Source organism: Melanerpes formicivorus, unplaced genomic scaffold (assembly GCF_026170545.1).
Source record: "Melanerpes formicivorus ecotype bairdi unplaced genomic scaffold, bMelFor1.0.p_v2 SCAF_13, whole genome shotgun sequence".
Classification (NCBI taxonomy): domain Eukaryota; kingdom Metazoa; phylum Chordata; class Aves; order Piciformes; family Picidae; genus Melanerpes; species Melanerpes formicivorus.
The window spans coordinates 3,010,569-3,149,224 of record NW_027142365.1 but is presented as its reverse complement, the minus strand read 5'-3'; the positions used below and the strand labels follow the sequence as shown (position 1 = coordinate 3,149,224).

The following is a 138,656-nucleotide window of genomic DNA, read 5'->3' as shown; positions in this document are numbered from 1 at the left end:
CCAGGTTGGACGTGATGGGTTGGACGCGATGATCTTGAAGGTCTCTTCCAACCTGGTCTATTCCTATTCCTATTCCTATTCCTATTCTATTCTATTCTATTCCATGTCCAGGGGTGTATTATGGTGTAGCTCTAAGAGCAAGCCCTGGCTCTAGTTGCAGGTGAATGACTTGAGCAAACCAATATGAAATGACCCCCCTGGCCACCAGACAGCTCCTCACAAAGCACCAATTTACAGAGCAGTGGCATAAATGCTCTTTTCCTATGATAACAACGTGCAGGGAGATTTCCTTCCTCTTCTATCACTTTCAAACAAGGGCTATTTGTGTCCTTGCAGCGGAGGGCAGGCTGCATCTGAAGAGCTCTTGCCGAAGCTCACCGAGTCTCTGGCACTGTGTTCAATTTCTGTCGAAGGCTTTGTGTGGTTGGTGCTGATCACACATCCAGTTGGGAGCAGAACACAGTATTTAGATGACCTTGAGCTGCACTCAGCAATCCATCTGGTGTCATTTCCAAACAGAACACTGCCTGGGATTTAAATCATGAGGAGATAAAGCTTTACATGCTCCACCCCTATTTAACATCATGGAAATCATTCTGGGTTTCCTTTAATTATTATCATTACTCCAGGGTTGTCAAACAGAAATTGTCTTTTCCACCTGCTTTTAAAGTGCTTTAACTGTTGTGGTGAGTTAAAACTCTCTTAAAATAGTCTAGGGAAAGGGAAAGGGAAAGGAAGAGAAGAGAAGGAGAAGAGAAGAGAAGAATTAACCAGGTTGGAAAAGACCTTTGAGTCCAACCTAAATAGTGTCCCTCTAATCCCTGTGCAGTAGACAGCATTGCTCATGTGAAACCACAGGAGAGTAGAGCCTGGAAGGGACCTCTGGAGGTCCAACCCCCTACTGAAGCAGTTTCACCCACAGCAGGTTGCCCAGGATCACAATGGCCAGGTGGGTTTGGAATCTCTCCAGAGGAGACTCAGCCTCTCTGGGCAGCCTGGGCCAGGTGTCCATGCTCACAGCAAGGAAGCTTTTCCACATGTTCACGTGGAAGTCTCTGTGTCTGGACCCCCACCTCACTCCAACCTCCTTTCAGGGAGTTGTAGAGAACAATGAGGTGTCCCCTCAGGACTGAACACCCCCAGTTCCCTCAACCACTCCTCACCACCCCTGTTTTCCAGACCCTTCACCAGCACTGTTGCCCTCTGGACACGTTCCAGCCCTTCAGTGTCCTCCTTAAAGTGAGGGGCTCAGAACTGAACCCAGTATTCGAGGTGCAGCCTCACCAGTGCCAAGTGCACAGCCACAGCAGCCAAGGCTCATGCTGCCATGTGCATCTCCAGCATCTCTCCATGTGTTCTGCAGACATCTACCTGTCCCTGCCTGTGCTTCTGCCTCTTGGGCAGCGGCGCGAGGACCGCTGCTCACACCCAGGCAGGGACGCGCTGCCTCTTCCTGCCTCCCCTGCCCGTGCCCTGCTCTGCAGCTCCTCTTACACAAGCAGTCAGTTTTCCCTTTGTTTCTACCAAATTGCAGCCTCTTTTCTGGTTTTTTTTCCTTTTCCCAGGCTATTTCTCTACTGCGTCAAGATTGTTTTGAAGTTCCAGCCCAGCCTCCGAAGTACTTGAAGTCCCTCCCGGCTTGGTATCGTTTGCAGCTGGAAGAAGCAAATTTTCTATTCATGCAAGTAATTATTGTAAAAATATTTTGAGCAGTACCAGGCCTGGGACAGATCCCCAGGGACTCTCAGGCTGTGTATCTCTTCGGTTTCCCGATGGATCATAAATCAGTGCCGCGAGCAATGTTCCCTCCTCCCAGCGCCGCTTTCCTCCGGCTTCGTGTCGTCTGTCCCTGCCGTCTTTCCTCTTCCAGCCCTGCTGGGGATGTGGGGATCTGAGCAGGAGCTGCTGTCTTTAATTTGGAGTTCAGCTTGTCTGGTTTGAGCTTCTGGATGCGATGATGGGGACAGGCTTTTTAGCAGGGCCTGTTATGACAGGACAAAGGGTGAAAACTGCAAACAGGGAGATTTGGACGCTTGAGGGTGGGGAAACGCTGACCCAGGTTGCCCAGAGAGGTGATAGAAGCCTCATCCCTACAACCATTGCAGGTCAGGCTTGACAGGGCTCTGAGCACCCTGCTCTAGTTGAAGATGTCCCTGCTCCCTTGAAGTAGATGACCTTGAAAGTTCCCTACCAACCCAAACCATTCTACAATTCTATCCTGAGTGTTACAAACCCTTGGCTGAAGGTGCCCATTGCTCCCTTTCCACAGTCACCCTCAGAGACCACCTTTCTGGTTCTCCCTGGAACTTTTATCTTTGAAAACATGACATTTGGTGCATGTTCTCTGAGCTTTTCAGAGCAGAAACTGTCTCTCTTGGGGACAAGGTTTCCTCTACCCACCAAATCACAGAACCATAAAATGGTTTGGGTTGGAAGGGGCTTTAAAGATCATCCAGTTCCAACTCCTCTGCCATGGGCACCTTCCACTTGGCCAGGTTGTTCAGAGCTTCATCCAGCCTGGCCTTGAACACCTCCAGGGAGGAGCCATCCACAACTTCCCTGGGCAACCTGTTCCAGCATCTTCACCACCCTCACAGTGAAGAGTTTCTTCCTTTTATGCATTCTAACTCTACCCTCTTGCAGTTTAAAACTGTTACCCTTCATTCTGTCACTACATCCTCTTGTATAAAGCCCCTTCCTTCTTTCCTGGAGACCCCCTTTAAGTGCTGAAAGGCCACCAGAAGGTCTCCCCAGAGCCTTCTCTTCTCCAGGCTGAACAACCCCAACTCTCAGCCTGAAGACTCTCTTGAATATAAATGCATCTCCAGGTATTTCCTGTAATTCTTGATAATTATTTCAATCAAGATATCAATTTAGAACTTCCTGACTAATGAAATGCTGTTTCTTGCCGTGGTGTCCTTTGATATGTAAAGATGCCTTTGAACTGTGGGCCCCGTGCTGGGAAGTCCCATGCAGCTTTCACACCTGGCTCATCAACACCAGCTACACTGCGAACGTGACTTGGGGGTGACACTGCAGCACTTCGGAGCTATCACAGGATTCAGGCCCTAAGCTTGCACAAGGCAAGGAGGTTGAGTTGCTGGAAGGTGTCCAGAGAAGGGCAACAAAGCTGGGGAGGGGTCTGGAGCACAGCCCTGGGAGGAGAGGCTGAGGGAGCTGGGGTTGCTGAGCCTGGAGAAGAGGAGGCTCAGGGGAGACCTTCTTGCTCTCTACAACTACCTGAAGGGAGGTTGTAGCCAGGTGGGGGTTGGTCTCTTCTCCCAGGCAGCCAGCACCAGAACAAGAGGACACAGTCTCAAGCTGTGCCAGGAGAATTTTAGGCTGGAGGTAAGAAGAAAGCTCTTCACAGAAAGAGTAATTGGCCATTGGAATGTGCTGCCCAGGGAGGTGGTGGAGTCATCATCCCTGGAGGTGTTCAAAAAGGATTGGATGTGGCCCTTGGAGCCATGGTTTACTTGTCAGGAGGTATTAGGTATCAGGCAATAGGTTGGACTTGATGATCTCTGAGGTCTTTTCCAACCTGGTTGATTCTATGAGTCTGTCATCTAGTCCAAGCCCAGTGCTAAAGCAGGGTCACCTAGAGCAGGTTGCTCAGGATCACATTCAGGTGGGTTTGGAATCTCTCCAGAGAAGGAAATTCCACAGCCTCTCTGGGCAGCCTGGGCCAGTGCTCTGGCACCCTCAGAGTAGTTTTGCCCCTTATCTTTTATCTATGGGCTGGATATTGACTCAAGCCTACTGCTTCTCAATGAAGTCTAGCGGTGATAAGTAGCAATCTGAGTGCAGCTTGCTGGATTTGGGAGTGTCTGGCCCAGTGAACTTCTCTGTTTTCCTGGAAGTTTATCCAGCCTCATAAACTTTTCCTCCAGCAGAAAATATTGCAGGAGAAGATGAAAGTCCATTGCACTCTGCTCTCCCACCATGAGCAATCCTTGTGTGATGGGCACTGAGAGGTACCACCCTGCCCCTTCCTTCTAACAGAATCATGAAATCAGTCAGAAAGGACCTCTCAGACTGTCAAGTCCAACCCCTGACTTAACACCACCATGGCCACTAAACCAAAGTGCTGTGTCCACACAGTTCAGGAACACCTCCACCACCTCCCTGTGCAGCCTGTTCCAATGCCTGACCACTCTTGCAGCAAAGAAATTGCTCCTAATATCCAACCTAACCCTCCCCTGGTGCAGCTTGAGGCTCTGCTATCTGCTGGTAGACTTACTGCTCGTGAATTTCCTCAGCTCCTCTTCGAATCTCTCAATGTATTTGGCTCTTGGGGCACCCTGCTGAATGAAGGAGGTTTGTCACTTGTTCCAAACCAATCTCCTGCTCCTCTGAGTAATAGTTTTGATTTGCTGTGCCTTGCTCAGAAGCCCCCAACAGCTTTCCCTCCTTCAGGTCAAAGGGTCCTGAGCTTGCCAGTTTGCTGCACAAAGCAGCTGCCCCATCCCACTAATCAGTTTAGTCACTCTCCTTTCTGCTTCTTCAAAGCCATCCTGCTCCTCTTGGAGATCAGGACCACACACACGAATGGAAATGTGGATGCCTCAGGGTTTTCTGCAGCGGCAAAGTGATGCCCTGAGAGCTGGATGTGCTCAGGGCAGACAGAGAAACAGCAATCTCTGCCTTTCTTTGGCTGCCACCTTGAATGTGCCTTGGCCACAGGTTGAGCCAGCGATTCCAGAGAGCTGCTGGTGGCGATCCAAGAGCTCAGCTGCTGGTTCCAACCTCAGCATAGCACAAGCATGGGTTAGACCTTTTTACTCCAGATGCTTTACCTCATGTGTCCAAAGCTGCTTTGAAACTTTCTTATTGGCTTTTTCTTCTCTTTTCTTTATCCTTTTCTTTTTCTTCTCTTTTTCTTTTTCTTCTTTTTCTTTTTCTTTTTCCTTTTTCATTCTTTCTCTTTCTTTTTCCCTCTCCCTCCCCCTTTCCCTTTCCCTTTTCTTTTTCCTTCCCCTTTCCTTTCCCCTTCCCCTTCCCCTTCCCCTTTCCCTTCCCCTTTCCCTTTCCCTTTCCCTTCCCCTTCCCCTTCCCCTTCCCCTTCCCCTTCCCCTTCCCCTTCCCCTTCCCCTTCCCCTTCCCCTTTCCCCTTCCCTTTCCCTTTCCCTTTCTCTCTTCCCTTACTCTCTTCCCTTTCTCTCTTCCCTTTCCCTCTTCCCTTTCCCTCTTCCCTTTCTCTCTTCCCTTACTCTCTTCCCTTACTCTCTTCCCTTTCTCTCTTCCCTTTCTCTCTTCCCTTACTCTCTTCCCTTTCTCTCTTCCCTTTCCCTCTTCCCTTTCTCTCTTCCCTTTCTCTCTTCCCTTTCCCTCTTCCCTTTCTCTCTTCCCTTACCCTCTTCCCTTTGTCTCTTCCCTTTCCCTCTTTCTTCTTTCTTGAGAGCCTTTTAGAGTTTCCTGCCATTGCTGTGGCACTTGCTGACCCTGCAAACATGGACACCCACAAGTGTGAAGCTGTAGCTCTGCTCCTACTCCCCCAGACTGCTGACAAGGATGTTGCAAAACCCCAGACTCCACCTCTGGTGAGCCATAGCATGAACCCTTTTCCATCCTGAAAAGTGACCATTTAAAGCCCTACCTTTTACTTTTTTGGCTTTAAACCAGCTTTTGAGCAAGAAAAGGACCTTTTCTCCAGGGCTGTGGCAACCTAGTTTCTTTAATGGTCTTGCTGAGGTGTTTAAATCTATACACTGATAAAACCCTGGGGTTTTTCACCTGGAACCCAGACTCCACACGTGGGGGGTTTTCAAAGGAAAAAGGTTAAATTACATTGAATTTACTTTTGTCCAGTGCCCTGAACATAACAAGAGTTAAATTGTCCATGCCTGAGGAACAGCAGTAGCCAAGGATGGCTGGAGAAAGACCTGCTGGGAGAATAAAAATGTTTCTTTCCCCAAACTGCTGGACCTGCCAAGTCAAGTTGTTAATAGGGATTGTTACTCCAACACAACTGCAGTGAGGACAGCTTGGCTTGGTTTGCTTGGCTTGGCTTGGCTTGGCTTGGCTTGCTTGATGAATCCAGTGCACAGGCCTCAGTCTCAAAACCTGGAGTTTTGAATAAGTGCTTTTCCCCCCAAAAATGAAGACCTGGCAATGCTCTCTTCCTCTGCTCTAACTCCACGCAGGGACAAGGAGGACCATGTCAAAAAAGCAGGGTAGTGTCAACTGCACCTTCTTCTCCTTCCTTAGAACACATTTAGATGACCTACCTGGGAAGGAAAAGTACTGCAAGGCACCAGGTCTAGTGCTGGGGTTTTGCAGCATCAGTTCTAACCATGTCCTGGGCTCATCCCCAGCAGCAGGTGGAGGGAGGGAATTCTGTCCCTCTGCTCCACTCTGCTGAGACCCCAGCTGCAGTGCTGGGGCCAGCTCTGGGGTCTTCAGTATAAGAAGGACATGAACCTGTTGAGGCCCAGGGAAGCCACAAAAACGATCCAAGAGCTAGAACTCCTTTGCTGTGAGGCCAGGCTGAGAGAGTTGTTGTTCAGCCTGGAGAAGAGAAGGCTCCAGGGAGACCTGCTGGTGGCCTTGCAGCACTTAAAGGGCTGATCAGGAAGCTGGGGATGGACTTTTTAACAGGGCTTGTCTCAGAACAAGGGGTGATGGGTTAAAAGTAAGAGAGGGAGATTTAGACTGGAGACAAGGAAGAAATTCTTCACCTTCAATCTGCTGAGGCACTGGAACAGGTTGCCCAGAGAAGCTGTGGATGTCCCATCCATGGAAATGTTCAAGGCCAGGCTGGATGGGGCTTTGAACAACCTGGTCTAGAGGAAATTGCCCCTGCCCATGGCAGGGAAGTTGGAACTAGATGACCTTTGAGGTTCTTTGCAGTCCAAACTGTTCTGTGATTCTACAATTCATTTACAAAACTGCTAGAGAACAGGACCAGTGATGGTGACTCCACCACCTCCCTGGGCAGCACATTCCAATGGCCAATTACTCTTGCTGAGAAGAACTTTCTCCTCACCTCCAGCCTAAACCTCCCCTGGCACAGCTTGAGACTGTGTCCTCTTGTTCTGGTGCTGGTTGCCTGGCAGATGAGACCAACCCCCACCTGGCTACAACCTCCCTTCAGGTAGTTGTGGAGAGCAATGAGGTCTCCCCTGAGCCTCCTCCTCTCCAGGCTAAGCAACCCCAGCTGCCTCAGCCTCTCCTCACAGGGCTGTGCTGCAAACCTCTCTAGGAAAAGCCTTTCCCAGCGGAGCTGTGTTCCCTCAGAAGCCAAACAGCCTCTGCCCTGGGCCCAGGTGTGTTTTGCAGCTCCGGGAGGCAGTGGCTCCCTGCTGGGCAGGGGGATGCTGGGCCAGCCCCGGCCGGGGCGGGCAGTGGCTGATGGATGCTCTTGGCAGCCGCTGCTGTGCTGAAGAGCAGAGCAATGCCGTCTTCCCCGAGCTGGATCCCAGCCCTTCCCCACGCTGGGAGGACAAACACCGGCCTGGCTGCTCATCCCCCACACAAAGGTCTGCCTGCCCGTGCCCTTCACCCTCTGTCCTCACTCAACCTTTCTGAACCTGAGCCCCACAGGGTGATCTGAAGGTGACACCTGAAACCTGCCAGCCCAGCCCTGCCTGAAGGAGCAGCTTTGGATTTTGGTTTAATGTGATTATTTCCCCCCCCCAGTTTGGAGGCAGAGAGGAGAAATCAAAGAGAGGAGGGGGAGAAAAGATGTTTAAAAACAAGAGAAAACAACCCCAACACCAAAAGCAAAGGACTTGGGGTCAAGACAAAGCAGCAGTATTTCAGTCATTTCTTGAGAGCTTGTCTATGCTCTGTGGGTGTTCTCGTGGCAAACACTAAGCTGGAGACGTTTTCCCTTAGTAGGAAAGCTCCCCTGCCACAGCCTTCCTCGCCTGGCCATAAAAGGACAGAGTCTTCTGCAGGACCCCCGGGTCCTCAAGGAGCTGATGGGCTTCAGGGAAGGGGCCTGGCTTCTTGCATCACAGCTCTGCTTGCTTTGGAGCTTGCAAGCCTCGTGCTAATGTTCCTTTGGCTCGTTCTTTTCGTGTGCCTTTTGTTTTGTCTCTCTCCTCCTCTCAGGAGGTTGGAGGGAGAGAGGCCAGAGAGCCTCCAGGAATGTTCTTGCTTCCCTATTTCATTTTGTTTTCTCTTTCTCCCTCTCTTGGCCTGATTTGATCCCTGCTTTTCCATGCTCCATATGCCTGCTCAGAAAAGCAGCTGCTGAGTGGAGCCAGTTGCCAAGTCCATGATATGTCCCCAAAGGGCTGACCATGTCCCAGCAGCCTCCATCCTGTGTCCCAAGGGTGAGGCCAAGGCATTCTGGAATGCTTTTCCACCTCCTGCTTTACCCAAGCATGTGCATGCCTGACATCCTGGGGGCTCAGTTCTGGCTCAGGAAGGGTGGACACCAAGGAAGTGCATCTCACCATCTCCTGGAGCATTAGCTATGGGACTTCCAAGCCTACAGAAGGTGCAGAGCATGGTTGGTACATAGAAAGCAGTGAATCCAGGCCAGGCAGGCCAGAGCCAGCAGGAGGACATGGCACCACCCTTCCAAGTCCACTTGGCTCTTCACAGACTTGCTGGGGTTGGAGAAGGTCATTAAGATCACCATGAACATAACACTACCAAGTCCATCTCTAAACCATGTTCCTAAGTGCCACATCCACATGTCTTAAATACTTCCAGGCTCTTGGCTGGGTCCTCACAAACTCAAAGCTGTCTGAGCTATCACAGAATATCAGCTTTCTTCTTGTCCCTTGTCCTTGCTGATGCCTCTCTTGGAGAAAAAACAAAGCTATGGAGATGCAAACTGAAATATCAGAGGTGGGTTGCATCAAGGAAATAGGAACCTCTCCTGGTCTCCCTAAATATTTCCCTGTTCCTGCATTATGATGGCTGCTCCTTCCTTTCAAGAGCCTTTGTGCACTCTCTGGGTTGCTATCTCATATGCCAGTGAAAGAAAGGAAGAGGGAAAGCTACAGGAGATGTCCCTTTTGTGGGCACCACAGCGCTGGAAGAAGATGGGGAGGAGACCTAAACCCTCTCCTGTGTCACCAAGGACTCCTTCCATGTGCTCTTCATTTACCAGTTTCTCCAGAGCTCCAGTTCTCTTACAGGAGAACCCATTCCCTAACAGTGACTGAACTGAGCTCCAGGCCCCTGGATCCCTCTGTGGTGGTCCCAGACCAGGCTGGCTGGGATTTGCTGGGAGCTTTGGGAAGTGTTTCAGAAAATGCCACCAGTCCAAAGGTAGGTCATGGCCACTGGAGCTCCAGCTGTTTCAGCCCTTAGCAAGGCTGCTGTGGTCACTTGCATCAAGTAAAGTGTTTCACTCAAATGTGTCCTTGGTTGTGCCTCTTCCAGGACATTTCCCCATTTCCCCTTGTGCTGGTGGTGGAAGAGCTCCTCCCACATCAGAATGGAAGCAAATGTGGCTGGCAAAGGTGTGCATGTGAGAGGTGAGCTCAGCATTCCCCAGAGGGCCCATCACCCCATGGCCAGCCCACCAGAGCAGCTTTGACCACCCCTGCAGGGCTGCGTTCCTCAGAGCTACCAGGACTCCGAGCTCTGCAGCTCCCTGGCCCCCTCTGCCACATCCACAAAGGTGCTGCAGAGAGCTGGACTCTAGAGCAGAGCTAAATTCCAAAGCTCCCATCTCCAGCCTCATCTCCCCCTCAGGCCAGCCCCGGCTGGGTGTCTGCCTTGGGTTTTCCAGGAGCTCAGGCAGCTCTTGGAAACACTTCCAGGGTACAAGACATGCTGGATGGGCCAAACACTTATCTCACAAGCTTTCTGATAGGGCAGAGGTGCTGGTGGCACCAGCCAGCATTTCCCCCTGTAGATCAGAGCAGCATTGAGAGCAAGAAAGGGCACTAAAAATCATTAAATATCTATAAGATGAAGGCAGCAGAGGCAGGACGTGGCTAGGGTGACACTGTGCAAATTGCTGCACACATCTGGAAGAAGTTACTGTGCACAGCAACCAAAGCAGAGTCTAAACAAGTGCAAGACATTAGCACATTTGTGTCTGCAACAGGGAGGGGCTAGGAAAAGAGCTGAGAAGGTGGGATGGAGATGGGGGAGCTCAGGGTCTCCAGGGACACCCCCAGCCCTGCTGCATGACTCTCTGGAGCCATTGTGTTTCTCTGCTGGCAGGGTGGTAGAAGGGAATTCATGTGTCTTTAATGCTCTGGGTGGTGTCTGCAGGGGTGGTGGGCCAGAAATGGGGTTTGGAGGTGGGCATCATCCTGGTGAATCTCAGCTGGGTGCTTCTTGGATCTTCTGCCCTGGTGGAACCCACTAGGGTCAGTCAGGGCCAGTATTAGAGGTGTGGGAGCACCATGGGAACCCTGCATGGTGACTGCCTGGACACCTTGAGGCTGCTCCAGCTTTGCCCATTTGATGTGCAGAATGGAAGTTTCGGGGTGACCCAGCTCCCAGCCAATGCTGTGAGACAGTGAGGTGCTGAACCCCAGCAGCCTGCTCAGCAGCAGGGAGAGCCGAGCAAAGCCCTGGGCAAAATCCTGAGGCCTTGTTACATTTTGGCAGGGGTTGGGAGCTGGCTGTGCCCCAACCTTCACGTCCTGGAGCCTGGGGAGCTCCGGGGGGATCCACCAGATCCCCTTTCTCATGTGCCTTAAGCACTCCTCCGAATCTGCTTCTCCCATAGCAAGGGAGTGCCCTGAAATCCCTCCTTTAGCAAAGCCCCCAGGCCCCTGGTTTGCCATAAACATCAGGTTACCCCACAACTCCCCAAACTGGGATCTTCTGCCCCCCCCCCCAAAGCCTTGCTGCTTTATTTTGGGTGGGTCTGGGGGCAAGCCTCACACAGCCACCAACCAAGCCCTGTCTGAATATAACTTAACCTCCCCTCCCGCCCCCCTAATCAGCATCTGCCTGGGGGGAGCCAGGTTTCCTCCCCACAGCAGAACAGCACCCCAGCCCCCCCCCCCCCCCCCACCTTTTTACCAAACCCAGTATCATCCCCCGACCCCCAAACTGAGATTTCAGACCCCTAAACGTGTCTGAGCTTTGCAGGGTTTTTGCTGGGAGGGGGTGGGAGGGCCTCCCCATGCCTCAGTTTCCCCCCTTTCCCCACCGGGGCGCTCCCCAGTTCCATCCCGGGGTGATGCCGCGCAGCAAGAACTGGTCCAGCCCTGGGGGACGGGGTTCGGGGGAAGGGATGGGGCCGGGGAGAAGGGACGGCGGGGGGGACCCGGGTGGAGTGGGCGGTGCGGCTGTCGGTGGTGGGGGCCTGTCCCTTTAAGGGGGGCAGCCGCGGCCCCATCTGATGAGGCGGCTCCAATCAGCGGCCCTCGGGCTGTTGGCAGCCGAAGCCGCCGCCGCTCCGCATTCCTCCGGCTTCCGAAAAGGGGCGAACATGGCGATGGGGAGGAGGAGGAGGTGAAGAAGAAGAAAAAGAAGAAGAGAGGAAGAAGGGGGGGAAGAAAAATAAGGAAAAAGAAAGAAAAAAAAGGAAGAGGAAGAGGAAGAAAAAGGAAAAGAAAAAAGGGGAAAAGAAGGGAGAGGAAAAAAACGAAAAGCAAGAAAGGAGAAAAATAAAGGAAAGAAAAAGGAAGGAAAAGAGGAAGAAAAAAGGAAGGAAAAGAGGAAGAAAAAGGGAAGGAAAAGAGGAAGAAAAGAGGAAGGAAAAGAGGAAGAAAAGAGGAAGGAAAAGAGGAAGAAAAAAAGAAAGGAAAAAATAAATTGAAAAAATTAATTAAAAAGGAAGAAATAAAAAGGCAAAGGAAGGGGGATGCAAGCAGAGCTGGCAGCTCGGTAATTTCCTCCCCCCTCCCCTCCTTCCCCTTTCCTCCCCTCTTCTAAAAGGCAAAGAGAGGAAAAAAAAAAAAAAGGCCAGCCAACAACAACAACAAAAAAGAAAAGAAAAGAAGCCCCCCCAAAAAAACAGGAGGAAAAACCAGAAAAAGGAGCAAAAAGCTTCACCAAGCCAGCAGCGCAGCAAACCAAAACCACCCAACCCGACAGCTCTTTTTTTGTTGTTGTTGTGTTTTGGGGTTGGTTTGGGTTTTATATTTTTTTTTTCCCCTCCTTCTTCTTCTTCTTTTTTTTTTTTTTTTTCCTTTTCTTTTCTTTTTTTTTTGTTGTTTTTGTTGTTCATGGAGAGCAAAAACCCCAGGCAAGCGGAGGAGGACCGGGACTCCTTTGCGCGGAGACCTTTGCATCAAAATGGTAGAGCTTTGCAATCCCCCTACCTCCCCCCCCCCCCCCCCCCAACCACCACCTCTCCTTTTTTTCCCTTTTCCCTCCTCTTCTTTTTTTTTTTTTCCCCCTGTTTTCCCAACCTTCCCCCATCCCATCCCCCCCCAACCTCCCCTCGGCTTCCCGGGGCTTTGCTGACTTTGCAAAGGGCCTCCCAAACTTGCCCCAGTCCTTGGGATGAAGGTGGTTTGCTTTTGTTGTTTGGGGGTTGGGGTTTTGGTTTTCGGGGGGGGGGAGGGAGGGATGTGGGGGTGGGCGGTTTGCATGGGTGAGCTGCAGGCTGCTGCATCCCGGCGCGGGGGGTACGCGGAAGGGCTGGAGATGGAGGTTGGAAGTGGGGGGGGGGGAAGGAAGCGGCGGAGGGGGTGGGGGGGGTTGGTACGAAGAGCGCAACACCCCTCCCCCCTCCCCCCGTGCAATAGGTCATTGCAAGCTGATTTAGCGGAGGGGGGGGGTGTCTGCATGGACCCCCTCCCCCCCCCCTCCTTGTTGTGCAGGGGGGAAAAGGTTTGCTGTTTGGTTTAAATTGTAAAGAAAATGGCCCCAAAAATCCTTCCCTCCCCCCGCCCCTCCTCCATGCACAGAGCCTTTTTTGGCAGGGAGGGGGCTGGGCGCCTTGAGGGGTGCCGGGGGCGCAGGGGGTGGGGGGTGGCTGAGGGATGCAGGGCCTGACACCCCCCCAAGAGGGATGAGCAACCCTTAAAATTTTGGGGGGGGCCGCTGGCGCAGTCCCCCCCCCCCCCCTCCCCCAGCTCCAGCTCAGTGCTGCAGCTCTGGGGTGACTGGGAAGATTTTGAGGGGTGTAGGTTGGCGTGGGGGGAAACTTTTGGAGCTGCCTGGTCGCCCAGGCCGGAGGCTTTGCTGGCGCAGGAGCTGCCTCCTGCTTCCCGTTTTGTTCCCCGGATGACTCCTTCATTTTGCTAATTCCTTGTGTGTGTGTGGTGTGTGTGTGTGTGTGTGTGTCCCACCCCAATCCCCGCCGTGCCCCTCTCCTGGGCTCCCTTTTTCCCCACTGGGGTCGGGGGGGGGGGGGGGGGGGATGCTGGCACCACCCCTGGGAGCAAGGACGTGAGCGTGGCAGGGGGAGGGGTGCAGCATCCCACCCCACTTTGGCTTTGCCAAGGGATTTTCCATCTGTGCTTCTTAAAAGAAGGAGGTTAATAATAATGATTAATAACAATAATTAATAATAATTAAACCTGATAAGCAGTGCTGGTAAGGGCTGCAGCAGGAGCCTGGCAGCCTGTGGCAGTGACCTATTTTAGCAGCCTGTGGACTTTTTTTTTGGGGGGTGGGGGGAGGATTAGTTTAGCTGGCAGAGAGTAGGCCTGAGCTGGGAAGATGCAAAGGGAAATCCCTTGGGATGTTCTGGAGCCTTTGGGATGTGCCATGCTCGGGGACCTCGGGGCCATGCCCATCCCTAGAAGTGCAGGGTTGCAGTTGCCCCAGTGATGGCTCCGTGCCCATGAGAGTGAGCCAGGAGGTGTTTGAGTGGCTTTGTGGAAGGGGGAAGAAAGTGCAAGATTCTGGGGGGGAAATAAACAGGGAGTGACCATGGTGCGTGGAGGGATGCCTGGGATGCTGGGCTGGGGCTTGGCACCCCCTCAGCTCTTACACTTGGGGTAATTGGAGTCAGCTTTGGGTTCGTGTTGGCCAGCCTGCAAAACGCTCAAGCCTTGGAACAGGCTGCCCAGGGAGGTGGTGGAGTCACCGTCCCTGGAGGGGGTCAGGAAATGTGTAGACATGGCACTTCAGGACATGGTTTAATGGGCATGGTGGTGTTAGGTCAATGGTTGGACTCGATGATCCTAGAGGTCTTTTCCAATCAAAACAGTTCTATGATTCCACCCTGCTAGCCTTAAATCAGCTGCTGAAACCACCCCTGTGTCCCACCCACAGGGAGATGCTGCCAGGGCACACACCAGGGTGGCTTTGGGGAGCGTTTCGTGCCCCCAGGCGAGGATAGAGATGCCCAGAGCCCACCTGAGCTTGCAGCCCTGCGAGGACAAGGAGGAAAAGTTGGGAATGAAAGCTTTCCTCCACACCCAGCCTCGGCAGCAACCAGAGGAAAATCTGCTTTGCACAGCAAAAATCTTCCTCGGAAGGATAGGAAGGGCTCGACGATTGCTCTGATTTATTTTGTTTTCTGGATGTGGGGTGAAACCTTGCTGGATGCAAACGCTTCAGCTCTGACCGTGGAGTTCCCCTGAGGTCGCTGACCGGGCTAAGCATTGCTCCAGGGCTTCTGCCCGGGCAGCTGGAGGGTCCCCTTGGCCACCCGGCTTGGCTTGACGGCGGAGCTTTGTTCTCCCAGCGAGGAATTAGCGGCGTGTTGGGTTATTAGCAGCCAGACCCCTGGAGTCGGGCGAGATAAACGGCCTTGCATTTCTGTCTGGCGTCTGGAGAGGAGGCACGGCACCCCCTCCACAAAAATAACCCTCTGCTGCCTCGGGAGAGCTTGGCTTTGCAGGAGGGAGGGAGCAGCAGCGGAGCTTCTGCCTGCCAGTCCATCATTATTGAGATGCGGATTTTCCTGCTCTGGGTGGAGGGGTGGGGGGGAACGGGGAGAAACGTGTGATGGGTGAACTGAATGTGTCACAACATCGGAGGGGCTTGGAAGGTTTCAGGGGAATTGCTGATTTCCCCATCTTGCCTCCTCACTCCAGCTGGAGGAGAAAACTAAGGGCATTCCCCTACTGTTGAAGCCTTTTTAGGTGGGGAGGTGGTGATGGCTGTGACAGAGTGCTCTGCTCCAAGGGCAGCACCTGGAGCTTTTCTTTTGGTGCTGCATTTGCACGAGAAAGGGGATCCTCATGTCCCCCGTGGGGTTTGTGTCCTACAGGGGAGGAAGGAGATCAGGGCCAGGCTGTCACTTTGCCCTGACTTGTCTTCATATTTCTTAGCGAATCATAACAGATAATGGTTGGACTCAAGGACCTTAAAGGTCTTTTCCAACCAAAACAATAACTCCACCAAGTCTGGTGTTAGACCATTGCGTTGCTAGAGTGGCATCTGTAGGGCAGGGCTGGCCCTGTTGGCTTTGCCATGTGTGGATACCCAGGGACTTAGAGTCAGAGAATCGTTAGGGTTGGAAGGGACCTCAAGGATCACCTAGTTCCAGCCCCCTCTGCTACTAGATCAGGTTGCTCACAGCCACATCCAGCCTGGCCTTAAAAACCTCCAGGGATGAGGCTTCCACCACCTCCCTGGGCAATCTCTGCCAGGCTCTCACCACCCTCATGGTGAAGAAATTCTTCCTAATGTCTTGTCCCCATGTCCTTCAGGGCTGCTGGCCCCATCCTTGGTGCTTTGGCTGCCTCTCCTGATGGTGAGACCTTGGATGCTTGTGGATATGTGGGGAAAGGCTGGCCATGGCGGTGCAGATAGGACGAGCAGAGACCTTAATTACCATAAATTGTCTTCTTTTAATTATTATTTTTTATGGCTGTATCTTTTGCCTGGAGCCAGGGCTGCCAACACCCTGTCTGAGGTAAAGCTCAGCTCCCCAAGCTGCTGAGTCTGCTGGACAGACGTGATAAAAATAATCCATTTTAATGCATGCTCCTAAAAATGTTGAAGTCTGAAAGGATGGCTGCACTGCAGGAGAGGGACTGGTGCTGCCTGCTGAGGGCTGGGTGTCAGATGGAGCTGGGTGTGGGGACCATCTGGGGAGGCAGTGCCAGCATTCAGAGAGGATGCTCCGGCATGGAAGGCCCTGCCCAAGATACTGGAAGAGGCTTAACCTTGGACCTCTCTGGTTATTTTGTGGTCTGGACTTGGGTTAGGAAGTCCTGTGGGTTTAAGATCTGATGAGGCAAACCATGGAGGTGTCATAATCTCATAGAACCACAGGATCGTGGAATTGCTTCAGCTGGAAGAGATCTTTAAGGTCGTTGGAGTCCAACCCTCGACCTAAGACCACCTTGGCTGTTACAGCATGTCCCAAAGTGCTGTGTCCACTCGGGTTTTGAACACCTCCAAGGGTTATGTCCCCACCATCTCCCTGGGCAGCCTGTTCCAATGCCTGACCACCCTTTCCATAAGGAAATTATTCCTAATATCCTGTCTAAACATCCCTGGCATCTTACTGTTGGCCCATCTGGAAGGTCACAGTGGCTTTCCCAGGGTGGGCACCACGCTGCTGGGCAAAGGGATGCTGCTCTCTGGTACCAGCCTAACTTAGCAGCGTGTGGAAGGAGGCTTCGTGCATCCATCCTGCTTCCTTTCCAGGGGTCCTGGCTTCTTCCCAACCATTGCATGGCAGCACTTGGGTGTGGGGCTGGCTTGGAGATGTGATGGCTTCAGGCTGTGCACAAGCAGCGTGGTGGCTGCCCCACTGCACCCATCCATGCTTCCTGCACTCAGCTTTGTAGAATCATAGAACCAACGAGGTTGGAGGAGACCTTTGAGATCAGGTGGTCCCTGTGGGGTCCTGTGAGCCGTGGGGTGCTCAGTGCACCCCCTGCCCCACTGTACCCATCCTTGGTGGCTCTGGGGACATCCCTAGCATCCCGAGGGGCTGATGCTTGCCTCCTCAGCCTCACGCCGGGCTGGGCAGCGGTCCGGAGCTGGCCCTGGCGCAGCGGCTTGGCCGCCAGCCCGGCTGGGGAGGTCAGCGTTGGGTTTTGTCCTCGTTTCCTCCCTCGATCTTTCCTCCTCTTGTTTTTCTCGGGCAGGGGAGGGAGGGGGACAGCAGCTTTGCGTGTCTCTGTGTGTCCCCCCGGGCTCTTCCATCCCAGCAGTGACTCTGCAGGAGGTCCTGCATCCCCTAGACAGGAGGGCAGCATCCAGTCCTGCTGCCTGCTCCGGTGCCAGGGCAGTGGCGTGGGGACATCTCCATCAGCTGGGTGTCACTGGCTGCGCCAGGCACTGGCGGTGACCCCATGGCTTGTCTGCCCCGGTGGTGTTTGGTGTTTGCCAGGAGGATGCTAGCCGCCAAAATCCAGCCCCTTCCATCTAGGGCTTAACACCAGACCTTCCTGTGGGCTCAGTGAAGATCTTGAGTTACCTGGAGAGCTTTTGTACCACATGTTGGGTCTGACCTGAGCTGCAGAAGAAAGCCCTTTTGTCCCAGGCTAGGGGAGGATGGACAGATGGAGGGGTGCATCCAACCCAGCTGCAGCGCTTCCCCTCTGCAGATGGAGCAGAGGGACTGGGGCTTGTCTTGAGCTGAAAGTCATACAGTGTTGGCCTGAAGCTTCTGTAGATGTGGTACTGAGGGACATGGTTTAGTGGTGACTTGGAAGTGTTGGGTTAATGGTTGGATCTGTTGTCCTTAAAGGTCTCTTCCAAGTGAAATGATTCTATGATCCTGTTTTTGCAGCAGGGAGGCTGTGTTTGTGCAGCCTTCACAGGTGTTGAGATGGACATTGAGGTTACCAAACTGATCTCAGAGCTTGGCAATCTTGCATTGTGCTTGGATCCTTGGTGGCATGGTGTCCCTGATACTGTTGTGGCGGTGTTGCTTATCCCACTTCGTCCTCTGCTCTTCCCAGGCCATGGGTGGCCATGGTGTTTAGGAAGAAAGCTCAAATGGACCTTTCCCTGTTGGTAGAGCTGACTGCTTGACTGCAGGGTGACAGAAACTGGGGAAGGATTTGTCACTGTTCCCTTGGATGGTCCCACAGAGCCCGGTGCTGCTGCTGGCTTCCCAGGCTGCTCCCTGGAAAAACATCTTGGAGTCAAAGCTTGCAGATGCTGGATGCTATTAAAATAAATGAATAATAACCAACAGGGAGAAAAAAGAAAAGTGCTGGAGGAATCTGTCTGTCCCTTAGACAGCTTAACTTGTGGAAGAATTTTTTTTGGGGTGCCCAAGAGGCTCTGGGAGCATCGCTGAGCCCCTTCCTCTCCCTGAAACCTACATATGGCTCTCTTTTGGGTAGCCTCAATCCTTTTAGACAGCATGTAGGGGGAAAAAAATGACCATGTGGGACAGTGACACCACCATCCTAAAGGATGTGGCTGTCCCCAGGCTCCAGGGCTGAGACAGGACCATCCGTGGTGATGGTCCAGCCCCGCCAGCATCCCAAGGGGCAGGATGCTGCGGTGGGCGCTCGGGGCCGTGCCGGCCGGCGCCTCGCCAGGCGGGGCTGCGGCCGAGCTATTGTTTTCCCTTCCTGCTTGTTTTTCCGGACAACCCTTCCCTAATTAAACAAAAACACTCCTCAGAGAGAAGAGCAACACCCCCCCAACCAACCCAACACGGTGCTGTGCTGCAGCAGGGGGTCCCCAGGGAGGGAGGTGACAAGCGAGCAGAGTGGGGAAGGTAGGCGGGAAGTGAAGGAAGGGTCCGCTGGGATGTGGTTTATCCCACTGCTGGGTTTTGATGCATGGCTGTGGTCTAAAAATGGGTGGTTTTGGTGATGGGTGGGATGTGTACAGCCTGGGCAGTGCTGCTGGTTCTGAGGTGGCTTCATCCATTCATTTATGGTTGGACTTGATGATCTCAAAGGTCTTTTCCAGCCGAAATGATTCTGTGATCCTGGCACGTCCTGGTTTGGGGGCTCATGGGAAGATGCAGGCACCAGATCAGTGTTAGGAAAGCCAGCTCTGTATGGACTAGGAAAGCCAGCCCTGTATGGACTCAGAACTGTGGAGAAAAGGCTGGAGGTTTCATCCAAGGGTCTTGGAAGCAGAGGTCAAAGTGTAATGGCTAAGGATTGAAACCCAAATCACTGGTGTCTTTGGGATGTCTGACAATGTCCATATCGTTGGGGGGTGGAAAATCAGTCAAAATAAAGTGGTAAACGTTATCCCTTCCTTCAGCAGAAGTCAAGTTTTGGCATTAAATAGTTTCAGCCAAGCTATTCTGTCCTGAGATATCCAATTCTCAATTCAAATTGAGAATAGGACATGAGGGGGAGGGGGGGGTTGGTGGTTTTGGGTGTTTAGGGTTTTTTTTGAGAAGCAAGTGCTAACATCATACTCAGTGACTTACTCGAGCACTTTGCCTTGCTGCAATTTAATCCTGAAGGTCAGCAGCAAACGTTTTGGTGGTTGGAAGTGATACAGAGAAGCAGATTGCTGATTTTCATGGGAGCCTGGGGGGTTGAAAATTGGAAGGAAATCCCCAAATTTTGTGTTGAATGGAAACTGGTTTGCTTGCAGCTGATCTAACTGCTCTGCCCGGTGTGAAGCGAGGGGCTCTGGCCACCTAAATGGGCTTTTTATGCCCCAAGCCCCTTGTCCTTGTGCTAGGACAGGAAAGGGGTAGAATAGAATAGAATAGAATAGACCAGACCAGGTTGGAAAAGACCTTTGAGATCATCCAGTCCAACCTATCACCCAACACCATCTAATCAAGTGAACCATGGCACCAAGCATCCCATCCAGGCTCTTCTTAAACACCTCCAGTGATGGTGACTCCACCACGTCCCTGGGCAGCACATTCCAATGGCCAATCTCTTTCTGGGAAGAACTTCTTCCTGACATCCAGCCTAAACCTCCCCTGGGTACTTGTGGTCCTTGGTATCTGGCAATGAGAGCAGTAGAAATGGCTAAAAATAAACTGATGGGCTGGTGAATGTCAGAGATGGGCTTCTGGGGGGCTGCAGTTTGGAGGATTTAAACTTATCCAGGGTGACCTGACCTGCTGGTCCCTCAAGGGGGCTTAGTGCTGCAACAGCATTTAGGGATCTGGCTTTTTAATACTTGCTCAGATAAACTGCATCTTCTCTTCTCACAGTGACTTCACTCCAGCAGCAGCCTCCTTGCAAGGGAGCTGACCAGGGGTTGGCATGGCTGCTTAGAGAAACTGAGGCATATGCTGGGTGGAAATGGAGTGGGGCTGTGCTCTGGCTCCAGCTTTTGGTGGGTTTGCTGGACAGAGGCTGCCCTGCTCCATGGAGCAGCAGCATCTCCTTTGGCCACCATTCCTACATCACTTCTATCTCAGAGCCAGCCTGCATCCCTTGGCCCACCCTCACCCCAAGCATCTTCCCCATCCTCTCGCTGGCATTTTTGGGATGGGGCTTTAGCAACATCACTTGAAAAGGCTCTTAAAGTAGAGCTGAAGGGCAGTGTCAGGGTGGGGAGGGCTGTCTGGAGGCGCTGCCATCCCCTCGGGGTGGGGACGTTGTGGCCATGCTGCATCTGAAGAACTTTTATTGCTGCTGCTGCTTTTTCACTGGGGTTGGGTTTGGTGCCAACAGTGCCAGGGCGCTACCCAGAGGGTAGTTTTAGGGCTTGCTCCAGTTGGATGCACCCAGTGAGCATCCCATGTTGCCCAGAGGTGGGATGGAGATGGGATGAGCGGCCTGCTCCTGTGGCAATACATTGGAATGATTTGGGGATTGAACTGACCTAAGTCAGGGTCAAGGGAGTGGTGGTGGAAAAGAGCAAAAGTGTGATTTTGTTGTTGTTTAGTCATTTGTTTTTATTGTAAAAATAAGTATTATTTAAGTAAAACATTTCTTAAGTAAGAGATTACTTGAGTAAAATACTGAGTAAAATATTATTGAAGTATTGTCTGAGTAAAACAGTAATTCAGTAAAAGATTACTTGAGTAAAATACTACTCAAAGGATTGTCTGAGTGAAATATTGCTGAAGTAAAATATTACTTAAGGTATTGCTTGAGTAAAATACTACTTAAAGTATTGTCTGAGTAAAACATCACTTAAGTAAAATATTACTTAAGGTATTGTCTGAGCAAGGTATTGTCTGAGTAAAATACTACTCAAGTATTGTGTAAAACATTACTTAAGTAAAGTATTACTTAAGGTATTGCTTGAGTGAAATATTGCTTAAAGTATTGCCTGAGTAAAATATTACTTAGGTAAAATATTACTTAAGGTATTGTCTGAGTAAAATACTACTCCCAAGTATTGTGTGAGTAAAACATCACTTAAGTAAAATATTACTTAAGGTATTACTTGAGTAAAATATTACTTAGGTAAAATATTACTTAAGGTATTGTCTGAGTAAAATATTACTTTAGGTAAAATATTACTTAAGGTATTGTCTGAGCAAAGTATTGTCTGAGTAAAACACTACTCCAAGTATTGTGTGAGTAAAACATTACTTAAGTAAAATATTACTTAAGGTATAGCTTGAGTAAAATACTGCCTGAGTAAAATATTGCTTAAGGTATTGCCTGAGTAAAATATTACTTAGGTAAAATATTACTTAAGGTATTGTCTGAGCAAGGTATTGTCTGAGTAAAACACTACTCCAAGTATTGTGTGAGTAAAACATTACTTAAGTAAAGTATTACTTAGGTACTGCTTGATTAAAATACTGCTTGAGTAAAATATTGCTTAAAGTATTGTCTGAGTAAAATATTGCTTAAGGTATTGCCTGAGTAAAATATTACTTAGGTAAAATATTACTTAAGGTACTGCTTGAGTAAAATATTGTCTGAGTAAAATATTACTTAAGGTATTGTCTGAGTAAAACACTGCTCCAAGTATTGTGTGAGTAAAACATTACTTAAGTAAAATATTACTTAAGGTGCTGCTTGAGTAAAATACTGCTTGAGTAAAATATTGTCTGAGTAAAATATTACTTAAGGTATTGTCTGAGTAAAACACTACTCCAAGTATTGTGTGAGTAAAACATTACTTAAGTAAAGTATTACTTAAGGTACTGCTTGAGTAAAATACTGCTTTAGTAAAATATTAGTTAAAGTATTGTCTGAGTAAAATATTACTTGGGTAAAATATTACTTAGGTAAAGTACTAAGTAAAATATTAAGTACAATATTGTCTGAGTAAAATATTACTGAAGTAAAATGTTGATAAAATGGTTTAAAAGCATGCCTTCTGAATTATATATCTCTCTCTATATAAAAAGATAATAAATACGTGTTTTTGGCCAGTATTTGCGCTCTCCCTGGGGAAGGGTAATGGATTTAACCTCCCCATTAATCCCTATTAATCCGGTTTCTCCTCGCTGGGGGAGCTGCGGGGGTGAGGTGTGCCAGAAGGGTATTTCTGGGGCAAGTTGGGGTCTTTCTTGGGATCTCACCCCGACGGGCGCCTCTCGCGCTGGCTGCAGCCCCAGCTCTGGGCAGGCTCACAAAAAGCATCTGATAGCAATAAAGAGCAGAAACCTCCTGCTGACAAGCCCGGGCTGAAGTCACCGGCGGGACGCGGCCAAGACACGCATTGTCCTCGCCGCTGCTGGGACTGATTAGAGCTGCCTGGCAAGCCCACTGCTGGGTGAGGGGTCAGCCCCTTTTGCCAAAAAACCCTCGATCTGAAGCAGAAAAAAACCCACCCACCCCAGCTTTTGTTTTCCAGGCTGGGCCGTGCAGAGGCGATGGCCGCCCAGCAGCCCCAGCTGCCCCGGATTGGCATCCATTTCTCCACAGAACCATAGAATTGCTCCAGTTGGAAAAGCCCTCTGAGCCCTCAGGGAGCCCAACTGTTGACCTAACACCACCCTGGCCGTTAAACCGTGTCCCAGAGTGCCATGGCCTCGTGTTTCTTGAGCACCTACAGGGGTGGTGACTCCACCGCCTTCCTGGGCAGCCTCTTCCAGTCCCTGACCACTCTTGCAGGAAAGGAATTTTTCTTCATACTCAAACTAAACCTCCCCTGGCACAGTTTCAGGTCACCTCCTCTTGTTCTGTCACTTGATGCTAGGGAGAAGAGGCCAGCCTCACTCCAACCTCCTTTCAGGAAGTTGTAGAGTGCAATGAGGTCTCCCCTCCCTCAGGCAGTCCTCACCAGTTCTGTTCTCCAGACCCTTCCCCATCTTCGTTGCTCTCCATGGCTGTGGCTGTGCCAAGCGAAGACAGACTGAGGGAGTTGGGGCTGCTCAGTCTGGAGGAGAGAAGGCTCTGAGGAGACCTCATTGTGGCCTCCCAGTATCTGAAGGGGGCTACAAGAAAGCTGGGGAGGGACTTTTGAGGGTGTCAGGGAGTGATAGGACTGGGGGGAATGGAGCAAAACTAGAAAGGGGTAGATTGAGATTGGATGTTAGGAAGAAGTTGTTGCCCATGAGGGTGGTGAGAGCCTGGCAGAGGTTGCCCAGGGAGGTGGTGGAAGCCTCATCCCTGGAGGTGTTTGCAGCCAGGCTGGATGTGGCTGTGAGCAACCTGCTGTAGTGTGAGGTGTCCCTGCCCATGGCAGGGGGTTGGCACTGGCTGAGCCTTGAGGTCCCTTCCAGCCCTGACAATTGTATGATTCTATGAATCACAACACAAAGCTGATTCTCATCACCAGCCTAGATGTTCACTCTCTTGACACTGGGTGTGCTGAGGTGCCAGAAAGGAGTATGTGGGTTGAAGCAGGTCAAACCCATTTTCTTCAAAGCAGGTTTTGCTGATTGCTTGGTTTTTGTGCTTCTTGTTGGGCTGAACCACATCTACACTTTCCATATGTTGGTCCCTTCCAACCCTAACAATTGGATGATTCTATATGAGGAGCAAGGTGAGATGGGTTCCAGGAGGAAAAACAACTACATTCAGAGTGTTTTTTTCCTAGGAAAAGCAAAGCAGGAGAGGCCCTGGCACACAGCAGAGCTCTCAGCAGAGCTGTCTCTTTGGCTTTTGATATTTATTATACCATTTTTCATTTTCTCTGTGCTCAGAGGGGTGGCTGAGCCATCCAAGTTCATCCTGAAGAAATGTCCTTGGCAGACATGAGGCTTACAAAATGGGGAGGGGTGGATGGATATTCCAGTTGGGATGCAGCATTTTTATAGCCTATGTATGTGTGAAGAGTCTTCACATGCTTGTGGCTTTATGTTCTCTGTTATTGAATTAGAGAGACACTGTATAGGAGACACAGATAATCACACAAGAACACTCTTACAGAATCTATTTAATGTTGATGTGTATTTTTATATATTACCATGCTTTATATATTTAAACTCTTTATCCATGCAACTGGGGTGGTTCAACCTGGAGAAGAGAAGGCTCAGGGGAGACCTTCTTACTCTGTGCTTCTCCCTGAGAGGAGGTGGGAGCCAGGTGGGGGGTTGTTCTCTTCTCATGGGGAACAAGTGATAGGACAAGAGGAAACAGCCTCAAGTTGAAGCAGGGAAGATTTAAGTTGGACAAGGCCTGGAGCAGGCTGCCCAGGGCTGTGGTGAAGTCCCTGTCCCTGGAGAGATGTGGTGCTGAGTGATGTGGTTTAGTGGTGACCTACCAGTGCTGGGTTGATGACTGAACCTGATGATCCTGGTGTTTAGGAAGAGCCTGGATGAGGCACTTGGTGCCATGGTTTAGTTGATTAGATGGTATTGGGTGATAGGTTGGACTGGATGATCTCCAAGGTCTTTTCCAACCTGGTTAATCCTACCCCTCTTCCTACCCCTCTTCCTACCCCTCTTCCTACCCCTCTTCCTACCCCTCTTCCTACCCCTCTTCCTACCCCTCTTCCTACCCCTCTTCCTACCCCTCTTCCTACCCCTCTTCCTACCCCTCTTCCTATCCCTCTTCCTATCCCGTCATATCCTAAAGCTTTTCTCCAACCTAAAGGATTTTATGGTGTATCTTTTAATATATTTATCACAGAAGCATTCAGGTTGGAAAATACCCCTGGGGTCATCAAGTCCAACCATTGGCCCTACTCTACAAAGTTCACCCCTAAGCCATACCCCTGAGCACCACATCTAAGCAGCCTTTAAGCACAGCCAGGGCTTCTGACTCAACCACATCCACAAAGATGTACAACATCATAATGTCTTAAAGGGCTTTATATGTAGTTACCTAGTTTTTCTTTTGCTGCTTCTTTGCCCCACTCCTGGCTGCAGGGCCAAGAGGTTGGAAAAAAGCTGGTTTAGGGTTTTTTTCCTCCCCCTCCCTCCCTCTTTTCAGGGGGTGCCAGCTTTTGCTGGGGCTCCCCAGGGCCACTGGGACCACAGGAAACCAATGACCCCATTGACTGTGGAACAGAAATTCAGGGCAAGTGACCTTTTGGCATGGAAGGGGGGAAGGATTTGGGGGGGTTTGTGTTCTATTATGTTATTTTTTGTTTGCTTTTTGAGAGAGCAGAGAGGCAAACACCCTTTTGTCAGTATTGAAACATTGTTTGCTTGTGTGTGCTTTTGCCCTTGGCTCACAGAACAAAACAAAAACCCAACAAGGGACAGACAAACAAAATGTGTCTTGCTGGAATTTGTGTCTTGAAGGAGAGCTGCTGTTTGTCCCAGAAAACAGGGGAGCTGAGTGACTTTTTTTTCCACAGCAGGAGGTGCAGGATGAATCCAGGAGGTTGAACCCTCCACCTACACCACTGCTCTGTTCCACATCCTTGGTCACATCCCAAAATGGTGGGGAAAGGGATTGTCAGTGTGGCTGGATCCATCTGCATCCATGATGGCACAGAAAGCCAAAAGGGCAGCAGAAGGAAAGAGAATATTCCTTTCAGTAGAGGATGTGGGACCTGGGGCATGGGACATCCCTGGCATTTGGGATGCAGCTGGCAAAGCAATTCTGGAGTTTAGGTATCTCCAGGAGAGGTGCTGAACATTCAGGAATGGTCTGCACCCTGCAGAGTACATTTGAGCTAAATGTGCTCAGGAGGAGACTTGATGGGGTGCTTGGTGCCATGGTTTAGTTGTTTAGGTGGGTTGGATTGGTAGATGGGTTGGAAGTGATGATCTTGAAGGTCTCATCCAGTCTGGTCCATTCCATTCCATTCCATTCCATTCCATTCCATTCCATTCCATTCCATTCCATATGAAACCTGCAGCCTGGGGGTATTGGCAGCTGCAGCATTTCCCAGGCTGGGAATGCCACTCCCTGATTTGGATTTTTCCAGGTAGAACCTTTCCCAGGTGATTTAAAATGGGCATGATAAAAAGCAGGTAAATCATGGAATCATTAAGGTTGGAAAAGACCTCTAAGATCATCAAGTCCAACTGTCAACCCAGCACCACCGTGGCCTTTAAACCATGTCCTGGTTGTTTGAAGCTCTCCAGGGATGGGGACTCCACCACCTCCCTGGGCAGCCTGTTCCAATGCCTGACCACTCTTTAGGTAAGGAAATTGCTGCTAATATCACCCTGGGTGCCTCCAGCTAGTGACTTGGCTGTGCATGTGAGTGAGCTGTAACTTTGGACAAGTATTAGAGAACTTTAAGGGTTTGGTAACTGTCTTGTAGAAGTCTGGAGTTTGAAAATCCTCATTTTCTTCTATGTAGGGGCTTAAATCTCAGCTGATGCCTAGAACTGGCTTCCTGCGTGGGGTAGGTATCAGGAGGTCAAAGTATCCCCTCTGCTGTGTGCTGTCTCTATGTAAGCTTGGACAGCTGAGTCAGGCTTTGGACTTCCTTGGTGGCAAGGTGGCCATCCTGCCTCCTACCCAGGCCGAAGAGATGTCAGTGGATGCTTATATGGCTTTGGCCTGGCCTTTCTCCTTCTTGATTGAATCTCCCAGGCTCAAGCTGGTGGTGGACCTTCTGGTTGGTGTCTCCAAGCTAGGCCTGGTGCTTGAGCATCTTGGTTGGTGTCTCCAAACTAGGCTGAGTGGTGGAGTGTCTTGGTGTTATGAGGCACACAGTCTGGTGGTTGAACCTTTTGTCTGGGATCTCCAAGGTGAGGCTGAGAGTGAAGCTGCTTCCTTGGCATCTTTGACTCGGGATGCACGGGCAGGGGTGGGTGGCATGGCTGGGTGGGTCTTCTCCCTGGGGTAAGTGCCCTTTAGAGTGACTTTTCTTTTCCTTCCTCCCTCCCCCCAGCTGATAGTCGAAAAGACGACTGACTACCCTTCGGCTGAGTACTCCCTGGTGGAGGATGTAGCCCTCCACTTCACGTGTTTGATGGACAGACTGAACGAGCAGCGCCTCTTTCAGCCGGACCTGTGCGACGTGGACATCGTGCTGGTGCAGCACAAGAGCATCTTCCCAGCGCACAAGGGGGTGCTGGCAGCCTACAGCCAGTTCTTCCACTCCCTCTTCACCCAGAACAAGCAGCTGCAGCGCGTGGAGCTCTCCCTGGAGGCCCTCACCTCGCAGGGCCTGCAGCAGATCCTCAACTTCATCTACACCTCCAAGCTCCTCGTCAACTCCTGCAATGTGCAGGACGTGCTGAACGCGGCCGCCGTGCTGCAGATGAACAACATCGCCTCCTCCTGCCAGGACCTGCTGGACACCCGCTCGCTCAGCCTGGCCTCCGAGATGGCCCTGCCCGCCGAGAGCTGCGCCGGGCCCCCACCCTACTACTGCGAGATCAAGCAGGAGGTGGACGCCCCTCATCCCAAGATCTATGCTCGGGAGGGCAACGACCCCTACTCGGTGCGGGTGGAGGATGGAGCGGGCGGTGGGGCGCTCCCCCCGGGTCCAGCCAAGCAGTACTACAAGGAGGAGAAAGACGGTGGTCCGGGTGCCGTCTGCAAGATAGAAGGGGAAGAGTCTGAGGAGGACCTGGACAGCCAGGGCTCGTACAACCGGGAGCAGATCATCGTGGAGGTGAACCTCAACAACCAGACCCTCAACGTCTCCAAAGGCATGGAGGGGAAGGCAGCAGCCAGTGAGGCGGCCGTGATGGGAAGGCCTGATGGTGATGGGCATGACACAGAGGAGGAGGGGGAAGAGGAGAACGAGGAAGGAGAGGAGGAGGAGGAAGAGGAGGAGGATGCAGAGGTGGGTGAAGAGGAAGAGGAGGAGCACAGCGAGGAGGAAGACCTGGAGGAGACAACGGAAGAAGAAGATGACGACGACGACGATGAAGACATGCCAGAGGTGAAAAGGGAAAAGGGCGGGCAGCCCCGCAGGGGCACGCGGGCCTCCAAAGCCACCAAGCCCACCATGGCAACCCGCTCCCAGGAGCTAGCCAAGGTGGAAGAGGAGGAGGAGGAGGAAGAGGAAGGCCAGCGAGGGAGGAAGAGGAAAAAAGAGCAGGATGGTTTGGGCCAGAAGGTGAAGCTGGAGGAGAAGCAGCACTACCCGTGCAAGAAGTGCCCGCGGGTGTTCAACAACCGCTGGTACCTGGAGAAGCACATGAACGTCACCCACAGCCGCATGCAGATCTGCGACAAGTGCGGCAAGCGCTTCCTGCTGGAGAGCGAGCTGCTGCTGCACCACCAGACCGACTGCGAGAAGAACATCCAGGTGAGCACTGCCCCTGGCGAGAGGGGAGCGCCCCCCCAGCGAGAGGGCAGCACCCCAGCAAGCGCTGCAGCATCCCAACGAGGGGTGGAGCATCCCACGGGGGACAGACCTCCCACGGCGATGGGGTTGGGACAGACCTCCCACAGGGATGGGGTTGGGACAAACCTCCCACGGGGATGGGGTTGGGACAGACCTCCCACGGGGATGAGGTCATCCCATCAAAGGAGGATGCCACCATGATGGGACATCCCAGTGGGGAAAGGAACTTCCCACTCACCATGGAGGAAATCCCACTTAGCTACACCCTGAGGTGGGCTCATGCTCAAATAATAGTAGTGGTGATGTGGTGGGCACCTGGCAAATGGGAGAGAGCCTTACTTCTCCAATGCCTTGTATGCAGGCTCAGGAGGGTCCCCTGGTGACATAGGGATGGAGAATTTGTGCCCAGGGCTTGTGGCTTCCCCTTGGCTGGCCAGGTGGAAACGTGGAGTGATTTGTGAGGAGCAATTTTTCTTTTGAGTTTATTCAGTTAATCTGGATAAAAGATTGTGAGCCCCTGGTGGAGGCACGCTCCAGCCGTCCCCACCCAGGCTGAAACCAATTTAGCTTAATTCAGAGATTTGCTGACAGCAGTTAAAAGGGTTTTAATCTGCCCTTTGTGCTCCTCAGCTGCTGGATGAGCATATTTCTGTGAGCAGTTGACATGCATGTGTGCTTCAGGCTTGGTGCCCTTCACCTAACGCTGATGAGATCTGGTGTTTGGAGACTTGAGTCCATTAAATCAGTCTCTCCAGCTCCCTGAAGGGAGGTTGTAGCCAGGTGGGGGTTGGCCTCTTCTCCCAGGCAACCAGCGCCAGAACAAGAGGACACAGTCTCAAGCTGCGCCAGGGGAAGTTTAGGCTGGAGGTGAGGAGAAAGTTCTTCCCAGAGAGAGTTGTCAGCCATTGGAATGTGCTGCCCAGGGAGGTGGTGGAGTCACCGTCCCTGGAGGTGTTCAAGAGGGGGTTGGATGTGGCACTTGGTGCCATGGTTTAGTAGTCATGAGGTGTTGGGTGACAGGTTGGGCTTGATGATCTTTGAGGTCTTTTCCAACCTGGTTAATTCTATGATTCTATGAAATCGGTGCAGTTTGGGGGGATGGAATCAGAGAGAGGTTTGGGTTGGAAGGGACTTTAAAGGTCATCTAGTCCATCCCTTCCCCTGCAGTCAGCAGGGACATCTTCACCTGGAGCAGGTTGCTCAGACCCTCATCCAACCTGACCTGGAATGGTTCCAGGGATGGGGCATGTACCACCTCACTGGGCAATCTTTAAGGTACTCAAAGGCTACCAGGAGGTCTCCCCAGGGCTTTCTCTTCTCCCTCAGCCTGGCCTCACAGCAGAGGTTTTCCAGCCCTCTGGCCCTGCACCGACAGGTCCATGTCTCTCCTGTGCTGAGGACTCCAGAGCTGGGCCTAATGCTGCAGGTGGGGTCTCAGCAGAGCAGAGGGGCAAAATCCCCTCCCTCCACCTGCTGCCCACACTGCAGGAGATGAGCCCAGGATGCAGATGGGTAGGCAGGCATCCCATCAGAGCAGCAAATGTGTGTTCCTGCAGATCCCTCCAACCCATCTCCTAATCCCCAGTGAGCTGTTTGCAGGATGCTGATGCTACTAATTAAATACCATCTTCTGGAGAGCTTCAGCCATCATCCTTCCCACCAGAAACCAAATTTAAATGCTCTTGCAGCTCTCCTAGATGGAGATAACAGAACTCAAGTGTGAGTGGAGCCCTTCACCCATGGCACCCCAAATCAAATGGGGAATGAAGCAGACCTCAGCATTAGGAAGTGCAGGGAATATGGAGGCAGGAGCAGCCTCATCTCCAGCAAGCAAAGGAGTCGCTGCCTACACTGACCCTGTGGTGCAGCTTCCTGACAAATTCACAGCCCTCACCTTGCCTTTTGGTGGATGCTTTTTCCCAGGATGGATGAGTGCAGCTCATCAAATCCCTGCTTGGTGGTGGCTGTTTTGGAGCCTGTCACAAAGCCTGTGCAATTAGAACTGGGTTTTCCCAGAGTGTTTCTTGGGCCTCGTCTACTTCCTGATGGAGGACATGGGACTCTGACCTCATTGCTTGTATTTCCCCCCACTTTTCTGGGTCATTTCTGAATGGGGTGAAGCACAACTGCCCATGTGGTGCCCTTGGTCTGCTGAAAACATGGATCCTTGCCCCTCACTTGACCTTTCTGAATTGTACCAGGTTTCACTCACCTTGCTCTGGTGACATCAAATAACTCTACCAACAAACCATGGGCTTATAGCTGCATGGAAAAGGGACTTCCTTGTGTCTACAATGGACAGTCTTTGTTTCTTCTTGTTTAAGCAGATTCTTGGAGGGTCTGCTGCTTTCAGTTGCTGTTTTGTCCCTAAATTTCATCCATAATGCTTTAGATGTTGGGCTTCATCTCCCTCCTGTGATGGTTTCCCATCTTCATGGGTACCATAATGGACAGCTTGCCTCCTGCACCTGCAAAATGACTCATCCTTTGCTTTATCAGGTTGTTTCTCAAACTCTTTTGTGGCCAGCTTCAGCATGCTTTTCATCTTAGCCTGCAAGGATTTATCTTCTCATTCCCCCCCCCCCCCCATCTCATTTGGATGTTCCTTGCACATTTGCAAAGTGATGGTTTTTTGTAGGAACCCAGGACACAAGCCCAACCCTCCAGGGTGCTTGGTTCCAGCCCAGGGGCTTTCCTACACCTGCTGCTTTCACTCTACCTTGAAGATTCCACACCTCTGCAGCCTTTTTCAAGTGGAGAGAATGGACATTGATGTGTCTTTGATACCAGGCTCTGGTCCTGAATCTGTAGAAATCTGTGTTTGGGAGCAGTACAACTCAGAAGTCCACTCATGATGATGTTCAAGCATGGCAAGGTGAAGAAGATGAGTGTTGGGAGTGCCTCTGGGACCCTATTTTTGTCTCTCAAGCACCTAAAACTGTGGAGGGGTAGTGTGACTGTGTGGCCTAATGGTATATTTTCATGGTATCTCTGCCTTTTGTGGTGCAATATTTGGTTGAAGCCCATCAACAAGCATCTGTTCTTCTGGGCAGGAGGAGAGGCTGGAGGAATCCCTCCCTGGGCTTGCTGGTACTGCTCAGCTGTGCTGTTGTGAGATGTCTCCAAGGCATGAATTATTTTCTGACTGCATCTGTGAGGAGAAGGGATGGTTTTGTCCCTGAGGAAGATGAGTCATGGAGAGCTGAAGGGGAAAGAATTGACCCTTGGAAGAAAGAAGGACTGTTGGCTCCTGGCAGGGTCCTTGGCCAAGTAAGGGCCACTGTCCCTGTGCTCCCAACAGTGGTTTCCTGCGTGAACCTTGCTGTCCTGTGCTTCCTCAAGCACCACGCTGATCTCTCATGCTTGCAACAGAGCTCATGGCAAAGTTGGAGGTTTCCTGGGAATTTTCAGAGGAAGACTGAACATGACTTTGCACATCACCTTCTGCTTGTGCTGATGGCTTTGGGGCCACTTTGGTCTGTTTGGACATGTTTGGAAAACTCATTTGGTGGTAAAGCATCCATCATACCTGCTGATGACTGAAGTCATGTTGCCTTGGCTTGGGCTTCTCCTTGTTCCTCTGTTCTCCTCTGCCTTCTAATGCACAGAGGGTTGGGGTTAGTTTTATGTAATGGCTTTGTGGTGTATAAGAGTAAAATGTCCAGCTGGGAAAAGGGCCTTGGTGCCTGAGCTGCTCTTTGTGCCAGTCCTAACACATCTTTTGATGGAGCTGCCCTGTCCTGCCTTGCAAAATCATTGTCCCTTCTTCATCCAATGGATAGAAAATTGACTTCTGGAGGTTTTGGAGTGAGAAGGCCTGTAGCAGACTTGGTGGTCGTTAGGACTTTAGCTGTCTGAGCTGTAGGATTCATGGTGCTGTTCCAGCTGGTAGCCTGGCAAAACAAAAATGCTTGTGGCACCTGGGCAGGTTCCTCTGCTCCCCTACCCATCCTCTCTCTCCTTGCAGTGTGTGACATGTGGGAAGGGGTTCAAGAAGCTCTGGTCCCTCCATGAGCACAACAAGATCGTCCATGGCTATGCTGAGAAGAAGTTCTCCTGTGAGATCTGCGAGAAGAAGTTCTACACCATGGCCCACGTGCGCAAACACATGGTTGGTGAGTGTGGGAGGCACCAGTGCCACGGAGAGATCTCCTTAGGGGTGTTCATCCATCATGTGGGCAAGGAAAGGTGGCTTTTTGTCACTGTCCTCTTGGGAATTTAAGGCTGGGCTTACTCTTGGGTAAGGTTTCTCATGTCAGTGCCTGTGGCCTTGAAATCTGGGCTGCTATTCAATGCTGAAGGTATGTCTGCTGGGGGTAGAGCAACCAGACGTGGTGCTGGGGGAATCTCATGTATTTCATTTAACCAGAAAAGAAAGGACCCCAGAAGTGATCAAGGGAGAGTTTGAAGTGTAACCATCCCTTCCCTTGTACAAGAGGACAAGACCACATCAGTGCTGGGCTTTCAAAAGTAAATTGAACATGTCAACGGCAGTTGGGTCCCTGGGGCTTGAAGGCACCAAGAGTGATCCAAGAAAAGAGAGGTTTCGCAGGCACCTGAAACATTGCTGCTGGGCCTCTGCCTGAGAGGGTGCTGGGTCTGCTGGAGCAGCAGATGGGACCTGGGGAGATGAATTCATGAGGTGTGAGGAGGGTGCCTGACCCTGCCTCTCTCCATCTCAGCTCACACCAAGGACATGCCCTTCACCTGCGAGACCTGCGGGAAGTCCTTCAAGCGCAGCATGTCCCTCAAGGTCCATTCCCTCCAGCACTCTGGGGAAAAGCCTTTCAAATGCGAGGTAAGGTCCTCCCACCCCACATCCTCTCAAGTGAGGACAGAAACACTGACTGGGGGAAACATCTTCCACTTCTTGGGGCTTCCCCAACACTTTGTGTCAGTGTGGTAGTAGGGATAGCCCCACAGGCTTTGTATCCCCTCCTGGTTTGAAGGTCTCACCGACCTTATGATGAAAGTCTGGAGACTTTCAAGACCCACCTGGATGTGTTCCTGTGTGACCTGTGCTGGATTCTATGGTCCTGCTCTAGCAGGGGGGTTGGACTCCGTGATCTTCAGAGGTCCCTTCCAACCCCTAACATCCTGGGATGCTGTGATCCATTACCAGGATCTGTCCCTCCAGTCCGTGGACTTTGCATCCCACCCCAAGCCCAACCTGCCTGTGAGCCTGACTGAGTATGTCCTGAAGAGCCATTTATTTAGGTGGGTTTTTTTGGGGGGGTGGGGGGAAAGAGTGATTTCTGCACTGCTCCAGCTTGCTGGTGATTTTGGGGGAACGTGGGAGGTGTTTTCAGTGCTCATCACTGTCTGGTGCCCCTCTTACCCCCTCAGAACTGCAACGAGCGCTTCCAGTACAAGTACCAGCTGCGCTCCCACATGAGCATTCACATCGGCCACAAGCAGTTCATGTGCCAGTGGTGTGGCAAGGACTTCAACATGAAGCAGTACTTCGATGAGCACATGAAGACACACACAGGTGAGAGCTCCCAGTCCCTGCAGGCAGGGAGCCCTGGGGAAAGAGCAATGAGATAGGGGTAACATCTTTGGGTGGATGGCAGGATGGGATTTTGTGGGGGGACAGTCCAGTCACTAGCTTCTCATCCATCTTCCCCTGTCCAGATGGGTGGGATACCGTCCAGAGGGACCTAGACAGGCTGGAGGAGTGGGCTCAGGTAAACCTCATGAGGTACAATAAGGCAAAGTGCAAGGTCCTGCACCTGGGTTGGGACAATCCCCATTATCAATGCAGACTGGGGGATGATGAGATTGAGAACAGCCCTGCAGAAAAGGACTTGGGGGTACTGGTGGATGAGAAGCTGGACATGAACCAACAATGGGCACTTGCAGCCCAGAAGGCAAATTTGTGTCCTGGGCTGCATCTAAAGAGGCTTGACCAGCAGATCAAGGGAGGTGATTCTGCCACACTGCTGTGCCCCAGTGAAACCTCATCTGGAATGCTGTGTCTAGGGCCCTCAATGCAGAAGGGACATGGACATGCTGGAGCGGATCCAGAGGAGGGCCATGAAGATGATCAGAGGGCTGGAGCACATCTCCTGTGAGGACAGGCTGAGAGGGTTGTTCAGCCTGGAGAAGAGAAGGGTCTGGGGAAACTACATAACATAATTTCAGTATCTGAAAGGGGCCTACAGGAAGGCTGAGGAAGGATTGTTTAGAAGGGCTTGTAGTGATAGGAAGATAGTGATAGGACAATGGTTTAAAACTGGAGCAGGATAGATTTAGGTTGGACATCATGCTGAAGCTCTTCACTATGAGGGTGGTGAAACACTTGGAACAGGTTGCCCAGAGAGGTGGTGGAGGCCCCATCCCTAGGGACATTCAAGATCAAACCTGAGGGGGCCATCTACAACTGCCTGAAGGGAGGTTGTAGCCAGGTGGGGGTGAGTTTCTTTTCCCAGGCACCCAGCAACAGAAGAGGACACAGTCTCAAGCTGTGCAGGGGGAAGTTTAGTCTTGGTCTTAGGAAGTTCTTCACAGAAAGAGAGCTTGCCCATTGGAATGGGCTGCCCAGGGAGGTGGTGAGGTTGGCATCCCTGGAGGTGTTTAACAAGAGGCTGGATGAGGCACTTGGTGCCACGGTCTAGTTGGTTGGTTAGGTGATCTGTTGGACTTGATGATCTTGGAGGTCTTTTCCAACCTGGCTGATTCTGTGATTGATTCTGGGCTGCGAGCAACCCGATCTAGTCATAGCCGTCCCTGCTGGCGGCGGGGGGAGTCGGACGGGACGAGCTTGGCTGGCCCTGACGCGGTCTGTTTGTGTGGCCCCCAGGAGAGAAGCCCTACATCTGCGAGATCTGCGGGAAGAGCTTCACCAGCCGCCCCAACATGAAGCGGCACCGCCGGACCCACACGGGGGAGAAGCCCTACCCCTGCGACGTCTGCGGCCAGCGCTTCCGCTTCTCCAACATGCTCAAGGCCCACAAGGAGAAGTGCTTCCGCGTCAGCAACCCCTTGGCTCTGGACACCGCCGCCTCCCAGCCCGCCGCCAGCCCGGCCCCGCTGCCCCCCGCGCCCGGCGCCTCCCCGCTGCCCCTGCCGCTGCTTCATCCCCTGCCACAGACCCTCCCTCCTCCTCCTCACCTACCGCCGCCCCCTCCCCTGTTCCCAGCGGGGAGGATAAATTCAAACAACAACTAGGGACCCCCAGCCACACGCCCGCACGGACTGCTCTCCCCGCGGGGGAGCCGAGGCTTCGCTTGCTCTTTACCCCACCTCCTCCTCATTTTGGGGTTGTTTTGGGTTTGTTTTACTTTTCCCCCCCCTTTTTCTCACCCATCATTCTCCACAGAGTGGGGGGAGCAGGAGGAAGCCCCTGCTGTGAGGCACATGGGTGTTGTGGAGGGGAGCCACCGTCCCATCTGTAAGGGTGTAGGTCAAAGGCGTCGCTCTCCGTTCCATCTTCCCACGCACTGGCTTCATCTTCATGCTGGGATGGTGGTGGGGCTTGGAGGAGCAGGATGCCACGCCAGCCGTGGTGGAGCTGGCCCGTGTCGTGTGCCCGCCGGTGCTTCAATACTTACCCTCAGCTGAAATCGAGCTCGTGGTGCTTGAATCCCTGTACTGTAAAGCTGGTCTTTCAATTCAGCCTCTGCAGCCAAGAGGTTGAGAGGTGGGCACCACCCTGCTGGCCCCGGTGGCCCCATGGCAAGCAAGCAGATGTCCCTGTTGGAAAGCTGTCAGCCCGCTCTCCTTAGCAGCCCTCGCTGCGTCTTCCTTCCCCACAAGAGGTTTTCCTCCTTGATAGGTGAAAGCACAAACGCCAATGTTCCATCTCGGGGCATCAGCAGCTTGCTGCTGGTTCATTTTTGGGGTATCCTAAGGGAGCTGGGCTCTGTTGTGCCCTTTCCACTGATCCCAGCAGGAGCTGTGCTCCTGGGGATGTTCTGGAGTTGGTGAGGTGTCCCTGGGAGGGTTCAGATGGCCTCAGGACTGGTGGGAGGGTGGCTTGGGGCAGAGGAGCAGGATGCCGCTGTTTCTTGGCGGATTCAGCCCAGAATAGTGCCTTAACAATTCAAACAACCCCCTGGCTGGTGGGTGACCTCCCACTTGGGTCCCACTGCAAGGTTCAGAGCTAAAGCAAGACCACCTTCAGCATGATGACAGTGTCCCATCCTCCCAACTTGCTGCCCACATCGCTCTCCCAAGCTTCACCTCTCCCCGTGGGGTTGGCAGCTGTTGCCTTGCCCTGGCTTGAGGGGGCCAGAAAGGACCAGTGAAGGCTGTGGTTGGTTTGGAGATGTCCTGTGATGTTGATTAGCACTTCTCTGGTCACAGTGTGTGTGTTGAAGAGCTGGTCTTTGGTTTCACTCATTCAGCCTGGCTTCATGCTGGTGGAGGAGAAGAGCAAGGCTTTGCTTTTTACCCCTTTGTTGGATGCTGGGGTCCAAGTTGGGTTTCTGTCTCCTGTACTCTGCCCTGGAGCATCATGCATTGGCCTGATCACAGCTGTGTGGTCTCCCTACCTGAAGAAGTGTCCCCTTTGGTGTCAGGGAGTGTTGCAGAGGCTGCAGAGCATCCAGCATGGGCAGAGATGTGCAGGCCAAGAGGTGGGGTGCGCTGCAGCTGATGCTTTGCTCCCCAGGCTACTGTGGATGTGTGCAGATGTGAGTCAGGTCATGGAGGTAGTGAGCAGGGCTGTTGATAGACAGGAAGGAAGAGAGGATAGTGAATGGACTTCAGGAGCCCTTTCTCATTTGCACCTTGTTGTAGGTGATAGCAGGGTGCTGGGGACAGTGAGCCACATCTGGCTCTGCGAGAAGTCTCAATGCTTTGTCTCCTGGATGGAGTCATCAAAGGACTTGGGCAGGGTTGAGGTTGTCCCTGTAGAGACAGGAGGATTCAGCCACATGCTCAGGGGCTTCACTGACCAGGGATGTTCAGTAACATTGGTCTGAAAGAATAAGGAGGGGGAGAATCTGCTCTTCTGAGCACTCTTTGAGGTGATGAGTTAGGTAACTGGTGGCCTTCCCTACTGAGTAGTGGCCCCTGTGCCTCACATCTCCGGAATTCTGCTCCCATTAACTTGTTGGAGCAACACATTGCTTTTCATCCCCATGCTGGCTGGGATCCTGTGGATCCCCAGCACTGCAGTCAGAGACAATGAGCTCACTGCCATTGGCTTTCTGAAGGGACCATGACCCAGACTAGAAGATGATTGCTTTAGAGAAGCACCACCCTGGAGGTGTTGGAGGGCCTCAGCAGAGTGGTCCATGTAGTCTCCTCCACTGCCTCCCAATTCCAGTCCCCTTGGGCTCCTTTGAGCTTCTTTCCCCTCATGCAGCCTTGAGATGAGAGCCCTGCACCCCGAGGAGGGATCACCTTGCCAGTGTGATAATCTGTGATGGAGCCCATCAGCCTGCCTGGCTGGTAGGCTGCTTCCCCTCAAGTAAACACCCATCCCAACATCTGCTCCCTTGAACCATTCAACTGGGGGTGACATGTCCTTAACCTGTCATAGTTCCTCCTCTCCCTGTCCCACTTGGATGTCACTGTGAGATGAGAGGACCTTGCTGAGGCGAGAAGCCCAGTGGAAAGCCCAGTAACTGATCCCAGCCACGTCTGATGCCCTTTGAGAGCCTGCTCGTAGAGCCACTTGGAGATGTCGCGATGTGACCATGCACACAGCACTTTGGAGAACCAGATCCCTGCTGCTCCCTCCCTTCTCCAAGGCCTTGGGCAGTTCCTAGGAGTCCTACATGGCTTCTGAGCCCTTTTGTCCACACCCTTATTGGCCCCAGTGTGTCTCTTCATGTCTGGTTTTCGTTCATGTCCTAAGAGCTCAAACAAGTCGCTCCCACAGTGTCTTGTCCTCTATCCATCCTGGTTGGCACTTGTTGGGTTAGACGAGACAGGAGTGTGTGTGGGGGGGTCAAGTCCATTGATTTTAAGCTTTTTATGGTTTGGGTTTTGCTTTGTTTTGTTTTTTAAACTCTTGCACCTTAATCTCTCACATCCCTTCTTCAGCAGCCGGCAAGGGTTGGAGAGGGGCTTGATTCCATCACCCAGTTCATGAACATGCCACAGCGCAGCGTTCAGCTGACACCTCTGCACCTAACCCCAGACCTGCCCGCCTTTCAGTTTTACTTTTTGTCCTCCCCCCTTCATCATCTGAACTCTGGGGAGGGAGGGAATCACGTGGGGAGGGTCATTTCTTTGGTTTCTCTATCCCAGGAGCCTGGTAGCACAGACCAGTTAAGCCTCATCGTGTCCCGTGAGGCACAGCTGGCCCTTTGGACCACAGCCATAACCCCAGCACGGTGGGAAGGTGACGACGGACGGATGGACAGCCAGTGGGTGGGAACGGCTGTGACAGTGCAATAGAGACGAGCATCCGCTGCTAGACAACTCCACTGATGGAACTCTTGGTTTGCCTGAAGTCGAGGGAAGGACAGACGGACAGACAGCCTTTGTTCACACGGACGGAGAGGGCTTCCCCACGCGCAGCCCTGCCTGGTGACGCAGAGCCGCGACAGGAGCTGGGTCGAACTTAACAGAGGAAGAAAAGGAGAGTTCAAAAAGAGAGGGGGTGGGGGGAAGACAAAGGAAAATAAAGGAGGAATTAGACCAACCTCAGTAGCATGGAACTCGAAGGAAAGGGATGACACCCCAAGCACTTGCCTCCAAACTGGTTCCTCACGCCTGGTGTTTGGCTCTGTTAGGACTTCCTGGCGTTGAGTATCGGTTGCCCCAAGACGCCAAGAGTGTTATCGGTGGCTCTGCTAAGTGTGAACAAACTAAACGAAGCACTTTATTCTGTATAGATGAGGGAAGGTGGGGAGGGGAGGGGGAAGCTTGGATGCTTTTCAGGAGCATCAAGTAATGATCTAGGAAATGTATTATTATTATTATTATTATTATTGCTTTTTTTTTCTCCCTTTGTTTTTTTAATGACCATGTGTAATCAATATATGTTTATCTTTAACTCCAAGTACAGCAGTTACTCTCTTTGGGATGGTGTGATGAGGGGGAAGCTGAGATGGTTGGCTTAATCCATCAGCATGGGGCTGACTCTGTTGCCTACCACACAGGTACAGGCAAGCCTTGCTTTGTTGATGGCCACAGGAGGTCCCACGAGGTGCATCCGAGCAGCCTTCCAGGGCACAGCTCACAGCTCCAGGACACCAAGGCCCCAGTGTGTGGCCTCATCCTAAGCTGTCTTCTGCCTGGGGGTGCTGGAGCTGCTCTTTGGGCCACCCACAAGCAAGACAAGTCACGGTAGGCTGGTTTAGGTTGTCCTTTAAGGCCAGGCCCCCTTGGCAAGGCTTCGAAACCTGCTTTTGGCCTCTCACCAAGGCACGTCAGGGGTTGCTGAGCTCTGAAAGTGGTGAGAGGTCAGAACTGGGCCTTCCCACTGCCTTCTCCCAGTCTGGAAGTGTTATGACTGTTACCAAAGAGGTTGCAAATGGAAGGACTGAATCAATAAACGATTTGTCTTTTGTAAAAGAAAACCTGAAGCTCCACCACTTTCTTTGTTACCTGAAGTTTGCTTTGTTGGTTTTGATCTGGAGGTTTAGTGGTGTGTTTCTTTCCTGGGTTGTTGGTTTTATTGGGGGGTTGGTGGTTGTTGTTGTTAAAGGCTCTTTACAGGCAATTGATTGAGGAGTCAGTGGCCAGCAGGATAGACTTCCCATGGCATGCTGACTGCTGGTGTTGCCTCACGTGTGTAGACTTTGCATGCAGGTTGGTGGGAGGTGTGTGCATCTGTGTGAGACAGATAGGCTGTTGTGGGGCCAACAGAAAAATAGCTCTTCAAGGCTTCAAGGAAGAGGCTCAATGCTTACAGCCCTGGGGGTTGTCAGGGCAGGGTGAGAGCTGAGCTCCTGGGTCCTGCTGACTCCAGGAGGTTTGTGTGAGCTATGAGCTGGGGCTCTCTGAGCCCCCCTAGAGACAGTGGAGAAACCAAGGAGCCCATCCAAAAGCACCTACTGCCTTTATTGATCTAAAATGGAGCTGTGGGAACCTCACCAGCTATCATCAGCACTGATGCTGGAAAGCTAATGGAAGAGGAGATGATTTCCCCTCACCCTTGGGATGCATCTCCTCCTTTGCTGCTGGCATTGCCTGGAGAAGGACACAGTCTCAAGCTGCACCAGGGGAGGTTTAGGCTGGATGTTGGGAAGAAGTTCTTCCCAGAAAGAGAGATTGGCCATTGGAATGTGCTGCCCAGGGAGGTGGTGGAGTCACCATCCCTGGAGGTGTTCAGGAAGAGACTGGATGCTTGGTGCCATGGTTGAGTTGATTAGATGGTGTTGGGTGATAGGTTGGACTTGACAATCTCCAAGGTCTTTCCCAACCTGGTTAATTCTGTATTCTCTAAGTTAGCAGTGGTGAGACCTGTGCCACTGGAGCTGTGTGTGTCTGAGCTGGGAGTACACCAGGCAGCAGTGAAGAGTGGTGGCTCTCAGTATTCATGCTGGCATTTCTTGTCTGTGATTGTCTCTGGAGTGAAGCAGCCTCTCGGTGAGGTGCTGCTAAGTGTCTCCAGGCCAGCTTTTTGTTGGGTGAAGAGCAGCTCTGTCACCTTCCTTGGGCCAGCACTGGCTTGCATGCACTGAGATTTGGCTCCTGTGGCTCAAGCAATGGCATATTTCAAGCTCTTCTGAGTCACTTTGTACAACAGCTATTTTTCCTTTTCTGGTTTCTTGCCCTGTGCCAGCAGTGGCATCTCCTACAGCTTTATGATGGCTGTGAACCACGTGGCAGTGCTAAGCTCCTCTAAAGTGTATTGACCCAATGGACAGTGGGGTGGTGTGCAGCTGAGAATGGGGACCAGTTTTAATCACCACAGCTCAAGCCATTGTTGAGGGAACCTCACCACACCGACTCATTAAGGCTCAGCAATGTTCCCCATTGACTTCAAAGGGTCCAGATATCTCCCAGGAGAACCAAGGCAAGTTGGAAGGAGTTGGCTGGGGATTGAGCTTCCCTTAGGACCAAGTGGGCTTTCCATCACAGAATCATAGAATCAATAAGGTTGGAAAAGACCTCAGAGATCATCAAGTCCAACCTGTCACCCAACACCTCATGACTACTAAACCATGCCACCAAGTGCCACATCCAATCCCCTCTTGAACACCTCCAGGGATGGTGACTCCACCACCTCCCTGGGCAGCACATCCCAATGGCTGACAGCTCCTGCACCCATCTAGAGAAGCTGAAGCCAAGGTGTGATGCCCAGCCCTAGGCAGGTTATTCTGTGCATGGAGTAGTTTTTGTTCCTCCTTTTCCCTTGTCTGCCCCAAGCTCTCCTGCATTTGGTGGAATCATCATCATCATCATCATTCAGCTTGGCAATCACCCAGAGGAATTTCTGGAGGCTAGAAGGTGATTATGTTTTTTTGCAGCTCATCTTTTCACACATTTGATTGTTTCAAAGGTTGTTCTTGCCTCTTTTTATTTTTTCCTCTCCTGTTTCTTTTTTTTAAGCTGTTATTTTGTGACAGCAAGTCACCTTGGATTTATTTTTCTGGTGAAAAAATGTTTCATTGCTCTTCTGATGTGATTGGCCCCCAAGGAGATTATCCTGCAACTTTTTAAATCCTTATAATGAAACCAGGACAAGACTCCAGTCCCTTTACTCAGGCTGAGTTGTCTTTTCCTTCCAAATGTGCTTTAGTTTCCTCCAGGAGTGCATTTTGAGCCAGAGAGATTGTGGTGTTTTGGATAGTGTAATTTTCATGCCACTTGGAGGATAGCACTGTGCAAGGTTGGTGATTGGTTTCTTTTGTTATTGATTGTCACCTCTGGTCATGGTATAATGAGATCACGTAGGCAGCCAACTTCCTTCGAGTCTTAGGTAAGCTTCTAGTCCTCTCCTAGTGTGTGGAGAATAGCTGGAGGGGTGTGAGTGCTAAAGTTTCAGCTCCCAAATAGGGGAAAGTAAGGAGAATTGGTGCCATGGTTTAGTTGATTGGGTGGGTTGGATTGGTTGATAGGTTGGACACGATGATCTTGAAGGTCTTTTCCACCCTGGTCTGGTCTGGTCTGGTCTGGTCTATTCTATTCTATTCTATTCTATTCTATTCTAATAAAAGGATCACAAAAATGATGCAGGGATTGGAACCCCTCTGCTTGTGAGGACAGGCTGAGAGATTTGGTGCTGTTCAGCCTGGAAAAGAGAAGGCTGCAGGGAGACCTTCTGTTGGCCTTTTAGTACTCAAAGGGGATAAATGTTTTAGCAGGGCCTGTTGTGACAGGACAAGGGGTGATGAGTTCAAACTAAAAAAGGGGAGATTTAGACTAGAGAGAAGAAGTTTTTTATGCTGAGGGTGGGTGAGACACTGGCCCAGGTTGCCCAGGGAGGTGGTAGAAGCCACATTTCTAGACCCATTGCAGGCCAGATTGTTTGGGGCTCTGAGCAGCCTGCTTTAGCTGTAGCTGTCCCTGCTGACTGCAGGGGGCATGGACTAGAAGAATAGAATAGAATAGAATAGAATAGAATAGAATAGAATAGAATAGAATAGAATAGAATAGAATAGAATAGACCAGACCAGGTTGGAAGAGACCTTTGAGATCATCGAGTCCAACCCATCATCCAACACCATCTGATCAACTAAGCCATGGCACCAAGCAGCCCATCCAGTCTCTTCTTAAACAACTCCAGTGATGGTGACTCCACCACTTCCCTGCACAGAACATCCCAATGACCAATCACCCTCTCTATGAAGAATTTCATCCTAACATCCAGCCTAAACCTCCTCCCCTGGTGCAGCTTGAGACTGTGTCCTCTTGTTGTGGTGCTGGTTGTCTGGGAGAAGAGACCACGACTTTTGAGGTCCCTTCCTACCCCTACCCATTCTATGATCCTGTGAAAAGCTGGGGCTCTGCTGGGGCTCTCCACAGGGCTGGTTTGCTGCATGTGTCCCTTGCAGCTTTTGCTTGGTCCTTGGGTTTGTTGCCTGCAGAGGTTTGGTTGCAGCTCTTCCCAACATGCAGACAGAGGGGATTGCATTTGAAAGAGGCTAACAATTTATTTTTACATAAACCACTGGTCAGCTGGTGTGGGCATCAGGAGATTTTTGCTCTCTCAGGTCTTTGTCCTGCTGCCAGCACGGTTGTGTTTCTATCAAAACAGCATTATGGATAACTTAAAAAAGGAGAAGAAAAGTTACACATTTGTCCTCGGTAGGAAGCTCTCTTTGAGCCAAACACGTCTGAGGTCTCCATGTACTTAGCAAACTAGGAGAGACTCTTAGAAAAAAAACCCCATCAGAACGTTAAAAATAGGAGAACTGCCATAAATATAAAACCTTTCCCTGAAAAACAGCACTTGGCCAACCATAAGTGAGGACATTGTGATCTGTGATTGAAGATGAGAAGCCCAACAGGCTGGAGATGAGCACACATGGCCTCCCCCTGCCCATCTCTTCCCCCCCTTTCTTACTCTACTACTTGCATGACTCTTCCTCTCTGCAGACCTTAGCTCCTGACCTCTCCTCAGCTCAGAGTCAAGGTGGAGGCAAAGAACTGAGTCTGTTTTCTTTCCATTGCAACTTCCAAAGTGTTTCTGCTGCCTGTGTTCACATGTTAAGTGTCCCATTCCAACAGCCCTCATCACTCAGGAACTCATCAAAGGCCTCCCAGGTCTCTCCTGTACCACTTGACTTTGACCTTTCCTTTTCCTCTCCAAGGTGGGCTCAGGCACCATGCTCACAGCTGCTTTAGGTGAGAAAATACTTTCTAAACTCCCTTCCCTGCAGAATGTCAGCTTAGTCCCTTGGGACCCCCCTTTGTGCCTCCACTGTTGGCTGGGGAGGTTCAACAGTGGTTGAGCAGCTGGGGAGAAACATGGAGAAAGAAGCAGAACAAGTGTATGACCTTTTTGTCCTCTCTGCTGAGACCAAAACAACTCATGGCTCAATGCTTTCCAGCCTCCCCCAGCTCCTTCCAGGCTCCAGATCCTATCTCTAGTTACCTTGTGGACACCTTCAAGTTCCCATAGGGCTTCAAAACCATTCCTCCCCCTTTCCCATTTGACTGAGGGGAAAGGTACCAATCATAGATGCAATGTCCTACCCAGATGTCACATCTCTGCTCTGCTAAGCATGGCCTCACCTCCCCCATCCCTCCTTGCCCCAGACCTCCATGGAACAAAGCCTAAATCGCTCCTGGCTACATCTTTGTCAGGCGCAGGACGTTGAGGCGCACGGGCAGGAAGGTGGCTCCGGAGGCGTACTGGATCTCCCGGAGCACCCCCTCCCACTTCTGCTGCTCTTCATCATACCTGGGGAGGGACAGACAGACAGTTAACAGTGAGGAAGGCCTCTCCTTTCCTTTGTTTCACTTGTTCTCCATAGTGGTGGGAGCCCTGGTTCATGGTGTGGTGTCCCACGGATATTATTTGGCCACAAGATATCTGCAGGACCTGCGTGGTGACTGTCAGTCTGGTTTGCAGCACTAGGCTGGCACTGGATGTGGGCACAGAGAGGGACCATGGATACCAGCACATGGTCTCACAGGGGAGGGCATATTATCCCTTTGGGAAATGGGTTGACGGCTCCAAGTCTGAATGTCCACAGTGAAGGCCAGCAGGTGCCTGCTGAGGGTGCTCTAGAGCCACAGATGGGAAGGACAGGAGCAGCTAATGCTGCAGTGGAAGCCCTGGGAAGGTGCTTTCTGCTGGCAGGGAAGACTCTGATTTTCCCAGGGAGAGGATGCACTGCACAGAAGTCTCTACATGCCAAAGGGCAGGTCTGGAATCAGCTCCAGGCAACAAAGCTGAAGGAGCAGACTTTCCCTGGAGGGTTGCTACATGAGGCTGGAAGAGATCACCGAATCACCTCATGTGCCCTCCAGCACAGCAGAGGGCAAACTTCTCACCCAGGGACCCTGCACTGAGCCTGCAGCCTTCTGCTGGGCTAACAACATCCCTCTCATGCTGAAGACAGCAGGAAAGACACAAACTGTCTGTTCTCTCCAGCATCCCTCCCACACCACCTTGGACAGCCCCAGGGAAGATTGTCACCTCCAGACGTCGTTCAGCTCCGTTGGTACCAGCTCTCCTGACTCTGTCTCCACCGTGGCAAACCCTCCAAGCAGGTAGAGCACCCCAGCCAAGCTCACCAGGCTGACTGAGCTGCGCTCCTGAGGGAACTCAGTGAAGCTGTCCCACCTGCCACACCAAGAGAGAGGATGTGTTAGAGCATCCCCATGCTGAGGCTGGTCTCAAATCAGGGACTGAACTAACCCACCACAGTTTAACCTGCATAGGTCTACCTGGGCTGGGACCATACAGTGGCTGTTGTTAGCTCTGTCTCATCATCAAGTTTAGGCTGGAAGTGAGGAGAAAGTTCTTCACAGAGAGAGTTGTTAGCCTTTGGAATGTGCTGCCCAGGGAGGTGGTGGAGTCACCGTCCCTGGAGGTGTTAAAGAGGGGATTGGACGTGGCACTTGGTGCCATGGTTTAGTAGTCATGAGGTGTTGGGTGGCAGGTTGGACTTGATGATCTTTGAGGTCTTTTCCAACCATATTGATTCTGTGCTCATAGTTCAGCTTCATTTGGCATCGAGTAGATGAGCTGTGAAGCACACCTGGCACAGACTGCCAGGTCCCAGTGGTGGGGCTGCAGCTGCAAGGCCAGCCCAAAGACAGAGTCCATGGCATTGGTAGAAGCTGCCAAGATAAAGCTACAGCCCTGCAGAGAAGCTAAGGACTGCACCAGCTGGTGAAACCACCTTGAAGGTGAGCCTGTAGATGATCCACAGCCCAGCTGCAGCGGCACTGGTGATGGCCAACTGTCTGAGGAATACAGACTGGGAGGAACTGGGGAACTGGCAGGGGTTGCAAGCAAACTCCAGAATGGTTGGAAGCTGCTTCCAGCCTGCAGCTGCTCTTTGTGTCTCTAACCCCCAGAGGTGTGCCTGGGGACATACTTGTTGGTGGCAATGTCATAGACTTCCACTGTGTTGGTCAAGCCAGAGTCAGTGACCCCAGCGGCGACGTAGATCTTGTCCTTGTGCACTGTGGCTCCGAACAAGGAGCGGGCAGCTTTCATGGGAGCCAGCTCCTTCCACTCAAACTTGGCTGGGTTGTAGACACACATGCTCTTCAGACACTTCCTGGAGGACAACAAGAGAGAAAAGGAACCTCAGTCACCTGCCAAGGGACAGCTTTGCACTAGGGATGGCTGCTGGGAGGACTGCGTGGTGTCTAGGAAGGATTTTGCTCCTCCACATCTTGGAATCAGAGTTGTCAGGGCTGGAAGGGACCTCAAGGCTCAGCCAGTTCCAACCCCCCTGTCATGGGCAGGGACACCTCACACTACAGCAGGTTGCTCACAGCCATATCCAGCCTGGCTGCAAACACCTCCAGGCATGAGGCTTCCACCACCTCCCTGGGCAACCTGTGCCAGGCTCTCACCACCCTCATGGGGAACAACTTCTTCCTAACATCCAAGCTGAAGCTACCCACTTCTATTTTTTTCCATTCCCCCTAGTCTTATCATTCCTTGACATCCTCAAAAGCCCCTCCCCAGCTTTCTTGTAGCCCCTTGCAGATCCTGGAAGGCCACAACTAGATCCCCTCAGAGCCTTCTCTTCTCCAGACTGAACAGCCACAACTCTCAGCCTGTCTCCATAGCAGAGCAGCTCCAGCCCTCTGATCATCTTTGTGGCCCTTCTCTGGTCATGCTCCAGCACCTCCAGATCCTTCTTGTAACAGGGGCTCCAGAACAGGGTCCCAGACATCATTGGTGAGCTTAACATATCCTCTCCTGCTGTGCCCACTTTGGACAGGAGTCCTGAACCTTGACATTGTGCTCACACAGCTGGATGTGGGTCCACATAGCTAAAGGTCTCTCAGGACCTCACACAGCCATCAGTGCTCCTGATCCAACCTGATGGTGCAACAGGACAAGGGGTGGTGGGTTTGAGCTAAAAGAGGGAAGACTAGAGGTAAGGAAGGAATTCTTAGCAAAGGGTGTTGAGCCCCTGGCCCAGGTTGCCCAGAGAGGTGATAGAAGCTCCATCCCCAGAACCATTCCAGGTCAGTTTGGGTGGGACTCTGAGCAACCTGCTTTAGTTGCAGAAGTCCCTGCAGACTGCAGGGGCGTTGGACTAGATGACCTTCAAGGGTCCCTTCCTGCCCAAAGCATCCTATGATTCTATGAAATACCATCAGTCATGTCCCTGTTCCCCAGGACAGCAATGTATGCTTGCTCACACCTTCCAGACTGAATCCTTTTGGAGCAGGAGCTGTCTTTGCTGGATTATGGCATGTTTGCTCTGCAAACAGTCACACTTCTGCCTTGCAAAGCAATTGCTGCCATGCTCCCCAAGAGAGCCTTTTTCTCCTGAGCCTGCCTCCTGCAGGGCAGCAGGTGGGGGTCAGCATTGAGGTTTTTCACTCCTGTTACACATCCCCCATCGGGATTTAGCTCCTAGGACCATGCAGCTCCACAAGTCCAAGGCAGGAGACCCTCAATATGAAGTGGTTTCCTGTTCTTCAGTGCCATTCCCATTCTGGGCAATATTTGCTTACTGTGAGCAAAATGGGATCTTTCATTCCCCCTGCTACAAGGACAATGTCATTTTCCTGATGTCCCTATAGGACTTCAAAGGTCTTAGAGAGGGTTCCAGTCACAGAAGTGAGCTGAGAGGGAAGGATCAACATCTCATGCTCCATCCAACCCTCCTTAACCCATAGCATCGAGGTTGGGGAAGAACAAACTCATGCTCTGCACTCCCACTTGTTTGGTGGCCAGCTCCCTGAATCTCTCTTGCATTTTCACTTACTTGTCATTTCCTTTGCCACCAATGACATAGACAAGGTCCTTGTGTGATACCACTGCGTGGCCATAGACTGCATAGGGAAGGGGATCAGCTTCACCCCACTTGAAGGACCTGGATCAGAAAGACAGGAAGCAAAAGGGGTTTGTATCATCCTGGGTGAGGCACTTTCCAGACCTAGAGGTGAGCACAGAGCCTGACTCCATATCAAACCCAGGAGGCTCTCAACAAGATAAGGCTCAGCCAGTAAATTCTGTGATCCTGGGGAAAAAAAGGGGAAATGAACTATGCAGAATGTTTGTGCCACTCTCCACTGCACCTCTCCCTGCTCCTGGGCTTTGTGGAGACACCCCACCCCCACTGCTCCCAGGATCTCATTTTGCTTACAGCTGAACACAAATGAGACAGAGAGATCTGCATGACAGAAAAAACCCATGAAAATCAGGGAGATCTTGAGGTGTAAGATCCTGAGAACAGATCAGGTTTTGCCCATTGCCTTCCACTTGCTTTGGCTGGCCAACACCAAGCAAGAACCCACAAGGGTGGCTATGGCCACCTTCAGCAGTGCTGTGTTGAAGCTTCTGAGCTGGATCTGGGGTAGCTGAGCAGGGGATGGAGCTTTGGAAACCTGAAACTGGCACCCAAATAGGGCTGCCCAGTTTCTCAAGTGGTGTCAGATCATGTCCATGGAGCTGAGACTCACTACATGTAGGCTGTAGTGGTGGTTTAATGGTAGACTTGGCAGCACTGGGTGAGTGGTTGGACTTGGTGATCTGAAAGGTTTCTTCCAACCAAAACCAGTGCTATGATTGTGTGTAGCCCCCAGACCTTGCCTCAGAATGGAGTGTGTTCTAATTGCCCAGCCACTCTGGGCAAATATTTGATCCCACAGACCAGCAGTTTGCTTTCTCCAGGTTTGTCACAGATAAAATCTCACCCTACCTGGTGCTAGAAATAGAAGTGGTGCTGATGACCTCTCTACCAGCTTCAAATCAGCATGCAAATCACCCCCCTGAGCACTTAGTGGAGACAGCCACATCCTTTCCCAGAGTCTGCAGGGGCAGATAAATCCCCCATTCTGTGGGGACTAAACTGGTTTCAAATCCTTGAGGCACTCATGTCTAAAAATAGACCAAGCAAAGGGCTGGTTAACACCTACTGCTCTGCCCCTCTGGGACAGAGGGCAGCAGGACTGGGATGGTTTTGCCTCCTGTGAGCAGAGCAGGGTGGTGCCTTTTGATAAAGCTTATGACCAAACAGGAGACAGAACTTATGGTCCAAAAATAATCAGACATTAAGCTTGGTGTCATGATTGATGGGCCATTCAGTACTGCATCTGAATGTTTCCAACCCAGCTTTCCCGTTCATAAGCCACTCCTGGTGAGATCATGGTAAAGGCTACTGAACTTCCAACCAGCAGGCAAGAGCAGAAAGAGAAACTCCCCTTGCTCCTCTGCAGAGGTCTCACATGAGCATCACTAAGCTCACTCCCTGATAACATAATATCCCCATCATGACTTCCATCTCCAGGAGGCTCAATTACAATGAATGCAGCAGCTGGTGAGAGACAGATCAGAGCCCCAGGGTCAGACAGCTTGAGACAGCCCCAGTAGTCCCACATCTAGCTGCAGAGTTCGAGCCCCAGCTCCAAAACCTTTCAGACCCTGGAGAGCTGGAATCATTTTGCACAGCAGCTGCTTCCCCTTCTCCTGTGCACCACCTCCCACCCCACCCCAACACTTACAGCCGGTCGTAGCACAGGACCGAGTCCAAGGTCTTCTCACCCTCTTTCAGCTCTTTCCCTCCGACCACGAAAATGGAGTTTTCTGCCTCTCCCAGGCCAAAGAGGCAGCGAGGGGAGGGCAGGGGGGGCATCCCCAGCCAGTCTGAGTCCAGATGGTCGTACTGAAAGGGAACACATGGCCATTAGTGTCTGCTCACCCAGCACAGTTGCTCAGCAAAAGGCAGGGTCCGGAGGCTGAGGGCAAAATCCCTTCCCGCGTGCAGCATGGTCACCTCAACAGGCCCTTTCAGTTTGTGCCCATTCTTTACCATCTGGTGCAGGACTGGACATCTTAGTGCAAATTCAAGTCACATCTATAGGTCACATATGCTTTGTGACTCTTTGCTATGGGCTGAGGCCAAAGAGCTTCAGCTTGCTGGGTTGCCTCCAAAGACTTGGCCTCAGCTGGGTGCCTGTGGCTACTGTCTCTTTGGATGCTGTGGTCCACATATATGGTATTTATAGTGCAAGCCCTGCAGCTCAGTCATCAGGATAGTTCCTGCTTCTTGATGGGTTCAGCATTGTTTTCAAGTCATAAATCTTGGAAGTGACAAATTAAGGACACCCTTTTCCATCTGAAATGTCAATGGAATCCTTTTGTTCCTGACAAAACTGGCAAGGCCTCTGGGATTCATCAGCATGTTTATCTTCTGGTGCCTGCCCTTCAGTCTGAACCACCACTGACCTAACTCTGCTGGCTTCAGCAGGAGGAATGTGAAATCAGGGAGGCCAGAAGCTGAGTCATAGGATTATAGCATCATTATGGTTGGAAAAACCCTCTAAGATCAAGTCCAACACCACCATGCCCACCAAGCCGTTAAGACAGAAGGTGTAAGGTGCTGCTGCACTGACAGCATGATCTGAGCATCCATCATGCAGCTGCCTCTCTACATCTCTGTGAAGGTTCAGCTGACAAAAGCCTCAAAGACTCTTCTCCTCATACAGAAACCTTGAGCTATGTAGTGGCACCAACAGCAATCAGCTCACATCTGCAAACTGAAGGCACCTTCCAGTCCAGCAAGCAGTGTCCCCTTCTTGTGGGGAAGGAACTAAAAGTAACCACATGATGCCCAAGGTGTTTGCTACTGAGTCAATGGCAAACTGGGAGCTGAATGTAGAAATCTGGCTGCTGGTAGCTTGGAATCACAGACTCATTTAGGCTGAGAGGACCTTCAAAGGTCTTTCATCCAGCCCTCATGCTCAAGCAAGTGCAGCTTTGGAGTTAGAGCAGGTTGCTAGGGCTTTGTGCAGCCAGATGTTAAATGTCTCCAAGGATGGATATTTTGTGACCTCACTGGATCCCTACCCCAGTACTCCACCACTTCTGTTGGGAAGTTCTCACAGCTAACTGAAATTTCCCTTGCTGCCATTTCCTTTTGTCCCATTTTGGTGCAAATCCAGGAACAGTTTGGACACCTCATCTGTGACCCCCTCCCATTAGAGAGCTGCAGACACCAATGACATCTCCCCTTCTCCTTCTCTAGACTGATCACACTCAGCTCAGTCTCCTCTTGTACTTCCTGTTCTGCATCCCTGACCCTCTTGGTGACCTCTGCTAGACTCATGCCAGTACTTCAATGTCTGCTTTATGATGTAGACCTCCAGACTGGACACAGCATCAAGATGTGGACTCACAAGTGTATGATCAGAGGGAAAAAAATAATCACTTCCCTTGATCTGCTTGCTGCAGTCATGCTGAAACAGCCCAGGACATTGTGGACCTTCACTGCTGCTCAAGGAATTACTCTGCCTGGCCAGCAGCTTGACTGGTGGAGCACTGATCTCCAGACACAAGTTTTGGCTGAATATAAAGCAACCTTTCTACCTGCTCTGCTCAGGTAAGTGATGGAGCTGGTCACATCTGCTGCTGTCCATTGTGAAGGGCTATATGTCCAAGAGCATGTCCCTTGGAACTCTTACTGCCTTCACCCTCCTTCCTCCTTTCTAGGGCTGCATTTTCTTTCTGCTGACTTCTAGTTTCACAGACTTCACGTGGGCTGCACAGCCTCCAAAGCCTGACCCTGCCCAGGTGAGGACAAGCATGGTCCACATACAAGGGCCATGATGCAGACATACAACCCTACCCATACAACACAATCACAGAATGGTAGACAGAGGTTGGAAGGGACCTCTGAAGATCATCAAGTCCAACCACCCTGCCAGAGCAGGATCACCTAAAGCAGATCACACAGGAACACATCCAGGTGGGCCTCAAAAGTCTCCAGAGACAGAGACTCCACCACTTCTCTGGGCAGCCTGCTCCAGTGCTCTCCCTCCCTCAGAGAAGCTCCTTCTCACATTGAGATGGAACTTCCTATGTTTAAGTTTATGCCTGTTACCTCTTGTCCTGTCACTGGGGACCACTGAGAAGAGTCTGGCCCCATTTCCTGATGGCTCAGGTATGTCTCACCTTGGGATCTACCCTTGCTTCATCCTTTCTGCATGGACAAGTTATTGTTTCTTCCTAGAAGAGATGTGAGCCATGGGAGAAGAACAAAAGGATTTCTGGGAATGGGGAAAGAGCAGAGGATTTACTGAATTCCTCTAAGGGTTGGCTGTCTGCAGAGCAAGTGCTCTTGGGTCACAGCCCAGGCTGGGGCTCAGGTTGCAGGCACACAGCTTGGTCTGCTCACAGCTCTGCTTGCTGCTGAGCTAAAGCAATCACTTTTCTTGTGGAGGATCCCAAAGAACATCACAGCACATTTACCCCCTGCCTAACAGGTGGAAATGGCCAGAGCAGAGAGCATGAGCAGGAGCTAGCATGAGAGGAGCACTAGAAACAGGGCAGGGACATACCCTGTGTCATCCTTGGGGTGCTTGCTCTGTGGCTGTAGCTGCTGCTCTTCCTGGCAGAGTCACCCTTGGGTTTTGCTGGGGGTTTGTAACCACAGGCCATAAAGGATGCAAAGCAGAACCTAGACCTGATGCCACTAACCTTCAAAATGATTCTCTATTCATTATTTGGATCAAGAAGGCTTATTCCTAATGCCTGCTCCTTCAAGCCTCCTTTCTCAGCCACCAGAACCCCCCTTTCAGTGGGATCTGCTTAGAAAAATAATATGGGGAGAAGATTCTGCAGTAAAGCAACTCAGATGTTTCACCTTCACTAACAACTTGGACTTTAGCATCCCACAGCAATGGAATATTATTGGCATCACAGGGGACCTAAAGCCTGGTGATGCTCCAAAGTGGTCAAAAACCCCCAAAGAAAGATGAAGCAAGTACCTGCAGGAAGTAGGAACTCATGGGATCCTCTTTGCTGTCCTCATTGTAGTAAAGTCCTCCAACAATGAAGATCTGATTCTCTTTGGTCACCAGGCTGACGTGGTTCTTTGGGATCTGAGCAGACAGGGAGGCAAAGTAGCACTCGTTGGCAGTGGGGTCGTAGGCCACCGCTCCACTGTCGCTCACCATGAAGATAAGGTCCTGGAGGAACATCCCGAAGCGCATTGTGTCGTTCAGGATCCCGGGGAGGGCGTCCTCCTCGGCCTCTTCTTTCTCGTCTGCCGCTCCATTGACCACATTGGCTTTCTCTTGCTTTTCATCGCTTTTCTTCACTTTCCTCTTCTTCACCACTGTGAATTTGCCTTTCTGGGCGTCCTTCACCATCTGCAGCTTCTTGAGCAGCTCTGGGCTGGCCTTGACCAGCGCGTGCTTCTCCACGTGGTCCCTGAGGTAGTCGCCGGGCATGAGGCGGAAGCGGATGCTCTCGAAGACGACGGGCAGGGCCTTCTGCCGGCTCTCGCGGTCCTTGCTCTCCACCCACTTCATCACCACCTCGAAGACGGTCTCCTCCTTCTCGATGTTGAGGGAGTCGCTGGAGATGACGGCGATGAGCTCATCGGGGGAGAGCTGGTAGAACTCCTGGTCGCGAGAGACCAGCGGGAAGCGGTCGCAGATGAAGTCCCGAGCGGCCACGGCCAGCCGGGCACAGTCCAGCATCAAGCCCAGCCTGAAGATGGCCAAGCAGTTGCTGAGGCAGAGCCTCTTCTGCAGGAAGGAGACGCAGACGGTGAAGATGGAGGGGATCTGGAACATGTTGGCCACGGAGAAGATGTCCTGCACGTTCTGCTCCGTGATCTCCAGCTCGGAGGTGTAGATGTAATGCAGGATCTTGCCCATGACGTCCGGGTCGACGTCTTCCAGGCTGATCTCCCTCTTCTTGCTCTCCTCCATGTCTGAGAGGAACATGGCTCGAAAATAAGGGCTGCAAGCTGCCAGCACCAGCCGGTGGCAGGGAAACTCCTTCCCCTTCACTTTTAAGACACAGTCCAGAAACTTATTGTGGTCCAACATGTCTTTGAGGCCGTCCTGGAGGAGAGTTTGCTGGTAGAGACGCAATTCTTCCACTTGATCAAAAGGCAGCCCCATGGCGACACGTACCCGCTCCTTTTTCACCCCAGCCCTTCTCCTTGCTGTATTTATGAGTCTATACCTGAGCTCCTGGTGAAGAAATGGACTCAAAGCAGGGCTGGTGGGTCTCCCCAGCTTCCAGCCCCTCAGCAGACTGGGAATGTGGAAGGCTTGGCACTATGGCAGCTGTCTGTGTACTTCAGCTCCCAGCGCGGGGCTTTATATAGCCACAGCGTTACAAAGCTTAAGGAATCCATACTGGAGCATGTGTAAGCCGATCACCCCTTAGTATGACACATGGGACAAGGAGGAAGGGAGGGCAGTGGGGGAACAGCTGTACTCCCAGCCTCCATGCTTCAGGAAGGGGCTGTCAGCCCATGAGTCAGTGCAGCAGGGGAGCTTTAGCTGCCGTCCCCATGACGGGAGATGTGTGCGACCCCATCGGCTCAGCTGCTGGGAAACTGCCTTCAGATGACTCAAACACCAGAATCTGCCTGCTGGGTCATGAATGGCAAGGCTGGAACCCTCTCCTGGCACCACTGAACACACTGCTCCCAAGCTGCTGAACCTTTTGCTGTGCTGAAAATAGACTGTGAAGTCAAAGCTGGAAAGATGCAATAAGGGAGTGCCTTCTGTGGGCTTGGTGGCATCCCTAGCTCCAGCCAGATTGCTCCCAGGGCTGCTTTTCTATGTCCTTTGTTCTCCCAAGGAACAAGCAATAGGACAAGAGGAAACACCCTCGAGTTGAACCAGAGGAGGTTTAGGTTGGATATTAGGAACAATTTCTTCCCTAAAATGGTTGTCAAGCCCTGGAATAGGCTGTCCAGGGCAGTGGTGGAGTCACCATCCCTAGACGGATGCGTAGATGTGGTGCTGAGGGATGTGACTTAGTGGTGACTTGGAAGTGTTGGCTTAATGGTTGGATCTGATGTCCTTAAAGGTCTCTTCCAAGTGGTTGGACTGGATGTTCCTTTCTTAGAGGTGTTCAAGGCCAGGTTGGATGAGTCTAGTTAAGAGGTGTCACTGACCATGGCAAGGAGGTTGGAGTAGATAGAATAGGATAGAATTAACTAGGTTGGAAAAGACCTTCAAGATCATCCAGTCCAACCTATCACCCAACACCATCTGATCAACTGAACCATGGCACCAAGTGCCTCATCCAGGCTCTTCCTAAACACCTCCAGGGATGGTGACTCCACCACCTCCCTGGGCAGCACATTCCAATGGCCAATCTCTCTATGAAGAACTTCTTCCTCACATGCAGCCAGCTGTGCATCTTGGAAGATTTATGGAAAATAAAGTTATTTTAAAATCCCCTTCTTTCATCACCACCACCTCCCCTTTCCCACCAGATCTGACCCTTTCTCTCCCCATTTCCCCTCTTTTTCGCTCAAACTCAGAGCACCTGGGCTCTGTTGGAGTCTCCTCCCACCCCAGGTGTGGCCACTTGGCCATCCCCCACCCACTCCCCTATTTAATCCCCCCCAGGAAAGGAAGAAGCCCCAAGCTGAGCCCTTCTGGGCTGGAGGATCCTCCTCTCATCACCGGTGAGTACCCATGGTGCACACTGGGTGTTGGTGGTGGTGACAACAAAGGCCGGGGGGCCTGCTGGCCCCCCGGTTAGCTAGGAACACTACTCCAATATTGATGACTCCTCTAATATCATCCACGGATGCTGGCTGGGCTTCCTTGCTGGGGCTGAGCTCCTCTGGGTGGTATCTTGGCTGGTGAGGGTCTTGCTCCCCCACTTGTTCTGGGATGAGTGCAAAGATGATGGTGATGGAGCAGGAGCTGTTTAGGCAGGGTGGAGAACGGTGTAGAAGGAGCAGGAGCTGCTTTGGGAAGGTGAAGGCTGGGGGTGGGGGGGGATGACTAGATGAAGAGACCTTAGGTTTAGGCTGTATGTGAGGGAGAAGTTCTTCCCAGAAAGAGAGATTTGCCATTAGAATGTGCTGCCCAGGGAGGTGGTGGAGTCTCTTCCAACCTATTCTGCTCTATTCTGCTCTATTCTGCTCTATTCTGCTCTATTCTGCTCTATTCTGCTCTATTCTGCTCTATTCTGCTCTATTCTGCTCTATTCTGCTCTATTCTGCTCTATTCTGCAGCTCCTGGTTGGCTTTGCCTCCATGCAAAAAGAACAGACCCATCAATACTTCAGCAAACACAGCAGCATGGTGGCTGTGGCAGTGACACCTTTCCATCATGATCATTTTGCTTGGTGGGGAAATCTGTGCTTTTCAGATCAAAATAGCAAGTTTTAACAACAACAACAAACAACAGCAAAAATGAAGATCTCCAAGAGTGAATTTTCTCCCTGGATACCAGCAGACCACACCAGGATGCTGAAGGGACTGCAGCACTGCCCTGTGAGGAGAAGCTGAGAGCCCTGGGGCTTTTTGGTCTGGAGAGGAGAGGACTGGGAGGGGATTGAATAAATGTTTATCAATATGTGAGGGCTGGGGGGCAGGAGGGAGGGGACAGGCTCTGCTCACTTGCTCCCTGGGATAGCACAAGGGGCAATGGATATAAACTCCAGCACAGGAGGTTCCACCTCAACATGAGGAGGAACTTCTTCCCTGTGAAGCTCACAGAGCCCTGGAGCAGGCTGCCCAGAGGGGTTGTGGAGTCTCCTTCTCTGGAGACTTTCAAGACCCATCTGGATGTGTCCCTGCGTGACCTGTGCTGAATTCTGTGGTCCTGCTCTGGCAGGGGGGGTTGGACTTGATGACTTCAATGGTCCCTTCCAACCCTTAACATCCTGTGATCTTTTCCACATCTTGGTGACAGAGAGAGGGTCTGAGGCAGAGAAGTAAAGAGAGCACAACAGTGAGCTTCATATCACCAATGAAGGGATTTAAACAGAACAGACATCTGCTTGTTAGATGAGAGCCTCCTGCTAAGGTCTGCTGAGATTCAGCCCTCCACTGTTGAAGTCTGGAGGCACAGCAAAACAACCTGCCTGGCCTTCAGCTGATGCCCCAGAAAAGCTGAGGTCTCCAGCAGGTCTTGTGTCCTGCTTACACCCCCAGGAACATCTTGGAAGACCCCCTGGGTCCTCAGATGGCTGCTTGAGGTCCAGATCTTTCCCTGGAGCTCTCAAAGAAGCAAATTAGTTCTGACAGCCATGGGTGAGCAGAGGAGCTATAATTATTTATACCTGCTCATACATGGGTCTGGTTTATCTCTGTTACTGAGGACCCTCGGGGCTGGCTCACACTCACTGGTGGCACAGGCTTAATTAAGGATTTAATTAGGTCTACACAAAGATAGTAGCCACTATTCTTGGTGCCTTTCAAGCCACAGAGCCCCTCACCCTGGCATGGGTGTGTTTATCACGGTGCTTTCTGCCATGATGGTCATCTCCATAAGTGGGGAGAAGGAATTCCACTGCTATGAGTCTTTTTGTACTGCTGAGCCTCCATTAACACCTGCAAGGTACAAATACAGCAGGCAAGCCATCACTGGCTGGCTTGGGAGCTGAGAGCTCTTCTGCTGTGCTGCTCACCACTGGGATCAGAAGACAAGAGCTGATCTCTGAGTGGGTTGAACTTCAGAAACATTTCTCTGCTCCCAAACATCTGGGGCTGGACAGCCCTGTGCTCCTCTCTCCCCTCCCTCTGCATGAGCTCTGTACTTCCCCAGGTTTAATCTTGTGTTGCTGTGCTGGGATTTTTCCCCTCCTGCTTTTAATCTCCCTTGAGCTCTGGCTTGTTTTCCTTCTCACTGTGCTGCTCAGCATGTGCTGCCAGCTGAGGCTTGCTTCCATCACAAGGTGCCCCTGCCCATTCCTTCCCAGAAGAGCTCCCAACAGAGCAGAGGGTCTAAGGCTCCTCCCAGGTTTGTGATCCACTCACCAGAAGAGCACAGTGCTGGTCCCAGACCTCCTATGGGCTCTGAGTTGGCTTTGGCAGCTTTGCAAAGTGGTTGGACCAGCTGCAAGGTTTGGGGAAGCAATTGGTGTGTCCAGAGCACTGTCTCCTCGGTGCCCTGTGTCTCTGGGAGCTGGTTTACTGCACCCCAGGCAGACACTCACCTGTGATGAGAGGACTCTGGTGGTGTCCATCTGTCCCCTTTCATTCCACAAACAGCACAAATGTTTCAGTTGATCAGATGGTGTTGGGTGATAGGTTGGACTTGATCTCAAAGGTCTTTTCCAACCTGGTTACTTCTATTCTACAAATCAAGAATTCAGCCTAGGCACTTCTGACTCTTCCCAGTGCCTCCTAGCACCCAGCAGTGCTGGGGCACTATCCTCACAATGGCTTGTGGCAGCAGCCCCACATGAAAAGCCAGCAGTGCTTCATGCAGCTCAAATCCACAAGCCTCAGAACCTCTCACCCACTGAGCATTTGGTGGTCAGTTTGTTCTCCTCCTTACACTTTGGGTTGCACATTTCCAGTCTGGACCTCCAGCCCAGTGTTTCCTTCCCCCCTGTGTGCTTGCTCTTCCCTCACTTCTGCTTTTCTGTTGCCCACACTGGCTGGTCCTTGTCACTTTATGACCTCTTTATGCACAACATGATTTTTTGGGTGACTTGGTCTGAGCCTTGCTGCCCTGGAGAGCTAAAGCCACATCTGATTGCTATGAGAGACTTTGCTCTGAGGAGAGCAGTGGAAGATGAAGCTTGGATAGCTCATCAATTCCAAGCCCTCTGCAACCATCCTCTCCTGCAGAGGCTTTGGTCACATCCAACTTGTCCCATCTGTCTTCCACTTGCTGAGTCCAATATGTCACCACTGTGGAGGAGCTGGTCTCCAAGCAAGCACCAGCCAAGCCCAGAGGGATCTAGCATCTGCAAGCAGATGAGATGGCACAGGTAGATGTGAGCAGTGTCACAGTCACCATTTGGTTATCTCTGTGCACACATGGATGGATGAATTGAGTTCCCTCACCCCTGAGAGTGCTGACTGCTGTGCAGCAGACACCACAGCTCTGGATGGAGGTGAGCTCTTCTGAGAGAGCCTTCACCTACCTGCCCCCAGGTCTAACATTTCCAACAGCCAATGGACTAAGCCAGTTACTAAGTGTCTCTAAGTGGTCAACAGTCCCCCCCAGAACATGGAGGTAGGTGAGGACACATGGAAAGCATCCTGTGAGGATGTAGCAGCATCACTTCCTCTCACACAACATCTCAGAAGAAGGAAAGAGAAGGCAGGACTTGGAGGCACATCGGTGTCCAGCACAGGGCTTTGAGTTGGGATTTGTAGCTGCAAGAAGGAAAGGCTTTTCTTGGCCTCCTGAGTGAGTTTTACCAGCAGCCAGGCAATAACCAGATCAGAGGAGGTCCTCTTCTCCAGCAGAGAGCTGAGCAGTTGATAAACCCCACTATGCAGAGGCACAAGCTGAGGCTGAAGATCTCCTGCATAAGGAGACCTGCTTGAGACCTCAGCAGCTGGGTGCTCCTGGCCCACCAGACCCCCAGGGCTGTTCACAGCAGTGAGAGCTGAGGGGATAACTTCAGGCAAAGGGGTGCAAAGCCCAAGCTCTCCCATCGAGTGTCTCCCTAACAAATCACTCTCTCAGTTGGTGTCTAAGATTAGCTCCTTCTGGCAGCTCCAGCAGATGCAGCTGCTGGGTAAATTTAGATCCTTAGTGGATGAGTTATTTTTCTCTCCCAGAGTATCCAAGTCAGGAGGGCAGTGCAGAGTCACTGGGCTTTGCCATGTGAGTCACCCACTTGGACATCAGGATGTGGGTGACTCTGTTTGTCCCCCAGGGCAACCAGGGACCCGAGCTGAGCCACCTGCAGAGGAAGAACCTTCGGTCTCAGCAGCCCAGGCTGGCTTCAGCTGTGTGAGGGCATCAGAACATGGAGGAGAAGAGCTGAAGTGTCCAAGGGCAGGAAGCAGATCCTGTCATGGCTACTTTGGTGGTAGAGAGTAAATCTGAAACAAGGGAGATGCTACCAAAGATCCAGCAGCAGATCAGTGTCAGGAAGGGACATTGCTGCTAGCTAAAAGGGTCCTGGGGATGTGACTAGGGATGCCCACCGAGTCACAGTGCCTGCCCTTGCTTCCAACAGGTCTGGTGGAGCTTCCAGAGACAAAGCCAATGTGGCTTCCAACTGAAAAACTACATGGGTGACAGCTTGGTGGCAGCAGGCCCCAGAGGTTTCACCAGTGTGAAGGGGGAGTCAAAATAAAGGTGAATATAAATCCAGGTGCAGGCAAACCTCCACTCTGGTGATGCTCCCAAGGTGGATTTCTGCTCAACTCAGCAATCCCTTGGGCTACTGTTGGACCTACAAACAGGTCCTGGTGCTGCTCAGCTCTGGTGGCAGGGCAGTGCCCAGGGTGTCCCCTGCATTACAGCAGCATACCAGTGATGGGCAGCAGGCACCACGGATGTCCAACGTTTATTTGCTACAGAAAGAAACAAGATTTACCAGGGGCTTCACAACTTGCTTTGGCAGAGCTGAAAGCTGGCTAGGAACCGATCCTGTCTCATCCACCTGGAAGCCAGAACGCACCAGCACCGAGCACCTCCACCCACAGGGCAGAGTGGTCCAGATTCTGCCCTCACCAACCACCACCATCACCCAGACATAAGGCCACTGAAAGTTACTCTAAAGTGCAAGAGAGCCAGAGCTGTGTGTTCAGTTCAGCCCCCACCTTTCCCCAAGGCACCACACCTACACTTGTTCAGTCCACTCTCAAAGCAGCATCCCAAAGTCTGCTTCTCCAAGGAGGCCATCCCAGGCTTCTCCTCCACCACCAAGTCCCCAATCACTTCTGCTTCTCCAAGGAGGCTATCCCAGGCTTCTCCTCCACCACCAAGTCCCCAATCACTTCTGCTTCTCCAAGGAGGCTATCCCAGGCTTCTCCTCCACCACCAAGTCCCCAATCACTTCTGCTTCTCCAAGGAGGCCATCCCAGGCTTCTCCTCCACCACCAAGTCCCCAATCACTTCTGCTTCTCCAAGGAGGCCATCCCAGGCTTCTCCTCCACCACTCAGTCCCCAATCACTTCTGCTTCTCCAAGGAGACAATCCCAGGCTTCTCCTCCACCACCCAGTCCCCAATCACTTCTGCTTCTCCAAGGAGGCAATCCCAGGCTTCTCCTCCACCACCAAGTCCCCAGTCACTTCTGCTTCTCCAAGGAGGCCATCCCAGGCTTCTCCTCCACCACCAAGTCCCCAGTCACTTCTGCTTCTCCAAGGAGGCAATCCCAGGCTTCTCCTCCACCACTCAGTCCCCAATCACTTCTGCTTCTCCAAGGAGACAATCCCAGGCTTCTCCTCCACCACCCAGTCCCCAATCACTTCTGCTTCTCCAAGGAGGCAATCCCAGGCTTCTCCTCCACCACCAAGTCCCCAGTCACTGCCCTGCACTCAGGACTGTCCTCCTTTGGTTGTACATCCGTGTGTGTGCTCATTCAGCCATGCAGTCACAGGCTTAGGCTGTATGCACCAGAGTCAGTTGAGTCAGGAGATGGTTTGGTTGCAGATCAGCAGGAGCTGGCTACAGCATCTTCTGTTCTTCACCCATGGGCAGGAATGTGAGCTTAAACCTTTGTCCATGGCATGTGTGGGGAAAAAACAAGCAAGTGGGCTTTGGTTTGAGTCCCAGGACATGAATCACAGCAGGATGGTCGTGGTGGCCTCACTGGTCTCAGACCCAGCAGTGGTGGAGGCCCCTTTGAGAGTGAAGTGGGGTCTGTGGACACAGCAGTTGTGAGCCATGTGCTGTGTTTCCTCAGCACACTTGCTCCCCAGGCAGGCTGGCCAGGATGCAGGCTGGCTGGGCAGCAGGAGTGGCTCCTGCACTCTCATTAACTGAGCCTCAGGCTGAGACTAAATCTCTTTGCTCGTTCAAGACATTTAGCACCGGAGGGACCTGCTCTGCAGAGGTGGCAACAGCTACCCCTGCACTGCTGACAGGGGGGGACACAAGGACCCTGCAATGTGCTGTTCCTGGTCCTCCTTCCCTTTGCTCTAAAGATTGTCCTGTTTATTTACTAGCCTCTTGGCAGGTCTAGATCCTGCAGAGCCCTTTGGCAGTCCTCACTGCACAGCCAGAGAGGCTGAACACCTGGCAGCACATGCTGACCATTTCTTGTGGTGAAGGAAAGATGGGGTGCTTGGGCTGGAAGTGACCTAGAGAGGGTCTTCTCAGAGCAGGCTCAGCACCAGTTAATTCCTTTCTCCATCCAGCTGTGAGGCTGGGAGAGTCTCCCCTGGGAGACACAGGTCCTGCAGGAGAGGCAAGTGCTGGTGGGCCAAGTGTTACAGGAAGCAAGGAGAAAACTCTCCAGGCCTGCATGGTGTCCAAGGATCAGAAAAATGATGGGGATGGTTCTCTCTGGCATTAAAGAAGCGTCCTGGAAGCCTGCCTCAGCAGTCTGTCATGCATGGGGAGCCTGTGAAAAGCCCACTGTGTCTCAGAGAAAAATCTGTCCTGCAGCAAGAGAGTGACCTTTGCTTTCCAGGTGACTTCTGCATGGGTGAGCTACAGCAGTCTGATTGTCAGGAGTGCTTGGAGAGCCCTGGAGCAGTGGCTGGCCTGGCAGCAGTGGCTGGAGGGGAGAGGAGGCTATGGGACAAGCCTGCTGATGCCTTCCTCTACTCCACCTTTGCCTTGTCAATCTTCTCCTCCTCGATGGCCAGGACACGCTCACGCTCCTTGATCAGCTGCACTCCACAGTATGTGATGAACCAGATGGACAAGGTGCTGACAGGGAAACCTAGAAGATGAAGGCAGACATGGTCATCTAGGCATAGCTGCTCACCTAGCAGGGATGGAGGGCTGGAGCACCTCTCCTGTGAGGACAGACTGAGGGAGTTGGGGCTGTTCTGTCTGGAGGAGAGAAGGCTCCCAGGAGACCTAATTGTGACCTTCCAGGATCTGAAGGGGGCTCCAAGAAAGCTGGGGAGGGACTCTTGAGGGTGTCAGGGAGGGATAGGACTGGGGGGGATGGAGCAAAACTAGAAATGAGTAGATTCAGCTTGGATGTTAGGAAGAAGTTCTTCCCCATGAGGGTGGTGAGAGCCTGGCACAGGTTGCCCAGGGAGGTGGTGGAAGCCTCATCCCTGGAGGTGTTTACAGCCAGGCTGGATGTGGCTGTGAGCAACCTGCTGTAGTGTGAGGTGTCCCTGTCCATGGCAGGGGGTTGGGACTGGCTGAGCCTTGAGGTCCTTTCCAACCCTGACAATTCTCTGATTCTGTTCTCCAGCACTGCTGCTTTTCAGGTGGGTTTGGGCAGTACCTGATGGCCAAGGACATTTTCCACTGTGGATCCAGCCCTACAGCTTTGCTGAGAGGAGAGAGAAGTTTCCAGGATGCCTGGGTGCACCAAGACTTCACAGTTGACTTGCTGCCCATTCTGTCTCTGCTATGAGATCTCCTGACTTGCTGTGGGGAGACTTACAGTGGCTTTCCAGTACTTAAAGGGGGCCTACAGGAGAGATGGGGAGGGACTCTTGACTGAGAAGTGTAGGATGAGAGGTAATAGTTACAGACTGGAAGAGAGGAGATTTAGATTGGCTATAAAACAAATCTTCACCATGAGGGTGGTGAGACACTGGAACAGGCTGCACAGAGAGGATGTGGATGCCCCATCCCTGGAAGTGTTCAAGGCCAGGCTGGATGAGGCTTTGAGCCTGGGAGGTGTCCCTGCTCATGGCAGGGGGGTTGAAACTAGATGATCTTTAAGGGCCCTTCCAACTCAAACCATTCTATGATTCAACCTGCCCATGTCCATCATTGTTCATCACTGTGACCTTCTGGAAGCTTAGTGCACTGCTGATGCTGATGCTGAGCCCCAGCACTGCCCCATATCTACTGGGGACAGAGTGTGCAACCAGGGAAGCACAGATCTGTGTCAGTGACTAAGAGCTGGGAGCAAATCCTCCCCTTAGGAAGGGTCTGATGACGTTTGCAGCCACGAGCCTGGTATCCACAGCAGAGTGGAGACACAGGCTTTGTACCAGCTAAAACAGGACCTCTGAAATGAATAATGGAACCAGCAAAAGCCAGCTAGCTCAGCAGGCAGGCACTTCTGGCACACTGAGCCCAGAGCCTCACATTACCCGTGTCCCACGCCAGCCCTGTCCCAGGGAGGGCTGGAGAGCGTGGGCTCCTGACAGCTATTTATACCCTGGGCTGATCAAGAAGGCTTCAAATTAGTCCCACCACCCACCAATTAGAAACACACAGAGCAGGCTGCAGCACAAAGATTTGTAGCTGTGTCACTCTGAAGTTGATGCAAGAGTAGCTGTTGGAATGGAATGGAATGGAATGGAATGGAATGGAATGGAATGGAATGGAATGGAATGGAATGGAATGGAATGAACTAGGTTGGAAAAAACCTTTGAGAGCATCAAGTCCAACTTATCACCCAACACCATCTGATCAACTAAACCATGGCACCAAGCACCCCATCCAGTCTCTTCCTAAACACCTCCAGGGAGGGTGACTCCACCACCTCCCTGGGCAGCACATTCCAGTGGCCAATCTCTCTTGCTGGGAAGAACTTCTTCCTAACATCCAATCTAACCCCCCCTGGCACAGCTTGAGTCTGTGTCCTCTTGTTCTGGTGCTGGCTGCCTGGGAGAAGACACCAACCCCCACCTGGCTACAACCTCCCTTCAGGGAGTTGTAGAGGGCAATGAGGTCTCCCCTGAGCCTCCTCTTCTCCAGGCTAAGCAACCCCAGCTCCCTCAGCCTCTCCTCCCAGGGCTGTGCTCCAGACCCCTCCCCAGCTTTGTTGCCCTTCTCTGGACACCTTCCAGCATCTCAACATCTTTCCTAAACTGAGGAGCCCAGAACTGGATACAGGACCCAAGGTGTGGCCTGAGCAGTGCTGAGCACAGGGCAGAATGACTTCCCTGCTCAATGAAAAGGAAAGGAGGTGGGACAAGGAAATCCCTTTCTCCAGCAAGGGAGCACTTCACAGCGCACCTCGGTGGGGTGAATGTGACCTTTGTGTTGCTGTGAGGAGTCTAGGTGATGGCATGAGGCTGTGCTGGAAGCTGTACAGGCACACCTGGAAGGGGTACCCCAGAGAGCTCCCAGGAGAAGGCTGGGAGCTATGAAACCACTGCCTGCACCTCTTGCACAAGAATTAAGCACAGCCAGGAGCAACCACACGACAAGCCAATGGCCAGAGCACTGTGGACCCCAGGAAGTCCCAGACATAGCACAAGAAAATCGTTTTGGTTGGAAGAGACCTTTAGGATCATCAAGTCTAGCCACTGTCCCAGCTCTGCCAGGTCACTACTAACCCCAGGCCCTCAGCACCACATCCCCCATGGCCTTTAAAGCCCTCCAGGCATGAGGACTGCACCACTGCCCTGGGCAGCCTGGTCCAGGGCTTGACAACTCTTCTGGGGAAGAAAGGGTCCTCAGTTCCCCCTACCAGCATCCAGTCCACTGAGCCAAGGTTCCCTCCTCCCTTACCTGTCAGGAGGAGTCTCTTGGTCACCAGCAGAGCAAACTCCAGGCTGTTGAGGGCTGGGATGTTGTAGAGGACGATGGCCCAGAAATTCACCGCCCCAAAAGCTGCCCTAATCCGCCGGGACATGCCCTCTGGGAGCTTAGCCTGGGGAGGAGAGAGGAGCAGAGAGTAAGGGAAGGGCATCCACTGCTTGAACTCCCATCAAACTCCAGCTGGGTCCCTAGAGGGGTAGATGGAAATCAGAACAGCTTCAGTTTCTCTGGGATGAAGAAACATAAGACCAAGGTAAAACTTCTGCTCTGCTCCTTGATTTGGATGCACAGGAGGCTCTGGACTGCTGCTTTGAGGTCCCCTGTGTATGGAGCAGATGTCACACATGGTTTTGTGTTAACAATGTCTGAGTCCTCCTCTCTTCATCTGCTGCTTTGGGTCAGCCTTTGCTGCAGGCAGATGAACGCTGCACTGCACCAGGGTTAGTGTCAGCCTGGTGTGCAAACCACTCCCAGCTCCGGGTAGGAATTGTTCCTTAGGAATGATAAAGGACCTGAGAAGTTGTGACAGCAGCAGAGTGAAATTGTCACTGGCATGTAACCCTCAGGAGCAGCTGGTGAGAGTGCAGCTGGGAAGCAGCTCAGAGCAATCTTCAAGGAGCACAAGGAAGCCCCAGGCCACTTAGTGCTGAGAGTGGTGGTGCCACAGGGAAAGGCTTTCACTGCCTGTGAGGCTGTAATCTGCTTGGGAGTTCAACCAGGAGAGCAAACAGGAGGATTGCTCTCCAAAGTCTTTATTCAGAAGTGGGCTTTACTGAACAGGTTTAGCACCTCCCAGTGTTAGGCTGGGCAAAAGAAACCAGGGACAGAATTGTCTCTAGGACAGAGCTTCCACAGTTTTTCTCCCAACATGTCCTTGGCCCCAGAGAGCAGCTGGAAAAGAATTCATCCCAGTCTCTGAACTTTTACTGTTAGCAGAAACCAGCTCAAACCCACTCAGAATGTCAGGATATTTTGCAGAACAAGAACAAATGATTCCCCTGCCCATGGCAGGGGGGTTGGAACTAGAAGCTGCTTGAGGTCCCTCTCAACCCAAACCATTCTATGAATTCCATATGGAAATGTACAAACATTTCCCCATGGACAGACCTCACATTTCCTGCCCATCTGTGCCACTTCAGTGCCTCCTTGAAGCAGCAATCCTGGTCCTCCTGGACCTCTGTTTTGCCTTTCAAAGCTCCACATCCAGCCACGAGGCATCTCAGGGGCAGGTGGGAACTTGCTCAGGGTGGGTGACATCGTGGATAAGACAAAGAGATACAGAGACCAGAACTGTGCTTCCCTTGCACAGCTGAGTAGCTGATCACAAGAATGCTAAAAATTCACAGGAGAGAGCCTCAGGTCTCCACAGAGAAGGCCTGGGCACAGAGCTGGATGTCACCACCAGTGACACTGCTCTTCAGCCTCAGCTGAAGGCAGATCTGATTTGTAGAAACAAGTTTAAGCTCCCCACAGCTACAAACCTTTCCCAACACCAGCATTTAGTCCCAGACCCACTGACCTTCCCCCAGCCATTTGCAGCCCAGTTCCTCACCTCCAGTTTGGCAAAGAACCTCTGCTGGAAGAACTTCTGCACCCAGAGCTCGAAGTTGAGGCCAAAGCAGTTGATGGCAGACCAGATGTAAACGATCTCACAGGGCCCCAGCCACAGGGTGGTGATGGCAAAGGTGGCAACGCTGGCGCCCAGCTCCTTTATGATGTTGTCATGGTTCTCTCCAATGTGATCATACACATACCTAGCAGGCAAGCAAAGTGGCTGGTGCTCCTTCTCATCAAGAGCAGCCCTCTGGAGTCCCTTATCCCATGCTCACCCACCCCAAGCTCCTCATAGGTCCATCTAGAGCACCCAGCGAGAAGGGAAGGATGTTTGGTCTGGCAGGTTCTAGCAATAACCTGATCTTTGCTGCAGTCCAGCTGCTCCACACCTTGTGTTCCTCTATAGCTCTTTAGAATCATGGAATCAATAAGGTTGGAACAGACCTCAAAGATCATCAAGTCCAACCTGTCACCCAACACCTCATGACTACTAAACCATGGCACCAAGTGCCACATCCAATCCCCTCTTGAACACCTCCAGAGATGGTGACTCCACCACCTCCCTGGGCAGCACATTCCAAAGGCTAACAACTCTCTCTGGGAAGAACTTTCTCCTCACCTCCAGCCTAAACTTGATGATGAGACAGAGCTAACAACAGTCACTGCATGGTCCCAGCCCAGGGAGGGTGATGCCTCCTTTCCACCTCTTGCAAGTAAAGGGCTGGGGAAATGTGGGGGTCTGTAGAACTCCAGGCTGCCTCAGGTTTGCTGGTGGGCAGAATTTTGTCACAGAGCAGCCAGCACCTTCAGTAGAGGTTTGCTGGTGTGTACTCATGGATGAAGAGAGCTGAAGGGTTGAGGGAGATGTAGGTGGAGCTCAGGCTGCTTTTGTTACCCAGGATTTGGGCTATCTGGGCTCAGTTCCCCTTCCCTCCTCATGGAATCTGAGCCTGACTCTTCCTCCCTTGAGGGAACACTAAACTCACCACATTTAAAGGGACTTCTGGGACAGGACTCTCTCATTCCCAACTCCTGAGGGAGTCTGTTCCACTTTGTGGCAACTAATTCAATGGTCTTGTGGATAAACAGACCAAATATGACTTCATGCCACAGTGGGATTCAGCCAGGAGAGAGGATGAACAGCATTTAGTGTCTGCCTGCTATGTGATGAAAGAGAAGCCCCTGGACCAGACTGGAGGTGTCTGGTTGGACACTTACTTGCACAGCCAGTCGTTAATCCCTCTGTCAAAGTGCCTGGAACACAGATGACATCATGCACATGAAAACCTGGGGAGCCATGACACCCCTCCCCAAAGCTGTCCCCTGCTGAGCTACCCCTTGAGCCTTGTTCACAGCAGTTCCCCACGCTGCTGCCTTGAACAGGTCCCACAATCCATGTGGTTGGAACCTCTCTCCTTATCTAGTGCCTCCTGCACAAGAATATTTCCCTGGGCTGTAGCCAGGGCTGGATATAGACTGTGCTCCAACTGCTCCTAGGCCAGCTGCTCAGCAGGACAGCCCAGGTGTCCTCCCCACCACACACACCTGCTGCAGCTCAGAGCTGCTGGTTCCCTTCGTGGCTGGGCATGGGGTACTCACGTTTCTGCAAAGACATAGAGCATGGTGATGCATTTTGGGGGCTGGGGTGGCTCCAAGTGGTCCAGTCTGGCAATGGTGTTGATGACACCAAACATGACAGCAGCTTTCACCCAGTCATACACCAAATTGGAGTAGGCCAAGCCAGCTGAAGCAAAAGAAGAGTCAAATGGGTGAAGAGGAACGTGGAGGAGCTGAGAGGCATCATCACAGTGCATCAGAGGTTGGAAGGGACCTCAAGAGACCTTTGAGTCCAACCCCCCTGCCAAAGCAGGATCACTCAGGGTCCCATGGAAGCATGCAGTCTGCTGTAGTGAACAGCATCAAGAGGACAGCCTAATGCTGGCTTGCACCAGCAGAGCTTCTAAAACTGAAGTAGTTATTTTAAAAGCTTGAACCAAAGGGCAATATCTTCCTGGAGTTCATTGGTCTTGGTAGTCCAAGAAAGTCAGATCCCAGTTCTTCCAGCATGAGGTCATTCCTTCCCTCCTTCTGAAGCATGTTAACCTATGATGAACTCCTCACAGCTCTCAGCCCTGACCTCTGAGGTTTCATTGACACTTCCAGCAAAATGCCCCCTGGCACAGCTCTCTGCAGCTATGGAGGTAGTGGTGATGCTACAGCAGAGCCAGGGCCAGAAGCTCCCTCTTGGAGAGATGTCTGACACTGGAGGACAACCTCTGCAGGAACAAACACTAAAGAGTTCAAATTCCTGTGCAAACAGAAGCTAAAATGCCCTCAGCTTTGGTGGGATTAATCTCACAGCCTAAGGGCCACACAGTGCTTTGATGTGAGCAGCTCATGAGCTCCACCACAAGCCAGGAAGGTCTGATCAGCAGAGCCTGCAGAGGACATCAGCTCCCTCTGGAGTACTATTTATGCTTGGTCAGGCCAGCCAAGTGTCTTAGGACACCCTAAAGCAGTGCTAGTGCCATTGTAGCTCAGACAGCAGCCCACTTTCAATGGAGAGCAGGTCACTCTGAACCTTGTCCAGTTAAGTGTGGAATGTGTCTAATTCTGGAGACTCTGTAACCCCTCTGCACCTCTAATCCAGTGTCTGACCAGCCCAGGAGAAAGGTTCCATACCTGCCATCAGCCTTGGCCTTCCTGCACCTTGTCTGCTGTGTCCTGCTTCCTCCCTGCCAGCCTTCAAGAAGGGTTCACCCTCCATTAGGCAGTTGAAGACCTCAGCTACAGCTTCCCTGAGCCCCTCTCAGCCCACACCCTGGAGCCATTTCAGGGGCACACAGACACCCATAACGGGAGGCCACCCGTGAAGGCATCTGAGATACCAGATCTGCTTCTTGCAATGGCTTGGAGCTGATTTCTTGGAGGTGCTGAGCTCCCTTCCAGTCCAGACAAAGCCAGAAGGAACAGGTTGGTGCTCAGCCTCTTAAACCCTGAGCTCAACCATTTGCACTGGGACCCTGTGAGAGCATCACACCTCCACCACCTGCTCTCTGGGCTGGCCTGATGCAGCTTTGTGCACTGTCAAGGGGAAGAAGAGGCTTCACTCAAACATGTCCAAAGGGGCTGGGTGGAGGTCTGAGCCCCACACCACTGCCTCAGAGCTGAGCAGAGGTGAACCTGCCTGGGCACAGCCACTCACCCAGGGACCAGTCTGAGAGGCGGTTCGTGAACTTCACGTCGGAGGGGAGGGTGAGGATGTAGAAGAAGTGGAAGAAGATGTCCACAGCAATGATGGCCCCCACGTGGAGGAGGGCATGGACCCGGATGCTCCTCATCTCATCATCCCTGCGCCTGAGCTCCGTGGTGCTCACCTGGCAGGGCAGCAAAGGGGGAAAGGGCTGAGCGGAGAGGCAGCACGGGCAGCACGCTCCTCCTTCTGGAGAAACAGTCAGGGCCCAAGAGCAGACTCCTCTGGAAATCACACCATCGACTACCTGGCCCAAACCTCCCTGAAGAAAGACTCAGGAGGCTGTCTCAGGTGAGCACATCCACAAGGAGCAACCCACAGCAAAATTCCAGCTCCTCCTGGACGTCAGAGAATCAATGAGGCTGGAAAAGACCTCAGAGATCATCCAGTCCAACCTCTCACCCAACACCTCTTGACAACTGAACCATGGCACCAAGTGCCACATCCAAGCCTTTTTTGAACACCCCCAGGGATGGTGACTCCACCACCTCCCTGGGCAGCACATCCCAATGGCCAATTACTCTTTCTGGGAACAACTTTCTCCTCACCTTGAGCCTAAACCTCCCCTGGTGCAGCTTGAGCCTGTGTCCTCTTGTTCTGGTGCTGGTTGCCTGGGAGAAGAGACCAACCTCCACCTGGCTACAACCTCCCTTCAGGTAGCTGTAGAGGGCAATAAGGGTTCCCCTGAGCCTCCTCTTCTCCAGGCTAAACAACCCCAGCTCCCTTGACCCTGCTCCAGCAGGGGGGTTGGGTTAGGTCCCTTCCAGCTCCTACCATTTTATGATTCCATGGTTCTGAGTCAGCTGGGACCTGATCCACAGGGATTTCACCTCTGCTGTGCCTTGTACAAACATGGGCTGGGCTTTGCCTGCAGGAGCTGTCATGTTCCTGGCTGCTGCAACATAAAAGCCATCAGAGCAAGCTGTCAGGATTACCCTGGGCAGAGCGATGTCCTCGCATCGCCGCCAGAATCGCTGCTGTGTTCCAAATCCTCTTAGGTTTATTACTTTCCCTTTATGCCCTGTGAGAGGTGGGAGCTCTCCCAGCATAATCCACAGGCTGCTGCACCAGCCCCATCATCAAATCCAGAGGATTCCTGAGAATTAAAGCCTCTGCCAGATTTGTTTTATGCCTGTCATATGCCAAGTGCTTTAAGGACACAAAGAGGTCGCCGGATGCTGCGCTGGAGGAGAAGTTGTGGGAGACCAGGCTCTGGTGTGGAGAGGAGTGGGAGGACACAGAGCTCACCTTCCATGGACTCACAGAACTGTTTGGGTTGGAAAAGAGCTTTCAGGCCATCTAGTCCAACCATAAACCCAACACCTTCAAGGCCACCACTAAACCATACCCCTCAGCACCACATCTCTGTGACTTTTCAATCCTTCCAGGGCTGGGGACTGCCCTGGCCAGCCTCTTCCAGGGCTTCACAACCCTTTCAGGGAATCAGTTTTTTCTGTCCCACCTAAGCCTCCCCTGGCACAACTTGAGGCCTTTGCCTCTTGTTCTCATGTCTATATGAGGTGGCAGTGCTCTGCCCACCCCTGAAGGCTCCCTCCCATCCCACTCCATTGGGTTCATGTTCTGTGTCCCTCACACTTCCTGCCTTATAGAAGTGAATTTATTCTGCTGACCCTAGTAAGGAAGATGCTTTTCCACTCAAATGAGGCTGCCCAAGCCCTGGTACAGATGAGTTCAGTAAGGAAGATGCTTCTCCACTCCAATGAGGCTGCCCAAGGCCTGGTACAGATGAGTTCAGTAAGGAAGATGCTTTTCTACTCAAATGAGGCTGCCCAAGCCCTGGTACAGATGAGTTCCCACCACACAAGGTGGTGCAATGGCTCCACCAGGACATAGCACCAGTAGGAACCAAAGAGACAGATCCATTCCCTAACTGGGCCATATCCTCCACCCTGGGGAAGGGTCTCCACCTGCCTGCCTCCATAACTGCTGCTGAGCAATTAGGGACTCACTTCTGCAGTTAGCTGCAGCTCCAGCAGTGCAGGGGGGCATCAGCCAGGAGGTGGCAGTGGTGCCCAGGCCAAGACAGGACCCCTGGCTGGGGCATGGGAAAAGGGCTGGGGATATGTTCCCTGTGCCCTTGTGGTGAGTGATTTAATTAGCAACGAGGAGAATCCCTCATCAAGTGGAACCTCATCCTGGTCTGGGGCTGTGCAAAGGAGCAGGGAATAAAACCCCCTCCAGACCAACTCTCGTAGGAGTGGTGGGAGTTCAGGTCTTGGAGACACAAGGAGCCTAATGCCTGGGTTTGCAGATACTCTGCTGCAGTGTTAGGAGAAGCCAGGGCTGCCTAGTTTGTAGGAAAGGCTGATGGGCACTGGGGAAGGAAGAAGGACATGGGGTGAGGAGGGCACCCCAGGGCACTGTACCCCTCTGATGGGGCTTGGGCAGTGTGGCTGTTGTAGCCATGCTTGCCTGGCTGGACAGATGAAGCAGCTATTCCAGCAGTATGGGGAGCAGATCCCACCAGCTCACCTTGCTTACTGGGACCAGCCCAAACCCTTTCTTAGGCAACCAGTACCAGCCCATTGTTGGAGAGAAGGTGCAGGGCTGGGTGGGCCTTTGGTCTCCTCCTCAGCAGGGAGGCTCTGGCTGCTCTCCTCTGCCCTGAGCTGGTTTGTCTTCCAAATACACAAATGTTGTGCCAAAATGCTCCTGCAGAAGGACTGGATGTCACCTGGAGTCCCCAGAGTCAATGTTCTGCTGTAACAGGAAGCAGAGGGGTGGTGGCAACTCTTCCCAGCACAGCAGCTGACCAAACCAGAGGTCCCTCCCACGGGAAGCTAGCAGTTGGGCTTGGTGACCAAGGCTGATCATTGATGTAAAAGGATGTTGAGATGGGAAGAGTGAGGAGGGAAAGGGTGCTGCCACTTTGCTTGGTCTTTGGCTATGAAACAGCCCCAGGGCTTGGCTGGTCCCACCTCAGGATTCTGATGATGTTTCCCAGCACTGTTTGGAGTCTGCCCCTCAAAAGCAAAGACTTGGGGCACCAGGGTACTTCATGGAGAGCAGAGGAAGCCCCTGGTTGCTGAAACACAGTCTTCCACCCTTAGTCCTGGGGAAATAACTTCATCTTTAGACACACAGACCACCCTGGAAATTGGAGCTCCTTGGCTGAACCAGCTGGATGGAAACATGAGGCTGTCCTTGCTGGCACGACCACCAGCATGCAGAGGTCCCATGGGTGGGTACCCACATGCCTAGCACTCCCCACTGCCTCCCAGCATGGAGCTGCTGAGGCAATAGGACATGGAATCTGAGACACTGAGCAGGGCAGGTGCCCAGGGAGCAAGGACATGAGCTGAACCCTCCTCCCCTCCTGATCTCAGCATGATGCTTTCACCACAGCAACAGCTTCCCTTCCAGGGCAGTCAGTGGAAATGGCCAAAAATCCTAAGGGAAAGGTTAACCCCAGCAGTGGAAGCCCCCCTGCACAAACACCACAGCCCCACTGCACAGCCCAGAGCCTGGCCAGGCTCTAGGTGGCCACGAGAAGCTCTGCAGCCTCCCCTGTGGCACAAGGGGTTTGTAGGCACTGAACCCGAGCAAACAAACCCGGGGAGAGGTCCTGCTCCAGCCTGGCCTCAGGAGTACTCACCTGGGCATGGAACTGGTCAAATGTCATGACAGGCCCGAAGAAGAAGAATGGGAGGTAGAAGTTGTACTTGAGGAGGTCAAAGATGGAGTAGATGCCCTCTTCCCTCTCAGAGCTCTCGAGTGCAAAGCTCATGCAGCGCATGATAGTGAAGCAGCTTCCCCCGTAGAAGAGGACATCTTGAAGATCAAAAGCTCCTGTTACAAACCCACTCTGGATGAGAAACAAAGAGTTACCACCAGGAACAGGCTGCCACCTCTCTGCTCCCTTGCTCTGTGAAGGACATAAGCCCTGGGGCAGCAGGCAAATTCTGCTCTGGCACCAACTGTCCCTGGAGCTACTGCTGCTGGAAAGACAAAACTGGGGCTTGCTTTCCCAGCTGGCCTCTGCATCCCAGAGGAGCTTGGAAGTGGTAGAGAGGGGTGGGCATTGCTGAGCCCAGCCCAGCTCTGTGTCACAGGTGGGGAAACTGAGCAGGTCTTGTCTGGCTGGCAAACCATTGCCTGGACCACCAAGAAGGCTTCATGTCCTGAGCTCTCACCCTACAAGAAGCCACCAAAGCATGACACAGGTCCTGTGGGACTATTCCCAAGCTCAGCAGCATAACAGTCCCCTCCCTTCCAACCCCTGTGGGAGCTCTGATGTAGCCAGAAGTGCCCAGGGATTGTGGGTGCCCCCGAAGCTCCTTGGAAGGGACCTACCTGCCATGAGCTGAATGGCTCCATCTTGAAGGAGGCGAGACAGCAGAGTCCAGCCACGTAGCAGAGCCACTTCTGCTTGGCCAGAGCAACAGAGTAGAGGACAAGGCAGTGGGAGAGGATGATCATCAGGTAGACAAGCCCCATGCTGCCCAGCACAGCCGAGATCCCATACAGCATGTACATCACAGCCCGGTGCTGCCAGGAGAGAGCAGACCTGACCCATGGGCACCTGGGAGAAAGCCTCAACCCTGCTCCCCTAACTTAGGACATCTTTAAATCCCCCCCATGCAGAGTTATCAGGCCACCCTGGTGCTTTCAAATCCATCCCACCACGTGGCTGGCTCACCTGTGGCAGGGTCATGGAGCAGAGCTTGCCAAAGAGGACGTGTCCCGAGAGGGCGAAGATGATGACGTTTCTGAACGAGGTGAACCACATCACCCACTCAAAATCAGCCACATCCTGCAGGAGAAGCACCAGCACCTCAGTGCCCTCAGCCCTCACACCTGTGCCCCAACACCTGTCTGGAGATTTCCCTTGAACTTAAGGAAAACTTCCACTGGTGAGACCCCACCTGGAGCACTGTGTCCAGCTCTGGGGCTCCTGGTACAGGAAGGGTCTGGAGGTGTTGGAAGGTGTCCAGAGAAGGGCCACAAGGATGAGCAGAGGGCTGGAGCTGCTCTGCTATGAGGACAGACTGAGGGAGTTGGGGTTGTTCAGTCTAGAGAAGGCTCAGAGAAGCCTTCCAGTACCTGAAGGGGGCTCCAAGAAAGCTGGGGAGGGACTTTTGAGGGTGTCAGGGAGTGATAGGACTGGGGAGGATGGAGCAAAACTAGAAATGGGGAGATTCAGATTGGATGTAGGAAGTTGTTCCCCATGAGGGTGGTGAGAGACTGTCACAGGTTGCCCAGGGAGGTGGTGGAAGCCTCATCCCTGGAGGTGTTTGCAGCCAGGCTGGAGGTGGCTGTGAGCAACCTGCTGCAGTGTGAGGTGTCCCTGGCCATGGCAGGGGGGTTGGCACTGGCTGAGCCTTGAGGTCCCTTCCAACCCTGACAATTCTGTGATTCTTTACTTTGAAGGTGATGAGCACTGGACCAGGCTGCCCAGAGAGGTTGTGAAATCTCCTTCTCTGCAGACTTTCAAGACCTGCCTGTGCATTGTGCTCTTGGGCAACCTGCTGTGAGTGGCCCTGCTTTAGCAGGAGGGTCAGATCAGGTGATCTCCAGACATCAGACATCCCCACCATTCTGTGGTTTCATGGAGAGAAAAAACACACATCTCAAAGCCTTTTCTTCCCATTTTACACCCAAGGGCTCCTGAGCACTTCAGCTTGGTCACACCCCCCCAGGAGAGGCCTGCAGAGGTTGCTGCTCTCGGCGCACACGAAGCAGAGCAGCAGTGGTGCTGCAGGGCTGACATTTCCCTGAGTAGCTCTTTAGGGAGACAAACACAGGTCACATGGACTTTGCAAAAGTGTGTCAGCAGCAGAAAAAAGCCCCAAACAGCTCTGCTTCTCCAGGGGTCAGCAGCAACCATGTCACCAGTGGCTGGAACAGACCAAGTCCTTCCTCTGCTTACCATCTTCCTGCCGAAGTAGTGCCAGCCGGGCTTGATGCCGTCCCGGAAAGCCTTCCTGTTCATGCTGTCTGCAAAGGAACCAGAGTTAGGGGAGAGAATCAGAGGATGCTTTGGGTTGGAAGGGACCTTAGAGATCATACAGTCCCAGCCCCTCTGCCTTCCTCCAGCCCAGGTTGCTCAAGGCTTTGTCCAACCTGGCCGTGAACACCTTTGGGGAGAGGGCAACCACAGCCTCCCTGGGCAACCTGTGCCAGAGTCTCCCTACCCTCACTGGAAAGAATTTCTTCCTGATCTCCAGTCTAAATCTCCCTTCTTCCAGCTTAAAGCCACTGCCCCTCACCTTATCACCTCAAATCCTCCCCAGCTTTCTTCTTTGCCCCTGTCCAGAAGCAGCAGTGGGCAGTGGGGAGTTGGCAAGGCAGGATGTCCCCCTCACCACAATGCTGAGCCAGCAGGGCTCAAACAGCCCTTCCCAAAGTGACAAATTCCCAGGAACAAAACCACAGGAGTCAGGAACATCAGCTGCTTCTGCCAGAATTTCCAGCAAAGCCTTCTTGCTGTGCACACCCCAGGGACCTTTGTCTGATCCCATGGAATTTTCAGGTTTTGGGGCCACTAGACAAAAGCTTTGGCTACCAGCCCTGTGCAGGCAGGGTGGTTGCCTGTTCCAGGCTGGAGAGCTGTGACATCCCAGAGCCTTTTGCCCTCAGCTGTGCAAATGGGGACGAGGAGACAACCAGGCAAAAAGGCAGAAAATCCTCTCTGAACATTGCAAAGGGTTCCCAAGCAGCCTGCTGCTGGTGTTGGCAGTTAGAAAAGCAGCCACCTGACATCCACTCTCCCCTCCCAGGGAGATGAGGTGGGGAGCATTACCTCTGGATGCTTCGAAGATCCCACTGCCGCTGTAGACCACAGCACACGTCACCACGAGGGCATAGAACCCCAGCTCGTAGCTGGGGAGTGCTGCTTTAACCCCCATGGCAGCAGCTCACCTTCCCAACCAGTGTGGGGGATCCAGACCTGGGAGAAGGAAGAAGGAGGGAGAGCAAAACCAGCGATGAGAGCTCGCCTGCCCTCCTGCTTTGTGAGCTTCCTTGAAGGCTGGGAGGCGGAGAGCAGAAGGTGACACCTGAGGCTGAACTGTAGGTCACAGCTCAGGTGTGGGGAAGGAGGCTGCTGCTGAGTCCTGCTGCAAAACCCACCCAGGAGCCAGGATGCCAGAGAAGCACAGAGTTGTTTAAGGTTGGAAAAGACCTCTAGGATCAGCCAGTCCAACCACCAACCCAGCACCACCATGCTCACTAAGCCATGTCCCAAGTACCATGCCTATGAACTCCTCCAGGGACAGTGGCTCCATCACCTCTGTGGGCAGATGGTTCCAATGCCTGACCACTCTTTCAGCAAAGAAATTGCTCCTAATATCCTGCTTTGGAAGCAGCAGGGCTGGGGAGTCCTGAGGAAGGGCTCTTCCCAGCAAGCTGTACAGTAGGGTGGATGTCTGTCTGGAGGACAGGGTTCCTCCAGAGTGTCTCTGATGTCCCTGCTAACTGGATCCATGTATGGGATCCAGGACAGAGCACAATGATGCCCACACTGGAGGGGACACGGTGGGATGCCCCTACTCCTATGCCATGGGCTGCAGCCTACCTTGTTGTGGGGCTTTGCCCAATCTCCGGATCTTGGGAAGCTCCTAAAGCTCCATAATCCCAAACTGATTTGTGATTCCAGAAGTGCAGCTGAGCCCCCAGACCACTGCCCAGGCTTGGGGCAGGGCTCTAGGGATACCAGCCCTGCAATTAGCCCTGGGCTAATTACTCCTCAAGGCTAATTAACCTGGGGGAGATGTGTTTCTCAGGCAGCCCTGAGCTCTGCAGCTAAAACCTGACGCTAAAATCGCAATTTAGGGTGGGAGCAAGTGGTGTCTGGGGTGGTGTCTGTTTAATTAGGATTGGTTTGGTCATTGAGGACTTTAAGAGCTGGGGGAGGAAGGGTTCTCTGGGGGGATCCCATTTTCCCCAGTCCTGGAGGAAAAGGCTTTTCCCGGCGGGGAAAGAGCCTTCCCCCGGTGTGAGCTCAGCCGCAGGGTGAGGTGGGGGTTCCTGGGGGGGTCCCCCTTGTGCGAGGCTGCCGCAGGCGGGGCGGGCGAGCTGCCACCTCCCTGCAGTCCCCTGCGGTCTTCTGCGGCGGGAGGGCACTCGCCGGGGTGGCTTCCGACAGCTTTCCTCCCTCCTTTCCACGCTTTTAAAGGTTGATGTTTGGGGTTTTTTTTCCTTAAAGGGAGCACCCTGCAAACGACTCGGGAGGGAGGCTGTTAACGACCCCCCCCGACCCCGGTTGCCCTTGGGGACCCCGCGGTGGGCACCCCTCGGACTCTCGGAACTCCTGATCGCTGCTGGGCTGCCAAGTCAGGTGCACGGTGGGGCGGGAGCGGTGGTCCGCAGCACAGCATCCCCCACCCCACCCTATGCAGAACACTGCTGTCCGCTAGCAGCATCCTCATCCCCGCCCTGCTCCCCTCCGCTACCCCCAGACCCCCGGCTGGGGGCCGGAGCCAGGCGGAGGTGACAAAAGCCCTGGAGCAGCAAGAGCGGCGTGCCCCCCTCCCGGCCCCGAAGCGCTCCCCGCTACTGACCTTGAGCCCCGGGGCCGCGGGTGGAGGTGGGCGAGGGGCCGGGGGTCCAGGCTCCGGCACCGCTATGGGGGGTGGGTGGCGGGAGGGGGGGGAAAGGGGAGAGGGGAAGCGGTGGAGGATTTTGGGGACCGTTGTCTTGCCCTACAGCATCTCTCAGCCCGGCTGATGGGGTGTGTGAGGTGGGGGTGGGGTTGGCCGGGTGTATTTTTGGGCTGCCGTCCCCCCCCAGCCTTGCCCCGGGAGGAAGTTTGGCCGGGAGCGGAGCGGAGCAGGGGAAGGTATTTTTATTTCGGAGCGGCAGTGCGGAGGGGGCTGGTTCAGGAGCTGTCTGTCACCGCAGCGGCAGGGGCAGACCTGTGCTGCCTGCCAAAACTCACCCCCGGGCCAGGGAGCGCAGCCTAGGGCCGCCCGTGGGAGTCCTAGGGTACAGCAGCCCCCAGCAAGCCACCAGGTCTCTCCCTGGGGTGGTTCAGTGTCCCACTTTGAGCCCTGCAAGGAAGGAGATAATCCCCCACCACCTTGTGTGAGGAGGAGCTGTCACGGCCTGGGGATGGGGAAACTGAGGCACGGAGCCAAGAGGTGAGATGCCTCCCTCTGATGGGCAGCATCCAAGTCAGAGACCTGGAGGTTGTAACATCTCCACAAACCATCTTTGGGGTCATCTCCTCAGCTTTTGTCATCTGCAGCCAAAGCAGGGGAGAGGAAGGGGCTGGGTTGGGTTGTGGTCTCTGTTATTCCGGGATGGGCAAACACAGGTCAGCCAAGATCAAGAGAACAGCGTCAGGCCCTGTCCTGGCACTGGTCCTTGTCCTGCTCCAGGCTCCTTCTACCAAATCCAGATGAGATCTGGGGAGTGCTCCTGCTGGGGCTGACATCCTCCAAGCATCTTCAGGGCTGCCTGTGGGGTGAGGGGAGAGAAACAAGGCAGCTGATCCTGGGCTCTACAAATACATCCTTGGGTTGTGTGCTTTTCTGGGCTCTGGAGGGAGGATGTCCAGAGTGGGCACCCCTTGGCTCAGCCCAGCTTTGCTGTTGCACCAGCCATGAAGCTTTCAGCAGCATTTTTAACTTGATGTGCAGAGGGAGAGGCAGCACCTTGGCCATGGCTCTCTGGCCAATGCTTTCAGGCCCTAATCTGCTGCAGCAAGATCTGGATGCCCCTCACGTGCCCCTTGGATGCCCGGGAGCCTTCATCCTGCTGCTGCAGCTCAGTCTTTGCCCAGGGACTTCAGCTCTTCAGACCTCAGCATAATTGACTGCGTGCTTAAAGGCAATGTAATTAAGAGATGTGTGCAGATAAGCATGGTGACATCACTCCTCATGCTCCACACGCCCCTGGAGAGCAGGGCTTTATGGCCCACAGCCGTGCATCAAGGAGACTCAGCTGGAGGACAAATCACAGCACTGTTTCTGTTGGAAGAGACCTTTTAGATTAAGTCCAACCTTCAGCCTAAGACCACCACGGCCACTGAACCACGTCCTGAAGTGATGTGCCCCCATGTTTATTGCACACCTCTGGGGGTGGTGACTCACAGCAGTGCATTAGAGGTTGGAAGGGACCTTGAGAGATCATCGAGTCCAAGCCCCCCGCCAGAGCAGGATCACTTAGGGTAGTCCACAGAGGAAGGCATCCAGGTGGGTTTGGAAGGTCTCCAGAGAAGGAGACTACACAACCCCTCTGGGCAGCCTGCTCCAGGGCTCTGGCACCCTCTTTGTAAGGAAGTTTCTCCTCGTGTTGAGGTGAAATCGTCTATGTTCAACCTGTTGACTCCATGTCCACCCCCCTGTCAGCAGGGGATCAGCAAGTTCTGCTCACCCTCCCTGGCTCTCAGGCACACTGACTCTAAGTCCCGCTCCACACACAAACTAAAAGCAGCCTCCAAATCCTCCTCTCCACATGCTGGAGGCACAAGAATACCCCACTGTGTGACCACAGGGTTAGTGTGATGGAGATCGTTTGGACTTGATGACCCTGAGGGACTTTTCCAGCCTGAATCACAGAATCAATAAGGTTGGGAAAGACCTCAAAGATCATCAAGTCCAACCTGTCACCCAACACCTCATGACTACTGAACCATGGCACCAAGTGCCACATCCAATCCCCTCTTGAACACCTGGCCTGCATCAGGAGCAGTGTGGCCAGCAGGAGCAGGGAGGTCATCCTGCCCTGTGCTCAGCACTGCTTAGGTCACACCTTGAGTCCTGTGTCCAGTTCTGGGCTCCTCAGTTTAGGAAAGATGTTGAGCTGCTGGAAGGTGTCCAGAGAAGGGCAACAAAGCTGGGGAGGGGTCTGGAGCACAGCCCTGGGAGGAGAGGCTGAGGGAGCTGGGGTTGCTTAGCCTGCAGAAGAGGAGGCTCAGGGGAGACCTCATTGCTCTCTACAACTACCTAAAGGGGGGTTGTGGTCAGGTGGGGGTTGGTCTCTTCTCCCAGGCAGCCAGCACCAGAACAAGAGGACACAGTCTCAAGCTGTGCCAGGGGAGGTTTAGCCTGGAGGTGAGGAGAAAGCTCTTCACAGAGAGAGTTGTTAGCCACTGGGATGTGCTGCCCAGGGAGGTGGTGGAGTCACCATCCCTGGAGGTGTTCAAGAGGGGACTGGATGTGGCACTTGTGCCATGGTTTAGTCATGAGGTCTGTGGTGACAGGTTGATGATCTTTTAGGTCTCTTCCAACCTTGGCTGTGATGCTGTGACCTAATGTTTCTGTGATTCTGTGATCTGACTTTTGGGGCTGTAAGGGAGTGGGTCCTGGAGGGCAGGAGGATCCCAGCCCCACTGTGCTGCTCTCCCTGCAGCATTTCCCTGCAGAGAGTTTCAGGCTGGTGATAGGTTCTCATTTTCCATCTTTATTTTTCTCTTAAATCCTGATTCATTTGTCATCTTGCTGGGTTGGAAGTAGGGGGAGGGCTGGGTGGTGATAAAAATCATTTAGCTTTAATTCATAGCTATTAGAAAAAAGGGGAAAAAGAAAAAAAAACCCAAAGCCCTCCCTCCACTCTCCCTGCTCCTGATTTCTGCTCTAATAAGATTCATTTTTACTGTGCCCAGCTTGCCTTCCCCAGCACAGGGGATGCTCCCAGGTTTGACAGCCCCAGCGCTGCTGCTTTGTGACCAGGAGCTTGGGGCTGGCTCTGGGGATGAATTTAGAGTTATGTTTTGGTTGGTTGCTGGAAGTTGTGGCACACAGGCTGAGGTCAGGCCCCTCTCTAGGGTCTGAGAGAGTGAGTGAGGTGGGGATGGGAGCTCAGTCAAAGGTGCTCAGCTCTGTGAGCACCTGGCACAGCCTGGTGAGGGTTGAGGGGGACACCAAAGGAGCCTCCTGCCTCGCACTGCTGTCTCCCTGCTGATGGAGCAGCCTTTTGCGGGGTGAACTGGAAGAGATGCCAGAAAAGGGCATTAGTCTGAGGATTAGGAAGAAATTCTTTAGTGAGGGTGGTGAGACACTGGAGAAGGTGGCCCAGGGAGGTGGTCAATGTCCTCTCCCTGAAGGTGTTTAAGGCCAGGGCCTTGAGCAACCTGGTGTAGTGAGAGGTGTCCCTGCCCATGGTGGGGCAGTTGGAACTAGATGATCTTTAAGGTCCCTTCCAACCTGAACCACTCTATGATTCTTCTATGAAGAGAGGGTTATAATGACCCAGCTGGGCTGTTCTCTACTGCCTTAAGTTGCTCATCAGCTTCCCCATGCAAATGTGGTGATGGGAACATGTTAACCCCAACAGGACCTCAGCTGCTCCTCCTGCTAGCAGGACAGCTCAGAAGGTGCCCTGTGCCCCATTTATCTGCTGGTTCATCCAAGGTCACCCACAGGATCCCTCTCAGCACCCCAGAATGGCTCTGCCTGTCCCCCATGGCACACATCAGCCTCATCAAAGGCTCCAGGACCTCGTGATGTCCTGGAGATGGTCTCTGAAGAAAGCTTCCACCCTGTGGCAGGGGCAACCCAGAACCAGGTCAGAGCTCACTGCCTTCAGCTTCTCTCCTCCTGATCCCCTCCCATTCCTGAATAAATGCCCCAGTCAGGTCACCTCCTTGGCAGTGCTGGGCAACAGTTGGACTTGATGATCTTAAAGGTAGCTTCCAGCCAGAATGAGTCTATGATTCTATTCCCCCAGTCTAAGGTGGGAGGATGACCCCCGCCTCCTCTCACCACCACACTGCACAGCTCACTCCTTCTCACTGCCCAACAAGCTGCTCTGAGGCCCTGGGCTTCACCCCCTGCTAGCAGATAGGTTTCAGAGCTGTAATCAGAGCTGCATGGGGATTGAGGTGGCATTAGTGGAGTGAGGCCACCCTGTCCCACAGGAGCAGCCAGCTGGGAGCCGAGCTCTGAGGGGAGAGGATGAGGGGAGAAACCCAATACCCCTCTTGGCTCAGCTGTGGCTTAATTTAGAGCAGGGAGGCTCTGCTGCAGTGTTTTTCCATGTAAAGCTGAACCTGGCTCCTTTTGTCACTCACAGGGAGAGGGCCCTGCAGCTTGCAGGGCAGCAGCAGCTGCTGGTGGGCTTGGCAAAGCAATTTCCAACTTATCTTCCTTTTCCTATCAGCTTCCTCCCCCTTCCCCCGTGGTGACAGACTGAAATCTGTCTCCTCACACCTCTGTCCTGCTTTGGAGACTTGAGGAGAGCAAGAGCCACGAGGGCAGCCCCAAACTATGGCTCTAAATTGAAGGAGCTGTTACAGTGGGCTGAGCTTTGACCTGCTGGCTCATCTTCTGCTAGGTGGATGAGTGGAGCTCAGTGCTGTCTATATTTAACTGTGTTAATGCAACTTAATTCATGCTGAGGCCAGTTTGGAGAGCTGCAGTCTTGCCCTGCCTGCTCTTCACAGGTAGATACCTCACAGCAGGCTGAAAGGAAAAGAGAATTCACCAAAGGTCATTTTTATTCCCAGTGGTTCAGTTGTACTTTTGAAACTGGATGAGGCCATCAGCCCTTTGGCTCAGCCCACTTGTGTGGAGGACTTGTGTTCTTAGCATGCCTTGGCCAGACCACAGAGTCACTGTGGTTGGCAAAGACCAAACCCAGAAAGCTAACAGTGCCAAGGCTGCCACTAAACCACATCCCTCAGCACTACATCTACCTGGCTATGAAACCCTTGCAGGGGCAGTGATGCCACCACTGCCCTGGGCAGCCTGTTCTAGAACTTGACAACCCTTCTGGGGAAGAAGGGTTTCTTAATATCCAACTTAAACCTCTCCTGGCTCAACCTGAGGCCATTTCCTCTTCTCCCAAGTGATAAGATAAGAGACCAGGGCCCCACCTGGCTCCAACCTCCTTCCAGGGAGTTGTAGAGAGTGAGGAGGTCTCCCCGCAGCCTCCTTTTCTCCAGGCCATACAACTGCAGTTCCCTCAGCTGGTCCTTGTAAGAACCACTCTCCAGACCCTTTGCCAGCTTTGTTGCCCACATTTGCTGCCCAGGGAGGTGGTGGAGTCACCATCCCTGGAAGGGTTTAGGAAGAGACTGGATGAGGCCCTTGGTGCCATGGTTTAGTTGATCAGATGGTGCTGGGGGATAGGTTGGACTGGATGATCTTGAAGGTCTTCTCCAACCTGGTTAATTCTGTTCTGTTCTATTCTATTCTCCAGACCAGAAAATAGACTATTCTATTCTCTGGACCACCACAGCACCTCAATGTCCTTCTTGTAGTGAGGGGCCCAAAACTGAGCCCAGGATGTGAGGTGTGGCCTCACCAGTGCCCAGGACAGAGAGTCACACACCTCCCTAGTCCTGCTGGCCACATTATTTGAGGCACAAGCCAGGATGCTGTTTGCCTTCTTGGCCACCTGGGCACATACTGGCTCACCTTCAGCCAGCTGTTGGCCAATCCTAACAAGAAGTGTCCTGTAGGCTTCAAGTACTTGCAGCAAAACTACCCTTCTGCTGCTCTCCACAGCCTAACTGCATCCAGCAGCCTGTGCCAGCAGTGGCCAAGCACTGTCACCACCAGCCTGTCACCACCATGAGCTACAAGCAGAGACTGAAAAAAACCTCAGAGCTTATCAAAAGCAGCCTGTGAGATGACCTCATGCTGGATGAAGGCTGCCCCAGTAATGAGAGGCTGGGAACTTTGAACACTTTTGTCTAGCAAAGACGCTGAAAGGTGAAGCCAGAGACACTGCAAGGAGAATGGAAGCAAGGGACTTGAATGGGCTGGTCATGGACCACAGGGACAAACTTCCTAGGAAAGCAGAGGGTATGGAGCTTTCAGAGCAAGCCCAGACACCCCCCTGAGAGAAACAAACAGCACAGCAGTGTGAGGGAGAAGTTCTGTGGTGAGGATCACTCCCATGGGCTTTTGCAGGCAGTGAGACAGACACTGTCCCTGGTTTTATCCTCCCAGGGACAGGGTGGGGGACACGGGGCTGCTGCTTCCAAGATCTGCCAGAGTATGTGACAGCCATCAACAGAATGACATGGGCTGCAACAAAAATCAGTCTCACACCTTGGGGACTAGGGAGCAGGTGCTGCAGAAGTCAGCCCAGGGAGACTTTGAAGGCAGCTCACTCTCTGGAAGTGCAGAGGGACTTTATTCCAAAGTGAAGGTGACAACTGAGAAGAACCTGGAGAACCTGGCCTGAGCTCAGCCCCCTGCACTGCCCTGTGACAGGAGACACACTGCACCTTTCCATCAGAAACACTTACAGGTACAGGCTCACTAATTCAACTGTTTCATAATGTCTTAGCTCCATTCTTGTTCCTGTGTTTGTGCAGGGGGGGGGGGGGGGGGGGGAAAGAGAGGGAAGATGCTTCTGTGTGCCCCCAAGCAAGCCCACCCTGAGAGAAATGAGTGTTGCAGCACCTGGGGAGAGGCTTGCTCCGTGTGCTGGTGAGCCATGTGTGCTCTGGAACACACAGCACCCCCACTTTCCCAGCTGTGCTTCAAGGCTGGAGCCACAGCCACCCCAGGGAGAGTTTTCCTGCAGAGTGGGATGATCTCCACTGCTTTGTCACAGGACAGGGGACAAACAGTGGCTGTGTCTGAGGATGGCAGATTGCCCCTCCTGGACCTAGGTGAAAATATTACTGCTCCACACTCCTGCAGTGGTGAAATCAGCAGCTGCAGCTGCAAGCTAGCAGCCTGAATCTAGCAGCCACCGCACAGCAAAACCTCCACACCTCTGCCACAGCTCAGGCAGCTTCTCAGAGTGACTCCCTTGCTGCTCCAGGTCCTTAAAACACCTGCTGGAGGTGGGCTGAGCCCTTCCCTTTGCTCTGCTCACTCTACCCCACCCTGCTGCAGAATCTGCAGGGCAGAGTTGAAGAGAAACAAACTGCAGCTCACGTGGGTGAGACTCTGTCTGTCTCTCCATCTAGGATTTATGGTTCCTCGAGGTTCTAGAGGAGGATTACAGGCTGGAAGATGCTTTTCCTCTGATGCTACTGGCCTGGTGAGCAGGGGGAACTTGGCAGTGAGCTGGGCTTTTGCAAGAGACACTCAGCTGTGCTGAGCTATAGGCCACAACAAGGGGAGTGGAACAGGACTCTGAAGTACCAGGAGGGTTAGCTCTTAGGTGTAGAGCTTGGCCTCAGCTCCAGGACTCCTCCACCAGGGACTCTGGGAGCTGTTTGCAGAGAGACATCTCTGAAGCTAAGCAGGAAAAAGAACCCTTGCCACATCTGGAGTAACTCCCACTCTGCTCCTTCCCACTTTGCCTCATCCCAGCAGGAGTGGAATCAGGACACAATCCCTGTCCCAGGAGTTTTGCCCTTCAACCAACTCACTTTGCGCTGCTGCACTCTGCACATCCCACTCAGAGAGGCTGACAAAGCACAGCAGAGAAAGAAGAGCAGCTTTCAAGACCTTCAACTGAGAAACAAAGCAGCACTGTGCAGAAATGAGTAGCCCTCCACATTTGTTAGTAATCCCCAAGGCAAGCTCCCTGCATTCTAATGCCTTATTAGCTTGCACTTGGTGTTCTCACCAGGCTGCAGTTGGAAAGGACAGAGATACAAAGGCTTCCAACACCTCCAAAAGTCCCTCCACCACTGCAGTGAGGACCTGCCTGCCTTCTGCTGGCATTCCATCCTAGCAAAACAAGATCTGCCTGATGGATGAATGCAGAGATCCACAAACAGGGAATTCACAACCTGCATGGCAAGTTTTGCATGGAATGAGCTGAATCTAAGGTAGGTCTGACTGCAGGGGCAATCTGCACAGTCTGCCTTGCAGGGGGAATTCCACTGAGCTTCAGGGAACCCTGCTGCTGATAGATTCAAGTGAAGGAACAGGCTGGGATGATGAGAGGAGCCCCACCACAGCTCACTTGCAGATACTCACAGGCCAGGCTAGGCTACTCTCTAGGCACTTCAGTACCACAGAAAGCCTGAGACAGAGAAGGGATCAGTGTGCTGATAAAAACAGAACTCTATTTCTTCCTGGCATGACTTTGGAGAGGAGCTGGGATAACTTGTGTACAACAAATCCCTTCAGGAGCTGACAAAGGCAGCAGCATATTGATTATCAAGCCCCCCCTGAGGAAAATTCTGTTGAAACTGGAGAGGTTTTGCCCAAACTGCAGAATTGCAGCTGCCTAAACTGCACCAGCCTATGGTGTGTGCAGCCTGAGAGGCAGCTGCCTGCTAACTCTTACAGGCAGGATTTGCTGATGTGCAAAACCTTCACTTGTGATGTATTCCATCTCCACGTCTCATCCTCTGCTGCAGACGCTAAAGAAACAGCATGAGCCAAGCCTGCAAAACTCCCCTGCCACTGCATTTCAATCGGTGGGCAGGGTGCCTGGGCTCTCTCCCTGCTTTGCAGACCAAAGGACTCTGAGTATCTTCTCAACTCTTCTCTTGTTTCCGTTGCCAAATGGCCTGTAAAAAGATATCCTTCACTTGGTCCATTGTGTCTCGCTCCAGTTTAAAGTCTTCCTTCTTTTCTTTCTCACAGTGGTCTCCAAAGCAGCCTTCAGAACTTTGTTCTGCTCCAGCTGGGTCACAAGCCTATCAGGAAACAAAAGGAAAACTTTCATGTGAGCTGGGGAGCTTCAAAGCAAATGAGCACAGTGCTGCAGCTCTGGGGAAGAAAACCCTGCAAGGCATCTCCTTTCTCTGGTCATGTTATGACAGGCGTGAGAAAGAGCAGGCACCACTTGTTCCTTCCCTCTTTGAGGCAGAAAATAGCACTAGATGACCAAGGTGCTCTTCAGAGCTGGGTGGTTAAAGGCCATAACTTTATTTTCACCAATAAGCTTCTAAGCAGCACATAAGGAAAGGAAAGAAAATCAATAATCAATCAATAATTAAACCCCAGAAAGGTAAACCAGGAAGGTCTCTTCCTTGGCTGAGCTTTGTGTTGCTGAACATTTGCACTCTCTCAACATTTCTGAGTGCTTGCAGAATTGAGAGCTTGAGAGGTTTTAACTTCTGAGGAGTGGGAGCAGGCAGTACCAGTGCTAAAAGGACAGGAGGGAATTTCAGCTGCTGGCAGTAACGCTGGACCTGCTGCCTCCAGTTCAAGAGAGACAGGCAGCTAATGGAGAGAGTCAGAGTCTAGTGGAGGCTGTGAAGATGTTGAGGGGGTTGGTGCCTCCCTGTGAGGAGGAAAGGCTGAGAGACCTGGGGCTGTTTTAGCCTGGAGAAGAGCAGACCCAAGGGGATCTGAGCAATGCTGAACTAAAGGGTGAGGGGCAAGAGGATGTGGTCAGACCCTTTCCAGTGACAGGAGAAAGAGGCAGCAGGCACAAAGTGGAACTCAGTAAGTTCCACTAAACAAGGCAAAGCTTATTTTCAGTGAGGGCACTGGAGCCCTGGCCCAGGCTGCCCAGAGAAGCTGTGGAGTTTCCTTCTCTGGAGAGATTCCAAACCCTCCTGGATGCTGGGATCCTGGGAAAGCTGCTCTGGGTGACCCTGCTTTAGCAGTGGGGTAGGACTAGGTCTTCAGAGGTCCTTTTCAACCCCCACCATTCTGTGATGCTGTGAACACAGCCTGGAGGAAGGGCACCCATACCTTGTGCTCAGTAATTGCCTGTGGCTCTAGAGGCAGCTTGGACAGGTGGGCTGCAGGGAGCTCCTTCCTAGCACTCACATGCAAGGTGAGGCTTGAGTGACTCGCAGCCTGGCCTACAGAGTTAATCCCCAGATGGGGTTCCAGGAAAACAAGCAACCATCTGAGGAACCTGGCAAGTTCTATGGACACCCATGAAGGTACTGTGCCTATGATTTGAATCTCCTTTCAGCAGAAGGAAGCCATGGTGAGCTTGCATGTCAGAGCTAAGTGCAGCAGCAGCACTGCAGGGGCTTGGACCAGATGACTTCTAAAAGCCTCTTCCAACACAAACCATTTTATTTACAGAAGAAATAACATGATCCAAAACTCTGTCAGTGGCCAAACCAAGAGGTTATAGAAGCAGTAGAAAAAGGGTGATTTGGGTGTTATCTTGTTGCTGTGTTTCACTTAAGGTCATGACAACTGTTGCTTCCACAGTGCCTGTGATCAGGCCTCTGTGTGTGTGGCACACACTGGGACAGCTTTTGTAGAGCATTTTGATCCCCATCACAAACACAACACAGGGGAAGTAAAGAATACAAAGCAGTAAAGCACTTCAACATGACTTCCAACTAAGGCTCTAAACCAGGAATGCCTTCCTAGGAGGCCCACCCAAAGCATGCAGCCTCACTCCTGCCCTTCTGATGTCTTCAGGGCTACAGAGAAAATACAACTCTGATTTTCTGCTGGGGTTAGAGAAGCAAAAATCTGCAACTGAGCAGTGAGCCCCTAAAATGGAAGGAGGCTCAGAGAAGACAGGCAGGGATGGTGTGCCTGAGAAGTTCAGACAGGAATGCAAGAAGTGACCACAGCTATAGCACAGAGTCACAGAATGGATTGGGGTGGAAGAGGCCTTTGAAAGTCAGCTTGTCCAACCCCCTCCAGCATGCAGGGACATCTCCAACTGGATCAGGTTTGCCAGGGCCCCATCAAGTTTGACCTTAAATTTCTCCTGGGATGGGGCCTCAATCACATCTCTGGGCAACCTGTTCCAGTAGCAGAGGGTGCTGAACTTATCCCAGCACCCAGGGGACTGGAGGGTGGCCTTTGCTGTAGAGAAATGGCTGAATCAGCTGGAGAGATGTAAATGACCTTCTCTAATCAACAGAGCCAGCCACACCAACAGGAGGGAAGTGTAGATGTGGTTCAGCCCAACAAGGAGCACAAAAATCAAGCAATCAGCAAAATCAGCTTTGAAGAAAATGGGTTTGACCTGGTTTCACCCTACATATTCCTCCCTGGGTTCAACTCAGGACACCCAGTGTCAAGAGAGTGAACATCTAGGCTGGTGATGAGAATCAGCTTTGTGTTGTGATTCATAGAATCATAGAATTGTCAGGGTTGGAAGGGACCTCAAGGATCAGCCAGTGCCAACCCCCCTGCCATGGGCAGGGACACCTCACACCACAGCAGGTTGCTCAGAGACACATCCAGCCTGGCTGCAAACACCTCCAGAGATGAGGCTTCCACCACCTCCCTGGGCAGCCTGTGCCAGGCTCTCACCACCCTCATATGGGGACCAACTTCTTCCTCACATCCAATCTGAATCTACCCATTTCTAGTTTTGCTCCATCCCCCCCAGTCCTATCACTCCCTGACACCCTCAAAAGTCCCTCCCCAGCTTTCTTGGAGCCCCCTTCAGATACTGGGAGGCCACAATTAGCTCTCCTGGGAGCATTCTCCTCTCCAGACTGCACAGCCCCAACTCTCTCAGTCTGTCCTCATAGCAGAGCAGCTCCAGCCCTCTGCTCATCCTCATGGCCCTTCTCTGGACACCTTCCAGCACCTCCAGATCCTTCCTGGCACAGAGGCTCCAGAACTGGCAGCAGTAATCCAGGTGGGGTCTCACCAGAGCGGAGCAGAGGGGGAGAATCACCTCCCTGGACCTTGCACACTGCAGCTGCTGTGCTGTGGTGGTGCTGTGGTGGCAGAACACTGCTGTATCACTTCCCCAAACTAAAATCCCCTATCAAATACCTTCAGATGAGTAAACTCAGTACTAACCCACTGAACACTCCTCATGTGGAGCACCTGAAAGAACCTGGTCAGGGAGCAGAAGGGGCTCTGCCAAAACCACCTGAGAAAAGAGGCTGTGTTGTGTAACCAAGAAATGCTTTTGATCTTTGCTGTGCTTTACAAGGCTGAGGAAAACCTGCTGTTACTTACCTCCTCTCCCTTGGGATTATTCTTTGCTAATTAGGAGTTTGGATTAAAAAAGCTTAAAAAAATAAAGAGAGGAAAAAAGAAACCAACAAGAAAACAACCCCCAAAACCCCCAGCACCGAAAAGCATGAACAATTTTAACAAGCAACTGGGTTGTGCCTAGCTAGGCAGCATCATTACTGCCTTCCCTTGAAATGAAGAGGCCAGACACCAGCTTAGCAATTAGCTCAGCTCTCTCCAATTTTGCACTTTCAGAAAGAAAGGAGAACATTATGGTAATTAGCAGGTTCTCTAGTCTCCATTTTACACCCAAGCTTTTCACTCCTGATTTCCTCAACTATCTGCTGTGAAAGCACTCAGATAACCTACATGCTCTGCTGCAGAAGTACAGCACAGACTTCCAGACATGCCTCTTGTACAAACTCTGCACTGCTTAGGCCACACCTTGAGTCCTGAGTCCAGTTCTGGGCCCCTCAGTTTAGGAAAGATGTTGAGATGCTGGAAGGTGTCCAGAGAAGGGCAACAAAGCTGGGGAGGGGTCTGGAGCACAGCCCTGGGAGGAGAGGCTGAGGGAGCTGGGGTTGCTTAGCCTGAAGAAGAGGAGGCTCAGGGGAGACCTTCTTGCTCTCTCCAACTCCCTGAAGGGAGGTTGTAGCCAGGTGGGGGTTGGGCTCTTCTCCCAAGCAGGCAAGCAGCACCAGAACAAGAGGACACAGTCTCAAGCTGTGCCAGGGGAGGTTTAGGCTGGATGTTAGGAAGAAGTTCTTCATAGAAAGAGAGATTGGCCATTGGGATGTGCTGCCCAGGGAGGTGGTGGAGTCTCCATCACTGGGGGGGCTTAAGGAGAGCCTGGATGGGGTGCTTGGTGCCATGGTTTAGTTGATTAGATGGTGTTGGGTGATTGGTTGGACTCCATGATCTCAAAGGTCTTTTCCAACCTGGTCTATTCTATTCTAGTCTAGTCTAGTCTAGTCTAGTCTATCCTATCCTATCCTATCCTATCCTACCCTATCCTACCCTATCTCCACAGAGTTTGGGGCTGAGCTCTCTTCAAAGAAGGGTGGTGAAACAGTTACCTGCTCAAGGATTCAGAGAGGATTTCTCCTTCTTAGTCTCACTGCCAATCCTCTCTGACATTTGCTTTCAGTCCTTAAGCAAGCAGGACTAATGAACTAAATATTTAGTAAGAGAAACCTGTCACACTGGTTAGGAAGAGCCCATTTTCCCCAGCTCTGAAATGCCCATCTCCCAGAGGTGAGTTACCAAACAGCTACTGCAGCACAACAACTGGACCAAAACAGCTCAGGACCTGGGCACCTTGTCACTGTACAGTTGCAGAAGGCATCTAAGTGGAGCACAGGTATGATCATAGATCAACACATCAGTTCTTCACTAAGTTGTGTAGAAGCCTGAGAACTCCAAAATTCAGCTGAACTCTGCACCCAGAGCACTCTGTCCAGCTCTGGAGTCCTCAGCGCAGGAAGGACAGGGACCTGCTGGAGCGAGTCCAGAGGAGGTCACAAAAATGACCAGAGGGCTGGAACCCCTCTGCTGTGAGCACAGGCTGAGAGAGCTGGGGTTGGTCATCCTGGAGAAGGCTGCATGGAGACCTTCCTGTAGCCTTTTACTACTGAAAGGGGCCTATCAGAGAGATGGGGATGGGCTTTTTGTGGGTCCTGGTGTGACAGGACAAGGGGTGATGGGCTCAAATTAAAGATGAGATTGTAGTCATGAGGTGTTGGGTGACAGGTTGGACTTGATGATCTCTGAGGTCTTTTCCAGCCTTATTGATTCTGTGGTCTAGACTAGAGAGAAGGAAGATATTTTTTACACTGAGAGTGGTGAAACACTGACCCAGACTGCCCAGCCCCCTGGAAACATTCAGGGTTAGGTTGGATGATGAGTTTCTGAGCAACCTGATCTAGCTGAAGATGGCCCTGCTCACTGCAGGGGCATTGGACTGGATGACCTTCAAAGCTTCATAACAACCCAAATCATTCTGTGACTCTGTCATATTTCATAGAGAGAAGCAGGCCTGAAGCAATCATTCAGGATAAAGTCTCCTCTGAATCCTGTTCCTGCAAACCTAAATCTCCCTCTGTGCTGGGTGGGTGAATGACTGCCCCTCGAGGGTCTGAACACCATGCAGCTGTTAGAGAGGTGACTCTAGCTCTCCTGCACAAACTGAGGTCACAGTGAACAGCAGCAGCCAATTCTTTTGCACCAGTGACCTGCTCTGGGGAGAATTTCTTGTCTAACATGCATATGACCAAGAGCAGGATGATGGGAGATGCACAGAAACCTGCTGAGCTGCAGGGCAGTCCTCTTAGGAGCCAAGACCATGCATTTCAGCATGGAGCAGGCCAAGAGCTTGCAAAGGTCTCTGCTGAGGCTCGTGACCTCTCTGATCACCGTAACTCAGCCCGAGGGCATCCAAGTATTTGCCACATTGGGATTCCTCCTGCCTACTCTTTCCCATCCTGGCACTTAAAGTCTTTTCACTTTGTGACAACACACATAAAAAGGGAAACCACTGGCAAAAGCTTCCTTAAGAATATTTGCCATTTGATTGGTTTAGACACTTGGCAGAATCAGAGTCCTGAGGCCATAAAAGGAGCCGATCGGGGGAATAAAACTTTCACATCCACCATGAATTCTCTCCTCCTCTAACTATGCCAGGGAGGCTTTCATATTTATAGCAGGAGATTAGCACGTTCATGAGATAATAAATTACAGCAGATCTAATTACTTCATCACCAGCAATAGTTTTTCAGAGGCACTGACAGGCCTTAAATTGGGATGCGTCCTTTCCTTCTGCTCTTAACCTTCAGCTGAATCCCCGGGGCAGAGGTGCAAAGGGAAGGCAGCAGTGGGCATGGGGACAACGAGGAGCAGGGTCAGGATTTTCTGTAGGCTGTCATCCCATCAAAACAACACCTTGCCAAAGCCTTGGACCCACTGAAAGCTGTGGCAGAATCAAAGCTGTGGCAGAATCAAAGCTGTGGCAAAATCCTTTTGGATCAAGTGGGGCTAGTATTTCGCCTCTGCTGGACCACCAGCCCGAGCAGGCCCAAATCACCACATGGAAGGTCAAGCACTTGAAGTTTCAGTAGATAGGAACCAAAAATGTTCTTGCTATCTGATAACCACTGAGGTGGGGACATAGCTGTAGTCAAATGCTCCACCTCACCTGCTTTGCTCCTCAGGTGTGGCTTCTGTCCACTTGTGTTCTGCCCAGGATCCCCTTGCAGCGTTTCAAGCTGCCGTTCCACAATGAGCCGCCGCTGCTGCTCTTCCTGAAGCCTCTTCTCAGCCTCCAAGAGTTGATCATTGCCTTCCTCCACCCTGAGAGGCAAAAAACCCCACAACCAAACAAAAAAGTAGTTCAGCTGATGTATGCCATGACTACCTTACAAGGATCAGACTTGATACTGAACCCTGCTCCATGCCGCGCAGCTCCCGACAGAGGGAAGCAGGAGAATGTTCTGCACGTCCAAAGGCAGAACTCCCAGAGCAGTTGTTCCAGATGACAGCCTCCCAGCTTCCACAACAGAATTAACTAATGAGTACAGTTGGAAATAATGGGTTCATTAGTGGAGGCTGCCTGGGTCCCTTAACACTGCCTACTTGTGTGAATTTACTGCTCAGAGGAGAGGGCAAGCTGCAGATGGCTGAGGAGAGCTCTTTTAGGAGGGGAATCACAAACTGCATGGCTTTGAAACACACTGGGAAAATCTGGAAGGAAAATAGTTGATAAACCCACTGCCTAGCATTTAGCTGCTTTGTGTCAGTCACCTGCAAGCAAGCAGAGAAACCTGCTGGTGCTTCTAATAAACCTGGCCATTGGACACTACCTGTGGAAGGAAGTGGAAAAGAAACTGATGGTTCAGCTCTGCAGTGCAGAGCCAAGTGCCTCTTCATTCACCCCAAAGAACACCTTGGAAAATTCACTCCACAAATGTGCTGTGTGCCCTCAGATGCAGCCAGTGGTGCACCAACTGCAGGGCAGCACCTGATAACTAATGATTTAAAGGAGCTGAAAGCCAGAGAGAAACCTGAATGGACTTCCTGTGGTGGATGGGGCAGAAAGGAAGAACTTTCCTCTTGACCCCACGGGTTGATTAGCCCCTGAATCAAGAGGTTTCATTAGTCTTGTTTCCCTTCTGGCTGGTATAGGTAGAAAAATATTACAACTATAATAAAATTGTACCACTGCCTTAAAAATGCAGCCACAGGCAAGCCTCTGACCTCCTGTGGCAGTGAATTATCAGGCTGGTGACATGCTAAGAGACATTGTATGGCTCTCAGTGGGTCTGAATTCACTAAACTGTCATTTGACCAGGTGCCGCCCTAGACACAGCCACACCAGGCCAACAGCAGGGGAAAAATGACAAGATCAGCAGGGCCTTTATTAAATCTTCTGCCACTATGAAGAACTCAAATGTTCCTCCAGCTCTCCCCCCTTCCCCCAGCAGGGCCCAACCCTGCAGACCTGTCAGTACCTTCTCCCGGCTCGCTCTGCTCTGCAGTGATTGTGAAGCACCAAAATTCCAGCAGCTGCTGCAGATAAATGCCACTCAGGTCCCATTCCCAGTGCCCCTCTCTGGGCTCAAGCTTTATGTGTGCTACTTGAGCTTTGCTGACCCACACTCCAACAGGGGAAGAAGAGCAGAAATGCCTGATTCCTTAACATATCTTCCTGCTGATGTATGACTGGATGTTCCATTACCTCGAGGTCTTCCAAGAGTTATTGCAGGCAGCCTCACAAAATTTACTTTACCTGCAGGAGCTCTTGATAAATGCCTGCTAACTGGAGCTGCTGAATCATCAGTCCATGGCACATTTTACAAGCAAGTGTGCATTTCATTGGCTCTGTGTTCTTCATCACCCCATCTCCAGGATGGCCCCCTTTCAGCTATCACTCACACCTCCACCCTTCTCTAATTGCACAGCTCTATTAAAACCTCCAGGCTTACCAACAGGAATAAAATTCCCTCAGGGTGATTTTCCAGGAGTTAGGCCTTACAAGCACTGGGGATGGGACTTCCACCACAGTGGCAATAACAAAAAATATATAAAGAAGGTATTTTTCTGACTGTGATTGATTTTATTGGGCAAAAGTAAGACAAGGGAGAAATGTTAACTAGGGGGGAAAGAATAGAGCAAAAAAAGGGGGGGGGGGGGAAATAGAGCAAAAAGGAGGAGGAAAGAATAGAGCAAAAAGGAGGGGGAAAGAATAGAGTAAAAAAGGAGGGGGAAAGAATAGAGCAAAAAGGAGGGGGAAAGAATAGAGTAAAAAAGGAGGGGGAAAGAATAGAGCAAAAAAGGAGGGGGAAAGAATAGAGCAAAAAAAGGGGGGGGGGGGAAATAGAGCAAAAAGGAGGGGGAAAGAATAGAGCAAAAAGGAGGGGGAAAGAATAGAGCAAAAAGGAGGGGGAAAGAATAGAGTAAAAAAGGAGGGGGAAAGAATAGAGCAAAAAAGGAGGGGGAAAGAATAGAGCAAAAAAGGAGGGGGAATAGAGCAAAAAAGGAGGGGAAAAGAATAGAGCAAAAAGGAGGGGGAAAGAATAGAGTAAAAAAGGAGGGGGAAAGAATAGAGTAAAAAAGGAGGGGGAAAGAATAGAGCAAAAAGGAGGGGGAAAGAATAGAGTAAAAAAGGAGGGGGAAAGAATAGAGCAAAAAAGGAGGGGGAATAGAGCAAAAAGGAGGGGGAATAGAGCAAAAAGGAGGGGGAATAGAGCAAAAAGGAGGGGGAATAGAGCAAAAAGGAGGGGGAAAGAATAGAACAAAAAGGAGGGGGAAAGAATAGAGCAAAAAGGAGGGGGAAAGAATAGAGCAAAAAGGAGGGGGAAAGAATAGAGCAAAAAGGAGGGGGAAAGAATAGAGCAAAAAGGGAGGGGGAATAGAGCAAAAAGGGAGGGGGAATAGAGCTAAAAGGGAGGGGAAGGAATAGAGCTAAAAGGAGGGGGAAAGAATAGAGCAAAAAGGAGGGGGAAAGAATAGAGCAAGTAAGTAAACATTGCCTAGTGTAACCAAAGCAGAGAGATAAAAGTACATCATCCCACAAGCTGGAATATGTATTTAGGACTCAAATCAAATATATTCTCTAACTAGGGGGGGTAAGCAATAGGTAAAACAGATCTAAAGAGAAAAGATTTTGCTTCCCCTGCCCTGAAATACAGTTGGCTTTAAATACCACCCTAGACTGAACTGAATAATTGAGAGAGAGACACACAAAAAAAAAGAGGAAAATCACCACTCTGCTTCAGCTAAACCAGAAGAAAATTCATTTAGAAGGGGATAGAGTGAGGCTTAAAAGAATGGGAAAAGCTTTTGGCACAGCAGTCAGATTATAACTATAATTACAGTATTTACTGCTGATGAATAATATTGCTGCCTAAATACCACCACACACACATATAAATACAGGGCTTCTGGTTTTATCTGGGAGCAGGAAGCGTGAAGATGACTCCATTTTATCTGCCCTTTGTTCTAAAAGAGTAATAATGATCATGAAATAAAAAAATGAGTCATCAGCTAAGCAGGGAAATTGAGCAGACAAAATAATGGGAAAGCCTCTGGTGTGAGGCAGGGATCCCAGGGGCAGTGCAGGGTGCAGCGTGCTGCATGCTGCAGACTCTCACACACCTCCAGCAGGGCATCCCACAGAGGAGACTGGCAGAGGGGGGCACTACCTTTTCTGCAGCACAGAGACCAGTTCCAGGAGCTTGTCTCTTTCCACTTCAGCAGCCTGGCAGAAAGCCTCCTGCTCCATGATCTGCAGCACTTTCAAATCCTGGCTGCCAGTGCCAGAGAGCCTGAAAGCAGCAGAAGCACAGAGCCTCCGTTTCCCATTTCACAAAGGAAAGAAATGAAACAAAGGCAGGATTTGAAAAACATATCAAAATGCACTTGTCAGAAGCCTAAGGCAGAACACAGAGCCAGGCTCACCACCTCCCCCCAGCACCACTCTCTAGACTGCAAGAATGGGACAGAAAGAGGCACTTTCATTAGAAAGATCTTTCCTTTTGCAAGGATGGTTTTCCCTTCCCATCACCCCGAGAACAAACTTCCACCTCTGATCAGTTCAGTCTCTCTCACTCTCCTCCCATTGCTACTGCCAAAGCAAAAGGAGTTTGCCTGTATGTGGATTCTCCAAATCTTCTCCCATGGCTACTGCCAAAGTAAGAGGAGTCTGCATGTGGATCCTCCAAAGGGCAAAGCTAAGCTATTAAATGACAGGCTGTCGATTTTCTCCCACTGAAAGGCTTCAGGCAGCACTGGAGTACAATGGCTGCTCTTGTGCCTAAGATGTGATGAAAGGAAGGGGCAGTTTTCCCATGTAGCTCATTATTATGTTCTTCATGACTTCTCTGACCTCTCCTCAGAGGAGTATTCAGATCTCCTTTAGCCCAAAAAGCAGGAGAAATCTTGGGTGACTAGGGGTGAAGTAGGGGAAAATGGGATTCATGGGGTGTAAAACATGTAATCCATTCAAAAATTAAGACAGCAAGAAGACAGCAGAGCTTGTGGCAGAGCTCTTTGGCAGCAGCAGGTAGAAAGGGTGGTGAAAGTAGCTGTTTGTTACAGCAACAAGGTAGACAAACAGAAGCCTTGATCAGCAGCCTGCTCTAGTTGAAGATGTCCCCCCTCACTGCAGGAGGCTGAACTAGGTGATCCTTAAAAGTCCCTTCTAACCCAATCCATTCTATGATTCTAAGGCTTGCCAGAAGCTTGTAGAGCGTGGCAGGAGCCCTCCCTGCTTTGTGGTGAAGTTTCTGCACATACCTTCCAGGTGTGATGTTACTACCAAGAGCAGAGGGCTGCGTCGCTGCCGACTCCACAAGCGCGTGGCCCATCTTGGACACTATGCTGGGAGGAAAGAAGCTTTGTTAAGCTCTGCAGAGGGCAGCTCTGCAAGATTACTCTGGTCATTTTCCAATGCCTCTGCTTTTTGCTGCCTTGGAGGGAAAAGACTCCCAGAGCCTCTTAAGTGGGCAGCACACAGGCACAGCATACACAATAGCTCAGCTTGCTCCCCGTCCCCAAAACCTTGTGTCCCCCTGAATACAAACCACAGCTCAGTGCTTGACCTCTGCACTCCTGGATATTTTGCTGGCCTTCCACACCAGCATTGTGGAGCTCCATGGCACAGAGGAGCCACAGAGCAATTCAAGAGCAGGAAGGACTCTTAACTCTGTTTGGCCCTGATTGAGGCAGCAGCCACACAAGCAGCCACCGTTGCTCTGTTTCCTCACTTGAGTGCACGAAGCATTCATCTGCCACCTTCAGCCACCAGGGTGAGAGACAAGCCCAGGTTCCTGCTGCTCTTTGGTGGTGTTTGCATGTTGCTTTGCTTTCATAACCAACAGAACCCTTGCTCTGCAGCAAGGGGCACAACTTTTGTTTCCCAATGCCAGTTTTCTGAACCCTTCTCCTGTGTGGAGATGCTCATGAAAGCCTGTCAGGAGGAGTCAGCTGGTAACACTGGAGTACCACAGAATCATTTTGGTTGGAGAAGACCTTCAGGATCAAGTCCAACTATTGCCTAAGTCCACTAAGTCTGGTGCTAAACCATGTCCCTGAGCACCACCTCTCTGTGTCCTTTAAACACCTCCAGGGATGGGGATTCCACCACCTCCCTGGGGAGTCCCTTTCAGGGCCTGAGAAACCTTTCAGTGAAGAAGTTTCTTCTAATATCCAACCTCTCCTGGTGCACCTCAAAGGCCATTTCCTCTCACCCTATCACTTGTTACCAGGGAGAAATGACCAACCCCCACCTCACCACCACCTCTGTTCAGAGAGCTGCTGGGATGGCACTTCCAGTCTGGGTGAGTTCAATCTGTGCTTGGGACAAAAAATCCTAATGTGTGTTTGCTGCTGAACTTGAGCTTGGCTGCCTAAAGGCAAATCTCTGCAGACTCAGCCCACATTCCCTTGTCTTTAGGCTGCAGAGAGTAGAGGATAAAGCCTTCATATTGTGGAAGATGCAGAGCTGCCTTCCAGGCTAGGAGTGGTTAATCCTGAAATCAAGTTAAGGTTGATAATGACAGAAGAGGCCCAGCCTAACGAGGCAGATTTTGGCTTTGACATCTCCAAGGGGCTTTAGTTCCTATTTATAGCACTCTCCATTTCATCTTTCCTGATAGGAAAAGATGATTCACTAAAGTAAAATGGACTGGAGAGTTCATCAGCATATGAAAGTTAATGGAATGAGGGAGGCCTCCTGAACAAGTCCTAAGCAGCTCCTGCAGCTTTCAGACTCGCCCACTGCCCACCTGACACGTCAGCTATTTTTGTGACAGAGCTTTGTTAGCCACATGGAGCCAGGCAATAACTCATGTGCTGCACTTAGTGGCTTCTACCAAGCCATTAACCAACCTCACTGGGCCCACCTGCCTTCCTGCTTCCTGCCAGCAGACACATGGAGTAAAAAAGTGGCTAAAATACAGATTTTCTTCAGGAGGTGTGGGAGAGGTGGGGGAATAAAGTCAGTCAGGAGGGCACAACAGTGGAATCATAGAATCAACAAGGTTGGAAAAGACCTCAATGATCATCAAGTCCAACCTGTCACCCAACACCTCATGGCTACTAAACCATGGCACCAAGTGCCACATCCAGTCCCCTCTTGAACACCTCCAGGGGTGGTGACTCCACCACCTCCCTGGGCAGCACATCCCAATGGCTAACAACTCTCTCTGGGAAGAACTTTCTCCTCACCTCCAGCCTAAACCTTCCCTGGCACAGCTTGAGACTGTGTCCTCTTGTTCTGGTGCTGCTTGCCTGAGAGAAGAGACCAACCCCCACCTGGCTACAACCTCCTTTCAGGTAGTTGGAGAGAGCAAGAAGGTCTCCCCTGAGCCTCCTCTTCTCCAGGCTGAACAACCCCAGCTCCCTCAGCCTCCTAGGGCTGTGCTCAGGGCCTCTCCCCAGCCTTGTTGCCCTTCTCTGGACACCTTCAAGTGTCTCAATGTCCTTCTTAAATTGAGGGGCCCAGAACTGGACACAGTACTGGAGACACAGAAACTTTCAAATCAAGGGTGCTTTAACTCTAACTCAGACACTGAGAACCTTCCTTAAACTGCACTAATGCTCTGTGTAGACCCAGGGACACATCTGACCATTTCAAAGCCCAATCAAGTGTCTAAAGTGATGTGGCAGGCAAGTTAAAACTACACAGAAGAAATCAGTGGCAACTTGATGACAAATGTCCTCTTTCCTCAGAAGACACTCTCAAATCCTCACTGCTGATTAGCCCATGGACTCTTTAGAACAAACCCAGCATTTTAACTGGAAAGGATCTAATTGCTCTGCTATTATGGTGCCTTTGCACAACCAGAGTGACCAAGAGTCAGCTCAGTGTCAACAAGCACCACACTTACTGCTGCATTTAGGGTAATTTACATGGTCCTCAGTGAGGTTTTAAAAAGGGTGTTGGTGAAGAACAGAGAGTGTGGTGAGCTTTCAACATCTCTGCAAGGAAATCCTAGTCAAAGCCCATGCAGTGATTTAAGTAACGTGGCAGTGATTTAGTGCTTACCTAAAATGGTGTTTTGTATTATTTCACCACCTCCTCTCAGAAGTCTGCTCTTTGCAAGCCCAGTTTGTCATAAGAGAGAGCAATCACAGGCAGTTAAGATAACCAGATAAACAGCATCTGAGCTGGAGAAAGGGAATTAGCAGTACTACCACCATGCCAAATGTAGTCATGCCTACAAGTCTGTGTATCCTTCTCTCTTCCAGGAGCAAAGTCCAAGAGATAATGTGATCAGAGATTCCCATCTACTGTAAACAGGCTGCCAGAGCTGTTAGCACACAGCACTTGTGGGTTGATGCCTTGTCTGGGAAAAGCATGCTTCTGAACAGCTCACAGCAACTTCAAACACTGACAGCAGGGTCTCCTTACCGAGCAGATCCAATCCGTCCACCCTGCCTGCTGTCTGACGCCAGAGGACTAAGCAGAGTGAAACCTGGATCTTCTGAGTGCTCAGAAGGTGGTGGATCAGCAGCTCCTGAACAGTTCCACTGATGGGCAGGCTCCCTCTGTAAATGTTGGAGCAGGTTATAACATCCATCACACAGCTCAAAGGAAAATAGCAGCACTGATGCCTAATTAGCAGCTTATGATTATTGCTTCAAGCATGCCAGAACTTCTGGGTTTATAGGACCTCCTCAGAAAGTGTCCATTTGTTTCTGCCCATTGCAGGATGGAAACAAAGCTTTTGGCAGGCTGATGGACTGGCTCTCCACTCCTATGCCTGTGCTCTGGCAATGGTGTCAGCTTGCAACACTAGCCCACAAAAGGTGAAAACATTTTTACCATGCTAGTCCATAAGGGGCCAACCTTCCCAATTCTTTCATCTTCACCATGAAATGTCCATATGTCTGAAACCCATCAGATCCTGGAGATCTGAGGGAGAGGAAGTTCTTGAAGTGCTTTATAGTAGAGGAGGCTGACTTATTAGGGCTCCCATCACCCCATGAGGGCTATCATGGCAGTCAGCTGATGTTGGCCTCATCTACGTTTGCTTCCTTGCTTCCTTCAGCAGCTAAGGATGCTGAGTGCTGAGGAGTGCCTACTGCAGCCCAACCCTTGCTGTCAGACATGTGGCACAGCCTTGTGCTGAAGCCACATGTGGATGTGATTGGCATTTCTGTTTTCTGTTGCTTGAAGAAAAGCCACATACAAAACAGAAAGAAACTGAAGAGTCACAGGAGAGAGCTCCTGCTGCACCATTCCATCAGGAGAGTGCCAGTAGGGCAGATATCAAGCCAGCAACCATCTCAAAGAGAGAGAGAAGGAAGTGGAAGAGCAGATCTAAAATGATTACAAAGCTCATTTCTTCTGACCTGGAGTGTGAGTTGTGCAATTTCTGCCTCCAGCTCTTTAACCTTCGCTTCTCGTTCAAGCAAGCCCTGCCTGAGCTGCTCTATCAGGCACTCTGATCTCTGAAGCTCATTGTTGAGGCGTGGGGATACCATCTGCTGGGGCTCCTTGTACTTCTCATCCTGCTGGCTCAGGTGCTGCAAGATCTCCTGCATCTGCTTCTGCTGGCTCTGATAAAACACAAACACTGAGTGAGATCTTCAGTGTGGTGCACAATGATAAAGGTTCTTCTGAGCAGGGCCTGTTCTGGTAGGACAACAGGGGATGGCTTGAAACTGAAAGAGGGGAGATTTGGACTAGATATAAAGAAGACTTTTTTAATGCTGAGGAGAGTGAACCACTGGTTGCCCAGAGAGGTGGGAGATGCTTCATCTCTGCAACCACTCCAGGTCAGGTTGGCTGAGGCTCTGAGCAAGCTGATCTAGTTGAAGATGTCCCAGCTCACTGCAGGGGAGTTGGACTAGATGAGCTTTAAAGGTCTCTTCCAACACCAAACATTCTATTTTTAAATGTTGTTTGTTATTGTAACTGGGGAAGACCATTTAGAAGCATGGCAGAACAAGAAGGTCCTGCAAGTGCAGAAGAGCAGCCATTTATTTCAGCATAACTGCATCCTGAGTCCTTGCTAATATTCTTGGCTTTGAGGAGGCCAAATCCTCTCAGCTCAGGCTACTGCAAGTGAATGTGCCCAAGGTTTAGTACTCATAGTTCAGGTTGGTTTCTTGGGGCTGTGCAATACACCAAATTAAAGTGTAAGACTGCAGGTGTGCTAAGAAAAACCTCCCAGTGGAGCTGAAAGCAGAACAGTGGATACAGTCCAGCTTCATGGGTCAGGAACGAAGCCCTTCCTCTACCTCCCAGACAATCCCATTCCAATCATTCTGCAGAATGTTTCCTTCACTACTTGCAGCTCAGAGCCACTTGACTGCAACTGCATCCTGCCTGGTGCTGTCTTAGTATCATAGTATCACAGTATCAGTCAGGGTTGGAAGGGACCACAAGGATCATCTAGTTCCAACCCCCCTGCCATGGGCAGGGACACCCCACACTACATCAGGCTGGACAGAGCCTCATCCAGCCTGGCCTTAAACACCTCCAGGGATGGGGCCTCAACCACCTCCCTGGACAACCCATTCCAGGGCTTCACCACTCTCATGGGGAAGAACTTCCTCCTCACCTCCAGCCTGAATCTCCCCACCTCCAGCTTCATTCCATTCCCCCTAGTCCTATCACAACCTGAGATCCTGAGCAGTCCCTCCCCAGCCTTCCTGTAGGCCCCCTTCAGATACTGGAAGGCCACAATTAGGTCCCCTGAGAGTCTTCTCTTCTGCAGACTGAACAGCCCCAACTCCTTCAGTCTGTCCTCATAGGAGAGGTGCTCCAGCCCTCTGCTCATCCTCGTGGCCCTTCTCTGGACACCATGCAGCACCTCCACATCCCTCTTGTAATAGGGGCTCCAGGACTGGACACAGTACTCCAGGTGGGGTCTCACCAGGGCTGAGTAGAGGGGGAGGATCACCTCCCTTGCCCTGCTGGCCACACTTCTCCTGATGCAGCCCAGGATCTGATTGGCTTTGCGGGCTGCAAGTGCACATTGAGAGCTCCTGTTGAGCTTTTTGTCCACCAGCACCCCCAAGGCTCTCTCCTCAGGGCTGCTTTCCAGCCAGTCACTGCCCAGCCTGGATTTGTGCCTGGGATTGCCTCGACCCAGATGCAGGACCCTGCACTTGCTCTTATTGAACTTCATGAGGTTGGCCTGTGCCCACCTCTCCAGCCTGTCCAGGTCCCTCTGGATGGCCTCCCTTCCCTCCAGCGTGTCTGCTGCATGTCTTACAGCCCTTTGCATGATCTGATCCCAAATGAAGGGCTTCAGCTGACTAGGAAACCTCTGGCTGACACAGCCTGATTCATCAGGCCCCTGCATGCCCTAAGGTTGTCTGTGTCATCATGTCATTAAGTGACACCATGTTTCCTCACTTCTAGCAGAGGGCTGATCTGCGGGCTGCTGGGACTGACAGCAAGAGTCAGGCTGTACCAGCAAGGTGTCGATGAGCTCGTCATCATGCTTTCCTTTTTCCAGCAGGGCTATGATCTGGCCCTTCAGGGTCTTCACCTCACTGCACAGTACTTTGTTCCTGGCTTTTGATGCCTCCAGTTTATTTTTCACTTCCTCGTGGCTCCTTTGGAGTGCCTCATGTTCCCCAGTGAGTCTCTGCAGTGAGGCAAACACACAGGAAATGAGGGTTAGAGCCTAGCACCGAGCCCCAGCTGCTTGGGTGAGCACCACACATCACCTGGTAGGATATAATAAGTGGAAGTGGCATACCAGATGATCACTCATCCTGTTTGGATACACTCTTTGTACCTGCCCCTCTACACTGCACTGGTTAGGCCACACCTTGAGTCCTGGGTCCAGATCTGGGCCCCTCAGTTTAGGAAGGAGGTTGACTTGCTGGAAGGTGTCCAGAGAAGGGCAACAAAGCTGGGGAGGGGTCTGGAGCACAGCCCTGGGAGGAGAGGCTGAGGGAGCTGGGGTTGCTTAGCCTGGAGAAGAGGAGGCTCAGGGGAGACCTTCTTGCTCTCTCCAACTCCCTGAAGGGAGGTTGCAGCCATGTGGGGGTTGGTCTCTTCTCCCAGGCAACCAGCACCAGAACAAGAGGACACAGTCTGAAGCTGTGCCAGGGGAGGTTTAGGCTGGATGTTAGGAAGAAATTCTACACAGAGAGTGATTGCCCATTGGAATGGGCTGCCCAGGGAGGTGGTGGAGTCACCATGGTTTAGTTGATTAGATGTTGTTGGATGATAGGTTGGATGCGATGACCTTGAAGGTCTCTTCCAACCTGGTCTGGTCTATTCTACTCTACTCTACTCTACTCTATTGTACCCAAGCAGGACTCTGGCAGCTCACAGGGTTTTACCTCCAAAGCGTCTTTCTTGTCTTTTTCCAAGCTGCGAATCTTCAACAGGTTCTTCTCCTGGGGTGACAGCTTCCTTGGATCAGTAAGTGCCAGCAAGCCCACACCAAGCTCACTCAGAGATGCTCTGCTCTTGTTTTGAGCCAGCTGACTCTCCAGCTCTCGAACCTAAGGGACAACAGTGACAACTCCTGCAGAGTTTTTACTAGGTGTACAGTGGTCCAGCACCAAAGGGGACACAACCAAAGCAAACTGAGTGCAGCAGCATGCTATCTCTTGGCATTGTCTTGGCTAACTAACACAGATCAGTGACCTTCCAAATGTAACTTTGCTAACAACTCTGCAGATGCCTAGGTCATCTGTGCAGGGAGATGTGACATCAGACCTACAGGAAACTCAGTACACAGGAGAGATCTGTGCCCCATTCCATTCCATTCCATTCCATTCCATTCCATTCCATTCCATTCCCAGGCAACCAGCACCAGAACAAGAGGACACAGTCTCAAGCTGTGCCAGGGGAGGTTTAGGCTGGAGGTGAGGAGAAAGTTCTTCACAGAGAGAGTTGTTAGCCATTGGGATGTGTTGCCCAGGGAGGTGGTGGAGTCAGCATCCCTGGAGGTGTTCAAGAGGGGATTGGATGTGGCACTTGGTGCCATGGTTTAATTAGTCATGTGGTGTTGGGTGACAGGTTGGACTTGATGATCCTTGAGGTCCTTTCCAACCTTGTTGATTCTATGATTCTATTCTACATGCAGAGGCCAGGCAGACACTCCAAAGTCTCTTGAATGCCACTAAACATGGGTGGGCAACAGAATAACATCTCAGATCTCCTCTTAAAGGGCAGACACCCACTCACCCATATACATTTAAGCATCCTGAGCTTTAGCAGAATCACCACCCAGGATGCCCACAATCAAAGGCACAGTTCATCAGCCTGAAGACAGGTACCCAGCCCTGGTTTAGCCATGCTGGGAGGCATATATGGCACAGGATCTACAAGACATCCATACTCCACTGGAGGGACAAGTAGGTCAGAGCAACGCCCTACATCTGGCAGTAGACAGCTCTGTGTAGTCAGGTGAACTCAACCCCTGCATCTCAGCAATTCCCTGCAGAGTGCTTTTAGCTAGTAGAAGGAATCTACTTAAGTTTGCTCTAGTTGATGTTCCCTGCTCACTGCAGGGGGTTGGACTAGGTGAATTTTCAAGGTTGCTTCCAACCCAACCTATTCTGTGACTCTGTGAAATGGGCACTGCTACAGCACAGTTCCTCTGCCCTGTTCTGGAGGTGTCTTCTAAGATAAGCTGCAACCTACCACACTTTTGATCCAGGGGCTGTATTTACAAGATCCCCACTGACTGCAGAAGGGGCCTGAGGAGACTGGCTCAGAAGGAAACTTCCACATTAAAGCATGTACAGTCTGCAGCTACATCCCAGCCAGGGCTCTAGCAGAAAGAAAGTGGAATTTGCTGAAGGGAAAATAAAGGTTAACAATTTCAGACAATTAGAGTGCAAAAAACAACCTCACAGCTTGTTGGCATCAAATCAAAGAGCAGAAAACCTGGGGGGGGGGGGGGGGGGGGAAATATATATCCAATTGTCTTGAGAGAGGTTTCATTTAAGATGCAGTGAAAACTGCCTCCCTGTCTGGAGCTGACATTTCAGCCAGACTGTGCCCTTCAGAAGATTCAAGGGTTAAAGATTTTACTGGTGTTCCTAAGGGAACAAAAAAAAGTCTTATCTGGCCTCAGTTCTTCCCAGCTGATTTCTGGCACTGAACAAAGGTGTCTGAGTCAGAGCGTGGAGACTGACAGGGCTCCTTCAGCCCTCAGTGGAGGGAGATACCTCCAAAGCATCCTGGGATTTGAACCAGGCTGCCATAGCTCTTCAGGGTCACTGGACTCTCTCCTTTCACAGAGATGGTAAAGGTTCCCAGCTTCAATGCTGAAGCTTGCAGGTTTGCAATGGACTGATGAATAGCTTGCAGGAGCTCTGACACGTTTAAAATTGAACAGCCCACTGCCACATGTGCACACAGAAACACATCCAAAGCCTTACAAAAGTGACCAGAAAAGTGTTTTCTTCCGAGAGTTGCTCTTTCCAGCACAGGGAAGACTGGCCATGTATGACAGAATCAATAAGGTTGGAACAGACCTCAGAGATCAAGTCCAACCTATTACCTAATACCTAACACCTCCTGACTAGCTAAACCATGGCTCCAAGTGCCACATCCAATCCCTTTCTGAACACCTCCAGGGACAGTGACTCCACCACCTCCCTGGGCAGCACATCACAATGGCCAATCTCTCTTGCTGGGGAGAACTTTCTCCTCACCTCCAGCCTAAACTGGCACAGTTTGAGATTGTAGTTGAAGCAAACACTGTTTGTACTGGGGCCCACCTCAGAAGCAGGAACAGATGTCAAGAAATGCTTCATTCAGGACTAGCAGTGTCTTTGCCTTAAACTGGAGCAATACCTATACTTGGATGGAGCATCCCAGCCCCCAGCTGCCACCAGGCAGGCTTTTAACTCACCTTGCCTTGGAGAACAAGAATTTGCTGAGCTCGTCCACGCCAGCTGCCAGAATTGCTCAAGAGACTCTGAATATTCACATCTTCACCAACTTCATTTGCTAAAAGCTATGGAAAAGGGAATGGTGTCATCAGTAAGGCTAGGCTGAAACACATGCACTGGGGAGAGGGGAGAAGCTGTCCCCTAGCAGCAAACACAGAGCTCTGCATCTATGCACAGTGGCCTGGATCTGATACTTAGCATTCCATGAGAAGTTAGCTCTTCCTGACCATTACAATACAGCCTGCTGATGGTTTGGAGTGAAGGGGTAACAGGAATGGCTTCACTTACAATTTGGTGTTTTGATAAGTTTGAGCATTGTCACACAGAATCATAGAATGTATTGGGCTGGAAAGGAGCCTTGAAGGTCATCTTGTCCAAGCCCCCTGAAGTGTGCAGGGGGTTGGACAAGATCAGGCTGCTCCATCAAGTCTGGCCTTGAATGAGGCCTCAATCACATCCCTGTTCCAGTGTTCCACCACACTCACTGTAAAGAACTTCTTCCTAATGTCCAATCTACATCTGCCCTGCTCCAGTTTCAAACCATTGTCCCTCATCCTATCACTACAAGCCCTTCTAAACAGTTCCACCCCATCCTTCCTGTACTCCTGCATCAGATATTGAAATACTGTTATAAGGTCTCCCCAGAGCCTTCTCTTCTCCAGGCTCAGCAACCCCAGATCTCTCAGCCTGTCCTTGCAGGAGAGGTGCTTCAGCCCTTCTGTAGCCCTCCTCTAGATATGCTCCAACAGGTCCCTGTCCTTCCTGTGTTGGGGGCCCCACAGCTGGTCACAGCACTCCAGATGAGGTCTTACCATGGTACAGCAGAGTGGCAGAATGACCTCCCTTGGCTTGCTGGCCACACTCCTTTGGATGCAGCCCAGCACACAATTGGCCTTGTGGGCTGCAAGTGCCCACTGCTGGCTCATGCCCAGCTTCCCATCCACCAGTACCCCCAAGCCCTTTTCTGCAGGGCTGTTTTCAATCTCATCACCCCCCAGTCTGCACTGATAATGGGGACTGTCCCAACCCAGGTGCAGGGCCACAAGGCTTTGTCCTTCACCTCATTCAAAACATGACCCCCTGTTTTCTTGCCTGCCTCTGGAGAGTGCCAAACTGCATTCTCTGTATGCCAAACCAGGCCACTGTCAGGAACAACCCCACAAACAAAAGGTGGTGGTGGGGGGAGGGCAGATTTCAAACTCATCACCAAGACTTACTAAGCATTACTAATGATTTTCAGCACCCCTAATTGGTTTTGATGCAATGGGTACTTAGCTAGAAGTAAAGAGGAGCAGAGATATTGTCTTAACACAGCCCCTTGCAATCAGGAAGGGAGCCAATCCCCCTCGCCCCGTTCCGCCGCCGCCGCCACGTTGAGGAGAGCTAAAGTTAGTATGAGGAGCAGTTAAATTATTTATAAAAAGGTCAGCAGTGTTCTATTTATAGGAGCATATTCTCTACTCTGATCTGCATTGCAGGTCTTTTGCACAGAGTCATGAAACCAAAGGAATCAGAGCACGCAGCGAGGCTTTAACAGCCCGTCGCGAATCAAAGGAGGGAAAGGTTCCCCTGCGTGGCGCCCCACCAAACATTTAAAGATGTGCTTCACTTCCACTTTGTTCCTTTTGATCCCATGGGCTGCCATGGGACTGGAGCCCACATTAAAAGTAAATACATAATTAAATGCAGTGGAAAAGAGGAATGGCCCTGAAGGTGTGCATTGTGTCCAGTTCTGGGCCCCTCGGTTTAGGAAAGATGTTGAGTTGCTGGAAGGTGTCCAGAGAAGGGCAACAAAGCTGGGGAGGGGTCTGGAGCACAGCCCTGGGAGGAGAGGCTGAGGGAGCTGGGGTTGCTTAGCCTGGAGAAGAGGAGGCTCAGGGGAGACCTTCTTGCTCTCTACAGCTCCCTGAAGGGAGGTTGTAGCCAGGTGGGGGTTGGTCTCTTCTCCCAGGCAACCAGCACCAGAACAAGAGGACACAGTCTCCAGCTGCACCAGGGGAGATTTAGGATGGATGTTAGGAAGAAGTTCTTCCCAGAAAGAGTGATTTGCCATTGGGATGTGCTGCCCAGGAATGTGGTGGAGTCACCATCACTGGAGGTGTTTAGGAAGAGCCTGGATGAGGCACTTGGTGCCATGGTTTAGTTGATTAGATGGTGTTAGGTGATGGGTTGGACTTGAAGATCTTTTCCAACCTGGTCTGGTCTGGTCTGGTCTGGTCTGGTCTATCCTATCCTATCCTATCCTATCCTATCCTATCCTATCCTATCCTATCCTATCCTATCCCAAACCTGGTTTGCTGACCCTGGACTTTCAAATATTAAAGAGTCTGTATCCAGACAACAGACACAGTCATGCAGCTGTGGTGACAGAGCCTGAACTCTGTATCCATGTGCACTTTTGGGCCCATCAATACAAGGACATTGAGGTGCTGGAGCTTGTCCAAGGAGTGGCAACAAAGCTGGTGAAGGGTCCAGAGCACAAGGCTTGTGAGGAACAGCTGAGGGAACTGGGGTTGGTCACCCTGGAGGAAAGGAAGCTGAGGGGAGACCTTCTCACTCTCTACAACTTCCTGAAGATGCTTGAGTGAAGTGGGGGTTGGTCTTTCCTCCCAAGGAACAAGTGATAGGACAAGTTATGCCATCAGAGGCTTAGGTTGGATACAAGGAACAATTTCTTCCCCATAAATGGTTGTCAAGGCCTGGAGCAATCTACCCAGGGAAGTGGTGGCAGGCGGCTCCCTGGAGGGGTTTAAAAGCCACGTAGATGTGGTGCTGAGGGACATGGTTTAGTGGGGGACTTGGCAGTGTTAAATTTACAGTTGGATTCAGTGATCCTGAGGGGTCTGCTCCAATGTAAACAATGCTATGGTTCCATCATTCTGCATCTTCCCACTGCAACCACTGCATCCACGTCCTCTTTTAGCTCCCTACAGCTCACTGGAATACTCCATAGAGGCTGATCAAAGCTCAAAAGCAGCCTCCTGATTTCACTTTGCACAGGCTCCCAGCCACACTGTCGTGCAGCAGTACCTTTTGGGTCATCCTCAGCTCCTGTCTTGCAGACTGCAGCAGGTTACGATACTCTACCACTCTAAAGTTGGCCGCGGTTACTTTCTCTTGCAGCGCTTTCACCTCCGCGCTTTCAGCCTTTGAAGGGGAAAGAAGAAAGACTTGGCAAGAACAGAACCCTCAGGGAAAAACTGCTGTGATTGAGATCCACAGATCCATCAGGAGCACAGAACCTTTTTTTCCCCCTCTGGGCTCATGCAAATGCCTAATTTTGGGGGTCACAGGTAAAGTACAAACAGAGCAATCTGCTCACAAAACTGGTGACGAGGCCTTGCTGCAAGGAGAGGACTGCACAATGGGAGACAACTAAGTGTCAATCAGCTTCTGATCTCCCCTCTTCAGTTACAAGTCATACCAAGTTTCCTTCTGTTAGCTTCACAGCTGACTGCTTGATTTCTCCATCACCACCACATGAATGTATTTTCTCCATGGCTGTCTGTAGCTGGAAACAAAAAGAGCATTGCCATTATTGAATGAATATAGCAAAGAGACTGGATGCAAAGAAGTACAACATGGACGTGGAGTTCTTTCAGGGAAACCCCCCAACAGCTTGAATAGACTAGACTAGACTAGACCAGACTAGACTAGACCAGACCAGACCAGGTTGGTAAAGACCTTTGAGATCAAGTCCAACCCATCACCCAACACCATCTAATCAACTAAACCATGGCACCTCTGCTTTGAGCAGCAATTCCTGCCCCTTGGTTGCTTTGAGTTTGATTTCCTTCCCTAAGATGTCTGTGGTCCTTTTTTTTCCCTGGGTCAATAGCTGACAATATTTTAAACTCCTGTTTGACTAATGCTCATTACACCTCTGCAGGAGGGGATTAAAACCACATTGATTTCTCCTGAAATTATTCATGGCTTGTTCTCCCCCTTGTGTGATTTTGTAGCTCCCCCAGCTCCCCCTGATATTTCTTAACCAACCTGCCAACTGCTTGACAAGACCCTTCTGACCAGAGACCACACTCTGGATGGGAATGTTTAAATCTCATCTACCACTCCTTGATCTTTCAGGGAGCTAGGGGACAATTCAGGGAGAGGTATAATTAATGATGATAAGTGGTTGTGAGGGATGGAGTCAAAACGTGTTTGTCAGCACAATAAACATAATTAATCCATTCCAGTGAAGCCTCCAAAGTGCAAGGGGGAAAAAAAAAGCATTAAAAATGACCCAAAATTTTAACAGAACTGTGCAAGGAGGAGCAGTGAAGAAAGTAAGCACTGACAGCAGGGCATCTAATGCTCCCTTCAGCAGTCACCTGAGGAAAATCAGTCCTGTGCAAGGAGGAGCAGTGAAGAAAGCAAGCACTGACATCAGAGCACCTAATGCTCATTTCAGCAGTCACCTGAGGAAAATCATTCCTGTGAAAGGTCAGCACACATCAAACAGGTCAACTAAACCAGAGAAATGACTTTGCCCAAGTGAAGCCTGGCTGCCTTATCACAGAATCACCGAGGTTGGAAGAGGCCTCAAAGATCATCGAGTCCAACCTGTCACCACAGACCTCCTGACTAAACCATGGCACCAAGTGCCACATCCAATCCAAATCCCCTCTTGAACACCTCCAGGGATGGGGACTCCACCACCTCTCTGGGCAGCACACTCCTATGGCTAACAACTCTCTCTGTGAAGAACTTCCTCCTCACCTCCAGCCTAAACCTCCCCTGGCACAGCTTGAGACTGTGTCCTCTTGTTCTGGTGTTGGTTGCCTTGGAGAAGAGACCAACCCCCACCTGGCTACAACCACACTTCAAGTAGTTGTAGAGAGCAATGAGGTCACCCCTGAGCCTTCTCTTCTCCAGGCTAAGCAACCCCAGCTCCCTCAGCCTCTCCTCACAGGGCTGTGCTCAGGGCCTCTCCCCAGCCCCATTGTCCTTCTCTGGACACATTCAAGTGTCTCAATGTCCTTCTTGAACTGAGGGCCCCAGAACTGGACACAGGACTCAGGGTGTTATGTAGGATATGGTTTGTTACTCTCTCACTTCTGGGAGTATTTAGGCCAAACCCCATCCTTCCTTATGTGGAGGACTAAAGCTTAGAGGAATGGAGTCCTAATTCATGGCTGGTATTAATGAGGTGGGAATGTAAGACATCATGGTATGGAATTTGCTCCTCCTCTCACACACACACACAAAACCCACACACAAACACAACCCAAAACCCAAGGAAAAGGAAAACAAAACCCAACCACATCAGACAAATGTCACTGCCCTCCTGCTAGAAAAGCCTCTGTGCTGCAAACAGAAGTGAACACTCCTGACTGGCATTTCATAGACCTGTGGCTCATTCTGACTTATGGATTGCCTTTCCTAGCTCCTCCTTTCTGCACAGGGGAAAGCAGCTAAGGGCACACAGCCCTCTTCTCCTGTCATGGGCAGAAATGACAAGCCCTCAAGTCAAGGTGGATGCAAGAGCAAGTTCAAAATGGGAACACGAAGCAACCCAAATTTCCCCAGCTCCTCTACCCCAAAGGCTGCTTTGCTATGTTTCAATATGCAAAAGGAGAACAGGAGAAATGCCTCACTTCTCTCTCCAGCTCCTTGACTCTGTTGCTCAGCTGCTTCACTTTGGCTTTTTCACTCTCAGCCTCAGCAGTTATCTCACGATTCTTTTTGGCCAGTTCAACTATTTTTGTAGCTGCAACATCTCCAGCTAAACCAGATGCCCCTGAAAAGCACACAGAAAAGGAAAGGACAGATCTCACAGTCAAGAGTCAGGATGGATGACGGCTTTGTTCCCTGCCCAGCACACAATGGACTTTTATTGTCTAATCCATTTCTCTCAGAGCTGTGCCAGGCACTTAAATGAGCAAGTGAGGGAAAAGAGGCACCGGTGGCTCCAGCTGGGTCACTTGATCCTTTGAGGCAGCATCACATTGTGGCTAGCAAAGACACACTTCACACTTCAGCAACATCCACAAGTCTTCAGAAGGCTGCAACAGTGGCCCAGGCAACACTGCTACATGGAAAAGGCAGAGGTGTTTTTGCTCATCACTGAAGGACAGTTATGAACAGGTTTCTGAGGCATGTTGCAGGAAAAAAAGACAACAGTCTGTTTTACACTGGTTGTTTAGAATGGAATGGAATGGGAATGGAATGAATTAACCAGGTTGGAAAAGACCTTTGAGAGCATCCAGTCCAACCTATCACCCAACACCATCTAGTCAACTAAACCATGGCACCAAGCACCCCAGCCAGTCTCTTCCTAAACACCTTCAGGGATAGTGACTCCACCACCTCCCTGGGCAGCACATTCCCATGGCCAATCTCTCTTGCTGGGAAGAACTTCTTCCTAACATCCAGCCTGAACCTCCCCTGGCACAGCTGGAGACTGTGTCCTCTTGTTCTGGTGCTGGTTGCCTGGGAGAAGAGACCAACCCCCACCTGGCTACAACCTCTGTCCAGGTAGTTGTAGAGAGCAAGAAGGTCTCCCCTGAGCCTCCTCTTCTCCAGGCTAAGCAACCCCAGCTCCCTCAGCCTCTCCTCCCAGGGCTGTGCTCCAGACCCCTCCCCAGCTTTGTTGCCCTTCTCTGGACACCTTCCAGCAGCTCAACATCTTTCCTAAACTGAGGGCCCCAGAACTGGACACAGGACTCAAGGTGTGGCCTGAGCAGTGCTGAGCACAGGGGCAGAATGATCCCCTGCTCCTGCTGGCCACACTATTTACTACTGGAAGAGTTGCAGAAACAGAGGTGCAAACTCTTCTAGCCATCTGTTCTGAAAGGTCAGATGCAGTACCACAGTTAGGTCCTGGATAATGGCCAGGAAATTTCATTGTGCCTATTTATGTGTCCCTGGAGATTATACATGGAGCCTTACTCTATTACTCTTGTAATTGCTCTTTGAAGTGGACACTTCATTCACCCCCTCATCAGGGAGGGTTTGCTCAGTGCCACCAATGGAGCAATCCCCAGGACTGGGCTGTATGTCTCTTGGCTCTTGCTGATGTCACACAGGGGCAGAAAAGCCCTCACACAAGTGCAAAAATCAGCAAGGGCTGCACACAGTGTCCACAGAAACCTCCAGCTCAGCAGTGAATACAAAGTCTTGGTGTGATCTGTGAGTATCAAACTTGGCTGCTGCCATTCAACTCCTTCCTCCTCCTCCTCCTTCAGAGCTCTGAAGTTAGGACTTTTCTGCTGGCAGCTGTGAAGAGCTGGGGGGAGACACAAGGCTGACAGATGACTCTTACAGGAACTCTGGAAGCCACAAAAGCCCAAGAGGCATTGAGGAAGCTACACAGACTGTAGCTGAGAACACAGATGGCTAGAAGAGTTTGCACCTCTGTTTCTGCAACTCTTCCAGTAGTAAATAGTGTGGCCAGCAGGAGCAGGGAGGTCATTCTGCCCCTGTGCTCAGCACTGGTTAGGCCACACCTTGAGTCCTGTGTCCAGTTCTGGGCTCCTCAGTTTAGGAAAGATGTTGAGATGCTGGAAGGTGTCCAGAGAAGGGCAACAAAGCTGAGGGAGGTTGTAGCCAGGTGGGGGTTGTTCTCTTCTCCCAGGCACCCAGCACCAGAACAAGAGGACACAGTCTCCAGCTGTGCCAGGGGAGGTTCAGGTTAGATGTTAGGAAGAAATTCTTCCCAGCAAGAGAGCTTGGCCATTAGGATGTGCTGCCCAGGGAGGTGGTGGAGTCCCCATCACTGGAGGTGTTTAGGAAGGGACTGGATGGGGTGCTTGGTGCCATGGTTTAGTTCATTAGATGGTGTTGGGTGATAGGTTGGACTGGACGATCTCAAAGGTCTTTTCCAACCTGGTTAATTCATTCCATTCCCATTCCATTCATTCCATTCCATTCCACAGTCTGATTCTCCACCACTATTTGAAAACCTTGCAGAAAACATGGATTTATGATGTTCTTAGTGACTGAGCTGCTTTGTGTTCCCCCTCTCATCTAGAAGCTCCTTGGGCTTTACTTTTCATTATAGTAGTTATTTATTTATTGTTAACAGATAGTGGCTGCTAAGGATCACAGGATGCAACTGGGGAACTTTCCAAGGCTAGGCTGGCTGGGGACTTGAGCAGCCTGGTCTAGTAGGAGATGTCCCTGACCACATCAGGGGAGTTGGAACTAGGTGATCTTTAAGGTCCAATCCAACCCAAACCACTCCATGAGACACTAAACTCACCCAAAGCCAGGCTGGTGCTTCCATGTCATAGTCTTCAACTTAATTGCACTCCTTTACTCAAAGCTTTTTCATTCCCAAGCAATGTGGGGGAAGGTCTTGCCACAAAACAGACAGGGAAGGCAGAGGCAAGGTTCAAATTGCTGCAAGCTGGCATAACTCAGCCAGAGAAGCACATCTGGCTCCTGGTCCTGCCAGAGAAGCTTCTCATCTCTCCTGCACACAAGCTGCAGGTGGTTCAACAGTTAAAATTTCATTTAAGTGTTATTTAACTTTGCTTACTGCTTGCTTCCCACTTCTCCTGGACATCACTGCTCTCCTGAACATCACTGCTCTCCTGAACAACAGTGGCACCCAGTGGAGGAGGTGCAGTCTGCAGGGCTCGATTTTCCAAGGAGACCCAAGCCACTCCAGAAGCTGGGCTTTGCCTTCAAATAGCACCCTGCAGGTGCCCCACTGAGGCAAACAGGAGCCTGAAGAAGGAATTGGACACTACAGCAGAGAAAGCTGCAACACTGCTCCTTGACTCTGTTCTAAAGGAGGATTTCTATGAATCATCAGTTTTCAGTGCCAGTAGCAGCAAGTCTGCAGAACACCTGTGGGGAGCAGAGATCACTGAACCTCTCAAAAGAGCACTAACCTTAAGGGACATAGAATTACCAGCAACACAGAAACTTCCATCTGAACATAAGGAGAAGCCTCTTTGGTGTGAGGGTGCTGGAGCCCTGTCCCAGGCTGCCCAGAGAGGTTGTGGAGTCTCCTTCTCCAGAGGGATTCCAAACCTGCCTGGGCATTGTGCTATTGGGTAACCCTAATGGCTGTTTCCTCCTTGTGCTTGTCACTTGTTCCTTGGGAGAAGAGACTGACCCCCAGCTGGGCTCCAACCTACTTTCAGAGAGTTGTAGAGAGCCAGAAGGTCTTCTCTGAGCCTCCTTTTCTCCAGGTTAAACCACCTCAGCTCCCTCAGGTGCTCCTCTAGGTAGGCTGAGTGGCAGCTCTAGGTGTTGACCCAAGCTATACCCAGGTGTCCAAGTGTTTTCAAAGCTCAGAGCCAAGTGGTTTCAGTGCTACTCTGAAGTACTGCAAGCTGACAGAGACCAAGTCTCAGCTTAGAGCTGAATTTTGATTCTCCCCAGCAGAAGCTTATTACAGGAGTGGAAATGGAGGCAACTACAATAGGACCAAGATAGTCCTTTTTTTACCCTAAAGCAAGGGCAGGAGATGTCACAGGAGGATTTCACTGCCAGGAGCTCACAATGGATCTGTTCTCACACCTCTTTTGTCAGCAGCACCAAGGAAACACTCCAACCAGCACAGAGTTCCTGGGTTTACCTGACACAGCCAATCTGTCCTGCACTTGCTTCTGCAGTTGCTTTATTTCAAACTCTTTCTCTGTCACCAGTTTGTTCAGCCTGCAGTTCTCATCTTGGGCCACTTGGAGCTGGTCCTGGAGCTGCTTGTTCTCAGCCTCAAGCAACCTGTGAAAGAAACAAACCACAAAGACAAGTGTCACTGTCATCGTGCTGCTCACAGATGCTTTCAGAGATGACACAATGCAATGTCTGCAGGTTGGATCAGCTGAGGTTGCCAGCAGTGAGTTTGCTGCATTAGGCAGTGCATCTTAACCCTCAGATCAGCCCACAAGCTGGGGAGCTGAACTACTCATTCTCCTCTCTCAAAACAAATTCTGCCCTTCCTGGCATTGTCTGGGGCAAAATATTGGAGAACTGGGACACTTGCAGTGCTCTTGAGGTTACTGAGCAGTCTCATCTCCCCCAGTTTCACCTACCTGGTTCTGCAGAGGAGATCAGGCAGGCTCACCAGTCAGCAGCTGTGACACTCAGGCTTTATTTTCTGTACTTACTGAAGCTAATAAAAGCCACCAGAGCTTCAGCCACAAAAGCTGCTCCTGGAGGCTCTTGCTTTAAAGAGAATGTTTTATAGCAACTCACAAAAGACCAATTTCCTCTGGCCTCGATCTGATTGTCTTGGAGCCCCAGCAGGATGGACTGGCACCAGTTTGTACTGTCACTGGTGCTCTTTGGAATTCATTTAGAAACAGAGGCTATCAAAAAGCCCTCTGCACAGAGCAAATAGCCTTGCCTCTCCTGGTCTGCAGTACATCTACTAACATTCATGGGTTTCATCTCTCTAAGACAGCCAGAGAATTAAGAACTTTAATCTCTTTGCTGTCCTTACATGATGGCTCCTCTGAAAGCAAAAAACCTAGAAGCTAAGGCCTCAGGGGCAAAATTCAATGATGGGCACTCAAGCATCAACTTGAAATGCCCCAGGATGATCTGAGCTCCCTCTGAGGCCAGCAGCCACAGTGCTGGCTTCTTGGGGAAACTTCTGAGGCCCAGGCAGAGAATTGAGAGCATCTCAGAGAACACTGCTGTGGATGTAAGAGCCAATGCTATGCATTTACATCCTCCAACCTCAGACATACCCTCCAGCCAGACTGCTCCAGACAGCACCGTTTCAAGAGCAGGCTGCACGAGCTCTGAACAGCCTGCCCTGATTGAAGGTGTCCCTGCTGACTGCAGGAGGGTTGGACCTTTAAAGCTCCCTCCCAATCCAAACCATTCTGTGATTGATTTCAGGACAGGAATGAACCAATCTCCATTCCCCAGAGAGGAAACCAAATGTCCTAAGAGAAGCAGACATTCTTTCCTAAGCCTGTTTGTGGCAGCAACCTTGGCTAGCTCAACCCAGTGGTTCTCACTCTGCTTGCCTATGAGTCTCTTCAGATGAAATTTCTTCATCTGAGTTTCAAGGCAAGGTCCATACCAAGACACAGGTCTCTCACTGTGAGCAGCAACCAAAATGCACACCAGAACAAAGCCAGAGGAGGTGCTGCCAAGGCACCCAGCCCTGCCTACAGATCAGCTGCCAGCTTAGGGTGATGTGAATCACTTCTCTAACTGCCACTAAGCACACTGCTGAGAAGACTGAGTTCACATCTTTCACATCCCCATACACAGGTGCCATTTGGGCTGCTCACCCATCCCCTAGCTGCTGCTGAAGGGTGCAGGTGTCCTGTGTTCACAGAATCATAGAATCAATAAGGTTGGAAAAGACCTCAAAGATCATCAAGTCCAACCTGTCACGCCACACCTCATGCCTACTAGACCATGGCACCAAGTGTCACATCCTATCCCCTCTTGAACACCTCCAGTGATGGTGACTCCACCACCTCCCTAGGCAGCACATTCCAATGGCTAACAACTCTCTCTGGGAAGAAGTGTTGTGCCTATCATTCCCACATGGAAGTTCCTGATACACCCCTGCCCCTCAGATATCATTAGACAGCTAAGAACTGACCCCTAGATTCTTCCTACCTGCAGTGTGACCCTGGGTGTCTACATTTTGGTGTCATGGTGTCAGACTACAGCAGAAGTAGGCAGCTTGGATGATCTCAACCCAGATGTTGCAGTGTATCCCTGTGGCTATGGAGATAGCCACAGCCAGACAAGTCAGCTCTCTCAACAGTCACCCAAACCTTTCCTATTCAAGAGTTTCAGCAACCTTTTTGATCCAGGTGGACCTTGGAGCTTTTAAAATGCACCCCCCATATGTTCATGTCAGAATAAATGACCTCTTAGAGCACTGCCACAAACAGCACAGTCCATTTATGGATTCACAACCCATAATTAAAAAGAGCACTTCTGTTTCAAAGCTGAAATCAAAAGGAGATCAAAGGCAGCTGTTTACAAAGGAGAAGAAAGCAAGCAGCAGTCTGAGTGGGGAAAAAGGCAAAACCAAGTTATTCCCACATGTACCACTCATAAAAGTGAGCCACAAAACTGTGCAGATCTCATTAAGAGACACAAGGCCAAAAAGGGTTTTAATAGTTAGAGAATTAACATGAGAAAAGGTTCTAAGCTCTGAACACACCTGATCAGTGATGTGCTCCTCAGCTGTCTTCCAAACCTTGTGAAAAGGCACTGGGAGCAGGATGGCAGAAACCCTGAGTGCACAGAGAGGGAGTCTCCTCTGAGAAACTTCTCCATCTCACCCCAGAGTGACTCCACAATGGATTCCACCCAAGTGGCTCAGCCAAAGAGAGGAAAGTCAGCCAAGAGAGGAAACCCTTTTCACTCTGGTGCAAGAAAACAGAGCCAGGTGAAGCTTATGAGCACAGCCCTGGGAGGAGAGGCGAGGCTGAGGGAGCTGGGGTTGCTTAGCCTGGAGAAGAGGAGGCTCAGGGGAGACCTTCTTGCTCTCTACAGCTCCCTGAAGGGAGGTTATAGCCAGGTGGGGGTTGGTCTCTTCTCCCAGGCAACCAGCAGCAGAACAAGAGGACACAGTCTCAAGCTGCACCAGGGGAGGTTTAAGCTGGATGTCAGGAAGAAGTTCTTCCCAGCAAGAGAGATTGGCCATTGGAATGTGCTGCCCAGGGAGGTGGTGGAGTCACCATCCCTGGAGGTGCTTAAGAAGAGCTTGGCTGAGGCCCTTGGTGCCATGGTTTAGTTGATTAGATGGTGCTGGGTGATAAAGGTACAGGGGAAAAAAAAAACCAACCAGAAAGACAGAAATGTCAGCTACACACTTGCCTAAACAAAACCTGGGAGTAGGATGGGAGGAAGGGAAAATGAACTCCCAAAGCTCAGGGGCAGGGTGACTTCTGAGAGGGGAATGGCTGCAAACAACACTGCTGTGCAGAAATCACTGCCACTGCAGCACATACTCAGCCTTGTTATGCTGGAACAAGTCTCTAATGAGTTGTCATGGGAATACTGCAAAGAACACCCTGGTGAATCCCTTCCAGAAGCCTGCCCAGACCTGATACACTCTTCTGCTGAATCCAGAGGTACATAAGCAAAGGACAACCCAGATAAACCTGCTACACCTGCCAGGTCACACACAGACAGTGCCACTGAATAGAAAAGGTAATAGAACAGTTTGTGTTGAAAGAATTGAATGGTTTGTGTTGAAAGGGACCTTTAAAGCTCATCTAGTCCAATACCCCTGCAGTCAGTGGGGACATCTGCACCTAGGGCAGGTTGCTCAGAGCCCTGTCTAGCCTTGTCTTGAATGTCTTCAGAGATGGGACATCTACCAAGCCTTTGGACAACCTGTTCATCCACAATGCTGTTTTCAAAGAAGCATTTAGTGTCCCTTCCAACCCATCATCAGTTCCCTGTCAGTCTCCCTGAGGAGACCAGAACTGGACACAGTACTCCAGGTGTGGCCTTGCTAGGGCAGAATAGAGGGGAAATAGAATCTCTCTCCACCTGCTGGTCACACTCTTCTTAATACAGCCCAAAAGACCATTGCCCTTCTTGGTCACAAGAGCACATTGCTGGCTCGTGGTGAACTTGTTGGAGTGTTGATAATACAAAGCACCTCACAATGCTCTGAGGCTAAACATGGTAGGGACACAGAGAGTCTTCCTGGGATAATGAAAGCTCTCTGTGAGGACAGAAAGTGCTCCATGAACTTAAGATCAGATCCAAAATACACCCCTGACACTTCCTGTAGTAGTGGTGGTGCTGCTGCACCTTTACCTTTTGCTGTCACCTTCACACACTTCCTCTGTTTCAAACAGGTTCAGATCTGGGATTCTGAAAGTCTCCTTTGCCTTGCCATTAGCACTGCTTTGATTTTCCTTCTTCCTCTCCATTAGGCTTTGCAGCTGCTTTTGCTGTTGCTCTTGATAAGCCTTAAACTGGCTTTTAAAATATTCATTCACTTCCATGTCTGACTCCATTGTTTACTAAAAGCATAACAGGAAGAAAACAAAAAGTGACAGAGAGCAGAGATCATCGTTGCTTTGAACAAAACCCATCCTTCCCTAGCAGCTGCCTCTCAGTTTTACCTCCCTGCCCTCTGCTAGATCTCCCTGCCACCACCTCCTCCTCTCAGCCACTGCGCTCTCCAGCCCTGCTGCCTCGCTCCAAGGGCCTTTTCCTATAAACAGCTTTCAGTCTTCAAACTCTTCTTGGGTCTGTTTCACCCTAGCATTCTAAAAGCAACATTTTAAGATGCTTTAAACAGATCTGTTTAAATAAACATTTCTACAGAAGAGCAAATTGGGGTCAAGTCCAAGTGAACATGGCAGCATTACGCTGACTGAAGGGAACACAGGCTATTTGCAGCTCTCCAGGCTTCCTTCCCACGGTTGCAGAGCTCCCCCCTTTCGGGCTTAACATGGGACTGACAGAGGAAGAAAGATCTGTTTATCCTGCTGCTCCTTTGGGGCAGTAGACACCGAGAGTGCAGCTTGTATCTTTCCCCCAGATCTCTGAGCATTAAGTGCTAACATTAAAGTGATAATAGTGCTGCCCATTTAAATGTCTGGAGCTTTACTTAGCATGACTAAAGACCATCTGTTTTCTGATGTATTCCAGCTCCTTCTCCTTCTGTTTGACATTTACCATCGGTTAAAAAAAGGGATCCAGTGCACCTTTGGTCTAGGAAAAGCAATCAGTGAAATTTCCAAAGGCACACCCTCTGCTGAGTAGTTAATACAGGCCCTCTCTTGCACTGAGACAGCAATCACCCTGATAAAGTGCCGTGACACACCTTGGGACCCTTTCTCCATCCCATGGAGTCATGTCCTGTGAGGCTGCTGACAGAGGAACCCTGTCAGCTGCTTCACTTCTGGCCACCACGGGTGTGGACACGCTGCCTTAGGGACTAAAAGGTGCAAAGGGCAGAGTTCAGTGCCCCTGCAGAGCCCACGGGTCTCGTGGCTATGAGCGATGGCTTGGGGACAGCCTTTGGCCCTCCAGCCTACCTGGGTGCTCCTGGGGCTCAACATACTTTGCTTGTGCAGTATTCATTTCATAATTGCTCAAAATGAGGTCACACTGAAACTTGCTTTGCTTCGATTAGCATGAGTCACTTGCTCAGCCTGAGCAGACAGATTTACTGAAGCCTCAGGCCACAAGCAGTGAACTGCAGCTGAACTCAGGGAGGCCTTGAGAACACAGAATCAATAAGGTTGGAAGAGACCTCAAAGATCATCAAGTCCAACCTGTCACCCAAGAGCTCGTGACTACTAAACCATGGCACCCATCCTGCATCCTGTGAAAAATAAGGCAGCCAAGCTGTCAGCAGAAGCTGCATCCTCAAGCTGAGAGCAACAACAACCAGCCTGGAGACAGAAAAAGGGTTTCTGTGAAGAAGACCCCAGACTCATGTAGTAATATTGAACTATAGTGCGAGGGGTGGAGAACTGAAGGCTGTGAGGGGATAATTGCTCAGGGGTTTCTTTGTTCAGGGTCCCTGTCCAGAGGCACCCAGCCTGAGCTGAAATAAACGGGTTCTGTGGCAAAGCCTGGAGTCCAAACTCTTCTTTACAGCCTGGAACTACGACTGGATGCAGTCGCACCTGGTGTCCCCTCTGCAAGGAAATTTAGGAAGGGGGTGCTCGAGCCTCACGACTCGGTAGGAGTAACAGGCACCCGCTCCAAAGGAGGCAGAGAGGCATCTGCCACAGCGCTGCTGGGCGGGGAGCGGAGGGGTCCCTCTCTTCGCCTCCAGCGCCCGCCCTGCCTGCTGCCTGCCGGGGCCGCACAGCTTTCCCCACCCCCGGGCCGTCAGCCCGCACCTCGCCCACCCCTCCCCAGCCTACCGAAACTGCCTTCCCCGGCCCCGAGGGCAACGGGAGGGTGCCCCCCGGCCGCCCTTCGCGCCGGTGCCCGGTGCCGCCGCCGGCCCGGCCGCAGGCCGACGCGGTTCCCATAGCAACGGAGCCAAGGGCAGGGGAAGGGCAGGGTGGTGCACGCGCCTTCCCGCCGGCCGCGCACGCGCCTTCCCGCCAGCCGCGCGCCATGGCCGCCGCCGTGACAGCCGCTCCCGGCAGCCGCCCTCGCCGTACGCCCCGGCTGCGGCGCCTTCCCCTTCGCGCAGAACGCCCGGCCCCTCGGCGCTCCGCGAGTGGAGCCATTCCTCATCCCGCCCCGCGCCGGGGAGGAGTCGGGCTGTGCAAGGGAAAAGGGCCCTGCGCGCTGGGAGGGCGTCTCCCCATGTCCTCTGTAGCTGCGCAGCGGGGAGAGCAGCGAAGGCCAGCAGGGCGGCCCCGGCCGGGACTGCTCTTTCCAGCGGCGCTGCCTGCCTTCAGGGCAGTTTTGTGACTCTTTTTTTTATTGTTCAGCCCGCAGAAGAAAAGGCTTCAACGAGACCTAAATTGCTGTTTAGTATTTAAAGGGTTCCGTAAGGAAGATTGGGACAGACCTTTTAGCAGACCCTCTTGCCTAGCCCCGTCCCTGGAACCATTCCTGGTCAGGTTGTTCGGGGCTCCGAGCAGCCTGCTCCAGTTGAAGATGTACTTGCAGACTGGAGAGGGGTTGGACTAAATGACCTTGAAAGGTCACTTCCGACCCAAACCATTCTATGCTTTTTATTCACGTATCGCTCTGCAGGAGGCTGCGTGCACAAGGGGATGCCTGCCCCCCCAGACATCCACATCCAAACACTTAACCATCTCTAGTGCTCACGTTTATTCTTATTTCATCTCCCACTGCTCTCTACAGTGTCAGAGAGGTGCAATATGTACCTTGGGGCAATTGGTTACAAAGAGACATCATACTGTCACTATGGAATGCAAGCTACGAGGAGAGAAAATGAGGGTTTTACAAACTGGCTTTATCAACACATTTATTTTTGTGTCTGCTGTCGGAGATACAAGGAGGTCTGAGTGTAAATTAACAGTGGCAAATTACAGAGAAGGGCTTTAACACCTCATCAAGTGGGCAAGGGGCTTTTCAGATTTGAGTGGGTTTTAAATTTCCACGGGGAATGACACTGTAGGAATCAGAGCCAGGCTGTGTACTTCAACTAAAGAGCACTGGAACACCAAATAGAGATTGGGTTTTCACCAGATGTATTTTAAATGTTACATTTAGCTGTTACTCAGAAGAACACCGTGAATGAAAGTTACAAAATAGTCACCCAAGAATCTGTGAAAAAATCTGTAGTAAAAATAGGGAGGCTGTGTCTTCATTAACAATGAATAAATATAACATTTAAATAGCTGCAACACACCTTAAATGCCTTAAATTAAAAAAAAGAAAAATAGATCTTTCTATCTCTCAACATTTTAGAAGTCCTTTAGTGCTACTGGAAGCTTCTAAATCACAAAGCTGGAGGCTGACAAATATACAGGATAGAAAACGACAGCGAAGCCTTCGCAACACTATCTTACAGGCGTGGCCTCTGTGCTCTCCCCGAGGCCTGACAGAAGCTAGTTCAGGCTTTGTGTAGGGTTTTGGGCAACAGCAGCAAAAGAAGTCATCAATTTTAGGACCGAGCTGAGAGCTGAGGGGAAGTTAAAGGGATTGAATTCTACTCTATCCGCTAAAACCAGACCCCGATACTCGCTCCCAGAGTGCACAACCATCCAGGCTGCCAGCTTCAAGCCACTGTACCATCCACAAAAATAGGGCAATTTGCTAATAATGTGTATTTCCCCCTCCTCCCCTCCTCAAGAACCCCTCGACAGGAGGTTTCTAGCTGCAGCACACAGGTCACCACCAGGACAGGGATTTCAGTTAGCTTTCAGTTACTCCTTGGGATTCCAGATGTACTCCCGGAACATTGAATACAGCACACCTACAAGACATGAGTATAAGCACAATTAGAAAGGTAGGTTAAATAGGAAATAATGAGTTTCAAAATGTGAAGAATTAGTTACAGTCTCATCAGTAACATTTCCCCTCCTCTTTTGGTGGATTTTTTTCATGTGTATTTTTCAATGTGTGTTTTCCATACGCAGGAGAAAGTGGGGAGGAAAATGTACTGGGCATGAAAAAGCAGCTCCCAAGCCAATTCTAGTTTGCTTTGCAGCCAAAGTCAAGCTTTTCTGTTGCACCTTCTAGGAATACAGGAGAGATTGTGTTCCATGGATCACACATGTGCACACACACACAGCTGCAATACTTAGAGGTAACCGAGATGTACAAATCACTGAGGACATTCGAGGACACAATTCCAGTCCTGAACAGAGCTATAAAATATATAATACCACACAAGCTGATTTTCTAATGCACTAAACAAACACAACAAGAAGTATTAAAATCAGATAGTCTTTTATTTCCTTTGCCAGATAGTCTTTTATTTCCTTTGCCTCTCATTTCAACACCTGCAGAACCTCACAGGCTTCTGTTTAAAAGTGGCAGCTTCTTCTCTCCAAGTTAGTGCAGTTTGACATTAAATAGATGTACTTGGACATCATGTTAGTCTAGAAAGGCTCAGCAAACACCAATAACCACCATAAGCAGCCTGAAGTAATAAAGGCCAGGACACCTGCACCCCAGGGATGTTTCATGCTCACTGTATGATCCACCAGGAGAAGGGATGTGAGAGGTCCCTGCGATTCACTAGCGCTGAGGGGTGTCACGTTTGATACGTACCACATGTTAAGGCTCCCACTGCAAAGCCCTGGGCTGCCACACGTGTGTGAATCAGGTGAAGTGACATTTTCATCTGGCCTCTGTGCTTCAGTCTGTACAGCCCATAGCCAACCACCAAGGTGAAGCCAGCCATCCCTACAAGGCAAGGAAAGCATCCTTCTGAGTCGAGATCCACGTTACTGAAACATGTGACATGGACCACTTAAAGTAACCTGGGATTGATCCTGTGTTGTTCTAATCACTGTTTGTGTAGATGGCAAGTTGTGGCCTCTCTACTGTTTCCATTTAAGTGCCATCTCATCACATCACTGAATCACAGAACCACTTAGGTTGTTAAGAGACTGTTACAGTCATCGAGTCAAACAGTTAACCCAGCACTACAAGGTCACCTCTAAACCATGTCCCTCAGCACCACATCTACATGGCTCTTAAATACCTCCAGGGGTGATGACTCCACCACTGTCCTGGGCAGCCTGTTCCAGTGCTTGACACCACTCTCACTGAAGAAGTTTTCCCTAATACCCACCCAACACCTCCCTTGGTACAGCCCAAAGCTGTTTCCTTTGATCCTTTTGTTTGTTACCTAGGAGAAGAGACCAACCCCCATCTTCCTACAAGCTCCTTTCAGGTAGTTGTGGAGAGTGAGAAGGTCTCTTGCCCAAGTCAGTGCAGTGAAGAGCAAGGTATTTCCATGCCACAAGAAGAGCTCAAGGTGTCAGTCTGCTGGCTGTTTTTCAGACAGCCCAAGCACTGCTTGCATCATTTCCTGGGCAGCAGCTCACACCCAAGAACACAGCTGAGACCCTCAGCCTGACACACCCACCAGCCTGGTGAGGTTGCTATTTTGAGTGTTGTCACATTTGGCCAGGTTTGCTGTGACAGGACAAGTCATATGTTAGTTGTCCCAGGCTGTGGGGACAGGGGTTCAGCCAGGTCTCTCGCATGAAGGACCAAGAGCGAACTCTGTCCCTAGCAGCCCCAAGGCTGTGCCAGCTCCAGCACGTGTACACTGCTGCTCTCAGAGCACGGAGCAGCAATGCACTGAATCGCCCATTCCATCCACTGATTATTTATGTAGTCCAAAGCAGGCTGCCACCACTTAAGTGGTTTGTGTATTTTACTGACCAGAGCCCAGACAGCTTGTCTCCCTGAACAGGAGGATTACCAATTCCACTCGTGGAGCTGCGAGCCCTGACTTCACTGGTGTGTGAGCCATTTAATGAAGCTACCTTCATTAAACACCAATTAAGAGTTTTAGGTCCTTCAAACTAGCTCCAGCACAGGCTGAAGGTAAATTCTGGCAGTCTGCTCAGAAGAACCCAAACTGGAGGAGGTTATAATACATCCTAGTAAGCCAGAGGACAAAGTCCTGAGACCACAGATACCAGTGACAGATATCTGTTGGCAAAAGACCAGGGCAGTTCATCCCAGGTGACCTGACTGCTCTCCATTTAAAGGTGGTTGGAAATCAAAACTGTCCTGTGTCAGTTCCTGATCAGAGGAAAGTGTTCAGGAGGAATGTGACTGATCCCATCCTCCCCTCAGCAGCTTTTTTTTGGGTCTCAGCAAAGAGGCTGAGAACTTCAACTGCCTCAAGCTGGGGTACCATCAAGCCTACTAAACCCCACACTTCAAGGAATGCCAGCAGAGATGGGGAGGTTTCAGCAACTGGGCTGTATTTTGGGTATTTCTGTCTTCTTAACTTGAAATACACTTTGTGGTTACTAGGAACTACGGGATCACTACACTGCAGAAGAGCTTCCAAGCAGACTCCTTACCACCCGGCAGTATTGCTTGAACATGTTTCCAAGCTCACCTGAGCAGTCTGTCAGGGTTTGTTTGGTTTGGACTTTGAGGGGAATTGCAGGTTCTGAGTGATGTGTTTCAGTGAGCAGGCCTCATTGGTTTCTCTGCTTCAGGCAGAGCAAACACTGATACAGGCAGGAGGAGTGCTGCTGGCACTGCACAGGGTGCTGCACAAGGAAGTAAATTCAAAGCAATTTCCTGTTCACAGGAAGGCAGTGAGCAGTAAGGGTGCTTATTGCCCATGAAGAGGAAGGACTATGTAAACACACTTCTTCATCTTTCAACTTACCAATGGGTACAAATGGTGTCTCTTTAAATTTCTTTAACAGCTTTGAGGTCTGGCTGGAGTCAGACTCATACTCAGTGAGAACAGAATCCTGGCTGGATGACATGGTGGCTGTGAAGACAAAGAGTCTCTCTTCAGCTTTTAGAAGCACCAAGTTAAGAGAACCTTTAGACAGAGAAAATCCTTTTCATATTCCACCAGTGACAAATGCCCATGTAGTAAAGTATGGCCACAGGAGCTGGACTTGAGCTGATGAGGTACAGACAGATGATTTAACTTAGGTGAAGTCTTGGGAAGCAAGATCATTGCATACCAGAATGTGTAAGGACAGGACACACAAAAAGTAGCAAAAAACACATTTTTGCCATCTTTCACATCCCAGTGCTCCCTCCATGCTCACAGGCACCAAGAAGCCACCAGAAGTTTTGGTCACTGCCTGTGTTTCCTTTCAGGACTTCCATCCAGACCACTTTGCTTTCACAGGCTGTTCTTGAGTAGCAGCCCTGACCTCAGAAAAGTTCATTCCTCCTCTTTTACTCCGTTCCAAGAACAGCAACCAAAGCCCTTGGGGGTGGAAAGTGGGAGCTGTTGCAGAAGGTCAGCCCTACCTGGCAGCTTCTTAGTCCCTACTATGGCTTCATCCACCACTCCAACACGCTTCAGACCCTCGCTGGAGAACACAGAGTGTAAAATGACCACTGCTGAGGAGTGGGAGCAAGTCTTGAAGCCTTCGAGGGGTGCAGACTCTTGTGAGGATGCATGGAGGGAGCAAGGAGAGTTTCCACTGCACCAGAAGTGATTTCTCACCTGTCTCCGAGGTAAAAAACACCCCAGCAACATCCACGAGAAGGGCTCTGCTCACTGAGCCACCATGAAGGAGACCACCAAAACCTGCCAGCCTGTCCTGCTGTCTCCATCACAGCTTGCCCCAAGACCGGTGCCCAGCATGAACACCACCCTTTAACTACGGCCTGCTTCTGCCAGCACAATTAGCTCAGCAACACCACAAAAGGTCTCTGCTAGAAAAATCCCTAACCACTATTGTTCCACCAGTGCCCTCAGCAGCAAAATGCAGCTCGCCCTCACATGGAGCTACTCCAAGATCTCAAAATAAACCACCAGGAATTTAATTTAACACCAGGCAAAAGACACTTCAGCCGTAGCTGTGCTCCCTGGTTACGCAGCACTTCGGGCCCGTACACTGCAGCCCACCGAGAGGCTTGTGATCGGAACTACGAAGTATTCCCTCTGCAGGCCAAAAGATTTGGGCTCTCTGTGCCTGCTGCCATTACTCTGGTTTGCTAAACAGAAGTTGTATTTTAGTCTAGCTCACTTGGAAAAGGAAACATGAGAACACCCCGTGGCTGGAAGAGGTGGAGACAGCCAGAGGTGAGATCTATACAAGATACCAAGAAGTGAATCAATTTCTCCATCGGAACAGGTTTCGGTGACCTTCAGCACTCGCAGAGGCTGGGGTGAGCAGGGGGCAGAGGAAAGGGTGGGCAAGTAACAGGTCCCAGGGACCCTCCTGATAAGGAGGTGGCCACGAGCACCACCAGGTTGCCTTCCCCTTGCCCAGACCCACACCAGGTGCCTGCCCTACTCCAGCACCAGGTCGAAACCACCCCCCACAAGGCCTCCGCCCTACGCTGGGCCCCGGTGTCTCCACCCACACAGGGCCTCTGCCTATAGACCTGCCCCTGGTGCTCCTCTGTGCCCCATCGTTGCCTCCCTGCGTCTCAGCTCTCGCCTCGGCACCCGAATCTTCCGTTCCTGGCTCCCCCCTGCCCGTCCGCGGGGCCCAGCACTCACCACGCTGCTGCTGTTCCCCGCTCCCGACACCGGCCGGCATCTGCCGCGCCTCGCCCCGCCCCCACGCCTTATTGGCTGGCTGCGCTCCGCCTCCCTGTCCGGGGCGCCCGCAGGCCGGGCCGGAGAACCACAACTCCCAGCGGGCAGCGCGGCAGCGCCTCCAGCCAATCCAGAGCGAGATCGTTCTGCCGCTAGCCAATCCGGCGCGACCGCTGACACGGCCAACTGATGCGGGCGGGGACGGAAGCGGTAGCACTTGACGTCACGGCCGGGGGCTCTGCGTTGCGGCGGGCGCGGAGCCGCGGGAAGCGGTGGCGGGGGAGGCTGGTGGCCTGCCCCGCCGTTAGGGAGTCCTGTGAGGCGGGGCCTGCACTCGGTCCCGTTGTCACAGTGTGCAAGCGCTGTCTGCAGCCTGCCCCCGGCAGCCTTGCTCCACAACCTCTGCCCTCAGCTTGCACCCTGTGCCTACGATAGGTCCCCGCAGTCCCGGCCTGCAGTGCTGCCCTCGGCCGCTGGTCTCAGCCCCAGCCCGCAAGCTTTGCCCACAACCTCTGCCTGCAATCTGTCCCCGCCGCCCCTGCACTCAGTCCTTGCCCTCAACTTCTTATAGCCCTCGGCCGCCGCTGTGTGCAGTCCCTGCCCGCAGCCCATGCTGGCACCTGAGCCCTTCGTGACTGGCAGCCCTGCCTGCGAATGAGCGCGTTTTCCCACCCACGCACGGCAGGGAACAAACACCTCAGAGTTGCAGAACGTGGAGACTTTGGGTTGAACTTGGCAACTTGTTTCACCCCGAAACGCGTTTTTCTAACAAAGATAATGTGGTTCCGTAGAACCCCCCTGGGATCCCGTTGCTGCCTAGCCCACGCTCCTGGGAGCAGCTTATCCAAGCAAACAGCCAAGAAAAGGCCTTTCTTCCAAAAACCCTGCCCGGTTTTTCAGTGCTTTGGTCCAGTGTTTGTGATTTCCCCTCTCTGAGGAGGGTGAGAGGCAGAGCTCCTTGCAGGGCCAATCTGCTGCTGCACAACATTTTTTTTGGCAGCATAAAGAAAAGTGACTCAGATAACCGTTTGTTACTATTGCTCTAGCTCCTTAAATGTGCCTCTCATTACGTCTAATTTGGTTATTTTAATTGCCAAAGCCATTAGGGCTCTGCAGAGTCTGAAAAGAAGAAGAAGGGAAAAAAATAAATCTATGCAATTACCAGCAGCCAAATTGAGTTAAAACCTTGTAATAAATGACAGTGGAGGCTACTTTCTGCAGTGACTCTCAGAGGTGCATTTAATTCCCTGCAGCTCTCTGCGATATGTGCTTCAAGGGAGAAACTCAATTAAAACCCAAAACTTACTTCATAGTAATTGCTGGGCTAATGAAACTGCTGTCACCTGTAGCTGCCCTGTGGCTGTGGCTGGTGTCTCGGCTTCAGGAGCAGCTTCTTGCTCTCTGCTGATGTGTATGTTGCCCATATATATTTATCCATAGAATCATCAAATCATTTTTGGTTGGAAAAAAGCCTCTTAAGATCATCAAGCACAACCTAACACCACCATGGCCACTAAACCGTGTCCCAGAGTGCCCTGTCCATATGTTTCCTGAACACCTTTGGGGACAGTGACTCCACTACCTCCCTGGGCAGCCTGTTCTAATGCCTGACCACTCTTTCAGTACAGAAGTTTTTCCTAATCTCTGGCAGATGTAGATGTTAATGGACACATGCCTAGACACCCACTGACCAACGCCAGGAAAGGCAAAACAAAACCAGGGAGGTCACACGGAGCTCACATTTCCTGCCCACGCTGTTACACAAGTAAAAGAAGTTCCTAAAAGTCTGATTCGAGCCTCCAGGAGGATGGGAACAGGAGAAGCAGCTCCTGTAAGTGCATTTTCTGCTTCTTGCTTGTAGGCAAAGCTGCACAAGAAACATGGAGAGGTTCCTTTTTGTTCTTGAAAGGGAACCAGGGCTGGGGCAGGCTTGGGATTAATTTCTGAGCTCAGCCCACATTGCGTTCATCTATTCTCTGCTATGAGCTGTGGGATGTGAATGCCAGTGCCAGCCTGATATGGGAGGGGGAAAAGGCAGGGCAGGGGGAGAAAAGATGTCTCAGTGTGTGGGAGAGACCCAGAAATGGGACTTTTGGGGATGTAGGTGCAGAGGTTTTGGGGGGGAAGGAAGGTGTTTAGGGGTCTTGCTGTGTGTGTCTGTGACCAGAAGGGCTGGTGGGCAGCTTTGGTTTCCTTTTGATGGTGCACAATCAGATCTGTATATGGCTAAGGATGAATTTCCTCCAAAATATGAAACAAGGGGAAAAAAAGGTGGGGGGAGAGGGAGGGGAGGAGGGGAAGACAAAAGGTAGCATGGTGGCATTCTTCCATGGCAGATCTCTGCGCCCTGTGTCTGCTCTGTCTGAAGTGCCCTGCAGCACTTGAATTGTTGGACTCGATGATCTCGAAGGTCTTTTCCAAACTGGTTAATTCTGTTCTATTCTAAACTGAGAGTCAGCAAGAAAACATTTCAGTCCAGCCCAACCCACATTTTTCCTCTCTTTTCAGCTGCCTGGAACTGCCTGGGATGGATATTTAAGCAATTTCAGACGTGAGATCACAACAGGTATGTCCACGGCTGCAGCCAGGGGAGGTGGCTCAGGCAGATCCCATGTCCCACTCCAGGGGACAGGTTCTTCAGTGACAGCCATTACCCAGTTTAGGTGGAGTTTGCAAAAGAGAAAGTCTTTTTGTCTTCTTGCATGTGGGTTTTACTTTCTGAAAAATCAGACTCCCAAAGTAGGAAGCTTTCCAAATCAGTCACCATTTCCTGAAATCTGGACTGCAGCTGTCCAAACAATGACACCAGCCTGCGGTCCTGAGGAGCAGCCAACTGCCCAGCCCACACTCTCCTCCATCAGCAAGATTTGAATCCTCTCCTCATCCCCTGCAGGATCAACTCCAGCACTGTCCTTCCACCTAAACCTGTACCTCTATCCCTGGAGGTGCTCAAGAGGGGATTGAATGTGGCACTTGGTGCCTTGGCTTAGCCATGAGGTCTGTGGTGACAGGTTGGACTTGATGATCTTTGAGGTCTCTTCCAACCTTGGTGATTCTGTGATTCTGGATTTGATTCTGGTGCTTACATGTCCTTACCTTGGATGAAACTTTGTGCAGCCTGATCCACTAGAAGGTGCTCTTGCCCATGCCCTTCCAACCCAAATCATTTTGTGATTCTATGACTCTGATTCAATTCAATGATTCTGAACGTTCCACTTACCTTTTACAAGAACCCATGGCTAGAATTGGCATTAAGAGGGCTTAGTGTTCTGCCAGGAGTAGCATTTCACCTCTGGCTTCCACCAGCAGGTTCTGCTTCACCAAGAACTGAGATGCTACTTTCTCAGTGGTGGCAGAGCTGAATCCTAAGCAGCTCACAGTGAGGTGTGGTGCTGGATTTCCCATAAATTAGAGCAGAACCTTCCTCAAAAGCTTGCAGTGCTGTCAGGAGGAAGTGGTGAGTTATTTCAGAGGAATCTGTGCTCTTTTGCTTTCAAGTTATAATGTGTTGGGAGTTAGTAGTCATGAGGTCTTGGGTGACAGATTGGACTTGATGATCTCTGAGGTCTTTTCCAACCTTATTGATTCTATGATTCTAAGGAAACCAGAGTTATTGTGGTTATCTGCACGTGTAGAGAGCTGTCCCCATGCCACAGGCAAAAGCACAAAAGGATGAGGGACACAAAATACTTATCAGAAGAAAACTACTGTCAGGAGAAATTGAAACCTATTAGCTAGAAGAAGCCCCTCTGTGGTGTGCTATTTTCTTTCCCCCAGTGGATTAGAACAACATTTTCATAGAATCAATAAGGTTGGAAAACACTCAAGGATCATCCAGTCCAACCTATCACCCAATACCTCATGACTACTAAACCATGGCACCAAGTGCCACATCCAGTCCCCTGTTGAACACCTCCAGGGATGGTGACTCCACCACCTCCCTGGGCAGCACATTCCCATGGCCAATCTCTCTTGCTGAGAAGAACTTCCTCCTCACCTCCAGCCTAACCCTTCCCTGGTGCAGTTTGAGAGTCTGCCTTCTTATTCTGGTGCTGATTGCCTGGGAGAAGAGACCAACCCCCACCTGGCTACAACCTCCCTTCAGGGAGTTGCAGACATGAATAAAGGGCTCCCCTGAGCCTCCTCTTCTCCAGGCTAAGCAACCCCAGCTCCCTCAGCCTCTCCTCACAGGGCTGTGCTCAAGGCCTCTCCCCAGCCTCCTTGCCCTTCTCTGGACACGTTCAAGAGTCTCAATGTCCTTAAATCTTGATTCCTTTCACTGTGCTTTTGCTCTTAGGTGGCCACTTGTCAAACTCAACTTCAAAGGTGACAACACCAATGGCTGACCCCTTGCTGGAAGCTATCAATTCGAGTGACTACCTGTATGAGTACCTGGATGAGGAGGATTATGTGCTCTATGGCCTCTGCACAAAAGAAGATGTTCTCTCCTTTAGCAGAGCCTTCTTGCCATCTTTTTACACCGTGGTCTTCCTGGTTGGGTTGGCTGGGAACGTCCTTCTGTTTATCGCCCTCGCTGTGTACATCAAGAAGAAGAAGAAGATGACAGAGGTGTATCTGCTGAACCTGGTGCTTTCAGACTTCCTCTTGCTACTAAGCCTTCCTTTTTGGGCTCTGTACATTTCTCAGTGGGTCACCTGGGACATACTGTGCCCTGTCTTAAATGCCACGTACACCATGAGTTTCTACAGTGGTGTCTTTCTTGTGAGCTGCATGAGCCTGGACATGTACCTGCAGATGGTTCATGCTTGCTCTCCTGGCAGCGCCAAGACACGAAGGAAGTCCATCCTCATCGTGTTGGTGGTATGGATTCTTTCCCTGCTTCTCGCTGTTCCTGATGGCCTCTTCACCAGCACAAGGCAAATCCACAACAAAACCATCCTGTGTGCCCATGATTATGGCCAGAAACACTTATTTTGGAGAGTTGTCTTTCGGGTCATCCAAAACCTCTTGGGTTTCCTTGTCCCGTTCCTCTTCATGGTGTTCTGCTATTCCCGCATCGCCTGTGTCCTCACCAGGTCTCAGGTGCCTGGCTCAAGGAGAGTGCTCTGCTTAGTCTTTACTCTGGTGTGTGTCTTCTTTGTCCTGTGGTCCCCTTACAACATTGTTCTCATCCTTCACTCCCTGCAAGATGCCGGTGTGATCAGGAGCTGCGAAAGCAGTAGGCGGCTGGACTATGCCATGCAGATCACGGAGAGTTTGTCCTTTGTCCACTGCTGTCTCAACCCCTTGCTCTATGCCTTTGTGAAAAAGCCTTTCAGGTTGTTCTTGTGGAAGATCCCTCAGGCCATTCTCAGGAGAAGAGCTTTCTTTGACATCCAGCCCTCTGAGACAAGCCAGTCTTGCAGCAGATATGCAGCTGAGATAGAGATGCTGAGCATCACAAATGTTTAGCATCACCACTAAGGCTCAGGGGAGACCTTATTGACCTCTACAACTACCTGAAGGGAGGTTGTAGCCAGGTGGGGGTTGGCCTCTTCTCCCAGCCAACCAGCACCAGAACAAGAGGACACAATCTCAAGCTGCACCAGGAGAGGTTTAGGCTGGATGTTAGGAAGAAATTCTTCCCAGCAAGAGAGATTGGCCATGGGAATGTGCTGCCCAGGGAGGTGGTGGAGTCACCATCCCTGGAGGTGTTTAGGAAGAGCCTGGATGAGGCACTTGGTGCCATGGTTTAGTTGATTAGATGGTGTTGGGTGATGGGTTGGACTTGATGATCTTGAAGGTCCTTTCCACCCTGGTCTATTCTACTCTAGTCTAGTCTATGATTTACCTTATTTATGCCTCAGATATGCCCTCAATGCTGAACTTTACTGGTCCTGGCCATATGATGGAGCTGGTGCAAGCTCCCAGAACTGGTAACCAGGTTTTCCATCATAGGGCCAGCATCAAGGCAAAGGATTTTCCACACTGGGATTGAAATCATGTACTTGAGATTTTTTTTTCTGTTGTAACTGGAATTACTCTAAGAGGATTGCCTTGGGTTTGTGCTTGTGGAAGAAACCCATCTCCTCTCTGGAGTATGTGAGTGGCTGAGGGAGAAGCTTGGTCTAGATGTTGTGCCTTTAAAAGGCAGATTGAAACTTGGGCAGAACCTCCCCCACTAGATCCCAAAGGGTCTGGTGGAGGAGAGTGATCTCATTATCCCTCCTGCTTGTGAGGAATGGATCTGCCATGCTCATCTATCAGCTACATGTGGGTGGGTCAGAAGGCCTGCCTGAATGGTGCCTTTGCATCTCCTGCCTTTTGCCTTCTTCTAGGTTGATGTGTCCAACTGGGCTCATCCCTTTTTCTACCAGCAGAGACTACATGAGGAGCCAGGCACCTTTCAACTGGATTGTCTGACCAGTGATGGGTTTCTCTCTTACAATGAGCTCTGCCACACTTAGGCCTCCTGAGCAGGAAACTGCCTTTCTGAAGGGGAGATCCTTGGTTGGAGATCAGTTGATCATCAGCTGATTTGAGACCAGTTTGATCAGTGAGAGACTTCAAACCAGTAAGAACCAGTGAAGAGGATTAAAAAAGTGGGCTCAGCAGAGCAGTGATGGAAGTATTCCTGAAGATCTGCTTTGAGGAGACAAGAAAGATCCACAGAGACCTTCATTAACTTACATCTTGGCTTTGCAACCCCACAGAGTGAGAGCATGGCCTCAAGCAGAGGAGCTCTTAGCCAATCCATGCTACCCAGTGCAGCTTTAAAGATCAAGGATATTAGTTTGCTGACATGTATTTAAAGGTACTATTCACTTCTTGAACCTCAAAAATGGGCCCTTTCCAGACTGGAAACCTATTGAGCACCAGGCTTGCCTAGGACTGTGCAAATAAAGATGAATAATTCAAGAGAAAACATGCAGCACATTAATGTTATTGCTAGGCAAGGCCACTGGGCTGAGAAGGGCTTGGAGTTGAACTGGGAAGGTGGATTTGTTTTCACTGCTGTTAGTTTTCTTGCCAGTATTGCTACAGTTTGTTTCCAAAACTATGAGGCTTAAAAAAAATATACATATATATTTATTCTGACTTTTTTTATCTTAAAAGAAAATAGAGGGCAAAAATAAATCTTTATCTGATGCTATGATGTGGCCTTCACTCCATGGGTCAGGTCGCTGGGAGGGACTGTGGAAGAGGAGAGCATCTGGGAAGCAGAAATGAAGATGGTGATCCCATACAGAGGAGGACTCCTGGGACTGTGTGAAACTTCTGATGGGATGCTCAGGGAAAGGGCAAAGGTGAAGGAAGTGGAGGGGGGTGGATAAAAGGGGCTGGTTGTGTGTAAGCCCTGTGCCTGCTCACAACAATCTGCCCTATCACCTCACTAAATACTTTTTCTTTACTCTCTTTCCATATGGTGTCACTCTCTGTCTGCATGAGGGTGCTGTGAGGTCCAAGCACCAGTGACTGGCTGCATAGATCATTGAATCATGGAGTATTTGGAGCTGGAAGAGACCTTTAAAGCTCACCCAGTCCAACCCCCTGCAGTCAGCAGGGACATCTGCAACTAGAACAGGTTGCTCAGAGCCCCAGACAACTTGACCTGGAATGGTTTCAGGGATGAGGCTTCTACCACCTCTTTGGGCAACCTGGGCCAGTGCTTTGCCACCTTCAGTGTAAGAAATTTCTTCCTTCTGAGATCAGGGGATGGCAGCACCCAGAGGCATGCTGCTGGATGGGGCACAAAGTACTTGGTATCATCCCCAACCCCCATCTGGAGGATGG

General features: G+C 51.3%; 6 protein-coding genes across 6 annotated transcripts; 2 read left to right on the top strand and 4 right to left on the bottom strand.

Annotated features, from left to right (window-relative positions):
* The first annotated feature begins 11,292 nt into the window (after window positions 1-11,292).
* On the top strand, window positions 11,293-39,722 carry ZBTB47 (zinc finger and BTB domain containing 47). Its single transcript, XM_068145885.1, has 6 exons — window positions 11,293-12,171; window positions 26,833-28,203; window positions 32,210-32,357; window positions 32,925-33,040; window positions 33,589-33,733; window positions 35,045-39,722. Exons 1-6 carry the CDS (start codon window positions 12,169-12,171, stop codon window positions 35,410-35,412), a joined length of 2,151 nt encoding a protein of 716 aa, XP_068001986.1. The 5' UTR covers window positions 11,293-12,168; the 3' UTR covers window positions 35,413-39,722.
* Window positions 39,723-43,224: 3,502 nt separating this feature from the next.
* KLHL40 (kelch like family member 40) lies at window positions 43,225-54,311 on the bottom strand. Its single transcript, XM_068145886.1, has 6 exons — window positions 53,008-54,311; window positions 49,744-49,904; window positions 48,006-48,113; window positions 46,146-46,331; window positions 45,239-45,385; window positions 43,225-44,497 (listed from the first exon to the last, which is right to left on the bottom strand). The coding sequence occupies exons 1-6, from the start codon at window positions 54,151-54,153 to the stop codon at window positions 44,386-44,388; spliced, it is 1,860 nt and encodes a 619-aa protein (XP_068001987.1). The 5' UTR covers window positions 54,154-54,311; the 3' UTR covers window positions 43,225-44,385.
* A 6,156-nt stretch (window positions 54,312-60,467) lies between these two features.
* On the bottom strand, window positions 60,468-79,136 carry HHATL (hedgehog acyltransferase like). The gene is made up of 12 exons (XM_068145884.1): window positions 78,890-79,136; window positions 77,131-77,277; window positions 76,258-76,325; window positions 75,028-75,141; window positions 74,682-74,876; window positions 73,984-74,193; window positions 70,320-70,491; window positions 68,714-68,858; window positions 68,333-68,368; window positions 67,113-67,314; window positions 65,531-65,672; window positions 60,468-62,816 (listed from the first exon to the last, which is right to left on the bottom strand). Exons 2-12 carry the CDS (start codon window positions 77,234-77,236, stop codon window positions 62,695-62,697), a joined length of 1,512 nt encoding a protein of 503 aa, XP_068001985.1. The 5' UTR covers window positions 77,237-77,277; window positions 78,890-79,136; the 3' UTR covers window positions 60,468-62,694.
* An 8,099-nt stretch (window positions 79,137-87,235) lies between these two features.
* On the bottom strand, window positions 87,236-124,284 carry CCDC13 (coiled-coil domain containing 13). The gene is given in 18 exon segments (XM_068145883.1): window positions 87,236-87,768; window positions 87,771-87,834; window positions 88,841-88,858; window positions 88,860-88,953; window positions 94,233-94,387; window positions 97,738-97,860; window positions 98,831-98,914; window positions 101,949-102,085; window positions 102,893-103,099; window positions 104,965-105,141; window positions 105,848-106,012; window positions 108,379-108,483; window positions 111,449-111,565; window positions 111,843-111,929; window positions 114,016-114,158; window positions 117,951-118,096; window positions 122,129-122,337; window positions 124,201-124,284. Coding segments are annotated over 17 exon segments (2,121 nt in total). The 5' UTR covers window positions 122,332-122,337; window positions 124,201-124,284; the 3' UTR covers window positions 87,236-87,672.
* A 908-nt stretch (window positions 124,285-125,192) lies between these two features.
* Window positions 125,193-130,938, bottom strand: HIGD1A (HIG1 hypoxia inducible domain family member 1A). The gene is made up of 4 exons (XM_068145882.1): window positions 130,884-130,938; window positions 129,075-129,182; window positions 126,980-127,114; window positions 125,193-126,179 (listed from the first exon to the last, which is right to left on the bottom strand). Exons 1-4 carry the CDS (start codon window positions 130,921-130,923, stop codon window positions 126,130-126,132), a joined length of 333 nt encoding a protein of 110 aa, XP_068001983.1. The 5' UTR covers window positions 130,924-130,938; the 3' UTR covers window positions 125,193-126,129.
* Window positions 130,939-132,304: 1,366 nt separating this feature from the next.
* On the top strand, window positions 132,305-137,985 carry ACKR2 (atypical chemokine receptor 2). Its single transcript, XM_068146427.1, has 3 exons — window positions 132,305-132,753; window positions 133,431-133,488; window positions 135,220-137,985. The coding sequence occupies exons 1-3, from the start codon at window positions 132,730-132,732 to the stop codon at window positions 136,332-136,334; spliced, it is 1,197 nt and encodes a 398-aa protein (XP_068002528.1). The 5' UTR covers window positions 132,305-132,729; the 3' UTR covers window positions 136,335-137,985.
* The last annotated feature ends 671 nt before the right edge of the window (window positions 137,986-138,656 follow it).

Excerpts from the sequence above, each read along its gene's own strand:
- ZBTB47 (XM_068145885.1), top strand. Across the intron at positions 32,358-32,924 it reads CGTGCGCAAACACATGGTTG|CTCACACCAAGGACATGCCC; the intron begins GTGAGTGTGGGA and ends TCTCCATCTCAG. Across the intron at positions 33,041-33,588 it reads AAAAGCCTTTCAAATGCGAG|AACTGCAACGAGCGCTTCCA; the intron begins GTAAGGTCCTCC and ends TTACCCCCTCAG.
- KLHL40 (XM_068145886.1), bottom strand. The coding sequence starts at position 54,153 with ATGGGGCTGCCTTTTGATCAAGTGGAAGAATTGCGTCTCTACCAGCAA. Across the intron at positions 49,905-53,007 it reads TGAGTTCCTACTTCCTGCAG|TACGACCATCTGGACTCAGA; the intron begins GTACTTGCTTCA and ends GTTCCCTTTCAG. Across the intron at positions 44,498-45,238 it reads GAGCTGAACGACGTCTGGAG|GTATGATGAAGAGCAGCAGA; the intron begins GTGACAATCTTC and ends GTCCCTCCCCAG.
- HHATL (XM_068145884.1), bottom strand. The coding sequence starts at position 77,236 with ATGGGGGTTAAAGCAGCACTCCCCAGCTACGAGCTGGGGTTCTATGCC. Across the intron at positions 75,142-76,257 it reads ACTACTTCGGCAGGAAGATG|GATGTGGCTGATTTTGAGTG; the intron begins GTAAGCAGAGGA and ends CTTCTCCTGCAG. Across the intron at positions 74,877-75,027 it reads GCTCCATGACCCTGCCACAG|CACCGGGCTGTGATGTACAT; the intron begins GTGAGCCAGCCA and ends CTCTCCTGGCAG.
- HIGD1A (XM_068145882.1), bottom strand. The coding sequence starts at position 130,923 with ATGCCGGCCGGTGTCGGGAGCGGGGAACAGCAGCAGCGTG. Across the intron at positions 127,115-129,074 it reads GACACCATTTGTACCCATTG|GGATGGCTGGCTTCACCTTG; the intron begins GTAAGTTGAAAG and ends CTTGCCTTGTAG. Across the intron at positions 126,180-126,979 it reads AGTGGGAGCCTTAACATGTG|GTGTGCTGTATTCAATGTTC; the intron begins GTACGTATCAAA and ends CATGTCTTGTAG.
- ACKR2 (XM_068146427.1), top strand. The coding sequence starts at position 132,730 with ATGGGAACAGGAGAAGCAGCTCCT. Across the intron at positions 132,754-133,430 it reads GAACAGGAGAAGCAGCTCCT|CTGCCTGGAACTGCCTGGGA; the intron begins GTAAGTGCATTT and ends CTCTCTTTTCAG. Across the intron at positions 133,489-135,219 it reads CAGACGTGAGATCACAACAG|GTGGCCACTTGTCAAACTCA; the intron begins GTATGTCCACGG and ends TTTTGCTCTTAG.